Source organism: Schistocerca gregaria, chromosome 5, assembly GCF_023897955.1.
Source record: "Schistocerca gregaria isolate iqSchGreg1 chromosome 5, iqSchGreg1.2, whole genome shotgun sequence".
NCBI classification, from domain to species: domain Eukaryota; kingdom Metazoa; phylum Arthropoda; class Insecta; order Orthoptera; family Acrididae; genus Schistocerca; species Schistocerca gregaria.
In genome coordinates this window covers 399188670-399332848 of record NC_064924.1, presented here as the reverse complement: position 1 = coordinate 399332848, position 144179 = coordinate 399188670, and the positions used below count along the sequence as shown (strand labels likewise).

Here is a 144179-nt window from a genome sequence, read left to right as displayed (position 1 = left end):
CTCATAAAAAAGTTTCTTCCAGAATTTTTGAAAAGGAACTTAATGTGACACAGATTGGTAGTCTGATATTATATCATATGAACCATCTTTTTGATAGAGGCAAAACTTTTGTTATTTTCAGAACAACTTACAAGATAACTGTTTCTAAAGAGGGGCTGAACATTTTTGCCACTGGTATTGCTATGTGGTGAGCACATGCTTTTAATATGCAGTCAGATGCTTCATCAAGGCTACTTGACATTTAACTGCTTAATGATTTAATATTAGTTATAATTTCATCGGGATTTGTCTCATAAACATACTAAAAGGCATCCAGGATTACAAACATTGGACTGGAGCAGTATGGAGCTGGTCCTTCGCAATTTACTTAATGTAATCTTCAGCTAGCACCACTGAGCTACAAGTTTATTTCTTTATAAGTCTCCACATGGATCTCACTTTGTTTCATTAGCTTCATCTGAAATTGTCATTCCATATAATTTTATCCTGTCTGCCTACTCTTCCATAGATTGTTTTGTAGGCTTTAGAATAACCTGGAAATTGTTGGGTTATTCTATATTTTTTACATCAACAGTAAAGAAATCAGTTTCTTTCACTGAAAATTTTTCTGCTTTTACTTACCCATTACTTATTTTTTCTTAGTTTTTAAGGTTTTTTACTTCAGTAAGAAATGCTACATTAAAAAATTGTAGGGAGATATTTTGAAAACTATTGAACTTGCCATCAACATTGTTCTGAGTGGAAATGCTTTCTCAGTTTTCCGTAGTAAGTAAGAAATTAAAAATGCTGATGTTGCCTTCAGAGAAAGTTCCTCTTTCAACTACTATTTGTCAACTGCTACCACTTTTTATACATAGCAGCATAAGAGCAGTGCCTCATGATCACTGGTCACTGTAGTAGACTGTTTGTGAATTTGTAGTTTGTGTCGATGGTGAATGTTTGGTAAACAATGGAATTTATATTTTCTGCTTATCTTTCTGGGCAGTATATTGTAGGGATCATACTGAATGTATTGGTCATGTTTTGTCCCCTCTCCCACAGACAAATGCTCACACAAAGAAGTAAAGACATGTCTAACATTGTTGTCTCTTGGAAGATCAATGTTGATATCACTACAATGTACTAACTTAAACAATGGAAGATCTTGGATGGAATGTAACAATATAGTGAAAAGGTTAGAAGCTACTTACCATACAGTGGAGATGTTGAGTCGCAGAAAGGCACAACAAACAGACCGTCGGAAAGTTAGCTTTTGGCCAACAATGTCTTTGTCAAAAATAGACTACACACACACACACACACACACACACACACACACACACACACACACACACACACAAAAGCCACAGCCTCTGGCAGCTAGAGCACAGTCTGACTCTAGCTGCTAGAGACTGTGGTCATATGTGTGTCTGAGTTGCATTTGTGTGTGTGTGTGGGGGGGGGGGGGGGCTATTTTTGACAAAGGCCTTGTTGTCCAAAAGCTACTTTCTGACAGACTTTTTGTTGTGCCTTTCTGTACTCAGCATCTTCGCTATGTGGTAAGTAGTGACTATCCTTTTCATTATATTGCTACAATGTACTACCTTCATATTTAATGGGCTGATCCTGTCCACAAGAACCGACAGTTTAGTTCTGAAGACTGCCAGATTTCCTCTTGGCATTCTATGTGTATTAGTAATTACAAAATTATGTTATGGCAATTTAATAATAGAAGTATTCAAAATCATTTTCGATAAGGTCAACTTGGTGTTTTGACTTCTCAGAAATTTAGTTGCCTTTTCACAATGATAATAGTATCATCAGAAAACTCTGTTAAAATGACACGCTAATGTACACTGATTAGCCTGATGGTGTTGCAGACATGTGATGTGGTAGCAAAAGTGTGTAAGTGAAGCATACAGGGGACCACCCTAATAAGAATACAGGCTGCAAATGGGGAAATCCATTGAGATAAATGACTCTGACAAAAGGAAGGTCATTATTGTGCAGTCTGTGAGTGAGTATCTCAAAAACAGTGAAGCTGGTTGAAAGTTCATGTGCTCTGTCATGAGCATCTATGGAAAGAGGAAGGACAGTGAAACTAACACTAGGTAATAAATGGTTGGATGTCCATGTCTCTTAACAGAACAGGGTGTATGGAGGCTTGTTTGTTCTGTAAGGTAGGATGGATGGTGATCTGTTGCATCTCTGTCAAAAGAGCACAATGCTGGAGCACGCACAAGTGTTTTGGAGCACACCATACATTGTACATTGTTGAACATGGAGCTCCACAACAGACCACCCTTAAGTGCTCACATATTGGCCCAACAACATCATCATTTATGATTACAGTGGGAATGGGACCATCAAATTCAATTGTTGATCAATGGAAACATGGCTCTTCAGTTGAATCACACTTTTGCTATACTAGGTCATTGGTAGTCTCCACAAACAACATGAATGAGTTGAATAGTGGCTTGAAATGTGCACAGCGCCATGAACATGGACTGGTGGAAGCAGTATTATACTATAAGGGACATTCTCCTGTGCTTGCATAAGATCTGTGGCAGTAATCAAAGACACAGTGACAGCAGTGAACCACCTGCACCCCTTCATTCTTGATGTCTTCCCTGATAGTGACGTTATCTTTCAGCAGTGTAACTGTCCATGTCTTCGGGTCAGAACTGTGCTACAGTGGTTTGAGGATCATTATAGTAAACTCAGTGACCAAATTCACCTGATGTAAATCCTAAGTAACCCATCTGTGTTGTTATCGGGCACAATCACCACAAATGCAAATCAGTGGCCCAATATTTATGTAAATTACCTGACCTGTCCATAGACATCTAATTCCACATACCTCCACAAACCTACCAAGAAACTGTTGGATCCCCAATATGCAGAACCAGTGCTGTATTTCATTCCAAAGATGGACAAAGAAGCTATTAAGCAGGTGGTCATGATGTTTTGGCTCATTAGTGCTATTGAGGTTAATTCTACTTCATCAAATGGTTCAAATGGCTCTGAGCACTATGGGACTTAACATCTGAAGTCATCAGTCCCCTTGAACTCAGACCTACTTAAACCTAACTAACCTAAGGACATCACACACATCCATGCCTGAAGCAGGATTTGAACCTGCGACCGTAGCGGTCGCTTGGTTCCAGACTGAAGCGCCTAGAAGCACTCGGCCACTCCGGCTGGCTCTACTTCATCATTTCACAGCAAATTTTTAGCAACATCAATTATGTCTACATTTAGTTTATATTGGATCTGCACATCCAACATCATAATGTTATTTTTAAGTGTATGAGAACAAAGACTCATACACTTAAGTGACTGAACATTATGGTGTAACACAACAAAATCAAGCATTATGATACTTTTTTCTAGTTCTTTATCCAACAGCATTTCTAGTACAGCATTTATCCTAAAAAAATTTTGGTGTCTTTGTTGAGGGTGGCTTCTGCTTGCTGGTGGCTATCAATAGGTGAGTTAACTTCTGGAGCTTGTGAAAATTGTGCTTCACTCACCTGCCCTTTTCATTTTTAACCACTTTGAAATCTGTGTCTGACTGATGATTTTATAAGAAGGGAAGTTGCTACTCACCATATAGCAGAGATGCTGAGTTGCAGATAGGCACAACAAAAAGACTCTTACAATTAAAGCTTTTGGCCATTATGGCCTATTCCGTTCTGTATTTTCCATTGTTTGACGATTTTATAAAAATGAAGATAAGCAAGTGACCTCCAATTTATGACCCATCTCTCTACTTCCCATCTTACCAAAACCATAGTTACCAATCTAATAAGGTTTATGAATCTTCTAGCATATTTATACAGATCTCATTACTACAACAATGTTGGACTGTGACTGCTAGTCTAGTTGCCTTACAATTGTCATTCCATGAACATTGGTGAAATGTTAACATTAATGTAAGAAATGTGACACGTGTATTGAATACTTAACAGGTAGCTTAAAGTAGAATGCTGAGCCACCTTTCTGAAAATAAACTTTCAACAACAGCTCAATTTGACTTCTGGAAACAGTACTGTACACAGAAAGCAATACACAAACACATGAGTTCACAAACTCAGTTTTATTAGAAGTAAAGTTACCACTCTTTGTGAAATTTTCGTGGCCTTTGATTGTATTGGTTGTAAAATTCTACTAAGGAAATTAAAATGGTGCAGTGTTAAGTCCTTCCCCTTGCATGTATGGAGGCAGATTTTGACAACAGAAAATGAAGGATTAACAAATGATACAGCAGGAATAAGACTACATTCAGAATAAGGGACCATTAAATATGGTGCCTGACAAGATTTAGAGCTTGGTCTGTACCTGTTATTGACCTACAAAATTATTTGCCCAGGAAATTGGAGGTGTGCTCTAAAGCTGTAATGTTTCCTGATAAAGGGCCTAAAACCATCCATACAAGAGACAGCTAGGAGAATTGTGGAACAGGATTACAATTGGTTCATGGCAAACAGCTTAACCACTCATCACATAAAAACTGATATTACACAATTCCAAAGAAATAAAAATTACATGGATGTTGTGGTTGTAGAGATTAATGAGCACTCAGTATAGATGACCCATGTGTGACATTTCCTAGATAGATAACGAAATGAAGTAGCATGAGCACATGGATAAATTAACATTCTGTCTGCTTCCCATTTTGAGATCTTTATCATTGAGCTAATCTGTAGACAGGATCGTTAGTATACTTTCACTTATTACAGCTGTATTGTATAATACTCTGGGCAGTGCAGTGAAGGTCAAAACAAAGTATTTATTCTACAGAAACATGCATGAAGAATATTTCATAAACTTGATAATCAAATGTCTCGTAGAAGCCACTTCAGGGACCTCTTTATTCTTACACTTAGATGTCAATACATTTACACCCTAATGTTACTTGTAGATAATGACAAGAGATAATTCTGATATGCTGTACAATTCACAACTACACTACTAGAAGTAAAAGAATAATTTCCATCTAGTCGAGGCATTCATATCTAAGTTCAATATGGAGTTTTATATTCTGAAGCAAATTTTATAACAGGGTGATGGCAGATGTTAAAATTCTCCACATTTTTTTAAAGGCAATATAGTATCTTATTAGGCAGCCCTCCTAAATGTCATCAGATTATATGAACTACTGGTGTAAATTCCATGGTTCTAATGTCCATGTTAAACAGGTTTTGACTTTGCCAGTACACACACAATTGATTGAGTTCTGTATAGACTCATATAAATTTCTTTGAGCATCATGGAAAAAAGGGAAAAGACATAGCTTATTTCATGTAGCTGATTTCTCCAAGAATGATGTATAAATGCCTCACTGATTTCCTAACACATTAGATTTGTATGTAATCTCAAGCTTTTGAAGACTTTAGGTTATGAATATATCTATGTGATCCATGGACCATTTACAAAAAAATGTTGCTGTGAAAAACTACATCCTCGTAATCTTGATGTAGCTGATGTAGGGGTTTCATTTATCTCTAGGCGTATGATGAAAGTGAGAACCGGCCACACAACTGCCCCCTTATGTCTTAGTGACAGGTACGAAGTGCCAACCAATGGTGAAAACACATCAGAGTCAGCATGGGGTGTCTCATCTGGTGGGACATATATTGTTACCTTATTCTAGAACCATATAATTCATTAATATTATATTAATCTAGCACTTACCCCACATAGCTTCTTTCCAGATATTAAATGACACAAGTAACAAGTTTGGTTGAAATTAATGCAATGGTTTAGAAGAAGAGGCCAAACATATGTCATAAATACATTTTTATCATATGCAGGGTGAATCACCTAAAAATTGTGGAAAAGGAAAATTCTGTTGATTCGCAGTTTTCACAGAACTGATCGGTAGTCAGGGGCTCATATTGTTAGCCAATAAGAAGACTGTAATAATACTTAGAAAGTGTATTTTGTGGGTAAAAATATACTTTTCAAAATGAAAAAATGCTTCTGAACATTAACAAACTAAAAGTGGGCAAATAAGAATGCCGGTGGTGTTTGTTGCAGGATTCTAGTGCAAGTTGTTTATGAGATATCATATTTTGAAAAGTTCCCACAGTCCAAGCAGTAGGTCATGAGTGGATGATGCAATTTACAAATGTAGAACAAGCTAACATGCTCACGGTGTGCGAAGAGCGTAGGAAGAATGTAGTTCATTCTTGTACAGTGTATATGGCAAGATATTCCTGCAGACATTAACAATCTAGGCATTTATTTATCATCTTCTTCAACTAATTATGTGAAAGTGGTAGTGTAACATTTAAACAATGTAACAGAACAAAACAAGTGATGAAAAAAGAAATGGAATTTAATGTTCTCGCTGCTCTTGCAGTTAATCTGCACGTTAGCTCCTGAGCAATTGTACAAGTATGTGGCATAAGTCAGGCTCAAGTGTCCTCTGCATCCTCCAGTGGCATAGGTTCCATCCCAATCACATCTCTCTCAAGAGCTGCATGTAAAAGATTATGAGAATCATGTTAACTTCTGTACAGATCACTAAGATGTATCATGTATCTTGTTTAGTAATGAAGCCACATTACCAATCGTGGCCAGGTAAACTGCCAAAATATGCACTTTTGTGCTGTTGGCAATCCCTGCTGGCTCCATCAGGTGGAATATCAGAGTCCATGGATTGTAAACGTGTGGTATGGGCTAGCAAACCATCACCTCATAGGCCTATTTTCCATAAACGGAACACTGAATGTGCACAAGTATCATCTTCACGTAACAGTTAGGGCTGATTGAGTTATATTGAAAAGCATGTTACGTCATCCTAAACTCCACTTAAGTTATATTTGTTTTATGCAGAATAGCAGGAACTTGGAGTATCAACATAATGGCCGTCCAGTCCATAGTGTATGAAATATTGCAGTACGTATTTAAGAGTTATTTCCAAATCATTGGATTGGATGTAAGGGCCCTGTACCTTGGCTGGCCATTCTTTAGATTTGATGCCTATAGACTTTTTTCTGTGGGGTTAAGGTGAACATTTGCACAAAAAATACACTTTCTAAGTATTATTACAGTCTATCAATTGGTTAACAATATGGACCCCTGACTACTAATTCATTCTGTGAAAACCACACATCAATAACACTTTCTGTTTCTGCAATATTGGTGGTGAAAGTTTTAGATTAGTCCCTCTGTGTATACAATTTTTTCTTGATTCAGTCATAGTCCACTTCTTCACCCATCCAAATTTCTACGCTTGTGCCATGGCATCCATGTTTCACGTAACAGTTAGGGCTGATTGAGTTATATTGAAAAGCATGTTACGTCATCCTAAACTCCACTTAAGTTATATTTGTAGATGTGTGCATCTTGGTTCATATTGGCTTCCCAGCCAGCAGTCTCTCTCTATCAGCTATTCTCTCCTGCATCATTCCACCCCACCCCACACCCATCCCCCACCTCTGCGTCCCCTTTTGCAATATGCCTCTAACCACAACTCATGTATATTCAAGGTACAACCCTAGATTAAATACAGTATACTACAATATCTGGCTCCAAAATTAGGTACAGCCTGTTTATTTAGCTCAATTTTCCTGGCACACAGAAAAAAGAGAATTAGCAGGTGTGTGTAGTTTATTCCATACACCTGGCACTATCCACATCCAAAAGTAACGGGTCCGTCAAAAGAGAAATTTTATTTCATTTTATTGCATTATATTTTACCACTCTCCAAGAGATATTAGAAGCCCTAGCTGGTCTAGGTCTGAGCACAGTTACTGTGGTGGAGAGCCTTCTCACACAGACTGAATGCCTGTCACATCAAGTGCAGACTTTAAGCATAAACGAGCTCTATTCTCCAATTGTTCCAATAAGCTGTAATGGGTAATCAACTGAACCCACAGCAATGAAAGATAGCAAGCCAAAGGTAAAGTGGAAAATGCAAACACATTCACTGTGTAAAAGAAAGTGTAAAACAGAATGATCTTCACCACAATGGCATTGGAAGGCCCTATGTGTAATTTAACATTAAAAGTTTGGTATTAACAGTGTTTGATAACAATCAACTTCCTAACAAATGAAATATAGGGCAGTGACACAGAGGCAGCTGGTGCTCATGTGCTAATGTACTACAGCATACAGTTAATACTGCACTGATTCTGTGCCATTTCTCTTCAAATGTAAGCTACAAATGACACTAAAATTATATCATTGTTCTTTGAATGCGAGCTGTAAATTGCAGTAAAATTACACGTTCTCTTCAAAGATGTGCTGGCATGCAAATGAAATGGTGAAAACATGTTTTGTAGCACTCGCCCCATGATAAATATAAACCAGTGTTGAGTGCTAAAATGATAGTCACTCAACTCAGAGAAAGGACATGCTCTGAGGTGACATCATCTCTGTTGTCACTGAGGGTGCTATGTTGCTCACAGCACCAGGTCAGTATTTTTCTTTTTATGCTGCAGTAAGTACTGCGAAAATGTAGAGTATGAGGGATTTTAGAGGAGCTGAAGTTCCAATGGCACCATGGCCAAGTGGTTTACTGCAAAGACTGACAATTTGTCAGCTCGAGTTCAAATCCTGATGCTATCAACATTTTTGTTTCATGTTATTTTATTCCTCTCAATGTTAAATGGTTATTATTAATTATAAAATTCAACCCTTTGATTGCTACAAATGTGCCCTGTACATTCTATGCTGAAAGCATCTTAGTTGTTGCTGTACTGTTCATCTAATGTTGCTACCTATGTTGAAAGACGGTGTTCTATCTGCTATGAAACACATATCCAATTTTAGTAAAAATATTAGACAAAAAAATGATTTTTCCACAGCTTAGAGTTTGATGTCTTCACTCCATAAAGGAATGATTTTCTTTTTATTCATCATAGTTACTATGCTGCACCAAATTATGTAAAGAATAGCAAGAAATTTTAAAGAATTTGCAGAGGTAAAAACACATTGCATAAATTTTGCATATGATTGATTTTAGCCCAAATATTGCTGTATGTCAAATGTAGATAACATAGCAAAATGTTATTTAAAACTGAGAGCAGAACACTACCTCATCTCATTCTTGAAATATTGCTTCTTATATTAATCAGATGGTCATGCATGATGTACCCATTTCAGTCCCTGAGCACTGGGCATCATGATATCACAAAAATCATCATATTCCATATGTTGTTGTTGTGGTCTTCAGTCCTGAGACTGGTTTGACACAGCTCTCCATGCTACTCTATCCTGCGCAAGATTCTTCATCTCCCACTATGTACTGCAGCCTACATCCTTCTGAATCTGCTTAGTGTATTCATCTCTTGCTCTCCCTCTACGATTTTTACCCTCCATGCTGCCCTCCAATACTAAATTGGTGATCCCTTGTTGCCTCAGAACATGTCCTGCCAACCGATCCCTTCTTCTGGTCAAGTTGTGCCACAAACTTCTCTTCTCCCCAATCTTATTCAATACTTCCTCATTAGTTATGTGATCTACCCATCTAATCTTCAGCATTCTTCTGTAGCACCACATTTCGAAAGCTTCTATTCTCTTCTTGACCAAACTATTTATCATCCATGTTTCACTTCCATACATGGCTACACTCCATACAAATGCTTTCAGAATGACTTTCTGGCACTTAAATCTATACTCGATGTTAACAAATTTCTCTTATTCAGAAACGCTTTCCTCGCCATTGCCAGTCTACATTTTATATCCTCTCTACTTTGACCATCATCAGTTATTTTGCTTCCCAAATAGCAAAACTCCTTTACTACTTTAAGTGTCTCATTTCCTAATCTAATTACCTCAGCAACACCCGACTTAATTCAACTACATTCCATTATCCTCATTTTGCTTTTGTTGATGCTCATTTTATATCCTCCTTTCAAGACACTGTCCATTCCATTCAACTGCTCTTCCAAGTCCTTTGCTGTCTCTGACAGAATTACAATGTCATTGGTGAACCTCAAAGATTTTATTTCTTCTCCATGGTTTATAATACCTACCCCGAATTTTTCTTTTGTTTCCTTTACTGCTTGCTCAATACACAGATTGAATATCATCGGGGAGAGGCTACAACCCTGTATTACTCCCTTCCCAACCACTGCTTCCCTTTTGTGTCCCTTGACTCTTATAAGTGCCATCTGATTTCTGTACAAATTGTAAATAGCCTTTCGCTCCCTGTATTTTACCCCTGCCACCTTCAGAATTTGAAAGATAGTGTTCCAGTCAACATTGTCAAAAGATTTCTCTAAGTCTACAAATGCTAGAAATGTACGTTTGTCTTTTCTTAATCTTTTTTCCAAGATAAGTCATAGGGTCAGTATTGCCTCTCGTGTTCCAGTATTTCTACGGAATCCAAATTGATCTACCCTGAGGTCAGCTTCTACCAGTTTTTCCAATCGTCTGTAAAGAGTTCACGTTAGTATTTTGCAGCCGTGACTTATTAAACTGATAGTTCAGTAATTTTCACATTTGTCAACACCTGCTTTCTTTGGGATTGGCATTATTATATTCTTCTTTAAGTCTGAGGTTATTTCGCCTATCTCATACATTTTGCTCACCAGATGATAGAGCTTTGTCAGGACTGGCTCTCCCAAGGCTGTCAGTAGTTCTAATTCAATGTTGTCTACTCCTGGAGCCTTGTTTTGAGTTAGGTCTTTCAGTGTCCGGTCAAACTCTTCACGCAGTATCATATTTCCCATTTCATCTTCATCTACATCCTCTTCCATTTCCATAATATTGCCCTCAAGTACGTCGCCCATGTGTAGTCCCTCTATATCAGGGCTTCCCAACGTGTGGTCCGCGGAACCCTTTGGGGTCTGCCGGCTCTTTCTAGGGGGTCCGCGGCCACCTTTCACTACATCGTGTAAAATAATGAGTAAAATGATTGAATAAAAATGTGAAAATCAAATTCATCACTTTTTTCCCAAGCAGCCTTCGCTATTTCTAAGTGAGAATGCATACACAGTTTAGTTCCAGAGAATGCGGCTTCTCTGACAAACTGTTTCGAAACAATACAGTGGTCGTTTGTGCGCTGGCTCACGGCACTAGATGCGCTGAAACCTTTTACGCATGCGCGGAGCGAGCTTTGTCGACCAATCACAGTGCTTGCTGGCACATATGCAGCCCCAGGTATCATTAAATATTAAACTTGCTTTGTCAGTGCACTACCTATTTCATAAGTCAATTTTTGACCAGTTTATTACTTCTAACATGGATCGGTGGATGAAGTCAGGATCATTGAAGAAGGGTGCAGTTTCTTTATCACCTTCACAACAAGGGAAGTTTCCAGTTGAAATGAATGAGGAGGGAGGACAACCAAAGGAAGAACAATCACAAGAAGCTCTACAGAAAACGCTACAAGGACTCCATTGATTGCAATATCCTGTGGAACTGGAATAACCAAGAAGCGTAAGGACAACGAAAGCTATTTAGAAATGGGCTTTATGGAGACAAAGGAGGGTAAAGCTCAGTGTGTAATTTGTGCACGAGTCCTTCTGAACAGTTCAATGGTTCCAGTTAAATTGGGCCTTCATTTTGAAGGTACTCACATTGATTTGCAGGCTAAAGACATCATTTTTTTTTTTCAAAACCAAGAGTGCTGAACTAGTTGCTTCTCAGCATTGCATGAAAACTCATACAAAAACGATTAATGAAAATTCATTAAAGCTTCTTTCTTGGTTAATTATCGAGTGGCAAAAACAGGAAAAGTTCATACCATTGCAGAAAATCTCATAAAGCCTTGTGTTAATGATATTGTTTCTTGCATGCTAGACGGAAAGGCAGTAAAGCTTGTATCTTCGGTGCCATTATCAAACAATACCGTCAAGAGACGCATTTTGACATGTCAAATGATGTGAAAGACACTCTTGTTTCTCACATCCAACACAATTCATTTTCTCTGCAGATAGATGGGTCCACTGATGTTGCAGGATTAGTGATTTTATTGGCTTTTGTCCGTTATGAATATTCTGGATGTTTTGAGAAGGACCTCTTATTGTGCCGACCACTATATGCCAACACAACAGTTGCTGAAATATTCCATCTATTGGATGATTTTTTTAGGACTAACGAAGTTTCATGGGCTAATTGCATAGATGTGTGAACAGATGGTGCAAAAGCTATGATGGGTCCTACAGTCGGAGCAATAATGAAAATAAAAGAAAATGCCAAGAATTGCAGCAGCGTGCGCTCTCCACAGATATGCTTTAGCTACGAAATAAATGCCTGATTCGTTCAAGAAAGTTTTAGATGAATCCATTCAAATCATTAACTACATAAAACCAAGGCTGTTGAAATCAAGATTTCTCAAAATACTGTGTGAAGATATGGGAAGCCTTCATCGTTCCCTGCTTCTCGACACAAAAGTGAGGTGGCTCTCATGTGGGAATGCACTCTCTCTGTTGTTCGACTTAAGATTGGAAATCTTAGCTTTCTATTGGAGCATAACACCAAATTATCAGACCTTATTAATGTCGAAAATTGGCAGTGTATACTTGTATATTTGTCAGATATTTTCTCCAAAATGAACGAAATGAATATTTCACTCCAAGGGCAAAGTGAAACAAAGGTCACTGCTATCGACAAAGTTTGGGCATTCAAGAGGAAAATCAATTTTTGGGCAGAGAGTGTTGAGGAGAGGGAGGTTGAGTGTTTTCCTCTTCTCAAGGAGTTTTTGAAAAAAGCAGAACATTGGGGCTTGGGAAGAATTTGTTTCATCAAATCCTGGAACTTCTCCGAAGCTTGATGTCATTGTTGGAGAATTATTTCCCAACAGCTGAAGTTGAGAAGCTGCAGAAATACGAATGTGTGGTCAACCCATTCACTGTATCCATAAAGTCGAACTTCTGTCATCAAATGAACGTGAGTTGTTGATAGAAATTGCCACAGACTCTACCTTGAAATCAAGTTTTGACATTGGCAGTTACTCATGCTTTTGGATCCGTTTAGATAACAAGAAATACTACCCTGTTGTTGAAAAGGCAAAACGTGTACTTCTTCCATTTGCCACAACATACATGTGTGAATCTGGATTCTCGATCTATGCTGCTCACAAAACTAAGTACCAAAGCTGTCTAGATGCAGAACCAGACATCCGTCTTCCTAATTTGTTTACAGTCGAGGCTGACTGCCACGATATAGTGTCCAAGTTGTCAATAACTGAACCCAACTTTTCAAAATTGTGTCAGCAGAAGCACCCTCAACCACCACATTAGGATTCCACTATTATTCCTAAAGACTCATCTATAGTAAAGAAGAAAGCATTTTTCTTTGTAGATGCTCAGTGAATGTACCTAAATTATAACTCTGTAGGAATTTTGTTTCTGTCTTCTATCATTTACAAAATAATTAGTAATTGAATTCTGTTGGTACTGACATTTTTGTTACAAAAATTAAAATCATCTCTAAAGGTAATTTCTTTTCTTTATAATATATCTGTCCTCTCAGTTAAAAATATGGCCTGCCTATACTACAATTACAATTACTTGCTATTATTCTGACACTATATTGTGGCTGCTGGCTGCTAGCGTAAACAAATGAGGACTTTTCACTTGCCACCTTGTAAAAGGTAAACCTCCTCTGCCAGAATTGTTTCCTTTGAGATAAAAGTCTTATGTTTTTTGAAATTCTTTGTCTTCTTATATAGAAATAAGAGAGTCTATTTGTTTGTTTTCCTAATTTGTTTACAGTCGAGGCTGACTGTCACGATATAGTGTCCAAGTTGTAGTTGAAGTTGTCCACTGTGGCTAAACTGTTGCCACGCTGCCTGCCAGCTGCCAGCTACCAACTGACAGAATACTGTTACAATGCCACCTGCTAGCTGCCGGCTATGGACTGACAGCTGCCGTTCAGTAGATACGCAAAAATAACTAGCCTTTCCGAGCTGTTTAAAAGGGCACAAAAATCGATTGTAGAACTGGAAAATGGCTTTGGGAACATGGCAACATGGCACTTGCATTAAGAAGCTTTTATCAGTTCCCATGGGTTTTGCTCTGAAATTTAATGTTATTGTGCTCTTGACTGACTAGGGGTCCATCATGGATTTTCGACTGAAGGGGTCCGCCAGCTGAAAAGGTTGGGCAGCCCTGCTCTATATACTCCTTCCACTTTTCTGCTTTCCCTTCTTTGCTTAGAACGGGGTTTCCATCTCAGCTCTTGATATTCATACAAGTGGTTATCTTTTCTCCAAAGGTCTCTCTAATTTTCCTGTAGGCAGTATCTATATTACCCCTTCTGGTATCACGCACCCCGGAATTTGAATCCACGTAAGGCACCATGGGCGTCGAAGACCCATAGAGGTCTCTGCGCCGTAAGCTGTGGTGGCGTGTGCCCCTTTTAGTGTGGGGGTACCACAGTGGAACACGTGGTCCCAGCAGTCAATAGTGGCACCGCCGATAGTGTACGTAAGCGCTGGCCTCTCGCGCAGCCAGTCAGTCTAATCTTGCTTATGTCGGTTTACACCTCGCTTTGTGCTATACTGCGCACTTCCTGGTTTGTGTGCGAGTGGACGTGTATGTTTCCTTGTGACTCTATTGTTCAGTCTTGTTGTATTTGTTCTGTTCTACGCTGGTCGTATCTGTCCTTTTCCGTTGTGTTGTTGTACACGGGCCTCTCCGCGGGTCCCGCCGCACCTTCCGTCATTGCTATCCCTCGACCGTCCTGGTCGCAGTTACAATATTTTGGCGACGAGGTAAATGGTAGTCTGTCTGCTGGAGCAACAGCAGCAGCTCATGCAGCAGCAGCAGCTCCAGTTAGACATCTTACAAAAGTCACTGCAGTCGCTAACTGACAAAGTCGATGCCCGGGATGCGTTACCGCACCAGCTTCTGGGCCCTCGGGTGTCCGACGCTTTCCCGTGTCCGCTGATGTTTCCACCCTTTAATGACGCTAAAGAGGATTGGGAAACCTACTTACATAGGCTGAAACAACATTTCATGGCTTTTCAAGTTACAGACGGCTCTTGCAGCGGTCGTTTGTTTTGTCTTGAGCCTCTCCTGACATGTTCTTTCTTCTCCGTAAGTTGGCACTGTTGTCTGATCCTGTGGCTCTCTCTTTCCAGGAGATCTGTCTTTTACTGACAAACTATTATTCCCAATGCTACCATGTGGCCGCCTTTCGTCTGGAGTTCCACCAGTACCATAAACAGCCTAGTCAATCATATCGTTCCTGGGTCACGGACTTGCAGCGTCTCAGCTGTCGATGCGATTTTATGTGCACCAATCAGCAGTGTAAGGCTTCGTATGCAGACTCCCTGATCTGGGATGTGGTGGTTCAGCTGGCTCCTGATCCTGAGGCCCGTACTGCAGCACTGAAACTCGACAATCCCTCCTTGGAAGACATTCTTCACATTGCCCACTCCTTTGAAATTGCTCAAGTGGCTAACGATTGTCTTATGATGTGACCACAGGCGGCAGCGATTGAGGCGTCACGGCGGCTTCCACCCTCGCAACGTCAACGTGGCCCGGCTGACAGAGGCCAGTGCCATCTGGACTCTTCGTGTTCTGACACCTCTAGGGTGCCGGCGCCTTCGGACGCCGGTCACGCGACCCACTTCCGTCTTGCCCACAGTCCTTTACTGCCCATTCATTGGCTGATTGTCCCCACCGCTGGAAAACTTGCATGCTGTGTAACAAGGAAGGCCACATCCGATCGGTTTGTCGTAGTCACTCGACTCGATCCAGCCCTGCCCCTCCTGGACCTCAAGATACCGTCCATGCTCTGCAATCAGTTGTCCCACAGGATGACACATCAGTGCGGAAGCTTTTCCTCACGCTCTGCATTTTCACAGAGGATGTCAGTTTTCAGGTCGACACTGGGGCCACCATCTCCCTGATTAATATGCTGACAAAATGGTTCAAATGGCGCTGAGCACTATGGGACTTAACATCTGAGGTCATCAGTCCACTAGAACTTAGAACTACTTAAACCTAAGTAACCTAAGGACATCACACACATCCATGCCCGAGGCAGGATTCGAACCTGCGACTGTAGCAATATGGTGACGTATACATGGCTGGGTTCTCCTGCGTTGTCACCTCCCTCTCGCCGTTTGGTTGCCCACGGTGACGGTTCCATTCCCCTTCATGGGCAGTTCATCGTCCAGGCAACATACAAGCATTTTCCACAGTTCCTTACCCTCTTTGTCATTGACCAACTGTCTATTTCGAATATTTCTGGCCTGGATGCATTTAAACTGTTTGGCTTTTCAACTTCCGATGAAATTAAGGTCATTTCCACTGCTGTTCCCTTTCAGGACTTGGATAATCTGTGCTCCACTTTTGCGTCGTTGTTTGCACCAGATCTCGGATGTGCTTCCGGCTTTCAGGCACACATCACCCTCTGGCTGGATGCACAGTCTCGCTTTTTCCAGGCCCGGCCCCTTCTGGTGGTCTTACGGCCAGCGCTTAAGCAGGAACTTGATCGGCAACAGGCCGCTAGCATGCTGGAACCTGTCCGAGGGAGAGTATTTTTCCAAGATTGACCTAGCTGAGGCATACCACCAGTTGCCCTCAGATGCCGAATCTTAGGACATCATGGTTATCAACACGCCTTTCATATTGTCTAAGTACAAGCGCCTTCCCTTTGGTGTCTCTTCAGTGCCGGCCATTTTCCAGCGATTCCTGGAGCAGCTTACCCAGCCTATCCCTGCATGTGTGAATTATCTGGATGACATCTTGGTCACCGGGCGTCTCCGCCAGGAACATTTGCAAAACCTCAGTGCCTTATTTCACACTCTGCAGTCTGCTGGTCTATGCTGTCGGCTGGACAAGTGTTGTTTTTTTTCAACCAGAAGTGGAATACTTGGGCCACTGGCTTAGCAAAGATGGCATTCGCCATTCAGGTCATAATGTCATGGCCATTGAGGCCCTTCCTCATCCCAAGGACTTATTGGAACAGCAGGTGTTTCTGGGCAAGGTTACTTATTACTTAAAGTTCTTGCCCCAGGCTGCCTCCATTGCTCAACCCCTCAATCACTTGCGTTGCAAAGGGGTACGTTTTGTTTGGACTCCTGCCTGTGAGAAAGCTTTTCTCCATTTAAAGGTGATGCTGAAGTCCGCCCTCTTGCCTTACTCCATTCTCTCAGGACTGCCCCTTGGTTGTGGCAGCTGATACCTCAGCATATGGCATTGGGGCCGTCCTCGTGCACTGGGATGCCAATGGCTCTGAACAGCCCATCGGTTATGCCTCTAAGATGTTGAGCCCAGCGCAACGGAAGTACTCCCAGATTGAAAAGGAGGCTCTGGCGGTCACGTTCGCCATCCAAAAATTTCATTCCTATCTCTTTGGGGCCTAATGGACCATAAACCCTTGGTTACATTTTTCGGAACCCACTCTCACCTTCCCAAGTGGACGGCTCAATGTCTCCAGCACTGGGCATTGTTTTTACGTACACCATCTGGTATAAGACCACCGCCCACCATGCTAATGCGGACGCTTTGTCACATCTCCCAGCAGGCCCCAATCCTGCCTTTGACCAACAGGAGGTCCTCTGCTTTCACATTGATTCCACCCACTGGGATGCACTGGACAGTCTTCCTCTCATGGCTGCTGACATTGCTGTGGCTACCCGCCGTGACCCTGTCTTGTGGCAGGTTCTCAACTATGTGGTCCGATTTCAGCCCCTGGCGCCACCTGTCCCACAGACTCTCCATGGTTGATGATGTCCTTCTGTTGGCCACGGAGTCAGATGCCCATCGGGTGGTCATGCCTCCGGACTTGCGGCTTCGGGTGCTCAGTTTGTTACACCGCGGGCATTGGAGTATGTCTCATATGAAAGTTTTGGCTCACCGGCATGTGCATTGGCCCAGCATCGATGGAAATATTGAGTCTCTGGTCCGTGGCTGTACTGTCTGTGCGCGTCACCAGGCAAGCCCCCCCCCCCCCCCCCCCCCCCCCCTCAGTCGTTTGCACCCTGGCCTGTGCCTCGCCGGCCCTGGGATTGGATCCATGTCGATTTTGCAGGCCTGTTTTTGGAGTCCATGTGGTTACTCATCATTGATGTCTACTCCAAATACCCATATGTTGTCTGAATGGCATCCACCTCCATGGAGGCTACACTCATGGCTCTAACCCAGGTTCTCGCCATTGAGAGCTTGCCCACACGTTGGTCTCCGATAATGGTCCCCAATTCACAGCATCCTCCTTCTACGACTTCTATCAGGCCAACGGTATCAAGCATATGCATATCCCCCCTTTCTACCCTTCGTACAATGTCACAGTGGAGAGGCTTGTCCGCACTTTTAAACACCAGTTGACTAAGGCGGTCAATACATCTACAACCAACCCTGTTTTTGAGCACCGATCACACTACGCCAATTGAAGGTTGCAGTCCAGCAGAGCTCCTTCATGGGCGACAGCCGCAGACCCTGCACCATTTGCTGATGCCTTTCTCATCCCGTCCCCAGTCATGGCCCTCGCAGCAGTATGCTCCTGGCACGGCCATGTGGGCCCATGAGTACGGGTGCAAGATGGGTTGGATACCTGCCACGGTCGTCGTGGCCCATGGGTGGCATGTTACGTCGATGCAGACATCGAGAGGGTTGGAGTGCCGCCATCAAATCAGCTCCACCCTCGTGCTGCCTCGGAACTCGCACCGCTGCCTCTTTCCCTACTTCCTTTGGGTACAGACATGGTCCGTGAGTCACCGTCCAAGCCCCCAGTTGCCATCTCCCCGTGTGCCTGCCACTGGCCCTCTCTGCCTCCGGGTGGATTAGCGGCTCCCTACACTGCACTGGACTCTGGATCGGCTGTCATGGATACCTTGGGCATCCATTCGTCTCCAACACTAGCTGTTGATACGCCCAGTTCCTCTTCCCACTACCACCCACCTCGGCACTGTCCAGGGCATTTCTGCCCCTATGCGCAAGTTTCAGGGGGGAGGGATCTCGTACCGCGCACCACGGAATTTGAATCCACGCCAGACGTCATGGACATCGAAGGCCCATAAAGGTCTCTGCACCATCACACCGTAAGCTGTGGCAGTACGCGCCTCCTGGCCCACTTTTAGTGTGGGGGCACCACAGTGGAACACGTGGTCCCAGCGGCCAATAGCGGCACCGCCGATAGCGTACTTAAGCACTGGTCTCTTGCACAGCCAGTCAGTATAATCTCACTTACATCGGTTTACACCTTGCTTTGCAATATATTGCTTTCTTCCTGGTTCATGTACGAGTGTACGTGTTTGTTTCCTTGTGACTCTATTGTTCGGTCTTGTTGTATTTGTTCTGTCCTACATTGGTCGTGTCCGACCTCTTCCGTTGTGTTGTTATTCGCAGGCCTCTCTGTGGGTCCCGCCATGTCTTCCGTCATTGCTACCGCATGACCATCCTGGTTGCAGTTACAACACCCCTAGGGAGATAAGTCTCTACATCCTTACATTTTTCCTCTAGCCATGCCTGCTTAGCCATTTTGCACTTCCTGTCGATCTCATTTTTGAGACGTTTCTATGCCTTTTTGCCTGCTTCATTTATTGCATTTTTATATTTTCTCCTTTCATCAATTAAATACAATATTTCTTCTATCACCCAAGGATTTCTTCTAGGCCTCACCTTTTTACCCACTTGATCCTCTGTTGCCTTCACTACTTCATCCCTCAGAGTTACCCATTCTTTTATATTTTAATTCTTTCCCCCATTCTTGTCACTTGTTCCCTCATGCTCTCCCTGAAACTCTGTACAACCTCTGGTTCTTTCATTTTATCCAGGTCCCATCTCCTTAAATTCTCACCTTTTTGCAGTTTCTTCAATGTTAATCTACAGTTCACAACAAATAGATTGTGGTCAGAGTCCACATCATCCACTGGAAATGTCTTACAATTTAAAACCTGGTTCCTAAATCTCTGTCTTACCATTATATAATCTATCTGAAACCTGTCAGTATCTCCAGGCTTCTTCCATGTATACAACCTCCTTTTATGATTCTTGAACCATGTGTTAGCTATGATTAAGTTATGCTCTGTGCAAAATTCTACCAGTTGGCTTCCTCTTTCATTTCTTACCCCCAATCCGTATTCACCTACTATGTTTCCTTCTCTTCCTTACTTACTATCAAATTCCAGTCACCAATGACTATTAAATTTTTGTCTCCCTACACTATCTGAATAATTTCTTTTATCTCATCATACATTTCTTCAAGTTATTCATCATCTGCAGAGCTAGTTGGCATATAAACTTGTACTACTGTAGTAGGCATGGGCTTTGTGTCGATCTTGGCCACAATAATGTGCTCACTTTGCTGTTGGCAAAAAAAATGGTTCAAATGGCTCTGAGCACAATGGGACTCAACATCTGTGGTCATCAATCCCCTAGAACTTAGAACTACTTAAACCTAACTAACCTAAGGACATCACACACATCCATGCCCAAGGCAGGATTTGAACCTGCGACCGTAGCAGTCCCGCGGTTCCGAACTGAGCGTCTGAACCGCTAGACCACTGCGGCCGGCTATGCTGTTTGCAGTAGCTTACCCACACTCCTATTTTTTATTCATTATTAAACCTACTCCTGCATTACCCCTATTTGATTTTGTATTTATAACCCTGTATTAACCTGACCAAAAGTCTTGATATTGTAATGAGGTATTTTGCAAATAACAGCATGCAAAGAGGGAAAAGTATTTTATGATAAATATTTGAAATTTTTTTATTCATCGAGTCATGGAAGTAACTCATCCACAGTTGTGAGAGGATCAGCAGAACAGGAGGTATAAACACACCAATAGTGCTTAAGGTCTCTAAACATGAATATAACATATTTTTGAGCAGGAGCTTACATATCAATTATATAGCCAACTGGATAAGTGCATGTTTTGTCAATTCACTGACATGGGTTTAATTCCCATTGCTGCCATCATTTTTTCATGTTACTTAATTCCTCACAACATTAAAATGATTGATTGTGAAATTTAAAAATAGTTAAACAATTTAATTTATATACATAAAATTAACATATTCAACTTTGCTATTATTACTACACCTATAAGTCAAAAGGCTATAGGCCACCACATTGTAGCACACTGTTAAAATTTTGCATGAGTCACCACTGCAATGACAGCAACTGAAGCAACATGAAACTTCAGAACAGCAGATACTATCAGAGTCAGTCCACAAATAGTACAACTGGGGGAAATCAACAACAGAATGGAATAACAACAATATTATAAAAAGCATATATTACTACTTACCTTACAGAGGAAATGTAGAGTTGCAGACAAGAACAAAGGAAAGATTCCAACACATTTAAGCTTTCAGCCAAAAGTGCTACTTCCAAAGTAGCAAACACACACATGCAAAAAAAAAAAATAAATAAATAACTCACACACACATGACCACTGGCTCTGGCGACCACTGGCTCTGGCCACCACGGCTGGAGTGTGAACTGTAGCTGTGCCTTATGTGAGCAGCAATCTGGCATGAATGGTGGGAATGAGTAAGAATTACAGAGCATGGATGGGATCGGATAGCGGGAAAGGGGGAATGGGGGCGGGGGGGGGGGGGGGGGGGGGGGGGGAGGCAGGAGAATAGAGAAAGGGAAAAAGACTAATAGGTGCTCAGGAGGCTGTGTAGTGCTGGAGTGGCACAAGAGAAGGGGATAGATAGGTGGAGGACAGAGATTGGGACTAGCAACAGTTGAGGCCCAGGGGGTTATGGGAATTTTGGATGTACAAGGGTTGGAACTTAAATAGTGGCAACTATTTATTCACAACCGATACAAAAAAGGTACATGTTTGCACCTGTTACTGTCCTTCAAAGAAGTCACCAGTGTTGTGTACAACCCATTGCCAGTGATGTTGAAGGTGTACTATACCATTAGCAGAGCCTGTTCTCTTGACGGTTCGAACGGAGTGGTCTACTGCCTGTCAGGAACAGTTCTGAAGCGAATGCCATGAAGTGATTCCTTCATCTTCGGAATCAAATCAACGTCACAAGGTCTTCAGTCCAGGGAGTATGGTGGATGGTACAGTACTTCCCAGTCCCATTGACCAAACAGTGCAGCCACAGCTTGCGCTGTATGCGCCCTTGCATTGTCATGCAAAATGATGGGTGGGTTGCACAGAAAGTGTTGCCACTTCTTTCGCAAAGTTGTCGCAGGTGATGCTCCATAAATGAACAGTAATAATGTGCATTGATGGTCTGCCATGGAGGAACATAATGTGTTAAGATTATACCATCACAGTCGTACATGAGAATCACCATAACTTTCACCATACTGGGGCACTGAGGCACTGACGCACTTTCAACTTTCACAGCCACTGGGGCACTGACGCATTTTCAACTTTCACAGCCACTCATAATGACACCATTCGTTGGAATTGCGTTTCAGTTTTGGCTCATACATTGTGGCCCATGTGTTGTGATATGGCATAAGAAAAGCCCCTCCTTCATGCTCATAGTGCTCAAAGTGCATCTGAGCAGCTTCGTAATGCATCCATTTCTGCATTTCTCTCAAGTCATGCAGAACCCATCATGATGCAATTTTATTCATGCCCAGGAATTTCTTCAGGATACGAAGCACAGTCATATGTGCTAATCCAGTTTCATGGGCAAGCTCACAAATTGTATGGCATCAATCACTGTCCACTAATGTGGCAACCGCATGCACTTCTTCTTCAGAGATGCTAGGATGACCTGCCCGATCCATGTATGCCTCAGTTTGCCGACCTTTGTTGAAGGCTTTTACCCAACGTGCCACTGTTCTGTATGGCAATGCCGATTCCCCACATACCTCTTGAATACATTGATGACACTGTCATGTTGTATGACCTCTGGCACATTCTATCATGATCCAACTCCGTTGATCCTGATTTGAAAACATAGTGACACCCTTGTGTTATACTGCTTGCTCAAAGTGACTGTGATTCCCTCGACTGTGTGCGTGCCAGTGACATGGGACAGGTGAGCCCATTTGCTCGGAGGTAAGGTAGGTATGTCAACAACATGTGCTATCAGTGATCATAGTAGATTCCATTGCATAGTGTCTCCACAGCAGTGTTACCACTACTTAAGTTCCAATCTACGTATGAGGGGATACCCAAAACATATTGGAATTATTTTTTTAAAAGCTATATATTTTCAAATTGTTTACAAAACAGCCTTATCCTCTTCAAAATACTCTACATTACTACTAATACACTTTCCCCACCACTGTTTGAGACATTGTTTGTAGTCATAGTTAGAAATGCCTCTCTTGTTTTTTCCTTGATTTCTTCAATGTCGTCAAACTGGTGTCCTTTTACACACTTTTCATGCATGGAAATAAGAAAAAGTTGCACAGAGCCAGGTCAGGTGTATAAGGTGCGTGGGGCCATGTAGCCATGCCATTTTTAGCCTAAAACTAACAGAGATGGCTGTGTGTGCAGGTGCAGTGTTGTTGTGGAAGAACCAGTCTCCTGTCTGCCCCAAATTGGGTCTTTTTTGATGAAAACTGTTGCGCAATCTTCTTAAAATTTCCAAATGAAATGTCTGATTGATGGTCTGATCTGGAGGAACAAACTCTGAATGAACTTTTCAATATTTTTGTTGATTCACGCCGATAATGGACGTCCAGAACAAGGTTTGTCACCAAAATCAATGTTGCCATTTTTAATTGAGCAAACCACTTGTACACTTGAGTTTTTCCGATAGTGTCATCTTGGTATGCTGATTTTAACATTAAAACAGTTTCAGCAGCATTTTTACCAAGTAGAAAACAAAATTTCACAGCTGGACGTTGTTTACTTAAACTTGTCACCATAAAAAATGGAACAAGAATAAAACAGCACTAGCAAAAACAATCACTACAGATGAATAGAAAATGCCAGGCCACTAACATTGGCAGCACTGTACAGGCAATGAGTTGTGCTATTCATGCCTAGCGGCAGAAATGCATACTACACAAGCTCCGCGCATAGCAATGTAATTCAGGTTTTTTTGGGTACCCCTCCTACTGCAGTGAGAATTCCAACATGTGCAGTTCAGAAAAGCTGTTAGAAGGGAGGATAAACATCAGCTCCACATGGTTAGTAGCAATATATCCTTTTCATAACAATGCTGTTATATCTAGGGAAACACACAGTAGTAATATAAAAGAGTGAATTGTCTGCTGTATTGATTAAATGAAACATAAAACAGTTACATCATTTACAACATTGTCATTTAGTGAAACCAGTTTATCAGAACTATGATTTTTGTAATGTTGAACTTGTTGTTATGATATACTGGAGTGTGCAAAACAGATTAACGTGTATAGTGAGAGTGTATGGAGGTATGACTTCCAACCTCAGCAGTTGACTGCTCTTTTTTTCACTTGCGATGATTCCAAAAGAAAAAAAGATGGTATGCACCATTTGTAGTCTGACCAGACAATGTGAGACTTTAGCAGAGGTACCATTACATGATGCTGTTGTTGAATGAAGTTTTATTAAAGTTTTCTTCTTCTTCTTCTTTTTCTTCTTGTTATTATTATTGTTATTCAGAAAAATCTTTTCTATCCTTCTGTACTATGGTGTCTATCCATTAATTACGGTCCATGCAAAATGGCATATAAAGAGCAATACTACACGATGGCACTGACCGGACTAGCAGGTGTAAATAGTTCTGATAAAAGGGAAAAAAGAGAAGTGAAAAATGGCGATAATTGCAAGTTATATAACAAAAAAAGTCAGGAAAGGTATCCTGTGCAAATACTGTAAATAGTGGTTTCATGAAAACTGTTGCAAAATAAACATAAAATTAATACTGTAAGTGTGGACTACTCGTGGTCATGTGATGCGCGTGTAACAGAAACATGTGAAAAGAAGTATATGAACATTATCAGAGACAAGGATTCAATAATTGAAATGTTGCAAAGTGATTTTGAAGTGCTACAAATAAAGTGTGCTGCTTTAGAACACAAATGCAAAATCTTGGGGAGCAGCAATAATTTAAAAGTGAATGAAAACAAATGCACTGTAACTGTTAAATCGCGTGATCCCAAGAAATGTACTGCAGCTGAAAAAATGCAACACGACAATTCAGGTAAAAATAGTGTTAGAATAGCAGACGAGCACCAACGTTCCATAAATATTCCAAACCCAAACAAAAAAGAGCTTAGGTCTGACAATGTTGAAGACAGCTCTGCAGTGTTAAAAATCACAAAAATAAACACAAAATCTTCAAAGAACAATTCTTCAGCCATGAAAAAACAAATACATCATGGATTCAAATCACAAATATTCGGAGACAGCCATGCACGCAATGTTTCAAAATTTGTATCAAACTCTGCTAAGGAGAACGTGAGTGTGTCAGCTGTTATTAACCCTGGAGTGAAATTCGTAAATGTAGCCAGCAATATACAAAAAGAATGTGCCAGTTCCACTAAAAGTGACTGTTTTGTTCTCACAGCGGGATCAATGATATTTACTACAACGCGGCCAGTGCATTTATTAGAAATCTGATCGTTATCTTGTAGTTGCTATCAACTAAAAATGTGGTAGTAGCGAATTTAACTCTGAGATTTGATCTGGCGGGTCGACTGGGGTGGCCGAGCGGTTCTAGGCACTTCAGCCTGGAACCACGCGACTGCTACGGTTGCAGGTTCGAATCCTGCCTCTGGCATGGATGTGTGTGATGTCCTTAGGTTAGTTAGGTTTAAGTAGTTCTAAGTTATAGGGGACTGATGACCTCAGATGTTAAATCCCATAGTACTCAGAGCCATTTGAACTTTTTCTTTATCTGGTGGACTGGTCTTATGTAAATAGTGAAATTCAATGAACAAATCATAAATTACAATGTTTCTGCTCCAAGTTTAAAAACCTAAGGCTTCTTGACGCCAACGACTATGAAAACACTAGTATCACAACACAGGGTCAACATTTAATCTATCTGGTAAAAAGAGACTTGCATCAGACATAAACAAAGTTGTTGAGGTAATAATTCGTGAAAACATCTGTGAAAACAGGCCAGCTATCGCCCTAAATCGCAACACGCAGGGAAACTAGTGGAAAGGGCCAACTCCAACTGGATTTGGCCCAATATAAACAACCCAGAACAGGAGGAAAATCAAAGTGACAAACTAAAAGTACCTTTAAGGCTCATGCACTTATATACAATATCTTATACAATATACAATATCACTTATATACAACACTACACTATACACTATATACAATATCACTTATATACAATATCTTGAAATTAGCTCAATGTTTTGCAGCCTTTGGTAAATGATCATTCACCTCATGTAGCTGTGTTAAATATGAGGAAATTACTTACTTTAAACTAGATGGCTATTTCCCAGGAAACAGTTACTGTAGACAGCATCTTAAAGGTGGAGGTGTAGCAGTATTTGTTGGAGAGCAGCTCAAACTAAATTAATTAAACCATCTACATCTGTATAATATTGAAGGCTTGACTGAAGTGACAGGTGTTGAACTCCATATCAAAGGTTGCGGAAAAAGCATGATGAAACAGAAAATTATTGGGATTTATCATCCACTTAAATCAGAGGTAGGGCGTTTCATAGGTATTTTTAGTAGAATAGTGGGACACTGTTACCCAGACGAGGTAACAATACTTGATGACTTGAATCTAGAGGCAACCTCTTGCAATAACCATATCAGCAGGCTAATAGATACCCTTAACTCCTATAATCTTATGAATGCAGTAAATTCAGATACAAGAGTAACTCAGTCCACTTCTAGTAGAACAGACTACATAATACTAAGTAAAGAGGTAAAAGAGAGTATTAGATGCAGGAATGTGGACTTCCACTACTCAGACCACAAAGGTCCATTTGTAGGCTATGAACACACAAGCATCCAAGAAAGGACTAAGTTCATAGAATATAAAAGAGTACTTAAAGATAAAAACATTAATGCTTTTAAAAGTAAACTAGACTCTGAGGAATGGCATCCAGTTCTTCAGCAAAAAGGATCCGAACGCAAATGGGCCAAATTTTATGATATAATTTTACAGTATCTAAATTTTTGCTGCCCATTGAAAGGAATTAAGAAAGTAGTAACTCACAACCAAAATGAAAAAAAAAAAAAAAAAAAAAAAAAACACCAGACTGCCTCTTCCAGCTTACATGATTAAACTATTGAAGATCTAAGTGTGCTTCATAAGTCAACTAAATTGTAAATATTTAAGAATAAGTACAATCAAGATAAAATCAATTTCAGGAACATCTCTCAAATTTAAGAAAACAGATCCTAGATAAGGAAATAGCTCAGTCATCAAAAATAGGGGAGACTTCATGGAATATAATAAATAGATATTACAAAGCCACCCCTAAGTTAGATGCTCAGATTGACAGAATCCAACATGAAGGAAACCATATTAATGATCCAGATTAAAATCTGCAATATATTTAATGAATATTTTATATCTTCAGCTGTGAATCCAGTTAATAACACAGGTCTGACTTGGATGATAAAGCCATACCCTAGGCTTGAAACTGCTTTTGAATTTAAGGAATTGAGTGTGAAGGAAATAGGAAAAATAATAAATAACTTAAAGAATAAGACCTCATCTGGCTGGGATGGACTGAGTAGTATTATAATTAAAAAATGCAATAAGGAATTAGTTGGAATAATTATCCATATGATCAACAGTAGTGTCAGGGAGCACATACTTCCAAATATTTTTAGAAAAGTACAGTTAAACCTGTGCATAAAAAAGGATTGAAAGAAGAGCTATCAAACTTCAGGCCCATATCACTCATACCAATTTTCAGTAAAATATTTGAAATTGTTTTGTTGACACAACTTATTGATTATTTCACAAAGAATAATTTACTAGCAAAAACACAGCATGGCTTCAGAAAGCATCACAGTACTATTACAGCAATTACCGAATTTCTCCACAAGGTTATGATGCCCTGGATGAGGGAATGCAGACAGCAGTGATATTTCTAGACCTTACTAAATCATTTGACTCAGCGAACCATGAGCTACTAATAAGCAAACTGGAAACTTGCAATATAAATGCCACATCCATACAACTACTGATCACTTATCTAACCCATCGTAAGCAGTGTACAAAGCTGAGTTATGAAATTAATGGTCAGATCAAACATTTCCAATCCATCTTTGAAACAGTAAAACAAGGTGTACCTCAGGGCTCCGTATTGGGCCCTTTCCATTTCCTGGTCTACATTAATGATTTAGAGGCACTTCTTTACTCCCAACTAGTAAGTTATGCAGATGATACCTCACTTTTGTTCTTTTGCAAACAAACTAATGACTTGACATTGGCTGCAACTGATGGCTTAAGTCAAATAACTACTTACTTTTTGGGGATGTATCTAGACGAAAATCTTAGATGGGTAGAACAATCAATGTTGTATGCAATAAAATCAGCAGTTCACCGCACTGAATTAGCAAACTATCAAAATTAGTCTCTGAACAGACATTAAAAACTGCTTATTACGAGACTATATTTGCATATATTAATTATGGAATAGAGGTATGGGGATGTGCTGCTGACAGACACGTGAACAGAATCCTAACACTGCAGAAAAGAGCAATCAGGACCATGCATCGACTAGGATACAGAGATTCATGCACGGAAACCTTTGTTCAACATAAATATCTAAGAGTATACTCCTTGGATCTGCACAAAATAGCAGCATTCTTCGTGGAGCATAAAAATAATGAAGCTACATGCTCTGATGTGCATACCCATAACACAATACAAAAAGATTACTTTTTCACAAACAGAACCAAACTAAAAACAACAGATCATAGTCCTTTGATAAATGGCCAGATATGGTTTAACAAACTGCCAAGTGCCATAAGATGCCACAGAGGTAAAGTATTCCAAGGGGAATTAAAATCATTCTTAACTCTCAAATGTTTGTACTCACTGAATGAATACTGATATTAAAATGTAGCTGTTCTTAAATGTAGGCCTAACTCTTCTAACTGTATGATGTACTATTCTGAGGTGATTGTAATATATATTATTTTTTGTAACAAGATGCTGTAAATTGAGATACCTATACAATGTAACAACCCTATGTTGCAATATGAAGTACTGTACCATATATTGCCAAGTGTGGCACCCTTAAGTGGCTTCTTGTAAATGTGAATTGCAAATTCCTACTGTTTGTACAAAAATTGTATAAAAATGCTAAGATGTTTGCAAAAGTCACCAGTTGATGACTATATGCAAAAAAGACAATAAATAAATAAATAAATAAATAAATAAATAAATTGAGAAATCTGGCAAATTTATATGAATGGTGGGAAATTTTGTTAAGAGGTTTCCCTATGGTAAGTGTCATAACTGAGATACATTTTCTAAAAACTTTCAAACAGATGCAATGCACAACTCTTTATATTGAAAGCTGTCTTAAGGGTTTGGTGTTGCACATTTCACAGAAGTGAATAAAGAGCAGTATGAGCAAGCAATAAAACATATTCATTTAAAAAAATCAAAAGTTAAGGAATAATAGAAAAGACATTATGTGTACCACTATCTGACATCAATAACTACTGACCTGTTTAACTGCTCACATCATTTTTCAAAATTTTTGAGAAGGTTAAGTATTGTAGAATAGTATTTCATCAGAGCAACAATAATATCCCCACCAAATAAAGTTTGATTTCAGAAGAGTTGCTCTACTGAGACCACCATTTAAAGGATGACTTATCAAATTTTGCAAGCATTCCATAATAAAATAGTTACTGTTGGTATTTTTCTGCAATGTATCTAAAGCATTTGACTGTGTGAAACACAGTATCCGCCACGATAAATTGAAATTTTATATGATTGACCATATAGTCAACCAGTGGATCATATCATATCAAATCTAAGTAAAGGAATGCAGAAAGCTGTATGTAGTAATTCAACACATGCAGTCCAGGGACATTATTCGGACTGGGGAGAAATCACATATGAGGTTCCCCAAGGCTAAATCTTCGATCCACTATCGTTCTTTGTATATGTAAACAATCTTCCACCTAATGTACAACAAGCAGAATTAGTTCCTTTTTCAGATCACACTAATATTTGTGATAAATCCAAGCACAGATAAAGATACAGAAGAAAAGGTAAAGAATGTTCTTAAGAGTATCATTGATTGGTTTTCTTTGAATGGTCTCACCATCAATTTTTAAAGCTACTACATGTTCAGTTCTGTACAACTAGGGGTACAATATCACTGATAAGTGTAGTACATCATGAGGAAATAATAAACAGGGTGGAAACTTCAAAATTCTTGGGTGTCTGTACTTGTGAGAGTTTAAAATGGAAAAAACACATTTTGAAATTCCTAAAAAAAACCTTAGTTCAGCCAAAATTACACCTAGATCATTGCAAGTCTTGGATTAGATTAGATTAGGTTAATACTTGTTCCATAGATCATGAATACGACACTTAATAATGATGTGGAACGTGTCAGGTTAATAAAAGACGTCTGTACAAGATATTACATTATATAAAATATTGCATGACACTAATGTTTAAGTTACTTTTTTCCCCTTAATTTATATCTAAAAATTCAGCCAATGAGTAGAAGGAGTTGTCATCTAGAAATTCTTTTAATTTATTTTTAAATGTTGGTTGACTATCTGTCAGGCCTTTGATGCTGTTTGGTAGGTGACCAAAGACTTTTGTGGCAGCATAATTTAGCCCTTTCTGTGCTAAAGTCAGATTTAACCCTGCATAGTGAAGATCATCCTTTCTCCTGGTGTTATTGCTATGCACACTGCTATTACTTTTGAACTAGGTTGGGTTATTAACAACAAATTTCATAAGTGAAAATATATACTGTGAGGTTATTGTGAGGATCCCTAGATCCTTAAATAGATGTCTGCAGGATGACCGTGGGTGAGCTCCAGCAATTATTCTGATTACACATTTTTGAGCAATGAATGCTTTTCTACTCACCGATGAATTACCCCAGAATATGATGCCATACGAAAGCAGTGAATGAAAGTAGGAATAGTAAGCTAATTTACTGAGATTCTTATCACCAAAATTTGCAATAACCCTAATACCATACATATCTGAACTCAGACGTTTCAGCAGACAATCAATGTGTTGCTTCCAGTTTAACCTCTCATCAATGGACACACCTAAAAATTTTGAAAATTCTACCTTAGCTACAGACTTCTGTTTAAAGTCTATATTTATTACTGGAGTTGTGCCATTTACTGTACGGAACTGTATATACTGTGTTTTATCAAAATTTAAAGAGAGTCCGTTTGCTGAGAACCACTCAATAATTTTGTAAAAAAAACAACATTTACAATTACATCATTTAGTTCTTGGTTTTTGGGTGATATTACTATACTTGTATCATCAGCAAAAAGAACTAACTTTGCATCTTCATCAATGTGGAATGGTAAGTCATTAATGTATATCAAGAACAGTAAAGGACCTAAGACCGAACCCTGTGGGACCCCGTACTTCATTAGCCCCCAGTTTGAGGAATCAGCTGTTGTTTTAACATTACATGAACCACTTATTTCAACTTTCTGCATTCTTCCAGTTAAGTATGAATTAAACCATTTGTGCACTGCCCCCTCAAACCATAATGATTTAGCTTATCTAAAAGAATTCCATGATTTACACAATCAAAGGCCTTTGAGAGATCACAAAAAATACCAATGGGTGATGTCCGGTTATTCAGAGCATTTAATATTTGATCAGTGAAAACGTATATAGCATTTTCTGTTGAAAAGCCTTTCTTAAAACCAAACTTACATTTTGTTAGTACTTTAGTTTTACAAATATGTGCGGCTACTCTTGAATACATTACTTTCTCAAAAATGTTTGATAGAGCTGTCAGAAGAGAGACACAAATCAGTAAGTTAACATATTTTGCATATTCTTATTCAGTAATGTCATATGGAATAATATTCTCGGGTAATTCATTTCTAAGAAATTATGTGAAGACTTACTTGCTCAAAAACATGCTGTGAGAATAACATGTGGTGCTCACCCATGATCATCATGCAGACATCAAGACATCTGTTCAAGGAGTTGCTTCATAGTATATTTACTCTCTCATAGTACATTTCATATGCCTGTGAGCAAATGGCAGTTGCCTGCATTTTATACTGTTCATTCATTGTTCCAACATTATTTTAGTATTTTTAGTGCACATTTCACAACTTTAATAATGGGATAGGCATTTGTAATGCTTTCAATACAAATAAAACTTAGCAAACATGCTTTAAAAATGAAAATCTAAATATTATTGACAGGTCTATATGATTCAGAAATAGCTCAGCTTCTGGATGAGGTCTTTGACATTAATTGGTCTGACATTGAAATTGATGACAGTGATGATGATGCTAATGAAGGTGATGATGCTGAAGTTCACATTCAGGTATTGCAACTGACAGCATCTGAAGATGAAGATCAAGTTTCAGACAGTGAAAGTTCAGTAGTGCCAACACAAGCTCATGAAACTCCATCACTTAAAGATCCACCACAATGCTGGTGCCACAGAACAGAGTGCATAATGGTTTTAGTAGTTTTAATAGGCATGAATGTTAATTATTGCAAAACAATCATTTTAAGCACTATTGATCTTTCTATTTTAGATTTTCACCCAGTATCTCAACTGCCATGACGTCAACATCATCAAGTTCTGATGAAGAATCTGTTAGTACAGGAGTTAAGAAACAGTTTCAATATTTTAATTAGTATTTAAATGAAGATTTCTTCAGTACTATGGCAGAAAAAATAAACATGAAGCCTGTTTCATCACATGAAAAATCTCTCGACACCACTCCAGGTGAGATCAAGAAATGCTGGGCTGCAAGTATTGTGATTTAACTTCTTGGTTTTCCTAAGCTTAGGATGTGCTGTGAACAATGTACTAGATGTGATGTGATGCAAACAGAACACCAGGCACCGGGCAGGCATAAATATGCGACCCGGTCCAGCAAGCAGCCAGTCTCAGGGAACACCTGATGAAGATGTCAAGTAATGATGTCGAAATATCGTGTTTGGAAGACGCTGATATCCGGCAGAAAACCCAATTTCCACGAGATGTCAATGTACTAGATATCCAGTGGTTTCAGAAAACATAAGCAGAGATTATTTATACTGCCTTAGGGCATATCTCAAGGTGGTTGTTGACAATGCTGTCAGTGATAATGTAAAAACAACTGATAGATACTGGAAAGTAAGACCAATGTTGTCAATGATAAGAAAAGTGTGTCTGCAACATCCTTGTCCAAAAATGGTTTCTAGATTAGATTAGATTAATACTTGTTCCATAGATCATGAATACGACACTTAATAATGATGTGGAACGTGTCAGGTTAATAAAATATGTCTGTACAAGATATTACATTATACAAAATATTGCACGACACTAATGTTTAAGTTAGTTTTTTCCCCTTAATTTATATCTAAAAATTCAGCCAATGAGTAGAAGGAGTTGTCATCTAGAAATTCTTTTAATTTATTTTTAAATGTTGGTTGACTATCTGTCAGGCCTTTGATGCTGTTTGGTAGGTAACCAAAGACTTTTGTGGCAGCATAATTTACCCCTTTCTGTGCCAAAGTCAGATTTAACCCTGCGTAGTGAAGATCATCCTTTCTCCTGGTGTTATAGCTATGCACACTGCTATTACTTTTGAACTAGGTTGGATTATTAACAACAAATTTCATAAGTGAATATATATACTGTGAGGTTATTGTGAGGATCCCTAGATCCTTAAATAGATGTCTGTGGGATGACCGTGGGTGAGCTCCAGCAATTATTCTGATTACACGTTTTTGAGCAATGAATACTTTTCTACTCAACGATGAATTACCCGAGAATATGATGCCATACGAAAGCAGTGAATGAAAGTAGGCATAGTAAGCTAATTTACTGAGATTCTTGTCACCAAAATTTGCAATAACCCTAATAGCATATCTAAATAGCATACTGACGAACAAATGGTGCCATTCCATGGGCAAGTCCCCATGAAATAATATGTTAGAGGAGAACCTCAACCTGTGGGCCTGAAAAACTTTGTAATGGGTTTATCAAGTGGATTAACCTTAGTTTTTTTTTATGTGTGAGGGTGGACAGAGACCAGTTAATTCAGAGATGACACCTATGCACGAAAAATTAGATATTGGAGGGAAAGTGGTATTGAAGTTGTCCGATACATTGCCAGCAGGAACGATGATTTTCATGAACCGGTATTTCACTTCTATACCTCTTCTGAGTCCTCTCATCAATCACAGAGCAATTTAAGGATGTGGAACAATGATGACTTCAAGATTATCAAAAAGCATTGGCTTGGCCAAAGATAGACTTCTCAAACGTGAAGGAAGAGGAAGTTTCGAGCATAGGGTGAGAGGTGATGATGCAATTGCAATCGTAAAATGGCACGATAATCTTGCCATTCATTTAGCTTCTACCTACTGTGGGGTAAATCCTGTGGAAACTTATCGAAGGTGGAGCATACGGCAATGTCGGTACATAGAGATTCCTCATCCTTTTGCTGTAAAGATGTATAACTCTCACACGGGTGGTGTGGATCTTATGGACATGGTCATTAGCAAATATGCCATGAGAGGCAGAATGAAGAAGTGGACAATAAGGGTACTGCACCATTACTTTTTTTTTTAATTTGCTATTGCTGCATCATATATTGAATATAAGAATGCTGCAATTGAAGAGAAGTGGCAAAGAAAACAAATATTATCAGATTTATCCTTCAATATGGATATTGCTTAAAATTTGATGTTCATCAACACTGAATGAAGCACAAACAGCCCAGATAGATATGAAGAGGAAAGTGATGAAGAGGAAAGTGAAGAAAGGGAAGAGGACAATGAAAAGAAGAGAAGATTAGTTCAGCCAATACCACCAATGGCCAAAAGATACAAATGTGATTTGCACATGCCAAAAATGAGTACTGAAAAAAAGAACAGTTCAAGATGCAGAGGAACGGGTTGTTCAAAGCTAATGAATGCAAGATGTTTTGAATGTATGGTGCTTTTACCCTTTACTTCAGTAAGAAACTGTTTCAGAAAGTTTCATACTTCATAAGAATATCCTGCAAGATTTTTTAAAATTTGTAAAACGTTTTTGTAATTGTTTATTTTTTTAACAATTTATATTTCAACACAAACATGTAATGAGACAATTGTAACAATTTTGTGCATTTTCTAGCATGAGGAGGAATGTATGTCATGCAAATAAGCAAAAATAAAGTGATATTTATTTCTTCACTGTCTGGCAGATTGTCTTGTTAGCAACGTATGTATCATATGTGATACATTGCCTGCAACAATGTGTAAATATAAAAAACTTTATTCTTGAATATTTTACAATCAGTGGTGTCTATCAACACATTAAAGCTTTGTTTTGTTCAATTTACTGTATAACTGACTTCAGGTCCCTAGAGGTTAAGAGTTAACAAAAATGTCATTTTATGTACATGCTTCAATTCACATGCTGAATTAGCAACTTTTTGGCTCTAGAGATTAAAAGATAATCAGTCAGTTTAATTTAAAGGCATTTGTTCACTACCTTGTAATTCGTTGCACCAACCAAAATGCAGCCCCACAGTGAATGCTGCTCTCAAACACGGGGTGAGTTAGTTGTCATTCATAAGTAGCTGGAAATCACCCGGACTGCTGTCAAATGATTGACAGTTTCTGCAAATTGGTGTGTTGGAATAGCTCCTGAGAGCTGTATATTCAGGAGTGTCCCAGGGAAGTGTGTTGGGATCCTTGTGTTTATGTTGTATATTAATGACCTTCAGAAAATATTAATAATAAGATCAGGCTTTTTGCAAAGTATACCGTTATCTATAATGAAGTACTATCTGAGAGCAACTGCATAAATATTCAGTCAGATCTTGATTGGATTTCAATATTGTGCAGAGATTGACAACTTGCCACTTCCAGAAGCAGTCTTGGTATGCCTCTTGCTGTAACACATGAAGCACTGTCTGCAAATTTTCTTTTATCTCATCTATCATTGCAAATCCTTGTCCTTTCATTGGGTTTTGCAACTTTGGAAATTAGGAAAGTCAACAGGAGCCAGGTCTGGAGAGTACAGAGGATGGATTAGCACAGTGATTTCATTTTTGTGCAATAGTCACACACCAAAAGGGGTGAATGTGCAGGTGTGTTTTCAATATGCAAGAGCCGTGAACTGTCTCACAACATTTCAGGCTGTTTCAGTCTCATTTTCTCAACACGCCCTAACAATACCATCAATTAACAGTTTGTCCTGTAGCATGAATTCATGATGCACTAATCCTTCAAAATTCAAAGACCCAAGGCTTTGACATTTGACCTGAACTGAAGAGCTTTTTTTGGTCTTGGAGACATTTTTCCAACCCACTGTGAAGAATGAAACTTGGTCCCAACATCTTAACCATACACTCACATCTCATCACCAGTTATGATTCTCTTAAGGAATATCTTGTTCTCATTTGATCGATCCAAAATCTCTTCACAGACTGTGGGGCGAAGGTCTTTCTGGTTTTGATTCGTCCCTTGAGATGAACTTAGTGGAAACACAATGCATTCCAAGATGCTGTGTCAGGATTTCATGATATGATTCAACTGAAATGTTACCAACTTCTGCAATCTCTTGGACAGTCAGTCTTCAATTGGAATACGCAATTTTATTGATGTTCATGATATGAGTGTCATTGGTAGATGCTGATAGGCATCTTGAATAAGTGTCAATATTAACTTTTGTCTGGCCATTTTCAAACCATGTGAACCATTCTGAACAACTATAGCTTAAGTGCTCATCACTGTATGCTTCCTGAATCATTTGATGTGTCCCTGTAAAGGATTTGTTGAGTTTCACGCAAAACTTAATGCTGACGCATTTCTCTTATAACTCTGCCATCTCGGTACTCACAAACTGTGCAATACAGTGTTCTACTCAATACAGCACAGAACAATAAGTGGCAGACAAACAACAATGTAACTTGCAGCATTTGCACATTAAACATAGGTGTGTGCAGGGATGCCAACTGTATTTTGCTCCAACACACAATTGGCGCAAAATTAAGAATGTTCCAGATTTTTCTGAGCAGATCTCATATTAATGAAATAATTGACAACTAGAATGCATGGATGATTGATGATAAAAGTATCATGCTGGATTTACAGATTGTGCTCATGGATAGGGCGTTGATGATCTGACCCTGGTATGCACTAAATCTATAACTTAATACTAGATTGATTCTGGCTGTGTAATGTTCATTACTGACAGCTAGAGTGCAATGCTATGGTTTGATACAATGTCTGTTGACATCATGCTTAGCACTTACCCATGATTAAACTTTACATAATTCTCAATTGATTTGCTCATATTCAAAAGCTCACTTTTGTATTATTACAGACATCACAGATATAAGTATTTCAATACAAGCATTAAGACTGCTTGGAGATTTTGGTGTACTCAGATTAATTCTACAATGAGAAGTTAAACTGCTACTGAATCTATAATATTTGGAAATTCCTTCATTTTTAAAAGTGACTGAAGTCATGGTTCTTAGCACTGACCAAGCATCCTGTTCCTTGCTGTTCTCTTAACAAGCATGGAACTGCCCGCCTTCTACTTGCACTGAAAAGTCCTTTGTATCAACTCACTAACCACTGCTGGATTAGGATTTCTTTGGTGTTGCTCAAGCTGATAGCCAGACCATTGCCACCATGGCCGAACAGTACTTTTTTAGTCTCAAGATTTTAAGATCTTAACTTAGCTGGCCCCCCATGAACCATGGACCTTGCCGCTAGTGGGGAGGCTTGCATGCCTCAGAGATACAGATAGCCATACCATAGGTGCAACCACAATGGAGGGGTATCTGTTGAGAGGCCAGACAAACGTGTGGTTCCTGAAGAGGGGCAGCAGCCTTTTCAGTAGTTGCAGGGGCAACAGTCTGGATGATTGACTGATCTGGCCTTGTAACAATAACCAAAACAGCCTTGCCGCACTGGTACTGCGAACGACTGAAAGCAAGGGGAAACTACAGCTGTAATTTTTCCCGAGGGCATGCAGCTTTACTGTATGATTAAATGATGATGGCATCCTCTTGGGTAAAATATTCCGGAGGTAAAATAGCCCCCATTCGGATCTCCGGGTGGGGAGTACTCAGGAGGATGTCGTTATCAGGAGAAAGAAAACTGGTGTTCTACAGGTCAGAGCGTGGAACGTCAGATCCCTTAATCGGGCAGGTAGGTTAGAAAATTTAAAAAGGGAAATGGATAGGTTAAAGTTAGATATAGTGGGAATTAGTGAAGTTCAGTGGCAGGAGGAACAAGACTTCTGGTCAGGTGACTACAGGGTTATCAACACAAAATCAAATAGGGGTAATGCAGGAGTAGGTTTAATAATGAATAGGAAAATAGGAATGCGGGTAAGCTACTACAAACAACATAGTGAACGCATTATTGTGGCCAAGATAGATACGAAGCCCACACCTACTACAGTAGTACAAGTTTATATGCCAACTAGCTCTGCAGATGATGAAGAAATTGAAGAAATGTATGATCAAATAAAAGAAATTATTCAGATAGTGAAGGGTGCCGAAAATCAAGTAGGTAAAAAGATGAGGGCTAGTAGAAATCCTTGGGTAACAGAAGAGGTACTGAATTTAATTGATGAAAGGAGAAAATACAAAAATGCAGTAAGTGAAGCAGGCAAAAAGGAATACAAATGTCTCAAAAATGACATCGACAGGAAGTGCAAAATGGATAAGCAGGAATGGCTAGAGGACAAATGTAAGGATGTAGAGGCTTATCTCACTAGGGGTAAAATAGATACTGCCTACAGGAAAATTAAAGAGACCTTTGGAGAAAAGAGGACCACTTGTATGAATATTAAGAGCTCAGATGGAAACCCAGTTCTAACCAAAGAAGGGAAAGCAGAAAGGTGGAAGGAGTATATAGAGGGTCTATACAAGGGCGATGTACTTGAGGACAATATTATGGAAATGGAAGAGGATGTAGATGAAGATGAAATGGGAGATACGATATTGCGTGAAGAGTTTGACAGAGCACTGAAAGACCTGAGGTGAGACAAGGCCCCTGGAGTAGACAACATTCCACTGGAACTACTGACGGCCTTGGGAGAGCCAGTCCTGACAAAACTCTATCATCTGGTGAGCAAGATGTATGAGACAGGCGAAATACCTCAGACTTCAAGAAGAATATAATAATTCCAATCCCAAAGAAAGCAGGTGTTGACAGATGTGAAAATTACTAAACTATCAGTTTAATAAGTCACAGCTGCAAAATACTAACGCATGTTCTTTACAGATGAATGGAAAAACTAGTAGTAGCCGAGCTCGGGGAAGAGCAGTTTGGATTCCGTAGAAATGTTGGAACACGTGAGGCAATACTGACCCTACGACTTATCTTAGAAGCTAGATTAAGGAAGGGCAAACCTATGTTTCTAGCATTTGTAGACTTAGAGAAAGCTTTTGACAATGTTGACTGGAATACTCTCTTTCAAATTCTGAAGGTGGTAGGGGTAAAATACAGGGAGCGAAAGGCTATCTACAATTTGTACAGAAACCAGATGGCAGTTATAAGAATTGAGGGACATGAAAGGGAAGCAGTGGTGGGGAAGGGAGTGAGACAGGGCTGTAGTCTATCCCCGATGTTATTCAATCTGTATATTGAGCAAGCAGTGAAGGAAACAAAAGAAAAATTCGGAGTAGGTATTAAAGGACTTAGAAGAGCAGTTGAATGGAATGGATAGGAGGATATAAGATGACCATCAACAAAAGCAAAACGAGGATAATGGAATGTAGTCGAATTAAGTCGGGTGATGCCGAGGGAATTAGATTAGGAAGTGAGACACTTAAAGTAGTAAATGAGTTTTGGTATTTGGGGAACAAACTAACTGATGATGGTCAAAGTAGAGAGGATATAAAATGTAGTCTGGCAAGGGCAAGAAAAGCGTTTCTGAAGAAGAGAAGTTTGTTAACATCGAGTATAGATTTAAGTGTCAGGAAGTCATTTCTGAAAGTATTTGTATGGAGTGTAGCCATGTATGGAAGTGAATCATGGACGATAAATAGTTTGGACAAGAAGAGAATAGAAGCTTTCGAAATGTGGTGCTACAGAAGAATGCTGAAGATTAGATGGGTAGATCACATAACTAATGAGGAAGTATTGAATCAGATTGGGGAGATGAGAAGTTCGTGGCACAACTTGACCAGAAGAAGGGATCGGTTGGTAGGACATGTTCTGAGGCATCAAGGGATCACCAATTTAGTATTGGAGGGCAGTGTGGAGGGTAAAAATCGTAGAGGGAGACCAAGAGATGAATACACTAAGCAGATTCAGAAGGATGTAGGTTGCAGTAGGTACTGGGAGATGAAGAAGCTTGCACAGGATAGATTAGCATGGAGAGCTGCATCAAACCAGTTTCAGGACTGAAGACCACAACAACAACAACAACAACAACAACAACAACAACAACTTAGCTGGCTGGGCCTTCTCCAGTAATATGTTGTGTTACAGACTTAAGCACAAAAATAGGTTAACAATGCTGCAACTCAAACTTTTGCTAACCTATCCAGTGATGTAAAATGTCTGGCAGACAACAAATTAAAATTTGAAAACAAACTCAAAAACTTTCTCCTTGACAATGCCTTCGACTTCATATAAGAATTTCTATTATTGTAATGTATAAAAGGTGAAGGGTTGGACTTACTACCTCACATAAGTATATTAAAATAGTAACAGTAGTAGTGGCAGTGGTAGTGGTAGTAGTAGTAGTAGTAGTAGTAGTAACATTTATTATTATTATTATTATTATTATTATTATTATTATTATTATTATTATTATTATCATAGTAACAACAACTTATACCTGTTCAGCATGTAGGCATACTTACAAATTAATTTGTGACGTAAATGTAAAATGACTTGTTCCACATCATTATGATTTATCATGCAAATGATCCATGCAATGTAAAACTATCTAACTAGTTATTTAACTAAAAGATGTTAGAGGTAAGTGCATTGAAAAAAGTGTAAAAGATTTTCGACGGGTAAAATGACATATGTCCGTTTTTCTTTGTTGGATCTTCATTTGGGAAATGGTGAAACAGTGATTGGCTCTTATTAAGCCTCACTGCAGAACCATTTGCATAGTGAGATGAAGCAGAAGTAACCAAGATTAATGGACAAAAAAGTGCTCTTGGATGAGAACAATGCATCCAGTCACACTCTGGCTGTTACAATTAGCACCAGCTGGTGTTGCCAGTGCAGCCTATTCTTCATATTTGGATCCATGTGACTTGTCAATCCACTTTCATTGTAGATCTGCTCAAACAAAAATGGACATAATAGGAGTCAATTAAATCACGGGGAAGAGTTGGATGAGTGATGAAATAACAAGACAATAATTCTAATAGCATATCCTTCATTTTCAATGTAGATTTTATTAATTTCATCGTCATTCTCATTCACAAAATAACTAACTAATATGGTCATTTTCAATGGCATAAATTACATTGTTGGCAATTCGTTGTCTGGCTTCCTTATGCATTGGTGGCAATACCCAAATTTTCTCCAGTGGCACTGCATCGTCTCCTTCAATTAAATCTATGTTGGGTGCATCTTTTTCATCAATTTCTGAGAATGGCACAGACTCTAGAGACATTATAAATCCATATCTACTTACAGCTTTCATTTCACTCTCTAGAGCTTTGTAAGGAAATACTGCATTGGGATCAGAGCCTAGATCAGATACTAAGTCTGTCATACTTTTGTAGTAAATCTGAACCAAATCAGACAAATAAGCTTCTCTGAACTCTTTAGTTGTACAGCTGTATAAGAAAAATGACACGTCACAAACAGGAGATGCATAGCGAGCTAACTGAAAGTCGATCAGCCGGGTATCCTGGATTTTTTTTTCATCAGCATCTTTGTACAGAAACAAGAAATTGCAAATCCATGCATCTCCATTTGTAATAACAGAATAAGGCTCTCTTGGCTTCACAAGGTCCATTTGTACATCAAACAGTCCCTCATTACAGAATTCTTTCGCTTTTTTTTCATATGAGCTGTTAGGATATTCTTGCTCCATTGCATCTATAGTAATATTGCAAAATCGTTTCATCATATTTTTGTACCATTCTCGCTGATCTTCACTGTAGTATGTCTCCTGTAACAAACCAAAGCAGCATATGTAATAAAATCTGCTTCACTAAAAAGATATATATATTTTTTAAATTCAAATATTACAGAAGGCACTGAAAATATCGAGTAAAAAGTTGCAAACACCTGTAAGTAACACTATGGTCCAATCATATTATTCAAATGAAGTTGTACATGATTAAACAAATATAACAATACAGTGCTTTTACCACTTTGTAACTCATGTCAGTAAACAAACAACCACAAGAGTACGAAAAGTTTTTGTTTACAATCACCATCAAGATCAGCAACAGCGCTGTTTATTCAAACATTTTGGAATGGAGTCATTTGCACATTCACCTCACTTCATAAAATCATTTTCCTATTTCACCATTGTTTTCTATTCCTTTACACACTGTGTTTGCCCATTACATTTCTGGAATATTCATCTTTGGTCTTCAAGCCTTCTAGTATTATGGATGATTCTAAAATATTTCTGTTTGCTAATGACTTGGTAGTAAAGGATGTTGTGTGCAACACTGGCTCTGTTTCAAATAGTGCAGTTCATGACATAAGTTCACAGCTTGTAGAAAATAAACTAATACTAAATCACAGTAAGAGTCAGTTTTTACAGTTCCTAACACACAATTCAACAAAACTCTGCATTTTAATCTGACAGAACAGGCATATGATTAGTGAAACTGAATAGTTCTAGGCGTTCGGATAGATAGTAAACTGTCATGGAAAGCCCACGTTCAGGATCTTGTTCAATGACTTAATGCTGCCAGTTCTACTATTCGAACGGTAGCTGAAGTACGTTATCATTTGACACAAAATTAATCTACTTTGCTTATTTTCATTCACTTATGTCACATGGTATTATATTTTGGTGTAATGCTTCCCATTCTAAATAGATATATCTGGCTCAGAAATGGGCTGTTTGGGCAATAACTGGTGTAAGTTCGCGAACCTCTTGTCGACACCTGTTCACTAGTCTGGGTATTTTAACATTACTCTCTCTCTCTCTCTCTCTCTCTCTCTCTCTCTCTCTCTCTGTGTGTGTGTGTGTGTGTGTGTGTGTGTGTGTGTGTGTGTGTGTGTGTGCGTGCGCGAATGTACACCTGTCCTTTTTTTCCCCCTAAGGGAAGTCTTTCCGCTCCCGGGATTGGAATGACTCCTTACCCTCTCCCTTAAAACCCACATCCTTTCGTCTTTCCCTCTCCTTCCTGAAGAAGCAACCATCGGTTGCGAAAGCTAGTAATTCTGTTTGTGTGTTTTGTTCATTGTGCCTGTCTGCCGGCGCTTTCCCGCTTGGTAAGTCTTGGAATCCTTGTTTTTAATATATTTTTCCCATGTGGAAGTTTCTTTCTATTTTATTTACATCATCATTAATTTGAACCCAACAATTACGTTTGTTATTGTCTCTGTTGCATTTCGAAATCTTCTCTGTCATCTTACTTTCTCTTCTCGGGCCTAAATATGTCTGCTTGTGTCTGTGTATGTGCGGATGTGTGTGTGTGTGTGTGTGTGTGTGTGTGTGTGTGTGTGTGTGTGAATGTACACCTGTCCTTTTTTTTCCCCTAAGGGAAGTCTTTCCGCTCCTGGGATTGGAATGACTCCTTACCCTCTCCCTTAAAACCCACATCCTTTCGTCTTTCCCTCTCCTTCCTTCGTTTTTAATATATTTTTCCCGCTTGGTAAGTCTTGGAATCTTCGTTTTTAATATATTTTTCCCATGTGGAAGTTTCTTTCTATTTTTTTTTATATATATATATATATATATATATATATATATATATATATTAAAAACAAAGATTCCAAGACTTACCAAGCTGGAAAGCACTGGCAGACAGGCACAATGAACAAAACACACAAACACACACACAGAATTACTGGCTTTCGCAACCGATGGTTGCTTCTTCAGGAAAGAGGGAAGGAGAGGGAAAGACGAAAGGATGTGGGTTTTAAGGGAGAGGGTAAGGAGTCATTCCAATCCCGGGAGCGGAAAGACTTCCCTTAGGGGGAAAAAAAGGACAGGTGTACACTCGCACACACACACATATCCATCCGCACATACACAGACATATTTAAAGGCAAATAGCAAGGGCAGAGATGTCAGTCGAGGCGGAAGTACAGAGGCAAAGAAGTTGTTGAAAGACAGGTGAGGTATGAGTGGCGGCAACTTGAAATTAGCGGAGGTTGAGGCCTGGCGGATAACGAGAAAAGAGGATATACTGAAGGGCGAGTTCCCATCTCCGGAGTTCGGATAGGTTGGTGTTGGTGGGAAGTATCCAGATAACTCGGACGGTGTAACACTGTGCCAAGATGTGCTGGCCGTGCACCAAGGCATGTTTAGCCACAGGGTGATCCTCATTACCAACAAACACTGTCTGCCTGTGTCCATTCATGCGAATGGACAGTTTGTTGCTGGTCATTCCCACATAGAAAGCGTCACAGTGTAGACAGGTCAGTTGGTAAATCACGTGGGTGCTTTCACATGTGGCTCTCCCTTTGATCGTGTACACCTTCCGGGTTACAGGACTGGAGTAGGTGGTGGTGGGAGGGTGCATAGGACAGGTTTTACACCGGGGGCGGTTGCAAAGGTAGGAGCCAGAGGGTAGGGAAGGTGGTTTGGGGATTTCATAGGGATGAACCAAGAGGTTACGAAGGTTAGGTGGACGGCAGAAAGACACTCTTGGTGGAGTGGGGAGTATTTCATGAAGGATGGATCTCATTTCGGGGCAGGATTTTAGGAAGTCGTATCCCTGCTGGAGAGCCACATTCAGAGTCTGATCCAGTCCCGGGAAGTATCCTGTCACAAGTGGGGCACTTTTGGGGTTCTTCTGGGTTTTAGGGGATGAGGAAGTGGCTCTGGTTATCTGCTTCTGTACCAGGTCGGGAGGGTAGTTGCGGGATGCGAAAGCTGTTTTCAGGTTGTTGGTGTAATGGTCGAGGGACTCAGGATTGGAGCAGATTCGTTTGCCACGAAGGCCTAGGCTGTAGGGAAGGGACCGTTTGATGTGGAATGGGTGGCAGCTGTCATAATGGAGGTACTGTTGCTTGTTGGTGGGTTTGATGTGGACGGATGTGTGAAGCTGGCCATTGGACAGATGGAGGTCAACGTCAAGGAAAGTGGCATGGGATTTGGAGTAGGACCAGGTGAATCTGATGGAACCAAAGGAGTTGAGGTTGGAGATGAAATTCTGGAGTTGTTCTTCACTGTTTACTGTTGTTTCTTGTTAACAATATCAGCTTATTTCCAAGAATTAGCAGCTTTCAGTCAGTTAATACTCAGCAAATATCCTATCTGCATTTGGATCGCACTTCCTTAATTCATGTGTAGAAAGGTGTGCAGTATACTGCTGCATCCATTTTCAATAAGCTACCGCAAGAATTCAACAATCTTAGCATTAATTCATGTGCTTTCAAATTGAAACTGAAGGATTTCCTCATAGGTTACTCCTTTTATTCTGTTGAGGAGTTCCTTGAAAAATTAAGCTGACTCTTATGTTGTATCATTGACTGCGTTTACTTAAAACTTATGGCTTGACTTTCTTTGGGTTCATAAACATTTTTTTTAAAAAAATCTGTTAATACTTTTATGTTGTAATTTCACGCACTGACATGTTTCATGACCTTGGAGATTTGCTCCTCAATTTGATCCTATGGAACTAGACGAGTAAATAAACAAATTACCCATTTCATGCAACATGGTCTTTGACCCACAATATTCTCTCAGTAGTCCCTCTCTTTTTCATTGTTCTTTGCTATATTGTTCACATTCCTCCCAGATGACTGTAACTCTATGTGCAATATGCCACCAGCTCTGTCTGCACTGGGGCAATATTCCTCTTGCAACATATTCCTACCTTCATTTCTGCTCCTTGCTCCTCTTCTAACCAATGTGGCTAATTCTCCACAACCTTTCTCATGTACATCACAACAGCTTCATCCTCAACAACCACTCACCCTAGTTGTGGCAACAGCACCTAAAAAAGATATCCGTGATTGTCTGTGTGCTCTGAAGTAGAACACACATTTGTTAACAATGCCAAATTCAACTTTGTCTTCATGTGTAACAGAATACAATGATTTCTTACTTTGTTTGGTATCTGGCTGCTGTAAATCAGTCCAGCTCAATGAGCTGTTCATGCAGTAAGCAACCAGCTGTCCCATGGTGAAAAATGGTGGGATGGGGGAGGGGAGGGGACTGAAGGGGATGGAAAGAGGAATCAGAAGAAAACAGCTTAGCATGAGAAGCTATGGTCAACAAATCTATTCCATGATTGCTAACATAAGTTCCAAGAGATGTATCACTTCATTGTAGTTAATTAATGCTTATCATGGCAAATTGACTTCCTAAGATTGTTGTATTGATGAGATGAAGAATATGGGGGAGCTAAGTACAAAACATGAAACTGATGACTTATAACTGATGCAGCCTTATGATAAATGTCATTTTCAGACAGAGTTTAAATTGGTATCAATTTGTACATCCTGACTATTTTATTCACAGTTTAACCAGAAAGATACTGGATGTCAGTGAATTCTGCTTATTTTGTTTTTCATAAGTGTCAGTGTTTGGTACCACTTTCTGAGCACTGCTTTCAAGTTTCAGCCTCTAAGTGAGCATCTGTGGGTAGATTTCATTTTCTTCACTGCAAGAAAAAGTTGCTTGCAGAAGTATGTAGATCCAGACAATCAACATAATAGTAGCCGAAAACTTGTCAAGTCATGGAAAATTATGAAGGGGAAAACTTTTTACAAGTCTACAAGAGTTATTTTATTACAAAATTTATCATTCAACTGTTTCTTACACTGTAGCTCTGTACCTTACAACTGTAGCTAGTCATTCTGCACTGTGGTATTGTAAACTGGTGTTGGAGTGTCTGACCTTTGTTTCAAAGTTTTTACCCTGGCCACAATGTTCCCTTTCCTGATTTATAAAGGACTGCTTTCCACTTAAACAGGGTGCATATGACCCAGGACAACCAGGAGATCTGGGAAAAACTTGGGAATTTTTTCTTCTGGGAGAAAACCAGGAAAAACCAGAGAATTTTTTAAAATTTCAGAAATTTATCATTGTTTTAGTTTCAGTTAAATTTTTGTAACTTTGACTGGTAAGAACCAATACTTTGACAAGGATATTACTGTATCTCGCTACTGCAGAATAATACTGCAGCAATAAAACATGCATGAGACAAAAAATAAAACTTATGTTGTAAAGGAAATGTGCTATATATAACAACAAAACACAATGTTGTAAAGGAAATGCACCATGTACAACAACATTGCTCATACAATTGTATGCCAACAGCAAAATGCGTCAAAGGCTTTAGGAAGACTATGCAATGCACCATAACAACAAATTGACTGCAATGAGCGTGACATCATAACTGCTTATATTAGATTCGTTTGAGCAGTTGCAAGCAAGTTCATGAGCATGCGCAGTTGAGTCGTGTATGGTTAGTACCTTCTCCCACATCTGGCTATGGAAGCTTGGCAGCTAGCTGTGTAAGCAATAGCAGCTGATGTTACCTGGTAAAATTTTACTGAAACACCTAAGATGCCAGATTCATGCATGCACAACATGCCCGGTTGTAGGGGGGCCGGGGGTAAACCAAGGTATCTGCCACGTTTGTCAATTGCAGAGGGGTGTGCCAAATTCTTATTATTGAGGAAAAAGACCTAGTTTCACAAAGTTCCTAGTATCCAGAGGACGCTGGCCTATTGATTATTCATATGATTTTGAAACGCTTCTCTGTTGGTTTTTGTACAGATTCTAAGTTGATTTTTGAATGCATGCACATGATGTCTCTGCCAGGGGAGCCCCATTGCACTAGAAATAACCCTTCCTCCAGACAAAAGGGGACACGGCTATGCAAGCTGAGTGGAATAAAGCTGAATGAGTGAATGCCAGCCACTGTTAATGTGGTAGACTGGGTTTGTGAATGATCTGCATTGTTACAATTACTAGTGAAGTCCACAGATTCAGACTACCAGAGTGGAAATAAATGATTAACAGGAATAACAAGTAACAAAGATTACATATTATCTTCTCGGTGTATTTACGAAAATGAAATATTGACAGAAAATTTTTGGTCAGCCGCTATACTAGTCAGTCCCTGGCTAGCAGCCACTAAAGTTCTATTCTGCGAGCAGCACAGAAAACATGTTGTACAAACACATAATAACACCTAACTGGAAAATAAATGTGGGATAACTAAACCAGTGATTGCGGCACTGTTAGTGAAGTTAACTGGAGAATAAGTTTTGACACTGGCGGGAATAGGTTCAGAATTAGTGATGACAAGATTGTTTTTTAGAACGAGGAAGGAGGAGAAATGGGGACATCACACAAATTATGGAAGAATATGATGATTCTAAATTTATATAAAAATTTCGAACTACTACTTTTCAGTCTCATACTTCAGAAGCTAGAGCATATGAATGAAATGTGAAACTATTTCCTAACATAAAACTTTTTGCCCGTAGTAGGCTTAATAGGCATTTGATATTGGTCCTTCATGAATTATATTCTGTCATGTTATAAAAACGAGCATTTGTGTCAAAACAGTCTTGCTCATTTACTGTGTGTTACAATTGCTGCAGTATTAGGCACGCCTATTTTGTTTTGTCAGACTGGCAAAATACACATAATCAGATCGAGAAACCACTTAAGAATTGAAGAAATGTTTACTGTCTTTCTTATCTCTTATCTTTACTAGTTTTATCTATCCTATATTTAATTTTATGTCACACAAAACAGCAAGTTACTAGCTAATAGGCAATAAGGAGAGCAAATTTTCTGAAGAGTTCTTGTTTCTTGGTTACAAATAATTCCATCCAGTATTAAATGAGAGTTTATTTTTTTAAGAGGGCAGGATGTCAAACCAGCCAAAATGGGAGCAGGAGAGGCACCAGAGGACATTTTAATTTCCACTGTCCTGGTTATAGTTTGATGGCATTCATTGAAAAATATTACATGTTTCAATTCCACAGAACGAAATCAGTGACGTACGATAGAAGAATGCTGTCAAATGGATTTCTGTGAACAGGAGCTATCAAACAAATTAAAATACATTCACATAATTATGGAAGACTAAAATATGTTATTAGTTTCAGGTTTTATTTTATTTCCACCTTTCTGACTGCCAAACATTAATCACATTGCAGAATAATGAAGTTATTTTTGTTGGTTTGCTAAAGAAATTCAGCTGAGGCAGTAAATATACTTGAAACAAAATGTTATTTGCTAGTTTCATGTGTTCACTGCATTTCAAGTGCACATTTCCATCTTCTAGTGTGTATGGCATTATGCCATAATAAAGAACCAAACACGAGAAAATACAGAACTTGTACTCCAAGAACATTTACATCCAAATCTGGACATACGAATGTGTATTTTAAGCTGAATTATGCATTTATGTTTCACAAATTTCCTATGCTCTTGAAGTATCCTTCAATGTCTTGCTTCCTTTATGATATAATGTAATGCTGTACACATATGAATATAAGAGCTTTCTGCATCATCATAGCTGCACAAGCGTGGTGACACCTGTTATCTGATGCTCTCTGGCAACAAAGCAGGATCATGTTGTGGTAGTGGGTGGAGTGGGAAATAGTATTGATAGGGATCAGGGCTGCAATATTGAGTGTGACCTGGTAAAAATGGCATCTGCAATAAACCATGCAAATGTTGGCTTGGTTCCTGCTTTCATGCGGTATGACCCGCACTAAGTGAACAGCTCTGTCAGGAGGGTCAATGTGGAGCTAGATCAGCTGCTTCAGGCAGCTACTTTGTCAGGCATAGGTTTGGTTCCTGTTGATGGTATTGGTAGGTGGGACTACACAAGACATGGCCTGCATCTCAATAGGAAATGGAAGGGTAAACTGGCTGGGACAATAGCAAAAACTTTAAGAGGGGCACTGAAACTCATGGGAGTACGTTTTTAGGCTAAGACCAGTGTCTAATCATCTAACATTGATTGAAATGAGGCTTAATGAGAATTTCAGACATGCAGGTGCTAGAGATGTGAAAATGTCACAAGATTCTCATAACAGTAGAGTGAAAAATAATGTTAGTATGTCACAAAATTCACATAAAAACACAGTGAAAAATAATGTTAATATATTGCATCAAAATATCAGGGGATTTAAAAACAAACTAGATGAGCTTCTTGTTTGTTTAGAAGATTTAGAAACTGGTGATGGAATAGATGTACTATGCCTGTCTGAACATCATATAGTCACAGGTATGAAAATGGTAAACGTAGGTGGATATAAGCTTTCAGCACATATAAGTAGAGACACTATGGAGAGAGGAGGAGTTGCCATATATGTTAAAATCAGTCATAGTACGAAAAATTTGGAAACTATAAAATTTTGCATAAATAGAGCAACAAATAGAAGTGTGTGCATGTGAGCTTAAACTACATAATGACACTTTTATAATTGTAGCCATGTATAGGTCCCAATTGGGAAATTTTCAACTATTTTTGAAAAACTTAGATTCTTTGTTGAGCTACCTGTCAGACAAAGAAAAGCAAATTATTGTTCGTGATGATTTCAACGTAGATTTTCTGAAAGAGCCCGACAGGAAGCTTGACCATGAAGTATTACTTGGTTCTTTCAATTTGACATCAGTTATTGTTTTTCCTACTCAGGTAGTACAGGAAAGCTTTTCCTGTTACGAATGGTCTGTCCGATGCACAGCTAGTTACAGTATATGATATAGTTCCATACAGTAATGCTAAACAGTCCTCCAAAATAGTGCATTCCATTAATGATTTAACAATTCAAAATTTTAGGGAAAGCTTGCAACAGTTAGACTGGGATGAGGTACACAGCAACATGATGCTACTTTAAAATTTAACCTATTTCATGATAGCTTTGTGAGTATATTTGAAAACAGTTTCCCTAAGTAAACAGTGAAATATAGTTATAAGAAACCATGTAAAAAGTTATGGCTTACTAAAGGGATAAAAATATCTTGTAAACAGAAAAGGGAGTAATGATCCCGAAACAGTGAAACATTATAAAAACTACTGCACTGTAATAAGAAAAGTTATTAAAAAGTCCAGAAGTATGTGCATTATCTCTGAGATTAGCACATCTCATAATAAAATTAAAACAATTTGGAACATTGTGAAAAGGGAAACAGGGCAACTGAGAGCACAGGAAGCCTGTATTGCTATCAAACACAATTGTTAACAAGAAGTCAGAAGTGAAAAACATTTTAATAATCATTTTTTAAGTGTTGTAGAGAAAATAGGATACAGCTATTCATTAGAAAATGCAAGGCAGCATATGGAAGAGGCAGTACATAGGCAATTTGATAAAACTGAAATTCACCCCACCTCTCCTACTAAAATTATGAAAATAATAAATTCACTCAAAAGAAAAAGCTCATAGGGAATTGATGGCATTTCCAACAGAGTACTAAAAGCTTGCTCACTGCAACTCTGTCACACAGCAAAGGACCTGGAAGAGCAGCTGAATGGAATGGACAGTGTCTTGAAAGGAGGATATAAGATGACCATCAACAAAAGCAAAATGAGGATAATGGAATATAGTCAAATTAAACCGGGTTATGTTGCAGTAATTAGAGTAGGAAATGAGATGCTTAAAGTAGTAAATGAGTTTTGCTATTTGGGGAGCAAAATACCTGATGATGGTTGAAGTAGAGAGGATATAAAATGTAGACTGGCAATGGCAAGGAAAGCGTTTCTGAAGAAGAGACATTTGTTAACATCGAGTATAGATTTAAGTGCCAGAAAGTCATTCTGAAAGTATTTGTATGGAGTGTAGCCATGTATGGAAGTGAAACATGGACGATAAATAGTTTGGACAAGAAGAGAATAGAAGCTTTCGAAATGTGGTGCTACAGAAGAATGCTGAAGATTAGATGGGTAGATCACATAACTAATGAGGAGGCACTGAATAGAATTGGGGAGAAGAGGAGTTTGTGACACAACTTCACTAGAAGAAGGGATCGGTTGGTAGGACAAATTCTGAGGCATCAAGGGCTCACCAATTTAGTATTTGAGGGTAGCGTGGAGGATAAAAATCATAGGGGGAGACCAAGAGATGAATACACTAAACAGTTTCAGAAGGATGTAGGTTGCAGAAAGTACTGGGAGATGAAGAAGCTTGCACATTATAGAATAGCATGGAGAGCTGTGTCAAACCAGTCTCTGGACTGAAGACCACAACAACAACAACATTCATAGTTTATTTACATTGTGATATGTCCTCTACACTATATCTGACAATATCTCACAAAATTATCTCGTCTAACTCTGGCTAACGACTACTTACTTTCAGTACCTGTAATGTCACTGTTTACAAACTTTTAAGTCACGATTCATAACTTCATCAAATCTGATATATTTGAACAGTAGTTAAATTAACTATAAGAAGATAAATCATAGACAACAGCCAACAGCCAACATTGATTCTGACCATTACCTAACATGCATCAAAGTCAAGTTCACTCCCAAGAGAATTTTCTGTAAGAAAACTCCCCTACTGAAATTTGACATAAAAAAAATAACACACAGACTCTGAAGTGAAAGATGCTTGAGAAAAACAACATACAAATGACTGGCAAAATTTCCACAAAAAAATCACAGAAAAAGCACAAGCCCTCATTCCTCTGAAGAAGAATATCAAGCACCCCTCGTGGGACACAGATTGTGAGAATGCAATTGTCACCAGGAAATTAGCATACCAGAAATACAAAAGTAACAAGTATCCAGAAAATTTACAGGTGTTCATCCAACAAAACATGGAAGACAACAGCAAAAATTATTAGACAATCCAAGAGGAAATACCTGAAAGAACAGCTAGACTCTACAGAGGACAACTTCTACAGCTAAAATGCAAGGGACTTCTACAGGACATTTGCAGGGCACATCCGAGGATACACATCACTGAACCTCAGCTTTAGAAATAGTGACAGAAAATTGGCACTGATGGATAAGGAGAACTGCAAGGTGCTGGCACAGTACTTCTCAGAACTTCTCAATTGCCCAGAACCCACAGAGAGATTCCCAGACGAAGAACCTATAGACAGACACACAATTTCATTACCCCAACACAAGAGGAAGTCCACAAGCACATCCTCAGCCTCAAAAAGAACAGGACATCTGGTGAAGATGGCATAGTGGCCAAACTATTGAAAAACCTTGGACCAAATTCATTCAGAGAACTCACACAGATCATAACAGACATATGAACATCAGAAAAGTTGCCAGATGACTGGTAATGCATATTGATCCATCCTATAACAAAAAGACTGATCCCACAGATGTGAACAATTACAGGGGCATCTCACTAATACAAGTCACATAGAAGGTTCTCTCAGCGTGCCTACTCCAAAGAACATGGAACCAACTGGAACATAAGAGTACCAGGTGGGCTTCCATCCCGGTCGCTCCTATGCAGAACAGATATTCAATCTGAAGACTACTCTGAAAATCAAAGCCTTCAGGAAGAGTCCAGTCATTTGCACCTTCATTGACTTCAAGAAGGCATATGATTCCAAAGACCACCAGTCATTGTTCAACATTCCACATGAACAAGGTTTGGATGGCAAGACATGGCGACTGATCAAACAGACTCTGACAAGCATGACATCTAAGGTGAAGTTCAAGGGGGAAATCTGTGAACCCTTTGAGATCAAGACAGGTGTTCGCCAAGGTGATGGACTCTCACCACTCCTCTTCAACCTAGTGCTGGATAAGGTTATCAAGGAATGGGAGAAAGAGTTGCAATTACAAGCCCATTGGAAGCCAGTGTAACTTGGACGACCGAAGGCTAAGCTGGAGATTGGCTGTCTAGCCTTCGCAGATGATCTGGCACTACTCACTGATAATGAAACTACAGCAACCACACATATAGAAGTACTCAAAGAGTGCGCAGAAAAAGTAGGGCTACAGATTTCCTTTCAGAAAGCTGAGTTCTTCTGCACAAAAGTAAACATTCCAAATCTGAACACAAAATATGGCAAAATCAACAGTCACACATTTTAAGTACCTAGGTGAAGTGCCCTAACTGACAGGAAATGAGAAAATTGCCCAGAACACAAGGTTATTAAAAATGAAGAGAGCCTTATACAAAACACAGGGTATTTACAACAAGAAATTTCTGTCCCATGCACCAAAATTCATCACTAGAACACTGTAATCAAACCTGAGGTGCTATATGCTAGTGAGACACTGATGTTACACAAAGCCGACTTTGAGAACATTCTTACACAGGAAAGAAAAATCATTAGGAAAATTATTGGGCCAAAACTCACGAACGATGGATATAGGCTTCCCTCCAGGGACACCACAAACTTCTCCAACATTGCAGCGGACATTCGAAAGAGGTGACTAAAATTTTATGGACACATAAAGAGATGCCCACAGACCAGATTCATCAACAGAATCCTCAGGTACATCCAGAGACTATAGACCACTATACCCTGGATGACACAAGTCAAAACTGATCTGGAAAGAGCTCAGACAGATTCTGTGGATGTCATGGACAAAGGCATCTATAGACACAAGGTGTACAAGTGGAAAGTGATGTCAGAGAAAATAGCACCTAAAACCCAAAGGCCAAAGTGGATGGAAGAAAGGAAGAGAGCCTTTAGTGAATGAATGAAGGAGTACTGGAAGAACAGGAGGAAAAAGTAGTCATGAATGTTTTGCGTGGTCTGATAAAAGGCCTGTAATGTGTGTAATAATAATGCACACCTATGATAAAAGTCAAGTTCTGAAAAATAAGACTTCTGGAAAAAAATGTATGCCTCTCCTTTAATGCGTATAAATTGATGTTGAACATAAAAGAAAAATTCTCTTTCTTTTAATCTGATTACTGAATACACATAAATTCTACACAAATATGGCACAATGGTATAAAATTCATCTCCCTTATAGAAATATTACAAGTTTTATAGTCCAAATAGCAAATAAAATCTTCATGGATGTTGAGCTTTCTTCTCCCTTCACAAAAACACAATGTTTCAATTTTATTGTTCGTATCTTCCCTGGGTGCTCTTCAGACAACAAAAAACTGTTAAAGAAAATAGTTCAATGTACATATCTTGTAAAGGTAATAGTCACATTCTTTCTACACATTGAGGTGATAGAGGTCACGGGATACCTCCTAATATCATGTGGGACCTCCCTTTGCCCAACATAGTCCAACAACTTGACAGGCATGGACTCAACAAGTTGTTTGATGCCCCTTGCAGAGATATTGAGCCAAGCTGCCTCTATAGCCATCTGTAATTCCAAAAGTGTTTCTGGTGCAGGATTTTGATCATGAACTGACATCTCAATTACATCCCATAAAAGTTTGATTTGATTCACATCAGGTGATCTGGATGGCCAAATCTTTCACTCAAATTATCCAGAATGTTCTTCAAACCAATTGCAAACAACTGTAGCCTGGCGACAGGGCACATTATGAAATGGCTGCAAATGGTCTCCAAGTAGCCAAACATAATAATTTCCACTCAATGATTGATTCATTTGGACTAGAAGAAACAGTCCAATCCACATAAATGCAGCCCACACCATTATGGAACCACCTTGTTGAAAACCTAGGTCCATGGCTTTGTGGGGTCTGTGCTACACTTGAATCATACAGTCAGCTCTTACCAACTGCAATTGGGACTCATCTCACAAGGTCACAGTTTTCCATTCATCTAAGATCCAAATGATACAGTCATGAGCCCAGGAGAGGTGCTGCAGATGATGTCATGCTGTCAGCAAAGGCACTCGCATTGGTCGTCTTTTTCCATAGCCCTTTTATGCCAAATTTAGCCACCTGTCCTGTCAGATAAGTTCATCACACATCCCACATTGATTTCTGTAGTTATTTCATGCAGTTCTGCTTGTCTGTCAGCATTGACAGCTTTTTGCAAGCATTGCTGCTCTCAGTCACTAAGTGAAGGCTGTCTGTCCTTGTGTTGTCAGTGGTGAGAGGTAATGATTAAAATCTGGTATTCTCAGCACACACTTGACATTGTGGGTCTTGGAATATTTAATTCCCTAACAATTTTTAAAATGGAATGTCCCATGTGTCTAGCTCCATCTACCTTTCCATGCTCAAAGTCAGTTAATTTCCATCACAAGGCCATAAATACGTCTGAAACATTTTCACGTGAATCACCTGAGTACAAATGACAGCTCCACCAATACATTGCCCTTTTATACCTCCTGTGTGCGATACTGCCACCATCCATATATATTCATATCACTATCCCATGACTTCTGTCATGTCAGTGTAGAAGAAAGATGATGATGGTTGCTGTTGTCAGGCTCACATTAGTTCTTGCAGCTTGTAGTTCAGGGAGGGTAGAATTTTTTCCAAGTAGCCAAAAGTAAATTATTTTTGTTAATTCGGCTAGTGAAATGACTTTACAAGTGTTACTAATGTTTCTTGCACTTTGCAACCAGCTTGCTACTTTCTTAAATTCTGGAGTCGAAGCCAGAATACTGTAAGAATAGCCTCCAGTGAAACTGAAGTTACTTTTCAGAATTTCTATGACATCCAAGAGTTTCCATGCACAAATGTTCACTTCTTCATATGAGGTTGGTTGGTTGGTTTGTGGGATTAAAGGGACCAGACTACTATGGTCATTGGTCCCTTGTTCCATAAAAACTAAAACCACCTGAAGAGAATAAAAAACGAACAACAGGAAAGACAGCAGACAAAACAGGACATGAAATACTCTGACAGAGACCAGACCAACCAAATTAAAACACACAGTGTGACGGTGGTTGGCCGACCATAGAGAAAAAGAGGAAAAGCCAACCACCAAGAACACTTTAAAAACTCAGTTTAAAATCAGAGGCTAAAAGCCAGAATCAAAACTAAAAAACTCAGATTAAAGGATAAAAAAACCCTGCCCGAATAAAACACAAAACCAAGTCCACCATGGCAGAGTCATCTGATAAAAGAGCAGAGAGCGTGTCAGGCATTACAAAAGTCTGCCTGAGCACGGTTAAAAGGGCGCACTCCGACAGAATATGGACCACAGTCAAGGACGCCCCACAATGACAAAGAGGGGGATCCTCACGACACAATAAAGAACTGTGCGTGAGTCAGGTGTGGCCAATGCGGAGCCGACAAAGAACGACTGAGTCCCTGCAGTTGGCTAACATGGATGACCGCCACACAGTCATTGTGTCCTTGACGGCACGGAGTTTGTTAGGGGTGGTCAGACCGCGCCTTTCAGCATCCCAAAACGAGAGAATTTTGCGGCGTAAGACTGCACGCAAATCAGCCGCCAGGAGGCCAATCTCCAGAGACGGCGCACTGGTGGCCTCTTTCGCCAGGTGGTCAACAGTTTCATTGCCGGGTATACCAAAATGGCCTGGGGTCCACACAAAGACCACAGACCTGCCGCTACGGGCGAGAGTATGCAGGGACTCCTGCATAGCTTTCACCAGACAAGAATGAGGGAAACACTGGTCGAGAGCTCGTAAACCGCTGCTTCGGCTGGTTCGGAAGGCACCAGTGGCAAGGCGTATCCCGCTGTGGAGGAATGGGTCCAGCACCCGCAACGCAGATGGGGATGCTGAGCCATAAGCTAGACTCCCGTAGTCCAGACGGGACTGGATTAACGCCTGGTAAAGCCGTAGGAGAGTAGATCGGTCGGTGCCCCACCTGGTGTGGCTCAGGCATCGCATAGCATTTAGATGCCGCCAACACGCCTGTTTAAGCTGCCGAATATGAGGCAGCCAAGTCAACCGGGCATCAAAAACCATCCCCAAAAACCTATGTGACTCCACCACTTTAAGTAGCTCGCCATCAAGATAAAGCCGCGACTCCGGGTGAACAGTGCGTCGCCGGCAGAAATGCATAACGCAGGTCTTGGCTGTGGAAAACTGAAAACCATGTGCTACAGCCCAAGACTGTGCCTTGCGGATTGTGCCCTGTAGCCGACGTTCAGCAGCTGCAATGCCAATAGAGCTGTAGTAAAGCTAGAAGTCGTCAGCATACAGGGAAGTGGAGACAGTATTTCCCACGGCCGCAGCGAGCCCATTAATAGCTATTAAAAACAGACACACTGAGAACAGAACCCTGTGGCATACCGTTCTCCTGGACTTGGGAGGAACTATATGAGGCCGCGACGTGCACGCGGAAGGTACGATACGACAGAAAATTGCGGATATAGATTGGCAAAGGGCCCCGAAGACCCCATCCATGAAGTGTAGAAAGGATGTGATGACGCCATGTCATATCATACGCCTTCCGCATGTCGAAAAAGACAGCAACCAGATGCTGACGGCTGGCAAAGGCAGTACAGATGGCCGACTCCAGGCTCACTAGATTGTCGGCGGCGGAGCAGCCTTTACGGAACCCACCCTGAGACGGAGCCAGAAGGCCTCGAGACTACAGTACCCAATTCAAGCACCGGCTCACCATCCATTCAAGCAACTTGCAAAGAACGTTGGTGAGGCTAATGGGACAGTAGCTGTCCACCTCCAAAGGGTTCTTCCCTGGTTTCAGAATGGGGACAACAAGACTTTCCCGCCATTGCGACGGAAACTCACCCCCGACCCAAATGCGGTTGTAAAGATTGAGGAGGCATCGCTGGCAGTTCACTGAAAGGTGTTTCAGCATCTGAGAGTGGATGCTATCTGGCCCAGGAGCGGTATCAGGACAAGCGGCGAGGGCACTTCGAAATTCCCACTCACTGAATGGAACATTGTACAATTCAGGATGGTGAGTGTGAAAAGAAAGACTCCGACGTTCTATCCGCTCCTTAATGGAGCGGAAGCCCAAGGGGTAGTTGGCAGAAGCGGAAGTCATAGCAAAGTGCTCTGCCAAGCGGTTTGCAATGACGTCGGAGTCAGTACAAACTGTTCCATTCAATGAGAGCGCAGGGACACTGACAGGGGTCCGATAGCCATAGAGGCGGCGAATCTTGGCCCAGACCTGCGATGGAGTGACATGGAGGCCAATGGTGGAGACATACGGCTCCCAGCACCCCTGCTTGCATTGGGGGATAATGCAGTGGGCTCGCGCACGCAGCCGTTTGAAAGCGATAAGGTGGTCGATTGAGGGATGTCGCTTGTGACACTGGAGCACCCGCCGGCGAGCTTTAATCGCTTCAGCGATCTCAGGCGACCACCAAGGCACAGTCCGCCGCCGAAGGGACCCAGAAGAACGGGGAATGGCAGATACGACGGCAGTAACGATGCCGGTGGTGACCGATTGAAGCACTGCATCAATGGCATCGTTAGAGAGAGGCTCAATAGCGGCAGTGGAGGAGAACAAGTCCCAGTCAGCCTTATTCAGAGCCTATCTGCTAGGGTGCCCAGAAGACTGACACTGTGGCAGTGACAGAAAGATCAGAAAGTGGTCACTACCACACAGGTCGTCATGCACTCTCCATTGGACAGACGGTAAGAGGCTAGGGCTACAGATGGAAAGGTCAATGGCGGAGTATGTGCCATGCGCCACACTGAAGTGTGTGAAGGCACCATCATTTAAGATCGAGAGATTGAGCTGCACCAATAAATGCTCAACGATGGCGCCTCGACCTGTTGCCACTGACCCACCCCACAGATGGTTATGGGCGTTAAAGTTGCCCAGTAACAGGAAAGGTGGAGGCAATTGAGCTATCAGAGCAGCCAGGACATGCTGCGCGACATCACCATCCAGTGGAAGGTAAAGACTGCATACGGTAACAGCCTATGGTGTCCACACCCAAACAGCGACAGCCTCTAAAGGTGTGTGGAGAGGTACACTTGCTGTGAAGAGAATTCAGGACATAGATGCAGACGCCACCAGACACCCTTTCATAAGCTGCCCGGTTCTTATAATAACCCCGATAGCCACGGAGGGCGGGGGTTCGCATTGCCGGAAACCAAGTTTCCTGCAGAGCAATGCAGAGGAAAGGGTGAAGGCTAATAAGTTGGCGGAGCTCAGCTAGATGGTGGAAGAAACCGCTGCAGTTCCACTGGAGGATGGTGTTGTCCATGGCTGAGAAAGGCTTGACGGGACTGGGAAGGGAGATTAAGCCGCTGGGTCACCTGCTGCCTCTGATTTAGCACCTGTGATAGTGCTTTCCATGGCGTCTGATGGACCGGCAAGATCGAGGTCCTCAGCGGACGCCAGAATCTCCACCGCATCCTCAGACACAGAGCTGGAAGGTTGCGGTGGGATGGCTGCCACCGCGAGTTCCTTGGGCTGAGAGCTCTTCTTGGGTTTCTCACACCGTTCCTTGGGTCGCACCAGCTGGGAGGGCTTCACCGATTCAGTCTCCAGGACGGAGGAGGATCGTGAAGCCCTACGACCAGCTGATTGCGGGCACTTACGCCATTGTTGGTCGTCAGGCTTCTCGCTGGCGGAAACCTGGGAAGGGAGGGACCCAAGGGACTCCTTGCGAGCGTGAGAAGCCGAAGAAGTTGGACACTTCTCCGGCTTAGAAGTGGGGACGGACATCCCCGATGGGTGGGATGGTGTTGCTCCTGAGGTAGGTGGCGCAGGAGCAACCCGGAGGGTAGAGCCCCCCACTGGCGAGGGGGCAGGAGGAGTTTTACTACTTGTTGATCCGGCCACAATTGGAGAAACAGACGGGGCTAGCACAGGTGTTGTAGCAGCAGCGTAGGAAGATGTCATTCTCACAGGATGGAATCGGTCGTATTTCCTCTTGGCCTCAGTATAGGTTAGTCGGTCCAGGGTCTTGTATTTCATGATTTTACGCTCTTTCTGGAAAATTTGGCAGTCTGGCGAGCAAGGTGAATGGTGCTCCCCGCAGTTGACACAGATGGGAGGCAGGGCACATGGAGTATTGGGATGTGATGGGCATCCGCAATCTCGACATGTGAGGCTGGAAGTGCAGCGAGAAGACATATGGACGAACTTCCAGCACTTAAAGCACCGCATGGGGGGAGGGATATAGGGCTTAACGTCACATCGGTAGACCATCACCTTGACTTTTTCCGGTAATGTATCCCCTTCGAAGGCCAAGATGAAGGCACCGGTAGCAACCTGATTTTCCTTCGGACCCCGATGAACGCGCCGGACAAAATGTACACCTCGGTGCTCTAAATTGGCGTGCAGCTCTTCATCAGACTGCAAAAGAAGATCCCTGTGGTAAATAACTCCCTGGACCATATTTAAACTCTTATGGGGTGTGATCGTAATGGCAACATCCCCCAACTTGTCACAAGCGAGTAACCATCGTGACTAGGCAGAGGATGCCTTTTGTATCAGGACTGACCCAGAGCACATTTTTGACAAGCCCTCCACCTCCCCAAACTTGTCCTCTAAATGCTCGACGAAGAACTGAGGCTTTGTGGAGAGAAAAGACTCCCCATCAACCCTCGTACAAACTAAGAAGTGGGGCGAATAAGTGCTACTGCCATCCAGAGACTTACGTTCCTCCCACGGTGTGGCCAGGGAGGGGAACGTTTTTGGATCGTATTTCTGAGCGTTAAACTGAGCCCGAGGACGCTTAGAGACTGCTGGCGACTGGCCACCAGCGAGAGACGATGTACCACGCTTCATTGCGGGTCATCCGCCCTGATGCCACCTACTCCGACCAAGGGCCCTCCCCACGGGCGCCACCCAGCCACGGCAAGAGCCACCTGGCAGGATGGCCGTTGCCGGGGTCCCGATACCCCAGGAGGATAGGCATCTACTCCTTGGCATACGTGGGGAGTTAACGGTGCAGGCATCAGTAGAGTGATCCCTGTGTTGTCAGGGGGCTACAACCAACAGGGTACATGGCGGCCCCACCACAACGGACTGGCTACCGTGCTGGATGTTAGGTAACATGTGGTCCATGGTCGCCGTCGGTGCAGAAAGAGGCACTGCACAGTGCAAGGTGTTATCTGCACGCAGAAAAAGAGTCATGCCCAGAGGTGGAGAGCGGACAGGACTGCAGTTCAACGGTGTATAAGCTGGCGAAAGGTCTGATCACAATATGGACACAATGCACCAAGTAAGGCGCCCTTCCTCAATCGGCTCGCTCTTCGGAAAATTTTGAGAGATGGAGGTCAAACCCAACAGGGGACCATCATATAAGGCCGAAAAGTTTGAGACTCCTTTTAGTCGCCTCTTACGACAGACAGGAATACTGCGGGCCTATTCTAACCCCCGAACCCGCAGGGGGCCACTTCTTCATATAAAACGTAAGTACTGTTTAAATATATACTTTGAAAGAATTCTCTCATTGCTTCACTTCAACCAACTCCACACTTTGGTTTAAGGATGCCTGTCATTTATCTTTATGTATATAGTCCTCTGTACACCTTGCCGTTTCACACACGTATACTTAAACACAGTCACGCATCATCTCATTAAATCCCACACTGCGTAAATATTGCTCAAAATTTTGTTTGTGTGGCTGTCTAAAAACTAAAACTAAACTCTGTCCAAACAGGCCTCGAAAGGCTCAATGGTACTGATTGACTGCTGAGTCATCCTCAGCCGGCAGGCATCACTTCAGGCAGGTGTGGAGGGGCATTTGGTCAGCACACCAATCATCCAGCCATAGTCAGTTTTAGTGAAGAGAGCCACTACTTCTCAGTCAAGTAACTCCTCAATTGTCCTCACAAGGGCTGAGTGCATCTTATTGCCAACTGCACTCGATAGACCTAGGTGACCACCCACCCAAGTGCTATCCAAGCCTAACAGTGCTTAACTTCAGTGATCTGAGGGGGACTTATGTGAGAATTGTGGCAAGGCTATTGACTATGTGGCTATCTACCTCTAACATTTTTTTAAAAATTTCACTCAATATTTTTAAGTACCATGTCATTAATACAAATAATTATTCATTTGTTCACAGAATTCATCATGAAGGAGAACCTTTGGGGAAGTAGAATAAGTCAAAAAACACATTTTCACAGAGAAGTAGTTGTTAGAAATCACTTCGGTGCACTGTGTTAACAGTCAACAATTATGAAACTCATATTTACAATTTTTACCCACAAGTGCAAAAATGGACAAAGTAAGATTGGCAGGATTGACTGATTCACAAGCTCCATATTATCTACAAACCTTTAAACAACTGGCAGCTTTTTTAAATTCTTCTGGCTCCTGATCTTTCATTGCCAATGACAGGCCATGAAATCTTCCCAAACATCTCAAAACACTGGCACAATGTTCAAAATCAAGACTTTCTGTTCGAGAAGCTGATTTGAACCCAGTTGGGCTTACATCCTCCATCACAATGAAATCATTTTCACCATCTGCAACAGCCTTGAAACACCTAAAACACAAAAATAATGTAAAAAATATAATAAAAGCTTGTGTATCCTTACTTTTATTCTATGATTTTTTCCACACAATTAAGTTCCTAAAGGCACTGTACTGATCAAGTGAATTAATGTGAAAGAAGAGAGGAGAGATTTCTTCTCTGCAAGCCCAGCTCTGTAGCTTTACTGTTGGTGATAACTCCATATAATAACTCAAGAACATATTTCTGCATTACTTGTTTGGCTACATCATTAACAAAGTAATGCATGTGAAATGAATATCTACCGTGATTCTGGCATCAAACAAACACAAATTATTATTTTGAATTTGATCACATACAACAAGTGTGACTATACAGAAAAGAATATAAATGTGTTATTGGTATTCATTACAATATCTGGCATCAATAGCTGTATGCTCTGTTCGTCAGTTTTGTAGGGACAACTACAGGACTTTTATGCAACATCTGTACATCACCCCCAAAGAAATAAGTATGAATGTTACTGGAAATTATGTTTTGTGGCAATGTATCTGAAGTATCACCTTAAGTTATTCACAATCTTACAGAATAACAAACCTTCCTTCTTAGAGACGATGCTGTGGATGACAATCAGCACTCATCTATTCTCTGACTTGCACATACAAAAGGAGATGCTCCAGAGAAATGGGATGAGTAAGGAAAAAAAAAGCATTTACAAAATATTTCTGACTATTATAGTGACACTAACATCTACCAGAAATTACAGCACCATCAAATATCAATAACTACTTGCTCATAGTGGCATACACAATTAACAATTAACAACAAACATGTATGATATCTGCTCAAAATGCCATTAGGCTCAAAAACCTATAGCCTACAGAAATTATTGTTTCTTTGATTTTCATCCTGAAGACTAATTTGATGCAGCATATAATGAAACTGGACAATGCTACACTCTCATTCTCTACTGAAGAACACAATACAACACAGTCCAATAAAACTTCACATACAATTGTTTTTTTATATTTTTATTTATAACTTATATTTTTAAATCAAGTGCACACTTGTATCAGTATGAGATACACATGGAAATTCCATCTGCACCTGAATTTGGTTAGAGAATATTGTACAGATTTTGTATTTTTTTTAATTATATATTTTTTAATTTTCATTTTTTACATTTCCAATTATTATTATTATCTTATTATTATTATCCGTAGTATTGTTGTTGTTGTTGACTACTGAAATATTTACAAAATATCAAAAAGATTGTACAGTGTGAATGAACAATTTTTGTTAGTCAATGTTATGGTTACTATTTTCGGTGTAACATCTTTAAGGCAGGAGTTGTATTACGTCAAGCGTGTTTGTGTAGTGAGTTGTATTATGAATCTAGTGTCATTTGGATGCAACAGAGACAAATAGTAACAAAATATGGAACATCATACAAGTAACCTGTGACATTTCATTTAATACTATACATAAAATTATACTTATAATAGAGGGAAACATTCCACAGGGGAAAAATATATCTAAAAACAAAGTTGATGTAACTTACCAAACAAAAGCGCTGGCAGGTCGATAGATACACAAACAAACACAAACATACATACAAAATTCAAGCTTTCGCAACCAACGGTTGCTTCTTCAGGAAAGAGGAAAGGATAGGGAAAGACGAAAGGATGTGGGTTTTAAGGGAGAGGGTAAGGAGTCATTCTAATCCCGGGAGCGGAAAGACTTATCTTAAGGGGAAAAAAGGACAGGTATACACTCGCACACGCACACGCACACACACACACACACACACACACACACACACACACACACACACACACACACACACATCCATCCGCACATACACAGACCCCCCTTAAAACCCACATCCTTTCGTCTTTCCCTCTCCTTCCCTCTTTCCTGAAGATGCAACCATTGGTTGCGAAAGCTTGAATTTTGTGTGTATGTTTGTGTTCGTTTGTGTATCTATCGACCTGCCAGCACTTTTGTTTGGTTAGTCACGTCAACTTTGTTTTTAGATATAAAATGATACTTATTTATCCATGTATGTTATGAGACAACAAAATTTCTGATTCTGATTGAACCCAGTAATCAATTTTGCAAATCTGTGCCCAGAACAAGAATGAGTACTAAAGGACAACCAACAGAAGATAACAAAAATGACGTTTTTATGAAGTTCCACTTAAATTAATGATCAATCTAATATTTTTCTCTTATTTTTTCCCAGCATACTGAGGAAAGATGTCAGCAACAAAAATAACTTTTGTAAATTTTAATTTTTTTGTCAAAGTGAATTATGACATAAATTAGAAATTTTCCATGCTAGTCTATCCTGTGCAAACCTTTTTATTTCTGCATAATTACTGCAATCTAAATACATTTCAACCTATGATACTTCCATCCATTATCAAACACGCTATTCCTTGATGTCTTGACAGTGTATCCTATTAACCAATCCCTTCCTTTAGTAAGTTGTGCCACAAATTTCACTTCTCCCCAATTTCATTCATTAATTATCTGATCTATTCAGCTAACCTTCAACATTCCTCTGTAGTCAAACATTTTAAAAGCTTCAGTTCTCTTCATGTCTGTACTGTATATCATCTATGTTTCATTTCCATACAGAGCTGTATGCCACACACATTACCAGCAGAGAACTCTCTGTAACACTTAAATTTATATTCAACATTAACAAATTTCTGTTTTCAGATAGCCACTGACAGTTATTTTTCTACCAGAAGAGCAAAACGTATCTACTACTGTTAGTGCCTCATTTACTAATATAATTCCAGCAACATCATCTGATTTATTAACTACATACCATTACCCTTATTTCATTTTTATTAATTTTTATTTCATAACCTCTTTTCAATACACTATCCGTTCTTTTAAACTGTTCTTCAAGCCCTTTGCATAGCTGACAGAATTCCAATGTCATTAGCAAACCACATACTATTAATTTCTTCTCCCTGAACTTTAATTTCCCTTCCATATCTCCTTTAGGCTGGTTAACAATAGGCCAGTAATCTAGTCAAGTTGTAAGTTAGTAACTAAAAGTGTTTGAAGTGTTGTTTAGTAAAGTTAGTAAGTAAAACAGTTTAATCAGTCCAATGTATTATGTCGAATAATGGCCCATTAAGTAGCCCCTCCCCGTCCCCCAGCTCAGTTACAATTGGCACACCACTGGACATGTGTGAACACCATTTGTTTAGTAGTATGCATTATTGTCCATCATCATTCTCCTCTATGTTTTCTGTCATCTGTTTCTTGGAAGTCAGCAAAATGGGTTGCTGTTGTGATGATACAACAGTTAAGCTTGTTTCTCTTTATGTAGAACAGGAGTGCTTGTGGGATGCACACTATACAAAAATAAAGCAGCCAAAGTAACCAGAATCAAAGAGTGGGAAAAGATGATGAAAACCCACAGCTTTCAGGAAAAGCAGATTAAAAAGAAAATAAAAAGCACCTAGTCAGTATTTATTCTTTATTTTTAGATTCTGAACATTGTACTACAATAAGCATTTGATCTACACTGTACCATTAACTGTGCAGTACTAAAATTATCACATTGCATATTCCTAACAGATTCACCTACTTCCAAGAATTGAAGAAAATTAAGGATCAAATTTATCAGGGAGAGGTGTGGACACAGTGTATGTACCAAAGATTAAATGGTTTAAGATACCAGATGAATGTCCCAGGAACTTGAACATGGAAATTATACAAAGTGAAAGCAATTTGGTAAGTCAGTATTTAAGACACATGTTCATCATTTATGCTTCAAAAGAAGTATATAAGAAGTTTGAAACCCACTTCAGTAGCCACTGAAATTGTCCAAAAGCTGTCTTCTAGAAAATCACACGTCTGCCAATAAATCGATCCTCCCCCTACTATTTAGGCAACATACTGTTCCCAAATAGCATGGGAGTTGTGTGATCCACAATGGGCTGAAGTTCTTGGTAGCTTTTTCAGAAGTACATTGGATACTCCTTGCAAATCTCTTTGGGAGATCCATTTTTGTACCCAATTTTTCTTTTTATTCCTCACAGTTTCAATCTCTTCTTCCACCTCTTCCAGTATAACCATTGCTGCAAGATGTACAACTTTGTTAGCTATCGCTAAGAAAATCATGTTGCAGTGCATGCCTCAATAATAGCCAACAACTGACTGCCAGTTAAATCAAGTGTGAATGCAGACTTGCTTATTTGCTGTTAGCTCACAAGTAGAGCTACTAAATCACTTGCTGCTTGACTACATTACTACCCTTGTGTGAAGCAGCCTCAGGTGCTCAGCTGTTTCATCATTGTACAGATAGAGCTCCACCAGGGATAGGCTACAATGCTGTCTCACTCATTTCTCAACTACTGCATGCATTTCATGTCCTTTGACTCTTACATTTCCGGTGTGACTTGTGTAAAAATCATAAATAACCTTCTGCATCCTGTATTTTATCCCAGCTACTATCAGAATTGCAAATTATATTTTATGGCCAACAGTTACAAAAGCTTTCTATAAATCTACTACAAATTTTATAAATGTAAGCTTGCCTTTCTTCAATCTATCTTCTACGATAAGTCATAGGGTCAGTACTGCTCACATTTCTTAAATTACTCCAAGACCCAAACTGAACTTCCATGTGGTTGGGTACTACCAGTATTCCCATTCTTCTATAAATAATGTGTGTCAGTATTTTGCAACCATGACTTGTCAAACTGATAGTTTGGTAATATTCACACCTGCCTTTTTTTGAATTGGTACTTTACCTGCCTCATACATCTTCTGTGCCAGGTGGAATATTATTGTCATGGTATGTTCTCCTAAGGAACTCAATAACTCCCGACAGATTGTCTGGCATCCAGCTCAGTGGAAGTTGAATGCTCACAGGAGGTACTGGACCTAAATGGTTGTTACAGGGCACAGTCCTGCTGTAGCACTGCACTCACATAGTGAATGTGCCACTCGTCTCACCATATGAATATGCCAGTCAACAGTGTTCCTTGTGATTGACATAAATACGGCTGCCCATTGAACCATCAGTCAGCTCTGTACTCATGTGTGATATTGTCAGTTGCTGTCATCACTGTATTACACACTATTGGATAACAACCCCATTTGGCACTTCGCCTTTCTCTCTGGTCACAATTCAGATTGTATCGTTCTTTGGTCTTGGCCTGTTCACATCATTGTGGCAAAAGTTTCTGCTTGGCACTTCATTGGTTACATAGGTTGCTTTGCTTTTGTCCTTGTCTGTGTCCTGTCCACCATCAGACAGCCATGTTTAGCTTGGTTATCTCTTGGTGTTGTATTTCTCTTCCACTTGTGGGCTTTTCACCTTGTGGCTTTAGCTGTTTCTCTCCTGAGTTCTGATGCATGCACTGATATCAAGTTACTCATGAATATAGCAGAGTGTTGTCTACTCTAAGTGTGTTGTTTCAACTTAGGTCTTTAGTGTACTCTCAAATTCTTTTTGCGGTATCATATGTCCCATCTCATTGTGATTAACTTCCGCTTCCCTTTCTATAATGTTGTCTTTATATTCCATCTTTTAGCTTTCTCTTATATTTTCTTGACAGATTTATAGACATGTATGCTTCTACAGCATTGCATTCCTTTTCTACCCATTACTACTTTGCCTTCTTGGACTTCCTATCAATCTCATTTTTTTATGTCTGCATTCCCCTTTGACTGCTGCATTTTTGTATTTTCTCCTCTTGTCAACTAAATTCATTGTCTCATATGTTATATAAAGATTTCTACTGGGCATTGTCTGTTTGCCTATTTGGTACTCAATGCCCAGTCAAAATCTTCAGACAGTTTCACATCTGCCATCTCATATTCATCTACTTCCTCTTCTCTTGCCATAATACTGTCTTGATGTTCATTGCCTGTATATTCCTTTCTTTGTTCAGTGCTAGCTTTCCATCTCAGTTTTAATGGCAGAAGATTAGGGTGGCAATCATTAAAACAAATAATTCTTCATTGGGCGAGATCTTTTCATGACATTTCAATTGCCAGCTTTCTCCTCTGAATAAGAAAATTTTATTTTGATTGGCACCTACATAGGGAGAAATTGACATCACAATAAATAAGAGAAATCAGAGCTTGCATGGAAAGATTTAGCTCTTAATTTTTACAACGTGTTATTCGAGAGTGTAACAAATGCGAAAGAGTCTGAAAGTTGTCCTATGAACGCTCTGCCAACCACTTCAATGTTAATTTCAGAGTAGTCATGTAGATGAAGAGTTCTTAATATTCATAAGGCTCTTTCTCTTTCCCCAAAAGTTTCTACAGATAGCTCTGGATCTCTCCTTGAGCCATATCCACTTTCCCATTTTGCACTTCCTGTCGATCTAGTTTTTTAGGAGTATATTTTCTCTTTTGTCTGCTCCACTTCCTGAATTTTTATATTTTCCTCTTTTCTTCAGTTCAATTGAATTCTACATCTACATTTATACTCTGCAAACCACAGCAAAGTGCACAGCAAACTGTACTTCCCACTGTACCACATATGATCACTTCTTTCCATTCCATTTATGTATGGAGCATGGGAAAAATTATTGTTAAAATGAAGTGTGTGTTGTAATTAATCTAATTTTGTTTTCATGATCCCTCCTGGAGCAATATGTTGGGGGTTGTAGCATATTCCTACAGCCATCATTTACAGCTGGGTCTTGAAGCTTTGTATGTAGGCTTTTTCGGGATAGTTTGTGACTAGTTTCAAGTGTCTGCTAATTCAATTCTTTCAGCATCTCTATGACACTCTGCCACTTTGTAACACTTTCAACAATTTGTGCCATTGTTCCTTATATACATTCAATATCCCCTGCTAGTCCTATTTGGAATGGGTCCCACACACTTGAGCACTATTCTAGGGTGGACCATACAAGTGATTTGTAAGCACTCTCCTTTAGAGACTGATTGAATTTCCATAGAATTCTACCAATAAATCAAAGTCTGCCACCTGCTTTACCTAGGGCCGAGTCTATGTGACCGTTCAATTTCAAAGCTCTACGATGTCTTATATCTAGTTATTTGCAGGAGATGGCCGATTTCAGGTGTGAGTCATTGATACTGTAGTCATAGGATACTATTTTTGTTGTCGTCTTCAGTCTGAAGACTGGCTTGACCCAACTCTTCATGGTACTCTATTTTGTGTATGTCTCTTCATCTCTGAATAACTACTACAACCTATATCCTTCTGAATCTGATTACTGTATTTATCTCCTGGTCTCCCTTTATGATTTTTACTTTCCAACATTTCCCCCCAAATACTAAATTGGAGATCCTTCTCAGAATGTGCCCTATCAACCGATCCCTTCTTTTAGTCAAGTTGTGCCACAGATTTCATGTCTCCCGAGTTCCATTCATTACCTCCTCATTATGCAATCTACCCATCTGTCTTAGACATTATATTGTAGCACCAAATTTCAAAATCCTCTGTTCTCTTCTTGTGTGGACTGTTTATCATCCATGTTACATTTTCACTCCTGTCTACACTCAATATAAATACCTTCAGAAAAGACTTCCTAACACTTGGCTCCATAATCAATGTAAACAAATTTTTGTTCTTCAGAAATGCTTTCCTTGCCGCTGCCAGTCTATATTTTATATCCTCTCTACTTTGACCATCATCAGTTATTTTGCTGTCTAAATAACAAAACTCATCTACTACTTTTAAGAGTCTCATTTCATAATCTAATTCACTCATCATCACCTGATTTAATTTGATTACATTCCATTATCCATGTTTTGCTTTAGTGTACGTTCATATTATACCCTCCTTTCAAGACGCTGCCCATCCTTTGTGCTGTTGTTCCAACTCCTTTGTTGTCTCTGGCAGAATTTCAAAGTCATTGACAAACCTCAAAGTTTTTATTTCTTCTCCCTCAACTTTAATTCCTACTCCAAATTTTTCTCTGGTTTCTTAACTGCTTGCTCAATGTATCATTGAAAAACAACGGGGATAGGCTACAACCCTGTCTCACTCCCTTATCAATCACTGCTTCCGTTTTGTGCCCCTCAACTCCGACTCAAATAGTTGAATGTACTACAGTGGTGAGTGTGGGTGCAGTGTCTATCTTTCTTATGATGATGTGTAACTGTGCTGTTCATATTGACACCCACATTCCTGTTTTCTTATACATTATCTAACTTACTTCTGCATTGCCCCTACTTTATTTCTTATTTATCATCCTGTATTTACCTCACCAAAATTCTTGTTCCTCCTGCCACAGAACTTCACTAATGCTCATTATATCTAAATTCAACCTATCCATTTCCCTTCTAAAATTTTCTAACCTACCTAACCAATTATGTTATCTAACATTCCATACTCTCACCTGTAGAGTGCCAATTTTGTTTTTCCTGGTGACAACATCCGCCTGAGTAGTCCCTGCCTGCAGATCTGAATGCAGGACTATTTTCCCTCCAAAATGTTTTACCCAAGAAGATACCCTCATCATTTAACCATAAAGTAGAGCTGCATTCCCACGAGGAAAAATTATGGCTTTAGTTTCCTCCCATTTTAAGCTGTTCACAGTAAGGATACTATGTTTTTTCATTCTGTGAAGTGCATAGTTTTATGTTTTTGGACATTTAAAGCATGGAGGCAATCATGCATGACTCTGAATCATGTTAAAGTCTGATGGAATATTTGTACAGCTGTTTTCAGACAGTACTTTATTATAGATACATTTAACATCTGCAAAAAAGCCTGAGGTTACTATTAGTAGTGTGTGTAAGATCACTACTGCACAACATGAACAGCAAGGGTCCCAACACACTTCCCTGGGGCACATCCAAAGTTACTTCGACATCTGTCAATAACTAACCACCCAAAATAACATGCTGCATCCTCTCTTGCAAAAAATCCTCAATACAGTCACAAATTCCACTTCATTTCCCACAAAACAGCACTTTTGATAAGAAGCATAGATGTGGCATTGTCACTAACTGTCTGGATTCATGGCTGCCAGGATGTCATGTGAGAAAAGGACAAGTTGGGTTTCACATGACCAGTGTTTTTTGGAATCCATGCTGGTTGGAATGGAGGCCATTCTGTTCAAGACACCTCATTATGTTTGAGCTCAGAATTTGTTGTAAGAGTTGGAAAAAATGTACATAAATGATTTTGGATGGTAATTCTGTAGACCACTTCCACTACTCGTTTTGTAGAAGGATGTGGCCTGTGCTTTTTTTCCAACTACTAAGCATAATTTTTTGTTCAAGTGATCTATGGTAAACTACAGTTAAAAGAGAAGCTAACTTGGCCAAAAATTTTGTATAATGTCTGATAGAGCTTCGCTGAATTTTAGTGATTTCAGCACATTCTCAACACTCATGACACAAATATTTAAGCCACTCATCTTTGCAGTGGTGTGAGAACTAAACTGGTGTAATACTCCTGGATTTTCATTTTGTAAAGGAAAATTTGGAAGCTGAGTTCAGCATTTCTACTTCTGCTTTGCTACCCTCAGTTTCAATTCCTGCCTCATCCATGAGTGTCTGGACACTAACTTTGGTGTCACTAACAGCTTCTACACTTAACCAAAATTTATTTGGATTTTGAGTAACATCCCTTAATAATATGTTGCTAAGTGGTATTTGAAGGCTTCACACATTACCCTCTTGAAAGTCAACTCCTTAAGCATTTCCTTATCTATAGCCTTTTGCTTTGTTTTGCACAAATTGTGCAGTAGTCTTTGTTTCTAGGCTGTGCCAGCATCATGTCTCCCATGTATTCTTTCTTCCATGAGTGCTAGTTGCAAAATGTATGCAGGAGAACTGTGATGTCTGGAAGGCAGGAAATGTGATAATGTAAAGGCAAGTTGTTTGCCATGCTTGGATAGCTCAGTCAGTAAAGCACTTGCTAGTGAAAAACAAAGGTATCAGGTGGAAGTCCCACTCCAGCACACAGTTTTAAGCTGCCAGGAAATTTCAAATCCATGCACATTCTGCTGCAGAGTAAATAGTCATTCTGAAATAGTCAAATGTTAAAAATTCCACTGTTGATATTTGTATAGGACTTTCTGATGAAATATTATGGAGTGCAGCTGGAGAGTAGTATGAAGGAATAAGTTCACGAAAATTGTTAGAGTGTACACATCTTGTGTTAACTCAGTCAAATGGAAATGTTTAATGGAATAAAAGCTAAAGCAGTTTTATTTTTTTATGCCTTATAATTTTTCACGAAACTTGTTCTCAGTCATCCATTGATATAATAGTTCCATTTTCCCATGTTCCAAATCTTTCCAGTGCACAATTATGTAATGTCAGTAATACAGAAATACTGCACAATACATACCTTGGAACTTCAAGAAATGGTTTCTCTGGATTCTTCCTCTTCTGAAATTCCAGCAGCTTTGCCATAACCTATGTTCAAAATGAAGATCATGGAAAATTAGTAAGATCAGTTACATCATACCAACTCCATTTTCTAACAAAATGAGAGTTTGGTGTTGGCTGAAGAACTGTGGAAAAAATAAGTAGTAAAGTGTGTGGTGTGAAAATACAGCGGAGAGTTATGGGTTCACTTTGAATTACATTGTTTGGCACTGAGAGGTTATAGTTATTCCCAATAAGTATCTGCAGTTGGAAATATCAGCAATTATCTTACCTGTGGGTTAGTCATGGCAATCAGTGTTCAAACAAATGTTTGTCACAAGAATCACAGGACAAAATAGGTACATACCTCAAACTGCTCTTTTTGTTGTTGCTAATAACTTTTGGATACATCTCACACAATAATTTTAAAACAATGGAAAACAATGGATATCTTGTTGCCATTTCTGTGTAGCATTTAGCTTTCAAAATGTATTATTTCTTTATGCTATGGTACAAAATATTAGTTACTATCATTAGTATTGTGTAACAACATTACAGAGGCCGAGTTTACATGTTTTAGATGACTTGCAAGAGTCAGTTTTCATCCAGAGCTCTTTGACTGGACTGCGGAAGTACATTGTTTTGAAAGATTTATGACCTGCAGACATACAATGATCAAAAATAATGCTTAAAAGATCATATTCATGCTGTTTTAATCAGGAGATGACATTGGAAATATGAAGCAGTGGCAGACAGCCAAAAACAGAGAATATTGAGGTATATGGTACCAACATCTGCTACTTGTGAAGTACAGATATGTCTTAAGAGACATTCTGTGAAACCCTCAGTGTCACTAAGAGAAGAGTACAAACCATTCAGCAAAAAATCATGTTGGGAGCATGGATGTGTGTGACAAATGACATGGCAGTCAATCAAAAAGAGCTGCACAATGGAAGGAAACAAATTAAGGAGTATATCTCTTCCAGCCTCTCTTGAGAAAGTCATTATTTGAGACACAACAATCCCAATAAAATTTACCTTTAACTAGTTTTAAACATCACAAAATTGTGTCAGTGATTCAAAGAAAAGACCTGTTTCTCGTCGGTGGTTTCATGAAATATTCAACAGGGAATTCAATCTTTCTTTTGCCTAGCCAAAGTCAGATACATGCTCTCTTTGTAACTCCAAATGCACTAATTTAAGAGTCAGTAAGAACTCTGTGCTTAGAAATGTCATTAAGAAATTGTTAGAACTTCATCAATGCCAGGCAGAAGCTTCTCAAAGCTGCATGTTAAGTGATAGGATAATGCAAAACATCTTAATATAAGCATCAGCATACTCTCATTGATTTACAGCAACTGATGTATATATCTACTCTAACACATTCACAAATGTATTATAGCACACAATTAGCATGTATAAACTTGGGTACTCATTTAGAAGATGATAACAGGGTCTACATAAAACTGTGAAATGAATCTGAAGGAGATCTTGGTTCTAATGAAGTAGTTGACATTGTATTTGACTTTATCATGAAAGGCCTAAATACTAACAAAATAAGCTTGTGTTAGGGTGCAACAACTGCAGTGATCAAAATAAAAACCAATTTCTTTTGGGAATGTTTCTAACTGTAGTTCCAAAAGGAATATTAGATGAAATTGTAATGAAATTTCTTATTTCTGGTCATACCTGCCCATCAAGAGACAGAAATTTTAGTTAGACTAAGAAGGTTGAAAGGTGTTCCAATCCTTTGACAAGAAGACAAATAGTGGAAATTATAGGCAGTGCACAGATCTAAGAAATGAGTTTTTCAATTGGTGAAGTATTTCTAAAGCTTTCAACACCAAAAAATCTATATGTAATGAATTGATGATGATAATGGTATCAGAACGTATGTCTGGTGCAGTAGACATGAAAATAGTGTACTCTGAAGTGAATCCATGCACACTGATCAACATTTTGCAGACAGACAAACCCATGAATGACCAAAAATCTTAGTGTTGAATTTGAGGAAACGCCAATTCCACTGTCACAGGAGAAGAATGACATCAAAGCCATGCTTCCTTACTTAAAATGAGATGCTTTCTTCAAAGAACTACTGACTAACCATTGACCAGTGTGTTAAAAAACTTATTCAGTTTTGAACAAGTACTTTGAATTGGTGCTTTGCTTATATTCAGTGCTTATACCTTTACAGTGTTATTATGAAAAAATCTGTTTAATTGCCTTTTAAGATAGAGTGTTTCCTTTTAACAATCAAGTCTGATTATAGTTTAATGTGTTATATTCTATTCACTAATCGCAGTCTCAAGTGCAACTTCATTTGGACTTATAACATTCCGACTTGCACAATAATAGGTACTTATGACATTTTGGTAAAAATAGAAGTTACTATTGCTTTTATTTTTGGTGTTATATCAGATAAAAATTGTTTCAAGCTATTTATCTCACAATGATGTTCCTTATCTTCCAGTTTTTGGAAAAAAGTTTCTTTCTCCTGTAAATTTTACTTCATGGTAATTTTAATGTTATGGTTCGGCACACTTCAAGCAAACATCAAGAGCTATGGGCTACTTTACATCTGTATTGTACATTTTAAAAAGAAAAAAGTTGTTGCTGCTTTTAGAAGACACCTAAATGGTGTCCCAGAAATGTTGTGACAAACTTTAGGTTATTGTAGAAGGTGTCCTGAGGAACAAATTGAGGATAGGAAATCATGTTTGAAAATGTCATCCAATGACACTGCACAGTACTGACATTATAGATGCTAGAGCCTGTCCTAGATTACCCCTTTGGCAGAAAAGGAGACTTTGTAATCTGACAGATCGTAGATGGGACATCTTGCAATGTCGATTGTTATTCAGTGATTTGTGACTGAGTGCCTCAATTGCAGCGGAGAAGATAGTGCTAGATGCTGTGTAGAAAGGCCTTGTCTCCTATGAATGTGGTGCTCTGTTGTCTTGGTGGATGATGGTTTCGGGCTTTGGTTTCCATCCCCAGTTTATTTTTCCCCTGGAACCCTCTGAAGTCTCCAGTGTTTTTTGGTGCACAGGAAAAAAATAAACTGAAGATGGGAAAGTGTCCTAAACTGCCATCCACCAAGACAACAGAACATTGCATTCATAGGGGTCAAGGCCTGTCTATGCAGGAGCTAGGTTACCTTCTCCACTGGTGATCACGGCAATCAGTTATGATCACCAAGTAGCAAACAGCAACGCGAGATGTTCCGCCTATGGCCAATCAGCATTCAAAATCATATTTACTGTCAAAGGTGTGGGTCAGAGGCCGGAACCAGTGCCTGCAAGTTCAATGCTCTGTAGCACCATTGGGTGAAATTTCTGGACACAGGTTCCTATCCCCAATTTTTTTCACAAGAAACCCTCTCCAACTCCGCAAAGTTGTTGTAATATTTCTGAGACACCTTGCATAAAATATAGAACAATAAAATATTACTAAAAATTTCCAGCCCTACACTGTGAATTGCTACTTGCAAATCATTGAAAGTGTTGTAACTTTTTATGCTCTTTTGTCTCCTCTTTGGCATCATATCATATTTTCTAGTAATTTGACAATTTTTTGTGTAGCTCTGACTAAAGAGACATTGTCACAAAGTATGAACTTGTTGATTATCATTATAATACTCTCATGCCCATAAGTTAAAGGATCTTCAACATTCACAAAACTCTATCATAGCAACACTGTAGTGCCTAATCTTTGATATGACAATACAAAGGCTTATGTCATATAGCGCACCAGAAATAGGGTACTTCATGTGCTTGCAGTTTCCTGTGTGGACAGGCACCTTGGTTATAATAGTTCTGGGTACACAGTATTCAACTTGTAGGGAAGATGGTTCTCACAGTGAACACACCCTAAAAGAGATCTCTCAAGTTTTCTCGGCATGATTGTTAATAGTGTGTTTTCAGGTGTTCAGCTGTGCTGATGATTCCATTCTTCTGCACAATATTTTGACAACTGACCAGGGTACATTTAGACCAGGGTACATTTGCATGCATGGTACCTAAACTGCAGCGCAAGGGTAAACACCACAAAATTTTTAAAGAGTCTTTGTTTCAGTAGGTGTAGTGTGGGCCCTTGCAAAAGACATAGACCTAATTATTTTGTATGGGCTTATTCAGCCGATTTTTTTCAGTGAACAAATGATATGAATTAAATTAGCATTCACTTCTCAAACCCCACACTCCCTCATCTCAGATTACCAGCGCTCAGCAGCCAGGCGCATAATACTTCAATGGGGAAAACTGGCAAGACTTTTAAAAGAAATGTTATACATTTTTGGCAGTGCGAAGTGGGCTTGATTTCTTGGAAAGTTGATTTAATCCATACCTCATTTCATCCACACCAGAATCTGTGAACAGATCTGGATTCTTAAGCTAACTGAAGCTGAGCAATGCAACTTTCATGTAATTTTATTTGTTAACAAGATATTGTGGCAAAGTATTGTATTTTAATTTCATATAAGACAATTTTACCTTGTTGTTACATTTCGTTCAATATCCTGCATTTGTAACAAACATGTTTACTTCTAGTTCTAATATATCACACAGGCTGATAAAGAGTGAAGCACCCACAAGTCAATGTTGGATGTAAATGTAACATTGTGCATGTACAGACCACCAATGGGTATATAGATGATTAGAGTTGCAATTCTCTGCAACAGGAAGAATGGTTACCAAATGGCATTTGTGTTGTTCATGTTTAGCGATGTTACCAGCCTGGTCGTGTATGTAAGGTACATGAGCAGTGTCAGATGTTGAGCGACCACTGTGAAGGACACATTAGAGACAGTGTTATCAGCTTGTGACAGAGTTGGAAATAGGCATCATACTAATTCTGGCAGCAGTTGGCCAGCTGATCAGATTGTACAATATCCAGATCTGTTGACCTTTGGATGTGACAGCATACTGATGTTGGACTGCATAGGAATGTGAAAGCAAGGATACTTGTCAAGTTTCCGGTTGACCAAATCTGACCACCACAAAGGAGGACTGTCCTATCGTGCATGGAGCACATTGCAATCCCTTCACAGCTGTGTCTGGTATCCGAGAACAAGTAATTGACTCCCTGCAGCATTCTGTGTCATCCTGCACCATTGGTCAGAGACTAGCAGCAGATGGACAAGAAATGCATAGGCATTAACACCACAAGACAAATGTCTGCATTGTTGCTGTGGCTGGAATGGGAGATGGTGCATGGCCTGTTGATAAATGGAATCAAATTGTGTTCAGCAGCGATGAATTGTAGTTCTTCACTACCCTGGACTACCATCGTCAGTGAGTATAGCAGTGACCTGTGGAGAGCTCTAATTCTTCCATTGTTTGGGGAGGCACAACAGTATTACTTGTTGTGTTGTGGTATGGAAAGCCATAGAGTATGACTTCAGGTCATGGCTGGTCATGATGAAGAGAACTATGAGGGTTCAATAGTAAGTCATGGACACCCTGTGCCTGCATGTGTTACCTCTCATGTGCATGTATTATGTTACCATTTTTCAACAGCACAATGCTCGTTCACACAACACATGGTTATATGAACTGCCTAAGTGTTGTTGAGATGCTCCCGTGACCAGCAAGATATCGAGATCTGTCCCCAATAGAACATGTGTGGTAACAGCTCGGATGTCAATTCTGACTCAGTGTCAATTTCAAGGACCACATCAACCGCTATGGCCTGGCATCAGGAGAGGATACAATGGCTTCATGTCATCCTTCCCAACCAAATCAGTGCATCCACCAGGCCAAATGGGGTGCAATGTCATACTGATAAGTGAACTTAAATTGCCACGTTCTCTGTAAATGTGACTCAATTTCATAGTCACTGAAATAATATCACATAACCTCTCAGCCCATGGAGTTTCATTTCATTTCCTCCTCACCTTGTGGGTGCCTCACTTTTTTCATCAGGCAGTGTACCAGATTTTCAAAACTGAAATACTGACTTTTGCATTCTCATAAATCTTAACTTATTGCACTTTAAAAATATATATGGCTATTCATAGCAATGTCAATAAATTTTGAAGAATACCTTAAAAAGTTCCATTCTTTTAATATCATAAATTCATTAAATCATAAAGTCTATAAATAAGTTTGATAAAAGTAAATAATAACTCTTAAATACTGTATAATATGCTTTCAATCTGAAAATGCTTTAAAATTCAGCTTTTCCAATTTAGTTGTCACAAAATTTCTCCTGGTAGGACCAGTCTCTCAGGTTCAGTCTTATGATCCACAAATCCTAAATATGGCCCTATGACTGACCCAGTTGTCCTCTTCATGTGCTTTGAGCTGTGTTGTTGCACATACTCACTACCTGGACTACAACCACAATATGAAATAGTGTTGATGTTGTATCACTATTTACAGCTGAATTCGACTCCTGGTCCTTGCTAGAGCTTTTGCTGCTCATTCATTTTTTGAGGACCACGTTGTTATTCTGTCAAATGCACATTCACCTAGCATCTTACAGCTCTTGTTGATGAGGTGACCAATGTGATCTTAATAAATTGAGTGCTGGATCCCATGTCTTCTTAAAATGAAACCTCTGCTCCAGCTTATTAGATTTTCTGACTTCTCTATTCTGTTACACTCCTTACTTGTACTGCACATTCGCCCCACAAAACTGATTTTTTCATGTTTTGTTTAATTACAACACTCAAGGCAGTGCTTGGTGACAGTTTATTTGCTTGGTTGTTTTAGTTTTGTGTGATGTTTATGTTTCTTGCACCTATCCTTGACTGTCCTAAAAGTCCGTCACAAGTAAGGCATGCCACATTCACAAGGCTTTTAGAGAATTAGACCATCATAAACATTAAAAATGAGAATTTTTATCTTTGTTAGTGAAAGTGAAATACAATTAATTCCATGTTTCTGTAGGAGTCTACCTATCTTTCTGGAGTTTTATCCAGTATACAGTAGATAAGCAATTATTGGCTTTTCTTATATCCAATGTATTTTGCTCATATCAAGAATGATTAAGAGCCTTTTTGTCATGTTAAAGACTGTGTAGGTCTCTGAAACGTGGGGATTACCACATTCCACGAGAATGAGGCATGTCTTATGGGGGGAGGGGGGAGAGCAAGCTATTAGACTAATCGAAGAGAGGTGCAGGAACATTGTGACATACCCATCTAGCACAATAAATCAAGCCAGCTAACATCAAGAGTTGCCTTGTGTACCATCATGAAATTATATACAATGAGACTAGTGACAGATGTGCTGCAAATACCATGCTTCTGGGAGAGCATGACTAAGGAATCCAACAACATAAAAAAAGTAAGAAAACCTAATAAGCTTGGACAGAGATTTGAATTTAAATTAGACTTTAGATCCAGCACTCAGTTTATTAAGATCTCACTGGCCATCTTATCTGTCAAAGCTGGAAAATGCCAAGAGAATGTGCATTTTACAGAATAACTGTGGGCTCCAAAAAAACATATGAGCAACAAATGAGCATTAAAAAACATGGCAGCAGCTGGAGTTGAACTTGGCGATCAACAGCAGTGTAACAAAAACAATACTCCACAATCTTGTTGGAGTTGAGGCAAAGTACTTATAACCCCAAAGGTAACAGTACCTAACAAAGAAAACTCTCCCAATTGTCACAATTACCTGTGACTGTATCTGAAACCATCCTATAAATACATCTTGATTATTTTGTGCACAGATGGACTGACAGCAATTGGAGTCCAAGCAGTCATTGCCATCTGAGTCATGAATGTCACTTGTAACACCATTTCACAGCTATGGAGTGGAATCTTAAAATGAAGAAACATTCAACAGCAAAACATTCAACAACTCAGCATGAGAATAATTATCTCACTTTTATTATCCAAAGTCATTTGAGCAGTGTAAGGCCTGCTGTAGCTAGGGACCTCATTAAAGCCTTTTGATGACTCATCCCATCCAACTAAGCTTTATTGGTTTTTAGTGGTTTCCCGGAATGTTCAACGATCAGCGTGCTTTGTTACCCAAACACAAAGGTAGAATCTAGTAGCTTCCCCACTGACTGTATCCAGAAACAGTGAGGCAGTATCCTGTTTATACACAAGTCACAGTTCAGCAATGAGAGTGATTTTCACTATCTGTTAGTTTGGCATGATGCAGGGGCACATTACCAACTCGTAAATATTGTGGGAAATGGTCTAGCTGGTGGCACTAGCGCATTAGAGTGGATGAGTATGCACATCACTGGCTATATTCCTTAAAATCACAGTGGTAATTGTCATCTACAAGGATGACAGACTTCAACATCTTTCAGGCTTTTGCATGTACCATGTAGAACTGTGTTTCATCTGAAGAAATATAACGCATGACTAGCTAGCACTGGTGGAAGGGTATCTACAACATTATGAGTATCACATTCCACAGAGGATAAAGAGACTGAATGAGCACGAGATAAAATAAATGATTTGGTTAATTATGGGAGACAAACTTTAATTGTGATGAAGAACTGGGATTCAGTAGTAGGAAGAGGAAGACACAGGAGGATAACATGGACTGGGGAAAAGGTTTGAAATGGAATGCTGCCTGGTAGAATTTTGCAAGGATCTTAATTTAATCATTGCTAATCACTTGACTCAACATTCATGAAAGAAAGCTGTATACACGGAAGAGACCTGGAGACACTAGAAAGTTTCGGATAGATTACATAGCGGTATGAGAGAGATTCCAGAACATGGTTTTGGACTGACAACTATTACAAGGGCAGATGTGGACTCTGGAGATAATTTATTTGTTACAAACTGCAGATTAAAACTGAAGAAATTGAAGAAAGGTAGCAAATTAAAGAGTAAGCTGAAAGAACCAAAGGTTTTGGGATTTTCAAAGGGAACATTAGGCAATGACTGACTGAACAGGAAAGAGAATACAGTAGAAAATGAAAGGGTAGCTTTGACAGATTAAATAATAAAGCTAGCAGAGTATCAAATAGGCAAAAAGATAGGCCCAGTAGGAATTCAGTTTATGATGATTACCTGACATTTTCAGCTGTGTTGGGGGCAGTCTCAGAGTCAAAACACAGTTGTTCTTCTTCTTACAGAAGTCTATTTGCACAAATCACATAAAAATACACAGTGATTACTAGTTTTTAGCTAAATTAAATCACCACTTTCAGATCATTTGTACAGGGAGAAAAATTCTATACAAATGCTCTAAACATGGCAATTTAATTTTTCTGAAACCAATAATAATTTGTATTTTTACATGATCTGGGTGAATAAACTTCTGTAACAAGAAAAAAACCATGTTTAGAACTCAATTTAACTGAAGAAAAGAGGAAAATATAAAATGCAGCAACTGAATTACTCAAAAGAAAAGATGCACATCTAAAGTGACAGAAAGTGCAACATGGGAAAACAGAAATGGCTAGAGAAGAAATTTAACGCCAAAATGAACCTCTACAGAAAAGAGGAGGAGTCCTGTGAACATTAAAAACTCAGACAGAAAGCTAGTACTAAGCAAAGAAAGGAAGGTTGACAAGTGGATGGAATATATAGAGGGGCTTTACAAAGGAAATTACCTTCAAGACAATACTGTGGAACAGGAAGCAGATGAAGATCAGATGGAAGATATGAAACTGTGAGAATAATTTGACAAGGCATTGAAAGAGGTAAGTTGAAAGAAGGCATCTGGAGTAGAGGCCATTCCCTCAGAACATATTGCCACAGAACCATTCCACCCGGTACGTGCAAGATAACCAAGCTAGACAAAATACTCTCTGACATCAAGAATTTAATAATTTCAAGTCCAAAGAAAGCTGGTGCTGACAGCTGTGAGTACTACAAAATCATCAGCTTAAGAAGTCATGGTTTGCAATATACTAACACAAATTCTTTACAGAATAATGCAAACATTAGAGTATCTGTAGAAGCTGACCTCGGGGAAGATGAGTATGGATTCTGAGGAAATGCAAGATATGTGAGGCAGTAGTTCACTTGTGACTTATCGAACAAGCAAGACTGAAGAAAGGCAAACCTACATTTGTAGCATCTGTAGATTTAGAGATAGCAGTGACAGTGTTGACTTGAATATGTTATATGAAGTTCTCAAGGTAACATTGATAAAATACAGGAAGTAAAAGTTCATTTAAAATTGTTACATAACCCAGACTGCAGTTATAAAGAGTCAAAGTACATGAAAGGAAGGCAGGGGTCGAGAACAGAATGAGATAAGGATGTAGCCTCTCCCCCATTTTATTCAATCTGTACACTGAGCAAGCAGTAAAGGAAACAAAAGAGAACTTGATAAAATACAGGAAGTAAAAGTTCATTTAAAATTGTTACATAACCCAGACTGCAGTTATAAAGAGTCAAAGTACATGAAAGGAAGGTAGGGGTCGAGAACAGAATGAGATAAGGATGTAGCCTCTCCCCCATTTTATTCAATCTGTACACTGAGCAAGCAGTAAAGGAAACAAAAGAGAACTTTGAAAAGGGAATTACAGTTGGGGAAGAAGAAATTACAATTTTAAGGTTTACTGATTACATGATAATACTGTCAGAGACAGCAACGGACTTTAAAGGTAAGTTAAACACAACTGATAGTCTTCTAGAAAAGAGGATATATCATGAACATCATCAAAGGTAAAACAAAGCTGATGAAGTTAGTTGAATTTTATCAGGGGTCACTGACAGCTAGATTGGCAGATCAGATACCAAAAGTAGTAGATTAGTGTTGCTATTTAGGAAGCTAAATGACTGATGATGGCCAAATTAGGGGTGATATAAAATGTAAGAGTGTCAATAGCAAAAAGGGTGCTTCGGGAGAAAAAAAAATACAAAAGTAAGTTCACAGAATAGACTTTCATTCTTTAGTAGAGTGTGCACTGATTTGAAACATCCTGGAGGATTAAAACTGTGTGCCACACTGGGACTTGAATTCAGAACCTTTAACTCATGTGGGTAAAAGATGTACAGATGGAGCTATCTAAGCATGACTCGCAATCTACCCTCACAGCCGTTCTTCACAGAAGTTCTCCTACATACCTAGGCTGTGGTTAAGCCATTCCTCTGAAATATTCCTTTTTCCAGGCATGCTAGTCCTGCAAGTTATCCAGGTGAACTGCTTTGGGGAGTCTGAAAAGTGAGAGAGAGGCTCTGACAGCAGAGGTAAAGTTGTGAGGGTGGATCGTGAATCATAGGTGAAGGTTCTAAATTTGAGTTACAGTCTGGAACAAAGTTTTAATCTGTCACAAAGTATCATAAAGTTAAATGTCAGTAATTCTTTTCCAAAAACATTTAACTTTAGTGCAGCTTTGAATGGAAGTGAAACACGGACAATTAACAGTGCATACAAGAAGGGAGTTGAAGCTTTTTAAAAGTGGCACGACAGACAAACACTAACAATTAGATGGGTACACCAGACAATTAATGAGAAGGCACTGAATTGAATTGGGGACAAAAGAAATTTATGTAACAACTCGACTAAAGGAAGGGATCGGTTCACAGGACACACACTGGAACACCAAGGAAAAGTCAATCAATCTGTAGAGGAAGATAAAGGCTGACTACAGTATGGGGTGGACATTATGCAGAGATAAAGCAGCTCACACAGAACAGATTAATGTAGCGAGCTACGTTAAACCAGTATTTGGACTGAAGACCACAATGACAGTGACTGTAAAACAACAACAACAAAGTGGCCAACTAACGCCCTAAACCAAATTCATTTGAATATGCATGGGTCGCTCTGGATAGAGGAATTGCATCCTAATACTGCCACCACCAACAAACGTTGACCTCTAGAGAGTACTTAGCTAGTGATGTGGGCATTATTAAAGTCATACTGAATGGTGTGATCCACAGTTTAAGGAGCCATTGTGCATTCTTTACTGTCATGTGACAGTGCCATATCCCATACTGACATTTTGCATGCCACCAGTGAAGGGACACCATACACAGTAAATATTGCTCCATGGGTCTCTCTGATTCCTTCAATCAGGCATGAGTTTATCTCCATACCTGTGTATTTATTAATTTCTGTTAGTTCTCAATCTCTCATACATTGCAATCTGGTGGTGTTATCAAATCTTCCTTAGTTTTCTTGTGTCTTTTTTTCTGGAATTGCAACTCTTTCCAGAAGCTCTTCCTCAACGAGTATGGCTTACCTTCCATATTACTGTCTCATAGATTTCCCCTTTTACATAGTAAAATTTTGTAAATACACTTGTCTTGGTTTAGCTCCTTGGATCAACAAATCCCTCTCCCCTCCTCCCATACATGCATTAAGCAAGCACTCATCCTCACATATTTTCGTAACTTGCTGTATAGCAGCATTTTCACTGAGTCCCATTCACAATAATATTAGTAATAATAATAATAATAATAATAATAAGACTGGCCTAATCCCTCAAAACCCCTGCCAAAAAATTTAGATGTTACCTTACATGAAAATTGAGAATTTTTTAATATTATACTTACCTTCTCATAGAAAGCTGCCTCATTTTGAAAAAACTCACATGACCTGAATGTTTTCCTACGTCCAATGTTATGAGGCAAGCTTTTAACAATCAGTGCAATAGAATATTGTTTCTTACTAACAACATCTGAACCTTGAACTGCTAAATGTGTGATAGTACTGAGATAACTATCTCCACGGGCATCCCTTCGGAACAGGGTATACTGACCAAGCTTTACTTCACTGTGACCAGAAATTTCTTTCAATATATCAATAAGAATATTTTCAGTGAATTTTGGAGAGATTTTTAACAGTTCTTCTCGAGTGCCAATAATAGATGACATGTCGGCAGTCTGAAACACATTAAAAATAATGATCAATAAATATGCAAGAGAATTGCATACTCAAGGTAGCATTATACTGTGGTCACCTCTACTTATGCATATTACAGTGTAAATACTATAATACAATTCATTTTTGTTCCCATTTTAAGGAAAAGAGATTTGTTTGCTGAAATGGTTGTTTTTGTCAGCCATCAACATCCTTCAATTTACAAGTGTATTAAACATTTAATTCAAACAGTCAATGAAGCTAAAAAAAACTTATTTAGCATATTTTAGAAACAGTGTATTCTAGGGCCACAAAGCTCAGTCTAAAAGATTCAAAATAATTGAACCAACTAACTTTTTTTTACCTCTCCCTCCTTCTTAAGCCTCCCCTTTCTGCTAAAACCATTGCCAACTTTTTTTAACGTAATTCATGTATCTAAAACAAGAGAAACAGGTCCAAAACTGGAGAAAATTATTAAATGACAGAGAATATACATATATACAGAAGAAGTTGAGGGGTGCCATGAAGCACAATTTCTAAGAAATTTCAAACCACAGACTTTCTCCTCAGAGTGTGAAAAATTTTTGTTGGCACCGATCTACATAGGGAGAAATGATCATAATAATAAAATAAGAAGAGTCAGAGCTCACACGGAAAGATTTAAGTGTTTATTTTTCCTGCATACTGTTTGAGAGTGGAATACTAGAGAAATAACTCTAAGGTGGTTCAATGAATCCTCTGCCAAACATTTAACTGTGAATTGCAGCGTAATCATGTAGAGGTAGATGTAGAAGTACACATAAACAAGTGACAGAGATTTAAGACAAATAGAAAAGTGTGGTACACAATTACCACATTGTCAAGCAATTTCATGCTGGTGAAGTAAGCAGAAAGGGTTCTGGACAGGAAAATCTAAAAGTGCTAGCCAGTGAACCCTGAACTCCTGAGGTTATGTTAGAGTGCTTAATCCACAACTTGCACTACTTTCTTTTCAAGTTTCATTACCTTTAACTTTTTTCTTTCATGCTCCTGTCAACAACTTACATTCTATAAATTTGCACTATGTTTCTCACTAATGTATGAAAGTTGATAGATCTCATCATAAAGGATAATCACCATGGATCTTACAGATCTGAAATTATATATTAATGGCACGAAGGAAATGACAGAAACTAGTTGTCTATGTTAGCAGTTAAGTACTATAAAAATAAAGAATTGCAAATTTTGCATTTTAAACAGTTGTAGGCATACATATACAGTAAGAACTAAAGTTACTTTAAAAAACCTTGAAAAAGATAAAATATGATGGTTGGAACTTAAATAGTGGCAACTATTTTTTCACAACCGATACAAAAGAGTTACATGTTTGCACCTGTTACTGTCCTTCAAAATAGTCACCAGCGTTGTTTAGGATCCATTGTCAGCGATGTGGAAGGGGTAGTATACTGTTAGCAGAGCCTGTTCTGTTGATGGTGTGAATGGAGCGGTCTACTGTCTGTCGAATCTCTGAAACAGTTCTGAAGTGAGTGCCATGAAGTGGTTCCTTCATCTTCAGGGTCAAATCAAGGTCACAAGGACTCAAGTTTGGGGAGTATGGTGGATAGTACAGTACTTCGCTGTCCCATCAACTGAACAGAGCAGCCACACCTTGCGCTGTATGTGCCCGCGCATTGTCGTGCAAAATGATGGCTGGGTTGCACAGAAACTGTTGCCATTTCTTTCGCAAAGCTGGTCACAGGTGATGCTCCAGAAATGAACAGTAATACTGTGCATTGACAGTCTGCCATGGAGGAATGTAATGAGTTAGGATAACATCATTAGTCGTACACAAGACTCACCACAACTTTAGACTGCTCCATTCACACCATCAATAAAACAGGCTCTGATAACAGTATACTATGCCTTCCCCATCACTGGCAATGGGTTCTACAGTGCTGGTCACTACTCTGAAGGACAATAAGAGGTGCAAACGTGTAACTCTTTTCTATCAGTCGTGAATAAATAGCTGCCACTATTTAAGTTCCAACCCTCATATGTTACTTGGGTACTCCGGCATGGAATGATAAAAATTATCTATACATGGTACAGAGGAGTAAGTTAAGATAAGGATTTAACTTTCATCAGAACATAGATAGTAGATAATTGAACAAAGTTGGGTGAGAAAAGCGTGGTGGCCTTTCTGAAGGAACTATGTCTTTGTTCATACAAAGTGACGTAGGGAACAATAGACAAGTTGTTTCAGGATATGAATCTTGCTGCCCAAATAAGAGCGCAATATCTTCACTACCATGAAGAAAACATCCCTATTTACAGAAGCATTGTTATTAATGTATTCTTCCAGGTCATGGATCTAATTATTCAGGTACATTATAGAAGGCTTTAATAATATGAAATGTTTGTGACTGATGTCGCAGTGTGTACAGCCCTAGGCTGAGAAATACTATAAAAACATTTTGTTATGCTGCAGTAATTGTGTGGCAATATGTTTTCTCTGAGAAGAAGATGGAAATTTAGAACTGAGTATGAACTTAGTCACACATTTTTACACAATGGCTGTGGTAACACAATGTCTGTGAAAGTCAGAAGTTTATAGATTGGTGCATCAGTTTGGAGTGTTTTTGTTTTGCATATTGGTATTCTGGCTGATATGGATTTATTTACTGATTGTCTTTTTCATTTGTAGTTCATTGTTGCTATTTGAGTTTACATACTGTCATTTTGTTATTTTGAGATAGTGAGTGGAGCTGTGGATGCTAGAAAAATGGAGTGGCAAGTGGAGAAATCTGAACATTTCCAACATATTCTTCTGTTTGTGTTCAACAAAGGGGTGCCAGTAGCAGAGGCAGCCATAAACATTAGTGCCATGTATTGGGATAATGCCACTGGACAGAGCATGGCAGGAAAATGGTTTTCTCATTTTAAGGAGGACGTTAGACATTGGTGATTCTCCATGCTTGAGAAGACATTCAGTGCTTGATTAATACTGTTTAAACCCATAAATCAACAATGATCCATGTCAGCATACTCCAAAACTGACAAATGTGATGAACTGTGATTATTCCACCATTGTGCAGCACTTGCAAGCAATGGGGAATGTTCAAAAATCTGGTGTATGGATACCGGGCGTCCTAAGCCAAAATCACCAAAATCAGAGGGTGGGCATATGTGTACCTCTGCTTCCTCATCATCAACTGGCTTGGGAACAACACTGATCACTTCTATTCTGTATCATTACTGATGATGAGAAATGGTGTCCTTATGGTAACATACGGAAAATAAAGGAATGGCTGAGCCCAGACAAAGCAGCAACTGCCAGTACAATGACCTGCATGGAGCCACAGAAAATAATGTTATGTATCTTGTGGAACAGTGACAGTGTGGTGTACTATGAATTGCTTACCCGAGGTGTAACCATCGTTGTTGACATTTATTGTCAACAACTGAGATGTCTTGCTGATGCAGTCCAAGGACAATGACTAAGAATACTGTGTGAAGTGATGCTACCTCATGATAATGGCCACACCCATTCTGCTACACAGACAAAAAACACTATAAAGGAGTTGGGTAGTGAGGCCATTCTGCACTCATTTTATTCACTTGGTCTTGTGCCTTCAGATTTTCATCTTTTCCACTCTCTATCAAACTACCTTAAAGGAAACTTATTTCTTGATGAAAGTGCCCTTTGGACACGGCTCAACAAGTTCTTTGCCTCAAAACCACTTGATGTCTACAGTTGTAAAATCAAAAAGCTACCCCGGAACTGGCATCTGTCATGAATAACAAAGGAAATGTATTATTGATGACTAAAGTTTCTGTTACATGTATCTGTTGTGTTTATTAAACTTGGCAACCATAGATGTAGGACAGTTATTTGAGATTTGGAAATGGAGGGAGCATATCCATTATGTATGAACCCATGCTAATCATAAATGTTGGTGTGTGATGTTGTGTGGAAATAATGACTGTGATCTTATACATTTTGCTGTGCCAGTTTACATAATGTCAGTTCTGTAATATGTCACCCTCTGTAGGTAAGTGGTCAGTGTGATGGACAGCTAGGCAGAGGCCCCAAATTTAATTCCTGGTAGTGCTATGTATTTTCTCTTATTGTGAGGACTGGAACAGGACGTACTTAGCCTCATAGTGTTAACTGAATAGCAACTTGAGTGAAAAGTAGGGGTCACAAGGTTTGAGAAGCAGACAACAGCCAGCATAGCAGTGTGCTAGCTCCACGTCTCTCAGTACCAGACCCGAATGACACCACTGGCACAATGTGACATGGTGGCCAGTTGGAACTGAATCGCCTGACTGACCAATACTTTGAGCTGGTTAATATTTGTGCAAGAGCCTTTGGTAGGTGGAAAGTGTTAGGAGAATGCAAATTGTTTGTAATTTTCTAGCAAAACATATTTTCATCAGCAGTACTGTCCACACTATTATGTAATTGGCTCCCGGGTAACTTGATGGGAACCTCAAATTTGGGCACTGGCCATTTTTTTTTATTTTTTTATCAGTCAAGTGTGCTTTCATTGTGCCTTTGCTTGCAATGAATCAGTGGTACAAAGTTACTGTAAATACCTCTGCAAAATTTAGAAATGCACAAGAGGGCAACAAGTTTGTCTGCGCCAGCATTTTGCTGCAAGTATCTCTGTGAGAGCTTCAGTGCTGCTGAAATCTAGTGTGTGTGTGTGTGTGTGTGTGTGTGTGTGTGTGTGTGTGTGTGAGAGAGAGAGAGAGAGAGAGAGAGAGAGAGAGAGAGTCTCTCTTACGAAACTTACTGTATTTTCTACTGATGTCTGCTGGGGACACTGACTGACTGCTATAATATACCGTACTACTTCTGGTTGCAACTCACCCTTTCATTTAGTTTTGTCATTTCATGTAACATTTTCACCTTACTTTTTCTCATCGTGTATCCATTGTTAGTGATTACTCATTCAGTTAACCAATTTTATTTCTGCTACCACCTAATTTTCAGTTGACTTAAAAGAACTATAGAAAGGCAGACATAATTTTTCTTTCCCTGGTAAATATGGGGCTGAATGGGTGCAAAGAGAGGCACACTAATGTTTTTGTATGCACTACATTAATTGTTGACCTATTAATTATTTTACACTGAGGTGACAGAAGTAATTGGACACTTATATGTACATGCACAGATGACAGTAGTATCAAGCACGTGAGGTACAAAAGAGTAGTGCATTGGTGGAGCTGCCATTTGTATTCAGATGATTCATGTGAAAAGATTTCCAATGTGATTACGAATGCATGACAGGAATTAACAGACTTTGAACGTGGAATGGTAGAGGAGTTAGATGCATGGGACATCCCATTTAGGAAATCATTAGAAAATTCAATGTTCTGAGACCCCCAGTGTCAAGAGTGTGCCACATATACCAAATTTCACGCATTGCTTCTCACCAAGGACTGATGGCCTGCACATAATGACCAAGAGCAGCGGCGTTTGTGTAGAGTCATCAGTGGTAACAGACAAACAACACTGCATGAAATAACCACAGAAAACAATGTGGGATATATGATGAACATATCTTGTAAGTTAGTGCGGTGAAATTTGGTGTTAATGGGCTGTGGCAGCAGATGAACAATGCAAGTGCCTTCGCTAACAGCAAAACATCGCCTCTCCTGTGCTTGTGACCATATCAGTTGGGCCCTGGATGACTGGAAAACACTGACCTAGCAAGATGCGTCCCAATTTTAGTTGGCACGAACTGGTGGTAAGGCTCGGGTGTGGTTCAGACCCCACTCTGCCATGAACCCAAGTTGTCAACAAGGCACTGGGTAAGCTGGTGGTGGCTTCATAATGATGTGGGGTTCATTTACATGGAACGGACTGGGTCCTCTGGTCCACCTGAACTGATCACTGATTGGAAATGGTTATGTTCAGCTACTTGGAGATGTCACTGGGCCACAATTATTTGCAATTGGTTTGAAGAACATTCTGGACAGTTTGAGTGAATGATTTGGCCACACAGATGATCTGACATGAACCCTGCTGAACATTTATAGAACATAATCAAGAGGTCAGTTCATGCACAAAATCCTGCATCAGCTGTAGAGGCAGCATGGCTCAATATTTCTGCAGGGGACTTCCAATGACTTTTCTGTCCATGCCAAGTCAAGCTGCTACACTACGCCAGGCAAAAGTAGATCTGATACAATATTAGGAAGTATCCCATTACTTTTGTCACTTCAGTGTGTATTTATTGTAGAACATGCAGAACTGGGCAGCCCGTGCATATTCGACCACCACACTCAAAGATATGGTTTGTGGGTCGGGTACAGCCCTACCTAACCTTGGGAAGGATTTGTCAACAGAAGAATCACTGAGCTGTTTATCGCCAAGCCTCCTGCAGCTACCTCAGCATCCAGGGCAAAAGCCATGCCAATACATGAGATGCAGATTAGATAAACATTACTACAGTTTCATGCATTGATTTGTGTCCATGTGTTCACATGTCCATATCACATCACACCTGTTTCCTGCATTAACAAGTACTTAGGTTGTACTCAGCTTCTCAACAGCCAGTTCAGTTGCAGGCTCCAGACCAATAAACAGACATACTTGAGCCTGTGCTACAAACCATCACACCTGCCAATGATGCTACTCAACCTACAGTGCTTTCTTGTACCTTCACCAGTGTCGCAGTCACTGTCATCCAACAGCCACTACAGAAGGTCCTGCTTCCTCAGCTCATCACCACTACTGACAGTCATGGACTTCATCATAGTTGGCACCCACTATGCATAATCACAGGAGGACATTTCAGTTGCTTTCTTTTGCAGATGTTCTACACCTACATCTATACTCTGCAAACCACTGAGCGGTGCATGGCAGAGGGTATGTCCCATTGTACCAGTTATTAGGGTTTCTTCTCATTCCATTCACATTTGGTGTGTGGGAAGAATAAATTTTGAATGCCTCTGTATGTGCAGTAATTATTCTAATCTCATCCTCATGATTCCTATATGAGCGATACATAGGGTATTGTAGTGTATTCCTAGAGTCATAACTTAAAGCCTGTTCTGGAAACTTTGTTGATAGACTTTCTTGGGATAGATTATGTCTGTCTTCAAGAGTTTGCCAACTCCATTCCTTCAGTATCTCTGTGATACTCTCCCACGGATTAAGGATTAAACAGACCTATGACCATTTGTGCTGCCCTTCTCTGTATAAATTCAATATTCCCAGTTAGTCCTATTTGTTATTGGCCCCACACACTTGAGCAATATTCTAGGATGAGTCACATGAGTGATTTTCAAGCAATCTATTTTGTAGACTGAGTGCACTTCCCGAGTATTCTACCAATAAATCAAACTCTTTCATTTGCTTTACCCATGACCAAACCTATGTGATGATTCAATTTTTGGTTATTTGTTCATTTGTCCATATAAATCTCTTATTCAGTACATATATCATACACATGGTATTGGGCCTTTTTATCTATTGAATTTTCAAATATCAAACATACATTATTTAAATTTTTACAACAAATTGGATCCATACAATTAATAATTACAATTTTTTTTAAATACTGTATACTTATAACTTATTTCTACAATTAAATATACAAATTACATTTTTCCTTGCATAAGATACTGTGAGATTGAATAGCAGCAGTTTTTCAGACGGTAGCCTGTCACAGCCTTTTTAAAGCTCTGTAGTTCAGGAAGAGATTTTATGTCTTGGTAATCTGTTGTATAGTTTTGTTCCTGCACGACATACACCTTTTTGGCATAATATGGTGTTACAATGATTAACATGTACGTCACTGTCTGACCTGGTACTGTTATAATGGACACTTCTGTTTTGAGGAAAAAGGTTTTCTTTTCTCAGTATACTTTTTTTGACATGCATGACTACTTCCACTATATAAATGCAGGAAAGGGATAGGATATTTATATATATATTTAAAGAAATGTTTGCATGGTTTTATGCTGCTCACTTGTTCCATTATCCTCGTAATTGCCTTTTGTTTCCTGAAAACTGTTATTGCCTGGTGTACATTCCCACAGAAAATGATACTGTACTTCAGTACCAAATGTACACGAGCAAAGTATACACCCTTAACTGTTTCTGCACTAGTATTGTTGCAAAGAATTCTTACTACGTAGCTCATTTTTGCTAGTTTTGAATTTAGGGGTGTGATACGAGTGCCCCCTTTAAGATTTTCCTGGATGTGAATCCCAAGTAATTTAGTTTCATTGACAGCACTAATGTCTTGATTATCTATACATATTACAGGTTGTGCCGCATTTTTATTTTGATGGGTATGGAAACTCATGAGCACTGTTTTTCCAGTAAACTATTCAGACACTCCTTTTGTAATATCTTTTTCAGATGCAGTAAGATTTTCTTCTTTATTCCCTTCAAACAATAGACTGGTGTCTCTGCAAACAGTACTGGCTCAGAGTCCCTAAAGTGTGATGGGACATCATTAACGTACACCAAAAAAAGAAAGGGACCTAAAATGGAGCCCTGTGGGACACCATGACTTACTCCGCATGTTTCTGAAAGGTGTACCTGGAATCCATTTCCTTCCATGTACTTAATTTCAGTTACCTCAGAGTGATATTCAAAATATGATTAAATCCATTGATTTAGCACATATCTTACACCATACCGTTCAAGCTTCCTCAGGAGCACAGAATAATCAATCACATCAAAAGCTTTTGTTAGGTCCAAGAATAAACCCGAGATATTTCCATGGTTGTCCATTGCATTTAAAACATGGTTTATCAGATTGAAAGTGGCTGTTTCAATTGATTGCTGAGGTCTGAAGCCAAGTTGACATCCAGAAATAATAATATTCTTGTGGAAGAATGTAGTTAGTTTATTCAAACCCTGACAGTAGAGACACATGCCTATAGTTACCCATGCATTGATGATCACCTTGTTTATATAGGAGTATTACTTTTGCCATTTTCAGTTGCTGTGGGAAGACACCACATGATAAGGATGAATTGCATATGTCTTACTGTTATTTTTATAATATAATCTGGAATATCATCAATACCAGTTGAATAATTACTCTTCAGTGAATTAATGGTATTTAGGAGCTCTGTTGGGCCTACTGGACTGAGGAACATGGATATATTATTTATATCAATAGATGAACGTTGTTTCCATGTTGTATTAGGTGGATTTCCAAATTTTCCAGCAACAGTTGAATAATAAGAATTTAAACTGTTTGCAAGTGCCCTAGGGTCAGTGAGATTCTTGCCATCATTTGATCTCACACACAATATTTTTTGTGATTTGTCTTCTTCACCATAAGATCCTGCACATCTTTCCAAATGGACTTAGTTTTATTGGATGACTTCATAATATATTTGTCATTTTCTTTAATTCTTGCCTCTTTTATGAAACATTTCAAAACTAGCTTGTATTTTTTGAAATAAATAAGAAATTCTGGACTGCTGTCAGTTTTTGACTGCAGAATAAGTTCCTGCTGCCTTTTAAGAGATGCTCTAATGCCAGATGCAATGCTGCTGCTGCTGCTGCTGCTGTTGTTGTTGTTGTTGTCTTCAGACCTGAGACTGGTTTGATGCAGCTCTCCATGCCACTCTATCCTGTGCAAGCTTCTTCATCTCCCAGTACCTACCGCAATGTACATCTTTCTGAATCTGCTTAGTGTTTTCCTCTCTTGGTCTCCCTCTACAATTTTTACCCTCCACACTGCCCTCCAGTACTAAATTGGTGATCCCTTGATGCCTCAGTACGTCTTACCAACCAGTCCCTTCTTCTGGCCATGTTGAGCCACAACTCCTCTTCTCCTCAATCCTATTCAGTACCTCCTCATTAGTTATGTGATCTACCCATCTAATCTCCAGCATTCTTCTGTTGCACCACATTTCGAAAGCTTCTATTCTCTTCTTGTCCAAACTATTTATTGTCCATGTTTCACTTTCATACATGGCTACACTCCATACAAATACTCTCAGAAATGACTTCCTAACAGTTAAATCTATATTCGATGTTAACAAATTTCTCTTCTTCAGAAACACTTTCCTCGCCATTGCCAGTCTACATTTTATATCCTCTCTACTTTGACCATCATCAGTTATTTTGCTCCCCAAATAGCAAAACTCCTTTACTACTTTAAGTGTCTCATTTCCTAATCTGATTCCCTCAGCATCACCCGAGTTAACTCGACTACATTCCATTATCCCTGTTTTCCTTTTGTTGATGTTCATCTTATATCCTCCTTTCAAGACACTGTCCATTCCGTTCAACTGCTCTTCCAAGTCCTTTGCTGTCTCTGACAGAATTACATTGTCATCGGCGAACCTCAAATTTTTTATTTCTTCTCCATGGATTTTAATATATATTCTGAACTTTTCTTTTGTTTCCTTTACTGCTTGCTCAATATATAGATTGAATAGCATCGGAAAGAGGCTACAACCCTGTCTCACTCCCAACCACTGCTTCCCTTTCTTGTCCCTCGACTCTTATAACTGCCATCTGCTTTCTGTGCAAATTGTAAATAGCCTTTCGCTCCCTGTATTTTACCCCTGCCACCTTCAGAATTTGAAAGAGTATTCCAGTCAACATAGTCAAAAGCTTTCTCTAAGTCTACAAATGTTAGAAACGCAGGTTTCCCTTCCTTAATCTTTCTTCCAAGATAAGTCATAGGGTCAGTATTGCCTCGTGTGTTCCAACATTTCTACGGAATCCAAACTAGTCTTCCTCGAGGTCAGCTTTTACCAGTTTTTCCATTCGTCTGTAAAGAATCCGCGTAAGTATTTTGCAACTGTGACTTATTAAACTGATAGTTCGGTAATTTTCACATCTGTCATCACCTGCTTTCTTTGAGTTTGGAATTATTATATTCTTCTTGAAGTCTGAGGGTATTTCACCTGTCTCATACATCTTGTTCACCAGATGGTAGAGTTTTTTCAAGACTGGCTCTCCCAAGGCTGTCAGTAGTTCTAATGGAATGTTGTCTACTCCGGGGGCTTTGTTTTGACTTAGGTCTTTCAGTGTTCTGTCAAACTCTTCACACAGTATCATATCTCCCATTTCATCTCCATCTACCTCCTCTTCCATTTCCATAATATTGTCCTCAAGAACATCACCCCTGTATAGACACTCTATATACTCCTTCCACCTTTCTGCTTTCCCTTCTTTGCTTAGAACTGGGTTTCCATCTCAGCTCTTGATATTCATACAAGTGGTTCTCTTTTCTCCAAAGGTCTCTTTAATTTTCCTGTAGGCAGTATCTATCTTACCCCTTGTGAGATAAGCCTCAACATCCTTACATTTCCCCTCTCGCCATGCCTGCTTAGCCATTTTGCACATCCTGTCAATCTCATTTTTGAGACATTTGTATTCCTTTTCGCCTGCTTCACTTACTGCATTTTTGTATTTTCTCCTTTCATCAATTAAATTCAGTACCTCTTCTGTTATCCAAGGGTTTCTACTAGCCCTCATCTTTTTACCTACTTGATCCTCTGCTACCTTCACTATTTCATTCCTCAAAGCTACCCATTCTTCTTCTACTGTATTTCTTTCCCCCATTCCTATCAATTGTTCCCTTATGCTCTCCGTGAAACTCTGTACAACCTCTGCTTCTTTCAGTTTATCCAGGTCCATCTCCTTAGATTCCCTTCTTTAGAAGTTTCTTCAGTTTTAATCTACAGTTCATAACCAATAGATTGTGGACAGAGTCCACATCTTTCCCTGGAAATGTCTTATAATTTAAAATCTGGTTCCTAAATCACTCTCTTACCATTATATAATCTATCTGAAACCTTCTAGTATCTCCAGCGTTCTTCCATGTATACAACCTTCTTTCATGATTCTTGAACCAAGTGTTAGCTATGATTAAGTTATGCTCTGTGCAAAATTCTACCAAGCGGCTTCCTCTTGCATTTCTTAGCCCCAATCCATATTCGCCTACTATGTTTCCTTCTCTTCCTTTTCCTACTGTCGAATTCCAGTCACCCATGACTATTAAATTTTTCATCTCCCTTCACTATTTGAATAATTTATTTTGTCTCATCATACATTTAATCAATTTCTTTGTCATCTGCAGAGCTAGTTGGCATATAAACTTGTACTGTTGTAGTAGGTGAGGGCTTTGTGTCTATCTTGGCCACAATAATGCATTCACTATGCTGTTTGTAGTAGCTTACCCGCACTCCTATTTTTTTTATTCATTATTAAACCTACTCCTGCATTACCCCTATTTGATTTTGTATTTATAATCCCGTATTCACCTGATCAAAAGTCTTGTTCCTCCTGCCACCGAACTTCACTAATTCCCACTATATCTAACTTTAACCTATCCATTTCCCTTTTTAAATTTTCCAACCTACCTGCGTGATTAAGGGATCTGACATTCCACACTCAGATCCGTAGAATGCCAGTTTTCTTTCTCCTGATAACGACATCCTCTTGAGTAGTCCCCGCCCGGAGATCCGAATGGGAGACTATTTTAACTCCAGAATATTTTACTCAAGAGGATGCCATCATCATTTAATCATACAGTAAAGTTGCATGCCCTCGGGAAAAATTACGGCTGTAGTTTCCCCTTGCTTTCAGCCGTTTGCAGTACCAGCACAGCAAGGCCGTTTTGGTTAGTGCTACAAGACCCGGTCAGTCAATCATCCAGACTGTTGCCCCTGCAACTACTGAAAAGGCTGCTGCCTCTCTTCAGGAACCACACGTTTGCCTGGCCTCTCAACAGATACCCCTTCATTGTGGTTGCACCTACAGTACAGCTATCTGTATCGTTGAGGCACGCAAGTCTCCCCACCAACGGCAAGGTCCATGGTTCATGGAGGGGGGGGGGGGGGGGGGGGGGGGGAGATGTAATACAGTTTTTTAATCTATCTGTGCTTTTGAAAATCACTTTCTTTTGTGGAATAGCTATGTCAAAATTATGCTTGAAAACGCTCAAAAAATTTTCCATCTTTTCATTGGTAATAGAGGTATCATATACTTCTCTCCAAGATTGTTCACTGATTAGGTATTGGAAGTATTCAATATTTTTCCTACTATAAACCCTTTTGTGGGTAATGTTTTGTACACAGGTCGAAATGTGATTTACAGGTATGCTTAGTAATTGTGAAAGGTGGTCACTATAGCCGGTATCAAAGTTTTCTGATGTATACTTGCCCATGTTTACACATACCTGATCAAGGAGAGTGACACTAGTTTTTGTTACATATGTTGGAGAGCTAAGAGTCAGAAAAAGATTGTAGGCTTTTATAATATTTAATAACTTTTCCCTGTGAGGGCTACGGCTCAGAAACTCAATATTAAAATCTCCACATAGTACCACTGTTTTCCCAGTTGTCTTAAGTTTGCCTAAAGCAAGGTCCAGTTTTCTCTTCAACATGTTACACCTAGGTATTTGTACGAGTTGGCTGATGCCAGCAGTAACTCATTGATATTATTGTAATGAAGTGTACAGTTTAACATTTCTGAACATTTAGAGCATGTTGCCAATCTTTGTGCAATTTTGAAATCTTATCATGATATGACTGAATATTTATGCAGATTTTTTCAGATGATACTTCATATGGATAAATGCATCATCTGCAAAAAGTCTGATGTTATTATTAATATTGTAGTATAGCATAGTTTCACGGCAATATGTACTAATAAAAGTTTCTAGGGCTTCCAGCTCCAACAAGTAGTTTAAAATCCATGAGCTTTTGGCTGATCACTCCTTGGCCATTGTCAAGTGGTGACTGTCTTCTGGTTGCTGCTGCTGACCTTATATAGCCATGCTGCCTGCCATGATGTCACTGGTACCCTCTCCAGCACCATACACAGTAATGTTTGCATTGTGCGGCCACTGTGCCCGCTTCAACCTTCTGACGGCTGGGTCCCACTCTCTGCTTAGCTGCAGGTTGCTGTCTTTATTGTATGATGGAGAATATTTCAATCAGACAGTTGGCATTGCGACGGGCAGCCCATTAGCTCCAGTTGTAGCCAATCTGTTCATGGAATACTCTGAAAATACCACCCTGGACGTGGCTCCTGAAAAATCTAGTTGCTTTTATTGTTACATCGATGACACATTCGTTGTCTGGTCTCATGGGCGGATAATATGGGAGAGTTCTTGGACCACATCAAAAACATCCATGACAACATCAAGTTCATGATGGAGATAGAGACTGATGGTGGCATGGTGGCTTGCTGTTCCTTGATGTCCTCGTCCGCTGCAAAATGTCTCAGCCACAGCATTTACTGGAAACCCACCCACACAGACCGATACCTGCATGCTAACAGCTATCACCATCCATCACAGAAATTTTCTGTTCTGAGGACCTCAGTGCATCCGAGCTGAAACCATCTCGGATTCTGAAAACCTGCCAAAGGAACTGAGTCACTTACGGAAAGTATTTAAGGAAAACGGGTGCAACAACTGCCAGATTTTGCAAGTATTTCTGAAAATATGTAAGCAGAAATACTCCGAGGAGGGTTCGAAGAAGTTTGCGTTCTTGTCATTCTGTGGCTCAATAACAGGGAAGATAAGTCCACTCCTAAAGAGGTATAAAATCAATTCAGTCTTCAGGGCTCCAGCAAAAATTCGACAACTCTTCAGGTCTGTGAAACATGACATAGGACTTAGAACACCAGGAGTATATAAAATACCATGCGGGTGTGGGCAGTTCTAAATCAGACAGACTATATGTACGACTGAACAGTGCTATGTAGAACACGAGAGATGTTTTCATCTATGCTACCCAGAGAAATCAGCAGTAGCAGAGCATGCATTAGAAAATGGTCATTGTATTCCATTCAAAGAGACATCTATTATCACACAAACTAACAGTTTTGGGATAGCAAAATAAAAGAAGCGATCTAAATAAAAATTTGTGACACCATGCTCATAAAGACGGCGGCCTGCAGTTAAGCACAGCATGGGACCCAGCCATTGGAAGGTTGAAGCAGGCGTGGCGGCTCCACAACGCAAACATTACTATATATGGTGCCGGAGCATGTACCATTGACGTCACAGAAGGCAGCGCGGCTATATAAGGATGGCAGCAGGAACCAGAAAACAGTGACCACTTGACAATGGCTGAGGAGTACTCAGCTGAAAGCTCATGGATATTAAACCACTTGATATGGCTGTAAGTGTGAGAAACTTTTATTACTACTATTAATATTGTTTGCAAAATCATTAATATACATATAATAATGACCATACATTTATTTATACTAACGATATAACTACACAAATAATATACAGAAAATTTACTGTAATTACCCTGCTGGACTTGCTATTGTGAACAGGATTAATTTTTTTCATGTCTTATTGGTGTGATGGATTGTAAAGGAAACAACTTACAAACAACATTTTACAACAAATCCAAAAATGTTCTAGGCTTTCTACAAAGGAAAGGTTGTGATTTACTCCAACCATGATATGAAACTATGGTATTCACACACACAAACATTTCTCAAAAGCCAGATTTTTGCATGAATCCAAAATGAGATTATCCTTGTCCACAAATGGTTACTGGAGCGTCATACTGTGTGTGGTAGAGCAGTGGTACAACATGCAACTGCCTTGGAAAAAAAGATATGTCTTATTAGTTCATTACAGCAAGAGAACTTAGTGTCTGATGTAAAATGATGCCTTACTAGCCTCTGGTAAAACTTTGGTGATATGACTGGATTGCCTAATATCCTGCACTTAGTACCTTAGGATATGATGTTCCACCATAAGCATGGATTGTGCTGAGTTTGGTCTGTGTTCAATAAACAAACAGTGTTAATCCACATGTGGGTATCAACCACCACCTTGGAACACCACATGGCATCTATGTTTAAGGAAGATAAAGAAGCAGAGCATATTTGACCCAAAGTGGTCAAAAGATTTCTTCCAAGAGTCACAAACCAGCAGCAAAAATTATGTTTGACTGCCTTTTGCTATCATTCATTTCAGAGATTGTATTTCAGAGTGTATCAGTTTCAAGACATTAGGTACTTCCTGTATTTGTGCCTTGTGCATTGGACTGTGTGTGTTCAATACACAAATGTCTATACTGTTACAGAACAAATTGACTCAGGCAGTTGTTAGCATAAATGAGCAGGCCTAATGAAACTGAGGAGTTGCAGCTAGCCCAGATGTGCTCATTAACAGTTGCCTTGCCTCTACAGACATCAGATCCAGTGGCTCACAGCACTGCAATCTAGGTGATTAAGCCAAGATATGTGACAAACAACATTCCACCACTACAAGGCATGTTAGCCACTGAAGTATGCCCAGAGCTTGTGGTAATGGAGGTCAGGTTTTGCTTGACAGTTCACAGCTCAGGAACTTTGGATACAGCACTACTGTACCCAGCCCAGACTGGTCAAGCTTCCTAAAGTACTCACCATTTGTCAACCTAAGTGACATGACTACAGAATGCCTTGGGCACAGAAAGCATTAGCCCTCAAAACCCAGAGAGATAATAATATCTTAAACTTAACAATGTGCAAGTTGTCTATTGATCCATGTGCTCAGAAATATTATTTTTAAGAGTTCAAGCCAGTGGTCACACATTGATTCCATAGCAGGAAGATAGGGTTGTATCTCCATTGCCGGCCACTATGTGCTGGGTCGTAAAGGTCTGTTACATTCAAAATGGAGCAAAGGGCATCTGTCAAGCCAACATAATGTGTATATTAATCTAAAATAGCTATGTTTATGGGTGAGCATAAGTTCAGCAAGTCACAGTGACCAGAAGGCCATACGACACAGTTGGCCAAAAGCTTTCATCAATCACACTCTTCTTCTCATTGATGCCTGGCTTTCTGGTTTCACAACAGACAAAGCTTAAAAGTGGAATTACATGGAGTCCAACTCTGTGATCCCGTAGGCCACATCTGCTATAACACATTAATTGGTTGCCTGGGTACCAATGCACTTAGGCATAGTAATATACTGTATTCCTTTTATGGCGGCATAAACAGTGGCTGCTGTTTAGAGTACCCAGTAACTTAAGTCATTAGTGAGCATGAGAGGAGAATCCTCCACTTTCTGACCCATTCCTGTACAGTACATATATTTTCTTAGTTTTGTGGGGCACTAATGGTACTAGAGTAGATGAGAAAGTTATTCCTCTGGTTATTCCTCTTAGTTCAGTGCCTTCAAGACAATGTAATAAAGATTGTACATTTATTTATACTAACAACACAACCAGATAAATAATTTTGCAGAAAATTTACTGCAATTACTCTGTTGGATCTGTCAACATGCACAGGATTAAAATTTTTCATGTCTTATTGGTCTGATGAATTGTGAAGTATATAACTTAAAATCAAGGTTTTACATCAAATCCAAAACTATTCTAGGATTTCTCAAATGAAAGGTCAAAATTTACACCAAACACAAAACGAAACAATGGTATTCACACCACAAACATTTCTCCAAAGATATTTTTTTAATCCAAAAAGACCACATTATCCTTGTCCACAAATGGTTACTGAAGAGTAACTGTGCGAGAGAGGGCAATGGTACAACATGCAACTGCCTTGGAAAAAAGATGTGTCTTATTAGCTTGTTACAGCAAGAGAACTTAGTGTCTGATGTAAAATTATGTTTTGTTAGCCTCTAGAAAAAGGTTTGGAATATGGCTGGAATGCCTAACACTCTGCACTTAGTATTTCAGGACATGATGTTCCATCTAAGTATGCACTGGGAAGACATAGTGGAAGCATCTGCAAAACTAGTCCAGATAATAATGTATCTATACCTACATTTACACCCCCTCATCATCCCAACAACCACCCACACACCCACCTTCTACATTGGCCCAAAATCCACAAACCCAACAGTCCTCTACACCTCATTATTGTGGTGGTTGTGCTTCCATTGAAATAATTTTCACTCTTGTTGATGAACACCTCCAACCAATTGCCTGAAATCTAGCCTCCAACATCAGAGACTTCCTTCGTCGACTTTCCACCATTCCCACCCCTTTATCTCCCAGATCCATTACTGTCAATTCTGCTTTCCTATACATCAATATCCCTCATGCCCATGGCCTTGCTGCCAGCAAATACTACCTCTTCCAATGTCCTTCGGACTTGAAACCCACAACTTCATTCCTTGTACATCGTTTCATTTCGTCCCTACAACTACTTTTTCTTTGGTTCACAAACAAATCTGCAACACAGCCATGGGCATCAGCATAGCACCTTCCAATGCCAACCTGTATTTGATCCATCTAGGGGAAACCTTCCTGGCCTTCCAACTCCATGTCTGGTTCAGGTTCATTGATATCTTCATGATCTGGACTCAGGGTCAAGACACCCCATCCACTTTCCACCCATCTATTTTACCTTGTCCTCCCCTACCCAACACACTACTTACATGGATGTTGAGCTCCACATCTCTGATTGTTCGATTCACACTTCTGTCCACATTAAACCCACCAACCACCAACACTACCTGCATTTTGACAGTTGCAATCCCTTCCACACTAAAAAATCCCTCTCCCTCCCATACAGCCTGGGCAGTCATGGATGATGTATGTGCAGTAATGAGAACTGTCTTGTCCAGTACAGTGACAGCCTCATAATATCACTCTCGACTGGAACAACTGAACCATATCTTTCATCAGAGGTCTGATGGTCTCTCATCCTGCCCTGGCATGAGACAGTGAGGGCCATCCAACCCAAGAGCCTTCCCACCCATCCTAAACTGTTCAGTCCCCCTCCCAACCTACACAGGAACCTATTATATCACTATGCTGCTCCCACTCCCAAACCAAGAAGTAAGACCTGCCCAATTCACCCACTCAGCACCTCCTACTCCAATCCCGACTCAGGCCTATTCTGCCCAAACAGAGGCTGGGCCATTTGCAAAAGCAGCCACATCACATACCAGCTCTATTGCAAACTCTCTGCAGTGTTGTATATTGGTATGACTACCAACCACCAGGATGAATGGTCACCCCCAACTGTTGACAAGAACAAAGTTGATAACCTGAGCTCAATTTCAACATATGCTCCACAACCTGAGCCATCTAGTTTCTTCCTTCCACCACCTGTTCACAGATGTGAGTTATCCTTGCAATACATCCTCTGCTCCCATAATCAAGCTGGCCTTAATCTCAGGTAATCCACTGTCCCTGCACCCTCCACCCAACAGCTTCCTCTTCCTTTGTCCTGTCACCCCCTCCCAGGTCAAATCCCCTTGTCACCTTCAGTGTGTGCTGCTTTCCACTGGCCACTACAATTGTGCCTGTCCGTATAACTGCCACCTTCCCACCCTCCTTCCCCCACATTCCTAACTGCCTCCCTCTGAGCCACTACCCACCCATTACCAGTCCGTCTCCCTACCTCTCTCTTCCTCTACCCACCACATGTGACACTACCCCTCCCCCCTCATCACCACCACAACCGGTTCACCTATCAAAAAACAACATCAGCACTGTGAACATAGCCGGCACCATGTCGGGGCACAAATGTGTGTATGCCTATTTTATTTTACTCTAGCTCCTCAAAGGATAAATGCAAAAACTTACTTTCTATTGACACCTCAATGTTTCTGCTTTTTGGTAAGTGGTCTCCTTTAATCCTAAAGTATTTACATTTGTACTACATTAAGTCCTATATGGTGCATACCAGTAGCTGCTTTGCACAAAAATATCATTTCTCCGACAACATAGTTTCCTTTGTGAACTGCTGGAAGAACAGCCATCAGTTATGCTTGATCTCACTTCAAGTTTTTCCAATTTTAATGGGTCATTTTTAGAGAAATATGTGGAAGAAAGTTACATGTTGCATATTCTTCTTGGAATGTACACTCTTGGAATTCTAACATTAAGTTTAAATGGTAGAACACCTTCCTTGCAGAGTTTGCCATTAGATTTTAATGAGCATTTCTGTGAGAGCTTTCTCACTTACTGAGCAAACATGTGATGAAACACAATTTTTTATTGGACTTCACCTCTACCTAGTAAGGGCCCCAGACCAATGATCAGTACTGAATAACTGAGCATGTGAGAGTTCTGTAAGCTTACTCCTTTGTGGGTGAAATATATTTTCTTAGGACTTCTCCAGTTAATCTCAATCTGGCATTTGCCTTTCCTACAACTAGTTCTACATAGTCATTCCACTTTAAATCATTCTGGACACAAGCTGGATTGAACTGAATTTTATCTGATCCTGCAGAATTACGCAGTGTACACTGAATGTATATGTAATATAGGATATGTCAAAAATCTAGAACATTCAATATCACATATTTCCTAACCATATTTCTTGCATTCTAACATAACTGATTATAAGTAACAATATATGCAAATTTAATGTGATAAGGACTCCTCAACACTGTAAAATTCCTTTTCCACCAGATAGTCCTTGAGGTCATTTGAAAAGTTAGTGCCATGTATATTGCCACGCGGTTTTTTTAGGCAGACTTCTTAGTAATTTCAAGCCTGAGTACTGGGGTTCTTTTCAAGCACTGTCAGTCAGTAGGGTATGCTTCATATGTCACTCTTCCTCTGTATTTTGTGGGTGTGTATACTTTATATTTGCAGAAGTGTGTAAAAGTTAAAATGTCTAGGCTTCTGAAGCAGTTTCGGCATTTTTCGGAAGTCTTTCTTCTGTAGGTATGGTTCAAAGAGTCCATGGTATTCTATGCAGAGAAGCTCTTTGTCTGCATACTGTGATAGCTGCCTCATTAAGAATATGATGGAGCTGAGTTTCTTACAGGCAGAATTAATATGTTGCTTTCATTTCAGCTCATTATCCACAATAATGCCTAAGAAGTTAGTGGATTCTGATTTTTCCAGTCTCATTTCATCTCCCACTAATACCTTGTGCACAGGCTTCTCTTTATTTATGAACACTGCATGCATGCTCTTTTTTTTATATTTATAACAAGTCCATTTTTCAGAAGCCACTGAGCTGTGGTGCTTCCAGAAGTGTGTGCTCTTCTCTCAAGCTGTACCATATTTTGGCCATTGTTCAATATTTTCATGCCATGTGCATACAATATATTCTTCTCCTTCTCTTCAACACCTATGTCATTAAAGAGCAGATTGAACAGCAATGCCCCATTGCGATCCCTACAGCACTCCATATTTGATGGCTTTAGTTTCTGTCTGACATGCATTCCCTGTTGATACATATTGCTTCCTGTTGCATAAGTATGATTCAATCCACTCACCTGCCTGTCCTTGAATTTGATATTTTTCTAATTTTCTTATCAGTATATCATGGTCAGTATCGTCAAATGCTTTGGAGAGATCCAGAAACATTGTAGATACAATTTGTTTTTCCTCTAACAATTGTATAATGTAATCTGACAGGCCAGCAACCTTTGATTCTGTTGATTTACTGTTTCTGAAACCATGCTTTACTGGTATTAGGATGTTGTATTTGTCCACATAATCAACTAATCTATTGTCCATAACCATTTCCAGGTATTTTCAGAAATCTGATATCAGTGAAACTGGCCTGTAGTTTTTAGGGTCATCTTTCTCCCTTTCTTCTACACTGATACCACCCTGCTTATCTTCAGTTTTACTGGATAAATCCCATCTCTGAAAGAGTTGTCCACTCCTACACATTTTATGGTTGTGGCCGTTTCCAATGATTTCTTGCCAATGCGTATCTGTTTAGGAGTAGTGGTCATATTTGTTTGTGTTAGAGTCAGCTGATAGCCCCTAAACCAAGTGTCAATGTTCTGCTGATCTTTTTGCATTTTGTTAGCTACAGTTGACTGGTACTGTGACTTCCCCTACTCCCAACAATATAATCTGTATACTGCCTTATGAAGTGTCCTACATTATTCACTAGATAACTTACACATATCGTAAATAGTGACAGCCTCAAAACAAATCTTTGGGGTTCACTCAAAGTTACTTTAATTTCTTGTGATTTCTCTTCATTCTGAATGACATGATGATTTGTCCCTGTGCATAAGACCTCAAACCAGTCAAAAAGCAGGGCCAATATTCTGTATGCTTGTAACTGTTCACTTTCCAGAAGCAAAGGAAGACAGAATTAATCTGGATGCCACTGTCTAATGACTTCAGGATCTCACACACAGATGAAGCTAATATATGAGAGTATGCTTCCATGGCCAGTGTTGATTTCAATCAAATACTTTTGAGCATTAAGTCACACAATTTTGAAACTGAAAACGATTACAAAAACTGATTTTTGGACCATTTCAGCAGCAGTCTTTGTACAACAGACTTTTCTTGAGGCATCAGTCTACTGACTGGTTTGATGTGGCCACCCTCAAATTCTTCTCCTGTAACACCCTCTGCATCTCGGTAATATTTGCATCCCATGTCCTCATTTATTGGTTGAATGTTTTTCAGTCTCTGTATCCTTCTAGAGTTCTTACCCTCTACAACTCCCTCTGGTATCAGGTATCATTGGAATTGTTGCTTGATGTCTTGAACACACATCCTGTCCTCATGTCTCATCATCTTGTCAGCATTTTCCAAATGTTCCTTTCTTTGCCAACTCTGTGGAGGACATCCTCATGCCTTATCTCACCAATCCATCAAATTTGCAACATTCTTCTTATAACCATATCTTAAACAATTTGATTCTCTTCTTTTGTGGTTTCCCCACTGTCTATGATAAAGTTCCATACAAAGCTGTACTTGAAACGTACATTCTCACAAATTCCTTCCTTGAATTAAGGCCAGTTTTTGACACAAGCAGACTTCTTTTGGCCAGGAATCAATGACAAAGGCCTACAGTTATGCATATCTGTTCAATGACAATTGTGGACAATGGGTATCTGTGTCTTTCTCGGTTGCTTGGAACTTACTCCATTGGTTTACGATAAACTACTGTTCACAGCGAAACAACTTCATAAGGAGCATTAGTTTTATCCCCATAACTCATGGTTAATATATTTTAAAATGCTGAGAGCTCTGAAAGACCATCCTTTAATATCCCTCTGGTAAGGGAATAAAATATGCTTTGACCAAGAATCAGCACCAGAAATTCATTGAATTTTTTAAACTTAAAATGTTGTATTTCACTTTTGCTCCCAAACCATAAAAACGAGACATTAATCCTTTGACTGCTGTTGATGAGTTAACTTATGTTCCATTACTCTCCTGGCACTATTAAGAGTGGCCTCTAGTTTTCCTTCAGTCCTACTGACAAGTTAACCCAGGCCACCTTGCTGATCCCTAACCACTAATGATGAGCTTAGGTGCACCATCACTCAGATACCCGAGTGCTGTTAACAAGTTTAAGTGTACAGCAGAATTTCACAGTCCAGGCCCTCAAATTTGTTCAGGTACTTTGTTGTGATCTCTTTTAGCTGCATTCAACTTCGCATCATGCCTTACTGCGTATGGAGAATGGTAATACAGTGTTTTTCTCTTCATTTATTCTGAAAAGAAAATACAAGGAGTTGTGGCTGCACTGAGGAAGAGACTATAGAGACTCGTGCAAAGTGATATTATATCTTGATGTAAGTGCTAACACATCCATGGATTATGGAAGCAAAAGTCCTAAGATGCTCATGTCAGGAGATGTAACACACGACAGCCTTACGTTTCAACAAAAGATGTAACTGACAGTTTCTGCTGAACTGAACAATTTGAAAGCGGAAGTGACTGTAACTTTAGGAATGTGTTAACAAAATCAGATTAGAAATTATAGAAGATAAAGTCATCTTTACATCTGTGCAGATTTCTAACAACCATATATTGGCAGAAACTAATTTTTGCACCAAGTATACTACAATAATGTCCACTTGGGCAGTGTTCAATCATAGTGTGACTGAAGAAGATGTTACAGAAAGCACTCAAAAAATGATCAGCACAAAGCAAAGCATTACGTGATGACAATCATTTCAGCACCTAGCAAGCATGTCTCCAGCAGCCAAAGTGTTAATGGTTAAAGAGTCATATAGAAATTTCTCAGCTGAAAAGTAAAAACTAGTTTTTCTTTTTCCACTTATTGTTCTAGCCTCATAATCATTGGCTTCAACTGAGATATCATCATTGCTAGCATGAAGGAAGGGCAAAAAATGGTGCAGGCAACCACAGGAAATAGACACATCATAAAATATCTAGGAGTCAGTATCCAGAAACATTACAAGTGACCAGTTGCAAGAAAGGTGATGTCAGATCGACAGATCATTTGAAGAATCTTTATTAAATGTATCTGACCTCCAAAGACAATTGTTCACAATTCTCTCATTCAACTGTTTCTGGAATATTATTTGCTAGTCTGAGACCCTTATTAGGTACAATTAATAGACAAGAAAGATGTGCTTCAAAGCAGAGAAATTTGTGTCAATGGGTTTATTTAGAAAGTGTGAGATTGTCAAAAAGGTGTGTACACAACTCCAGTGACTACAAGAGACCTTGAGCATCATAGGAAAGTTTAAACCATACACTTTGAGAGTGCATGCTGCGTGAAGAGTCAAGACACATATCACTTCCTCCCACAAATATCTCACTAATTGACAATTACAGCAAAATCAGAGAAATTCAAGCTTTGCAGAGATCAAATGGAAGTTTACTGACAATTGTGCTTCCAGCACATCATCTGACAATGGAATAAAAACAGAGGACAATAATAATGGGGGTATCTTCTGTTGCATACATTAAGGCGAATTGCAAGGTATGGATGTGTGGAGCAAATAAAAGTGGCCAGGATAAGTGGATACGATTGGACAAGAATGTATGCATATAACCACACCTTAAGACATGCATATCATGTGGATACCTGCCATGTGATCCAAGCTGGTTCAGAGCGCAGTGCGAACTGTGTCAATGTGAGTGGAGAAGTGCAAAGGGGACACTGTTATTCACAATGGAGCAGCAGGAGTCTGTTGTGGAAAGTTTATGTGACAACAAAGTCATGGAAACGGTGTAGTCAGTTGTTCACCGAGAAGTTTGATGGTGTCAAAGTGCCAGCAAAGAGTGCCATACAGTGCTTAGTCTGAAAATTGCGTCCGACTGGATCTGTTATGAACAAGTCAAAAATCATTCCAAAACGTGGCCACACACCAGAAAATGTGGCTCCAGTTCACCACAAAATGCTTCAGAGCCCTACCAAGTAAACCCAGTGGCTGTCTTAAAAGACTGGCATATCACGTCAATCATGTGGATGAATATTCCACCTGGACCTACACATGTTTCCCTAGCAAGTGTCTGTCTGCATTAAAACCAGTGGATGTTCCTCAGTGCCTCCAGTTGTATGAGTGTCTATTGACTGAGATAACAATGAATGGCATGGATATGGATCTGTTCTTTGTACAATTAAGCCTGGTTTCACCTCAGTGGTTATGTCAACTCACAGAATCACAAGTTCTGGGCAATGGAGAATCCGCATAACTTCCACAAAATAGCTTTGATTGATAAGAAGGTTGGGATTATGTGTGCAGTGCCTGCATGCTACATTACTGATCCCATCTCCTTTCAGATTTTGGCACTTTACATTGCCAACACTTTGAAACTATTTATGGCAGCATTAACAGAGAAAGAAAAGAACTACAGTTACTTCCAAAAGTATAGAGCAACTGCCAAAACAGCTGGTTGAACCTTGGAGCACATTTACACAATCTTCATGCCTGACACAGTTGTTAGCAGAGGTCAGTCTGGTTGCAGCCCTAGCTGGCCACCCAGCCAAAGTGTGCAGTTACTTTGTGTAGGGAGCCCTCAAGTCTATGATGTATTTCACAACCCTCATAGTCTTCAAGACCTGCTGCAGAACATTTTGCTTGAGATCTCAGCAATTCCAGCAGTCAAGCTTCAATCCACCTTCAGCAAGTTATTGACCAGGGCTCAAGTGTACCAAGAGATGAATGGTGGTCACTTTCAACATCTGCTATAGTAAGGTTAGTTCTGTATTTCCTTTCCTCTGATGTGTTTCTTTGTACTCTGGAACTCTGTTCTCCCAGACACGTTTTATTTGCCTCACCCTGCAGATATAGGTAGAAATGATCCTGCATGTGTTATCTGTACAGAAATGATCACACATGTGTTATCTGTACAGAAAAGCCCATGATTAACTGTCATCTCTAAATAACTACTGGAACCTACATCCATTTCAAGCTGCTGTTGTATTCATGTCTAGGTCTCCCTCTAAAATTTCCCTTGCCCTCCCCCTTCGCTCCCCCCCCCCCCCCCCCCAACACCAAATTTCCCTCCATTACCAAACTGACTATTCCTTGATGTGTCAGTATGTGTCCTATCAAGCCATCTCTTCTTTTAGTCAAGTTATGCCACTTATTTATTTCTATCATAGTCTTCCATTCACATTTAGATTTATTAGAATAGTTTATGGTCCTGCAGAGCTCTTGCCACAGTCTCTCTTTGTGTTCCTTAACTGTTTGGTGACGTTTCATCTTGTAGTAGTTGTTTCTGCCATTGTCAGTCTTAAGGCCAGTTTGGTACAACTCTCCCCACTGCTCTGCCTTGTGCATTAGAACCTCTTTTGAAGATGCTACCCATTCCAATCAACTGTTCTTCCAAATCTTTGCCATCTCTTTAGAAAATTACGATGCTATCAGCAAGTCTCAAAGTTTTTATTTCTTCTGTGTGAACTTTAATTCCATTACAAAATTTCTCCTTGGTTTTCTTTATTGATTGCTCAGTGTAAAGAATGCATAACACTGAGGGCAGGCTACAGTCCTGTCTCACTCCCCTTCTCAACCACTGCTTGCATTTCATATCCTTTGACTCTTTATCACTGCCATATGGTTACCATAAAAGTTGTAGATAACCACCAAGACTGCTTCCTTCAAAATGTCAAAAAGTGTAGTCCAGGCAACACTAAAAATCTTTCTGTAAATCTACAGATGCTAAAAATGTAGGTTTCCATTTTTCAGCCTACCTTCTAAGATAAGTCGTAGGGGCAATTTTGCCTTGCGAGATCCTAAATTTCTCCAGAACTCAAACTGATCTTCCCTGAGGTCAACTTCAACCAGTTTCTCCATTCTTCTGTAAATAATGTGTGTCAGTATTTTGCAAGCATGACTTATTAAGCTGATTTTTGGTAGTATTCATACCTGTCAACTTCTGCCTTTGTTGGATTTGAATTATTACGTTCTTCAAGAAGCCTGAGCATATTTCACATGTGTCAAGTCTTGCATACCAGATGAGATATTTTTGTAATGGCTGGCTCTCGCAAGGATCTCTATAATTATGAGGGAATGTCATCTACTTCATGGACCTTGTTTCCATGTAGGTCTTTTAGTAACCTGTCAAGTTCTTCTTGTGGTATCATATCTTCCATTCATCATTATTTAATTTCTCTTTCCATTCTACAATACTGCCTTCATATTCAGTTCCCTTGTATAGCCCTTCCATATATTCATTCAAACTTTCAGGTTTCTGTTCTTTGCTTAGTACTGGTTTGCCATCTAAGGTTTTGATGCTCAGCTATTTATTCTATTATTTTCTCCTTTCGTCAATAACATTCAATATCTCCCATGTTAATTCAACGATTTCTATTAAGTCCTGTTTTTCTTTTTTTTTTACCTATTTGATACTCTACTGCCTTCAATGTTTCATCTCTCAAAACTACTCATTTGTCTTCTAATGAATTTCTTTCCCCTGTTTCAGTCAAATGTTGCCTAATGTTCTCTCTGAAACTCTCAACAACCTCATTTTCCTTAAATTTATACAAGCCTATCTCCTTCAGTTCGTAACCAATGACTGCTCAAGAAGCTCACTTTCTTCTGCTGTTGCCTGATATTTGAACTTCAGCAGTGCTGCATGACTGATCAATTCCTGAGTGGAACTCCTCAGTCACTCAAGAGTAAGTTGTCTTTAATTCTAATGTGAAGACTTTTTTCACAGCATGTGTGTATCATTGTGATAATGATTGGAGAAGACTGCATGGTGGTGTTGGCCTATGTACTCTGTCTAGAATGAAGGAGAAATCATGAAGCTCTCAACAGCACACTATATCCATTAAAATCTCCACAAAGGAGAGCTGAGTATGAAAGTTTTGTAATGAGGTGGCTGAAATCCTCACAGTCTATAATTTAACACAATGGCAGGTAAAGGAAGATTGTTACCTCATACTGCATGTGCACTGTTACATCAAATGTTCGCATGCCGGAGCTAAGAGGGAGATACACAGAGTGGTACAGCTCTCGCCCCAGATAAGACTATATGCATGATTTGCTTCCTACTCTGTGATCCTCCTTTGTTATCACATTTTCTCCAGTTGGCTAATATTTTCTGATTACCAAGCCATGTATTGGGCAATATACAATTACCAGTCAAAGAAACAAAAAAAAAAAAAAAAAAATGCAGCAGGTCTCATCAGGAACAAGAAAGTGAAATGCACAGATAATGGTAGAAATGAAGACACTTTTAAGCTCTAGATCAGGCCACATAGACCCTTCCCTTTTCATAACTGCCATATTCATTTGGATGAAACTGTTAAACATTAACATTTTAAAAATCATACGAGACAATGAATTCAATCAATTTGTTAATAAAACACTTGTCAGTTACACTGAAGTTTTTTTTATTTCAGCAGCTGATAACTGAGGGATTTTTCTCTGCAGCAAATATGCCAAGTGTGAGTTCAAAGAGAAATCTAGGCTTGAATTCCAGATCTTCACGCCGTTTTCATCAGTCAGGAATTTCAAAGCAAGTAACTAACTCAAACATGCAATATCAGTGGGTCCTCTGGTCTAGTCTAGTCTGTGATTCTGGTGGTGATGAATGGAATTTCTGAGGGACTCAAAAGGATGACTATCAGTCCCTTAATCCTCATAATGAATGAGTCTACAGTAGAGTTTCGTGAATAATGAAGAATGGGAGCTGGGTCAAGAGCTGTGACACTGTCATAAAAAAAGTGATTTATGGAGAACATGATTTGAGTTCCAATAAAAGAAAATGTAGGACATGCAGGTAGAGCAGTGGGAGGAAGTGCACAGGTGAAGGTTCCCTTGGAACAAGATCTATGATGTACCCATACAACTCCTCCTACACCGCCTCCCTTTGTACCGATACTAGGAGAGGATATCTAGAAAAAAAGGAAAAAAATATATTTTATTCGTTATGCAGATAAATCATGCTTAGACAGATTTCAACTATAGGGAGGTAAGATTTAGAGTCTACGTATGGGCAGGGATGGATTGGGGTGATATCCCTGGGACAAAACAAGTGGCAAGAGGCATTCCCCTCTCAATTACACCATGTAAGATTAAAACACAGTCTGCTTAAGCTGTAATGTCAGCTAAACTCTGTGGTAATGACCGATTGAAATGTAATCTACACTGTAGACTGAGTGAGTCTAGACATGTCTCAAAGAAGTGGCATGATGTTGAAGTCATTTTGCATAAGAATGGTGAAGGTTCTATCAGAGTCGCAACATGGCTGAAAAGCTTATGACCATGAGTTGCTTGCTGTGTTTGAAGCAGTAAAATACTTTCACCCATTGGTAGAAGCCCATTCATTCATAACTTTCAGTGACAACAAGCCCCTAACTCAGGCGTTTTGGAACAAAAGTACCAAATGTATGCAATTCCATTCTGGCAGTTGGTGTATGTGTTGCAGTTCTCCATAGGCATCTGCCCAATTTCTGGAATTGACATCATTGCCGACTGCTTGTCCCATGGCTGTACCGTTATCTCTCTTCCTGTGAGCTATGAGGATGTTGGTGAAGAACAAGAGAAAGAAAAACAACTGGGCAGCCTCTGCCGTGACACTTCCAGCAACCTACAGTCGAGCTAGTGGCTCTGTCTGCAATACTTAGTGTGACATTTCAACAAGCACACACCACCATTTTCTCCTGGAGAAATTCTAGCACAGTGCTTTCAACCATGTCCACGGATTGTCACAACCTGGAATCAACACCACTGTGTCACTCATGGCCACATGTTTTGTCTGCTCAGGACTACAGAAAGACTGCCATCAATGGGCATGCACCTGCACTGCATGCCAGCTTGCCAATGTTGAGAGACACACCTATGCACTCATTGGCATCTTTCCTGATGTGACACACCATTTTGCATATGTTCATGTGGACATTGTGAGCCTGTTCCCTCTGTACCAAGGCAAGCTTTATCTGGCGACGGTGATAGACTTTTTCATATGCTGGCTCGAGGCAACACCATAGAAGACACCAACACCAAGACAGTCACCACTTTCTCTGTCCTGTCAACACAAGTGTTGCACACTTTGGGTGCCCAAGTCATGTCACAACAGACTGAGGCCACCAGTTTGACAAGCCACCCAATTGTGTGGTGTGCAGTTACACAGAAGTACCAGCTACCACCTGGCACCTCCCAACTTCATGGTCAAGCAGCTCCAATGAACACTGAAAGCTTCCCTAACTTTCCACCTGGATGGAAGCACTGCTCAGCCTACAAGTAACACGGAAAGAAGAGATCAGCAATTCACCTGCCCACCTCATGTACAGACAACCCCTCGCCATTCCTGGTGATTTTATGGAGGAGGTACCACCATCCTGTGAAACATTGGCCACTCCACTGGCAGAATGTCAGTGCACCCACCTGGCCTGCCTCCAACCACATTCTCTGATGTGGCAAAGCACTTGCAAAGTGTTCATACATGCTGACCTACAGCACTGGCCACTTTACATTGTGTATCGACATGGTACAGCCACCATTTCGGCTGCCCTGCTTGGGACCATGCTGCATTATCACCCACAGCTAGAGAAAGCATGAAATTGAGTGCAACGGCAAGACAACCCAAATGTCAATCGACAGAGTCAAGCTGGCTTACATCTTGACCGCTCCTGCTGCCATTCACTTCTTTGAGCCACTAGAAGACCTATTAATGAATGACACTTCCCCCCTCCGCTAGTCAGACAGAGCTTGCACCCATGGCCACCCAAGACGCTTGCATGTCATTAACTATCATTGCGACACAGCCCCACCCCACTTTGTCCAGCTAGTCAGCACAGCCACTCACAGCATGTCCACCACAGGCGACTGGTCCACCCCCACCACAGCTGCCAGCAGACTACATCACACACTCTGGCCACTGTGTCCATTTCAAATGTCTGTGCTGCATCACCTACCAGACTCATCTCCTGATGTAACAGCAAGCTTTAGAGAAAACCTCAGTTCACTTGTACGTAGGCTCCCCCGTTCATACTGTAATCATCGGTAGAGACTTTAATCATCCAACATTTAAATTGGAGAATTACATTTTTTTAGTGGTGGGCATGATAAGATATCCCGTGAAACTTTACTTAATACCATCTGTGATAACTATCTAGAACAGATAGTTACGAGCCCCATTCATGATGGAAGTACATTGGATCTAATGGCAACAAATAGACCTGATATCTTCGAAAATGGTATCAGTGACCACGGCACAGTTGAGGCAACGATGATTACCAAAGTACAAAGGACAGCTAAAACAAGCAGAAAGATATATATGGCTAGTAAACTAGATAAAAAATCATTAGTGTCATATCTGGATGAGGAACTTGAAACTTTCAGCACAGGTCAGAAACATGCAGAGGAACTATGGCTCAAGTTTAAAAGAATAGTTGACCATGCAGTGGATAGATATGTACCCAGCAGAACAGTTCATAATAGGTGGGAAACTCCATGGTATACAGACACTGTGAAACACTTATAAAGAAATCGAGACTACTGCATAATAGGTGTAAAAAAAATGCAGGGCCGTAGATAGAGAGATGCTGAATGAAATGTCTTTGGCTGTCAAGAGAGCAGTGCATGATGTCTTCAATGATTACTATAGCAGAATACTGTCAAATGACGTTTCACAAAATCCAAATAAATTTTGATTGTATGTAAAGGCCGTTAGCAGCACCAAAGTTAGCATCCAATCCCTAGCAAATGAGACAGCATCTGAAACTGAGGGTATCAAAGCAAAAACTGGAGGGCTTAACTTCATTTTCAAATGTTCCTTTAGAAAGGAAAACCCAGGAGATCTGCCCCAGTTTAATCCTTGTACCACTGAAAAGATGAATGAAATAAGTATTAATGTCAGTGATGTTGAGAGACAGCTGAAATTGTTAAAATTGAACAAAGCTCCAGGCCCTAATGGAATCCCTGTCAGATTCTATATTGAATTTGTGGCTGAGTTAGCCCCTGTTCTAATAATAATCTATTTTAGATCGTTCAAACAAAAAAACCTTGCTTAGTTCTTGGAAAAAGGCACAGGTCACACCTGTATACAAGAAGGGTGGTAGAAGTGATCCACAAAACTACAGTCCAATATCCTTGACATTGGTTTGTTTTAGACACTCAGAACATAATCTCACCTCAAACATAATGAGGTATCTTGAACATAATGACCATCTCAATGCCAACCAGCATGGATTTTGAAAACATCGATCATGTGAAACCCATCTCGCACTGTTCTCACATGACATACTGAAAGCTTTGGATCAAGGCAAGCCTGTAAATGCAGTGTATCTTGATTTCTGAAAAGTATTTGATTCAGTACTGCACCTACACTTTTTGTCAGAAGTATGATCATATGGGTATCAAGAAAAATTTGTGACTTGATTGAGGACATTTTGATAGGGAGGACACACCATGTTATCTTGGATGTAGAAGTAACTTCGAGTGTGCACCATGGAAGTGTGTTGGGACCCTTGTTGTTCATGTTGCATATTAATGACCTTGCAGACAATATTAATAGTAAAATTGGGCTTTTTGCTATAAGAGAGATTGCTTACAAATCACTCATGCAACTAGTTCTAAAATATTGCTCAAGTGTGTGGGACCCATACCAGATAGGACTAACAGGAAATATTGAACATATACAGAGAAGGGCAGCATGAATTGTCACAGGTTTGTTTAATCTGTGGAGAATGTCACAGAGATAATGAAGGAACTAAACTGGCAGACTCCAGACAGATGTAAACTATCCCAAGAAGGTCTATTAACAAAGTCTCAAGAACCAACTTAAATTGATTGCAAGAGGGACATGCTACAACCCCCTACATATAGCTCACATAGGGATCCTGAGGATAAGATTAGGAATAACTACTACCTGCACAGAGGCATTCAAACAATCATTCTTCCCATCCTCCATATGTGAATGGAACAGGAAGAAACTCTAATAACTGGTACAATGGGACATACCCTCTGCTATGCACTCACAGTGGTTTGCAGAGTATAGATGTAGATGTAAATGTAAATAACAATGCCCCTGCTGTAGATGCTCTGTCTCCATTCGGCTGCGTCGTCAGCACGTCTTCTCCAGTCGTGCTCTGGAAGTCACCTCACAGGTGACTGGCTGTTTGTCTGTCACAGTTTATGGACTGTCATTCTTGTCTCTATGCCTCCACCACATCAGATGTTGAAGCCGTATTAACTTCTGCACCCATCTTCCATGTCCTTTACCATTGAGTTCCGGTCATCTCCCTCTGTGCTTCCAGGCTTGTCTGCTGCAGTTCTGGAAACCGTGTTCACATGACAACACTGTAATCACATGAGTATAGATATTTGAGCAAGTTTAGACTCTTTGTGTGATCTTGCCTCTGCTGTGCCAAAGCACTGAGCCCAGACTTAATTCCTCTCCATGCTTCTACACTCCAATATGTCAGTGAACTTTAAACAGTGCAACTCGTGAATGCTTTACTTAATTCCCTTTTCATCATCAGTTTTTTTTTTTTTTTTTTTTTTTTTTGAGATGACCCTTGATGTCTGTGCAACACATTGAGGAATACACCATGGGGGAAGCTCTGTCTATCGAGTAAGTGGGTAATTTATAGCAGTTCCTTGAGGCTAGCCACTAGTTACTATTGACAATTCACAGCTAGCACAGCCTGCCACTACTGTCATTAGCCATCTGCGTGAGGACACACCCACCGTTCACCCACGCTGTGATGTCACGTGACACTGGCCAATCACAATCGACTGGCCTGCTGCCATTGTACTCACGCTGTTGTCACAACCGAGCTCCTCTCTCCAAGGGGAGATCTGTGTGGCAGCCATGCTGCAAAAAATGCATGAACGGATCAGAGCCACTCACAGCCGGCCCAAGTTAGCTGCACCAGATATCTGTCAGCACACGTACCTACCTTCAGGCAAAATTCTGGCAACATGTGGCACACATGGGCTTGGGTCAGCAAAGAGCAATGGCAGTTCCAACTGAGCCATCATATAATACCAATGCATTTTTCCAGAGTCTATAACTGCAAACCATGGACTGACTATGTGGGTCCAGCTTAATGAGAGCTCCCCACTGATGTATATGGAAGTTTGTTTGGTGCTCTCCATTCGTTACCTCTTTTCCTTTGTCACGTTTGCGAAATACATAGTGCCCCATAATTGCAAGAAAAATTGTCCATTCTGGATATGTGTCGATTGTTCTCACACGATTTGATAACATGTTCATCACTGAGGAGGGTATTCATTTTTACAGAATAAATACATCTTCAGCAAAAGTGTACTTATCAGTTCCTGTTACCACACTGTCACCAAAGCCTACATGCTGAACAATGTGTGAGTGCGATAGTAAAGTTGAGTCACTGTATGACTGCCATGTAAGTGGCAATACCTACATGTATCTACTTCAGGACTATAAAGATTTGTTGGCAGCATGACTTTTAAGATGGGATACTTGCTTCCACAAGGAGACTACTGACATAGCTCATGGATATCTCCAGTCTGTAGGTAGTTTCCTCCTTGAAACAACTATGATGCGTCCATAGTCTAATCAGATTAAAATCAATGACGGGATAAATTTTACTAGAACCCATTGATCTTCTCCCCAAGAAGTGTTCCAAATGAAGTGTATGGAGTTTAATTTCTGCAGACAAGATTTCTTGGGCTGCTTTATCTGTGGTAACCGCACCTGAGGTCAAACAGCTGTCCTGAAAAATGAAAATCACTGTACCATTTCTGGCCACTGACTCCAGATATAATTCAGGATGCGAGTGGGTGAATCGAATTCTGCAGAAGAGCATCACCCGGGATTTTGTAGGCATATACTGGCGGGACCAAACTCACGTCTTGTGAATGGCCGTTTGGAAGTGATGTTGCTGAATGTAGTGACTTAGAACTACAGTCAAGACAGAAATTGTCAACATGATAAGCCAATGATACATCTGATCCAGTAATGGTGGCAATTTTATTTATACCAGTTACAAAAAAGGTAATGTTCAAGACTGAAATTTGTGGAACATCCTTCTCCCATGCATTTTGATTGCTTAGGGTAAAACCAACTAACTTAGATATGTGATTGAGATTAAACATTTTTAATAAAAGTTGATGGATTGCCTTGGAAGTGTCAGCCATGTAACATAAGCCAAAATGCATCACCATGTTGCATCCTATACCTCTTGCAAGTTGAGGAAGACTGCTGTCAAGCACTTACAAAGTGTGAATGCCTCTCTGATAGCAGGCTTCAATAGTAAAATATAGTTGGTTGAGAATCTTGACCTCCAACATCTGCACTGAGATGATGAAAGCAAATATCTTGCTTCTAAAAAATCAACAAATCCTGCAACTGGTCATCCATTCCATGAGGCTGCATAGGGTCACTGTTAAACTGATCAGTCTGTAGTTGCTTAACTTGTGGGACATTTTACCGGGTTCATACAATAACAACTTCTGTCCATTGAGAGGAACATAAACTCAGGTTCGGCAATTAATCTGGTTAAATATCACTGGGATACTGCGTTTGCTATATTCACAAAGATGGTGAGGCATTTGATTGTGTAAGGTATTTAGGCACTGTTGAAATCCCAGTCTCTTACTTTGGCACAGAAGGGAAAAGTGAGACAAAAAAATTCAGCAGCTCAGCAGGGTCCCATGCTCACAACTGCTTAACTATGGTAGAGTAATGAGACCATTGGGGGTGGGATGTCGAGAGCTACAATAGTGCGTACACAAGAAGGCAGGCGATGGGGCAGTGCGCAGTGACAAGCATGATACTCCAGCCAATAGTGTCATTCTGCCGTGGCTGCCTGTAGTATGTGCTTTGGGGTGCCTGTAGAACATTTAGTGTTGATTTTCATCTTATTTTAGGTAGGGTGAGGTTATTAAGCAACCACAGTGTTCATTATTGCATTGCCAGTTACTAGGGTAGGCAGTGAATGGAGTGTGAGGTATGAGACAGAGACAGAGCAAGCTGACGACACTTCAAAGTACTCTCCATCTGTGCAGAACATGTCATGCAGCCATCTTCTTACACATATAGCACTATATTCGATGTTTACATAGTTGTGATATATGTCATTCTAGGATATCTATTAGTTGATTTAACACTAAAGAGCCTAGCTTTTTATTTTAAGCTGTGACTTTCTTCGGTCATCATCAATTAAAACTTCCAGGCTGAATTGCTGTGGTCCGTATATAAAACTATTTCTCTTTCCTGACATTTCGTTGACATCTTCCGAGGTGAGTCGACGACTGGCTGCTAGGCGCTGGAGGTCCTGCTTATATAGAGTGCTTAGATGGCGCCACCACTCATCAGTGATTTCAACTTTAAAATTATCTCTGGCTAGTACCATCTCTCACGATTACAGATAATTGATTGCCACTTCGTTGGTAAAAAATTGATCACCATATCGTGTCTAGTTTTAATCCTCCTCCTTTTTTTAAAAATTATTTTTGTGCATGTAGATCTCTATAGCTTCTCTATATATGCGGGTATAATAATGTGAGGTACTAGCTATCACGTTTGTCCCACTACATTTTATTTCGCGATCACAGTCTTCGAAAATGTGTTCCCCTACAGCTGATTTGTCAATTTGTCCCAGGAACTAAGTGATTTTTTGGTGCACGTAAACAGTTTTAATCCAAAGATGCAATTCACCATGGAGAAAGAGAGTTACGGACAACAATTTTTTTTGGATGTATTGGTTATTAAACGGGCAGATGGGACTTAAGCCACAAGGTATATAGGAAAGACACACACACTGATCATTACCTACATAAAGATTCGAATCATCATCCTAGGCAGAAGAGAGGAGTCATAAAAACTTTAGTGGACAGAGCTACCAACATTTGTGAGCCAATTTATTTGCAAGATGAATTAAGCCATCTGCGAACAGCTTTCAAGAGAAATGGGTACAATGACAACGAGATAGATTGAGCACTCCACCCTAGAAGAAAAGTGTCCGAGAATACACGACAACAACAACCGTTGGCTGGAAAAGTTTTTCTTCCATTTATTCCTAACATCACGGACTGTATTGGGAAAGTTTTGGCCAAGTTTCAAGTGGAGACAATCTTTCGACCTACCAAGAAAATTAGTGGAAGTTTAAGATTGGTGAAAGATGCACGACACCCCTTAGCCACCCCAGGTGTGTATAAAATTCCGTGAATCTGTTGCATGGTTTATATTGGAACAACTAAAAGGAGTGTTAATACCCACCTAATGGAACGCAAAAGGAACTGTAGACTGGGACAAATTGACAAATCAGCTGTAGGGGAACACGTTTTCGCAGATGGTGATCACGAAATAAAATTTAGTGAGACAAACGTGATAGCTAGGACCTCGCATTGTTATACCTGCATGTATAGAGAAGCTATAGACATCTACATGCACAAAAATAATTTTAACAAAAAGAAGAAGGATTAAATTAGACAAGATATGGTGGTCGACTTTTTACCAATGAAGTGACAATCAATTACCTGTAATCGAGAGAGATGGCACTAGCCAGAGATAGTTTTAAAGTCAAAATCACGTGATGAGTGGTGGCGCCATCTAAGCGCTCTATATGAGCGGGACCTCCAGAGCCTAGCAGCCAGTCGCCGACTCACCTCGGAAGATGCTGCCCACAGTAGGCAACGAAACGTCAGGAAGGAGTAGTAGTTTTAATTAATGAAGACGGCGGCTGTGAAACCTTACATGTTATGAATTTCTTCGGTGTTTAAAATAGTCTGTTTCTGTGATTTTATGACCTAATTGTTTTAAAGTTTCATTTGCCGTAACTGTTTTGCTTTGTAACTACAAATTTTTAAGAGAATACACATTTACCACTAGTTCCCAACTATGGTCAATTAACCACTTCTCACCGACAAGTACTTTTGATTGGATTGGATTGTTTGGGGGAGGAGACCAGACAGCGAGGTCATCGGTCTCATCGGGTTAGGGAAGGATGGGGAAGGAAGTCGGCTGTGCCCTTTCAAAGGAACCATCCCAGCATTTCCCTAGAGCGATTTAGGGAAATCACGGATAACCTAAATCAGGATGGCCGGACACAGGATTTAACCATCATCCTCCCGAGTACGAGTCCAGTGTCTAACCACCGCGCCACCTCGCTCGGTGACATGTACTTTATCTGGTTTATTTCACTCTATTGTTAGCCAACAATGATTGAGTTCATAAAATGTTATTGGTAATGGTTTCTGAGTGTCTTGTTTGTTATCATTACCTGTTCAACTAAAGCTATAACAGATTGCTATTCCAGTCATAGCCTTTCTGAACCTGAAATTATAGAATCTCTTTAGATATTTCCAACTCAATCTGAAGTAGAAGAGTTTCAGAGAGAGCACAATAAAAGTGGCACATTGGGCAAAGAACAAAATTTTCCTGCACATTCGGAATGCAGTGACAATAATGACCAACCAAGAGTTTCTTCTGACCAAAATGATGCTGTAATTTGTGTAGATAGCTCTTGGTATGGTATGGTATGGTATGGTATGGTATGGTATTGGTATGCAACCAGCAAGTATTGGTAGTCGTTATACAGGGAGAGGAAGAGATGAGTAAAATACCGTAATTAGTGTAATTGTGAAATATAAAATTTATTTTTATATTATTTACATTAATTTTTAGGGTTCTGTACCTCAGTAGAAACGATACTCTTATAGGAACATTTTGTTGTCCCTCTGTTAAGATCCCTTTTTTTCAGGGACATGGAGAGGAATCAGGTTGAAGTTTATATAAAATACTAAGGTCTATGGTCCATTGGCAGTGTAAAAAATTTAAGCCTCTAAGTCAATGCAACCGAAAGATATGGTGATTAATTTCATACATTTTAATGCTCGCAAGCTCCCTGATCGAAACTTACATCTCTATATACATAATTAAGTTTGCGCTGAACCCTTAGAACACGAGTACTACTCACACTTGCTCATTCCCCCCTCATAATACGGGGTGTACAAAAAAAATCATCCAATTTTAAAATATCATAACAGTTGTATTATTTGAGATATGTGCGTGAACAATGTACTGTTGGAATGAGTAAACCTTCATGTTTTCCCACTAGGTAGCAGCAGTGCGCGCCTGCTTCAGTTCTAGTAAAAATGGTGTAAGGGCAACAGAAAGTGTTTCATGTTCTAAGTTTTGCGCAATGCAGGTCAGTAATAACTGTCAGTGTGACTTTCATGTTACACAGGAAACCATACAAAATTCAGCTACTGCAAGCTCTTTGTGAAGGTGGCATACAGCAACATGTGGAGTTCTGTAATTTCGTTCTTGGGAAGATGGAGGATGACGGTTTTCTTTCACACTTGGCATTTAGTGATGAGGCAACATTCCATTTAAATATAAAGGTGAAGTGTCAATGTGAGACTATGGAGTACAGAATAACCACATGTAAGTTGTCTTCAGACTTTAATGTGTGTTGTCCAGTTTCACAGGAAAAGGTGTATAGTCCATTTTTCTTTACCAAAAACACTGTTACAGGAAGCACAAATCTTCATATGCTTGAGAAGTCTCCTTTCCCAAAGTTGGAGTCCAAGGTCACCAGACCTGACTGTATGAGAATATTTCTTGTGGGGGGTTTATATAATACTCTGTTTGTGCGCATCCATTTCCAACAACAATGAGTGAACTGAGACATCGCATAACAGTAGTCATGGAAGCTGTAACTCAAGATATGCGTGCTGCAGTGTGGGAAGAATCTGAATACCCCATTGACATATGCCAAGCATCTCAAGGAGGGCACATTGAACACCTATGAAAAAGCATGAAAAAAAAAAACACCTTTTAGGATTTCTCACTCATCAAAAAACAAAAGTCATACAATATGTTTATTAATTTCAGAAATATAGACATACCAAACTGGATTATTTATTTTGCCACACTAAATTTTGTGGATACTATAGTACAAAATGCTGAAAGGCGAGCTGATCTTAGTCACAGAGAGTTTGGGACTGATGGAACAAACTCTGCAGGATGGAAGGTACTGTTATGGAATAATCCCACTAACTCCACTTCACCTATTATTAGTGAAAATATGTTGCTCCTGGTGAAAACATGCACTGAAACAGAAGAGCACATTGTTCTCAATGACAATCTGTAGTTATTGAGTTTGGAGCAGTTGGAAGCATTTTCAGCCATAATGTATGACTGAGGGACATATGGAACAAGGAGTCTATGCTTGAGAGATCTGTGGAACCTTTTTCACTCAAAAACAGCAGGAAATAGATTTTTAGAAGTTAAATGATTTCTTTGCTTTGAAATCAGAGCTAGCTATCAGCATTGTAAAGAAGTAGACAATTTTGTTTAGCATCTGAAATCTGGAAGATGTTTATAGATAATTACACTGCACGTTATAAACCATCTGAATTCCTAACTGTGCATGAGCAGTTATATGCGACAAAATGCAAACATCCATTTACTCAGTGAGAGAGTCCCAAACTTGGTAAGTACAGTGTAATGTACTGGTTGCTCACAGAAGCTTAAGTTAGATATGTTAATAATGGTTTTCCTTATTTGGGAAAAGATGAAACAAGATATGCAAATACCAACCTCTAAGAACGTATTACACCGCGTCTCATGGGACCTTACTTGACCTTACTTATGAAAGGGGAGAAGTGTTACATCAGGCAGTTCTTTACTTCTCTCAAGCTGCAAAAGAGGGATACAAGCATTGTTGGCACTCGAAAATAAATAGAAGGGAAATGCTACCATCTGAGAAAAGGACAAGATGTACTTCATTCAAGCATTATTTACATGGTTCATGACATTACTCTAACATATTACCATGGGAAGACTAAGAAAACTGTGCTTATTCTTAGTTCTATGCACTACAGTGTAAGAGTCAATGAGGCTGCAGAAAAGAAAACTCTAGAAACAATCAATTTTCATAACACCAAATTTGACATAGATTTGGTAGATAAAATGTCATGCAAATATAGCATAAGAGCTATGATCAGATACTGGTCCATACAAGTTTTCTATAATATTCCTGATCAGGACATGATCAATACCCACTGCTTGTACAAGTTGATAACTGGCTCCACCATCTCTTAATGTTTTTTACAATCAAAGCTGTAAAAGAATTAGTGGTGCCAATCATTAACTTTTGCCCTAAGCACCTCCAGACTCCATTTTGAATGCCAACATAGAAAAACGAACGTGTAAAGATGTTATATCAAAAACTTGCAAAGAGTAATCTCGTAAGTGAAACAAAACAAGACATAATTGTTTTACATGTAAAAAATCTGCATGCTGCTCATGTCTAGCAAAAGGATATGCAAAAAGTCTCATTGAGATTCTTTGAATATACAGAGTTCTCCATATAGATATGCCCAGTAAAACGCTACTTATTCGTTACAGGATAAAAGAAAAATTAGAGTGTAGCTACACAATTGTATAATAGTAAAATATGTCATCTATTGTTGTATGATGCAGATCAAATAAAAATGTGTGTATATAATTATTATGCATGAAAAAATAATAAAACCAACATTAAAGACAATACATATTTAATATCTTAACATATTGTAAAGAAAAGCAAATATGATAAAAATCTTAGCAGTCGACTGATCTCTATTGGGTGTTCTACAGTAATCCAGTATTAAAAAAAATCTGTCTTGAAATTAATCTACCACAATATATGGTAGTCTCACTTGAGAAACACAATGTTTGGAGTGTGTGGGGGGGGGGAGTTCCTTTACAAACAGCATTACACAAAGTATAATAGTATGCTAACATCACTAAACATTGACAGTCTGTAGAAGTGTTGCATAGAAAAAATGCATTTTATGGTTGAAGGAAAAACTGCAATCAGAATAATCATGGAAGCATTCTGAACACTTTTCGTGAATATCACTCCCAATTTTATGATTGAAGAGATTGGTGGAAGAAAGTGCTAACCTACAAAGAGCACTTTTTCAGGTACTGCATGCTATATGTTTGGTTAAATTCAAAGATAATGATGCAAATACAATAAGAAAGAAATCTATACAGTAGAAAGTGCTTTCTAGCATTACACATGGGAATAAATGTTACTATCATATGATATTCAAACACACAGCAGATAAATTTATCACTCTAATCATAACGAAATGTGGGTTAGCACTTTGTTCCAAGGACATCTTTAATTCACGACAGCAGGTGGTCATAAATAGTTTTGATATCTCAATGCTAAATTCATAGTCTGCATATTTCTAGTATTATTTTTCACATGAAATTGTATTCATCAAGTAAGAAACATGAAAGTTTTAACTATACTTAGAAGAGTATGTAAAATATTACTATTCCTGAGTAGGTCTATCTGTACAATTTCCAGGCGAATATACCAGTAGATACTATTCACGGACATTGCTTCAAGCCACATTTGTTCCTTTTCGTCTTCACTACTGCAAATTATTTTTACTTTCTTGAAAGCTATGAAGGCATGTTATTAGCTGTTCACGGACATCATCACATCATCATATAGCACAATACAGTGTTATCCTGTTTCACATTAACAGTAAGTAGCTGAGTCAAAAGCAAAAAACTAACAAACATTTTGAAGGAATAATTCAACTGGCATCAACGATGTCACATTAAAACCTATTGCTCTAATTTTTCTAGTGCACAGTTTATGTCAAGGTCAGGAAATTGTTCCACCTAAGTCTTGGTTACTTTTAATGTCATATTTTAAGATATACATCTCTTAGTCAAATTAACCAGATAGAGAAATTATGTACTTGGGTCATTCCCACTCAGCTCTCTTCAATTTTGATGAGATTTTTAAGGTTGTACAGACACGTCTTACTTGAAGCTATGCCAAATTACAGGGCAGTAGGTAGTATAATGGGACGACTATCCATGCTTTTTTAAAGGCTAGTTTTTCCATGTTGTGACAGATACTAATACATCATAAGTTTGTTTACTGTTGTGCATGATCAATGGGGACTCTCCCATGAGGAAACTTTGTTCTTCTGCTTGACTTTTTAGGTACAACAGCCTAGGTGCTGTACAGGTGCTCATGTACAGCAGATTTATCACAATATGCTGTCAAAGTAGCTCGTAAATCTTGTGACATATTTGGATCAAGATTTGGCAGCTCACATCTTATCAAAGAATAACTTCCTGGTGCTTATTTTTACCTTGTGCAACCAGACATCATGTCTTAATGCTGTGCAAGTGGTGTCTTGATTACTCAATTATCAATTTATCCAAGATTAAAGTTGGTTCAAAAAATGTATTCATCAATTTTGTCTCATTTTCAAAAGGCTATATCTCAAAATCTTCCTCTCAGTGTTTATTTTTCTTTATACCACTGAAAAGAGCTCTTTATGTTTCATCAAGAAAAGTACATTCCCTTTGTAGACAAACCAATTCAAAGAAAATGAAGTTCAAAAACAATAATTTGCCTACTATTATGGGCAAAGAATGAGTGAACCTTTTGAATATGCACATTTGAAAATTATGTAAAATTTGTTATTAGGCATCTTTGTTTTCCTTAAAATAAAAATTAATTTGCTCAGCCACTGACTTTAAGAAATATTTGTCTGTTCATTTAGGTTGTTTCTATTCTATTTTAGAAATTACCAAAACACATTTCACCATCTATGAAAATGCAGTTTTTTCTGGTGAAAATATCCAGTATTTTTACATTTAAGCCTTGAAAACAAAGTCAAGTAGAAACTGTAACTTGGCTGACATTCACAGCAACACTCCAATGCAGTGTAGCACAGGTTTTACAGATTATTCTGCGTAGGACCTGACGGGAAGGTTTCAAAGAAATAAAAGAATTTACATCATGACGGTGACACTTACTTAATTGAAGAAATAAATTACATGTTGCTGAATGCCATCACCATAAAGCATTGCTTTTGGATATATATGAATGTCCGCAGAAATTCTCTTGTGATATATACTTTTGATCTAATGAACCATTCTGTGAAAAAGGCTTATGAGTTGCAATGGCTACTTGAAAACTATGAAAAAGAGCAATGTTAAACCTGTTAATAAAATTTGACAGCAATTTTGCAGCAAAAAAATCATTACAAAGAAGTCAGCATCATCACAGTAAGAAGATGAAGTACGTCCATTGGAATCACTCAGTTGACACAAGCCTAACTGCTATTGGGATCTCTCCTCTGACACTTCAGCGGGTCTTAATGAGAGATGCCAGAGGTCACACAAAAGGTTGGGTAAAAAACTCGAAGCAATTACACATACCACTGTTGCTGTTGCTGCTGAGGGTTGGGGCCACCCTCTCCCAAGGGGAGTGGAGGGTACAGCGGCATTCGCATCGCAGGAGGTGGAGGGTCAATGTGGAGGCTGGCCACGTGACATCGCCCACTCTGCCTGTGAGTGGACATGTGGCCAGTCCTTCAGCAAGGTCCAAGCAGGCACACGGGGGGAGGGGTTTATTAGTGATTGGGAGCTCCAATGGTAGGCGGGTGATGGAGCCCCTTAGGGAGGGAAGAAGGCCAGTGTTCACTCTGTCTGCTTACAGGGGAGGGGGAGGGGGGGGGGGGGGGGGGGGGTGTCTCATCCGAGATGTGGAGCAGTGATAGAGAACACGGTGTGCACCTGACTATAAATTGTTGCTCATGTCAGCACCAATGACTCCTGCCGCCTGGGTTCAGAGGTCATTCTCAGTTCATACAGGCAGTTGGCGGAGTTGGTGAAGGTGGAAAGCCTCGCTCGCAGGATGAAATCTTAGCTACCTATTTATAGTATCATTCCCAGATTGTGGTCCTCTGGTTTGGAGCCAAGTGGAAGGCTTAAACCAGAGGCTCAGACGATTCTGTGGAGATCTGGGAAGCTAATTTCTCGACCTCCGCTATCAGGTGGAGAAATGTAGGGCCCCCTGAATAGGTCAGGGGTGCACTACATGCAGGAAGTGGCTACATGGGTAGCGGAGTATGTGTGGAGTGCACATGTGGGTTTTTTAGGTTAGAGAATTCCCTCCATAGGCCCGACAAGATGCTTCCTGAGACGTGGCAAGGTAGCAGTAGGCAAAATGCAACAGGGAATAACAATATTAATGTGGTAATAGTAAACACACCCCCCCCCCCCCCCCATGAACCATGGACCCTGCCGTTGGCGGGGAGGCTTGCGTGCCTCAGCGTTACAGATGGCCGTACCGTAGGTGCAACCACAACGGAGGGGTATCTGTTGAGAGGCCAGACAAACGTGTGGTTCCTGAAGAGGGGCAGCAGCCTTTTCAGTAGTTGCAGGGGCAACAGTCTGGATGATTGACTGATCTGGCCTTGCAACATTAACCAAAACGGCCTTGCTGTGCTGGTACTGCGAACGGCTGAAAGCAAGGGGAAACTACAGCCGTAATTTTTCCCGAGGACATGCAGCTTTACTGTATGATTAAATGATGATGGCATCCTCTTGGGTAAAATATTCCGGAGGTAAAACAGTCCTCCATTCGGATCTCCGGGCGGGGACTACTCAGGAGGATGTCGTTATCAGGAGAAAGAAAACTGGCGTTCTACGGATCGGAGCGTGGAATGTCAGATCCCTTAATCGGGCAGGTAGGTTAGAAAATTTAAAAAGGGAAATGGATAGGTTAAAGTTAGATATAGTGGGAATTAGTGAAGTTCGGTGGCAGGAGGAACAAGACTTCTGGTCAGGTGAACACAGGGTTATAAACACAAAATCAAATAGGGGTAATGCAGGAGTAGGTTTAATAATGAATAGGAAAATAGGAATGCAGGTAAGCTACTACAAACAGCATAGTGAACGCATTATTGTGGCCAAGATAGATACGAAGCCCACACCTACTACAGTAGTACAAGTTTATATGCCAACTAGCTCTGCAGATGATGAAGAAATTGAAGAAATGTACGATGAAATAAAAGAAATTATTCAGACAGTGAAGGGAGACGAAAATTTAATAGTAATGGGTGACTGGAATTCGAGTGTAGGAAAAGGGAGAGAAGGAAACATAGTAGGTGAATATGGATTGGGGCTAAGAAATGAAAGAGGAAGCCGCCTAGTAGAATTTTGCACAGAGCACAACTTAATCATAGCTAACACTTGGTTTAAGAATCATGAAAGAAGGTTGTATACGTGGAAGAACCCTGGAGATACTAAAAGGTATCAGATAGATTATATAATGGTAAGACAGAGATTTAGGAACCAGGTTTTAAGTTGTAAGACATTTCCAGGGGCAGATGTGGACTCTGACCACAATCTATTGGTTATGACCTGTAGATTAAAACTGAAGAAACTGCAAAAATGTGGGAAATTAAGGAGATGGGACCTGGATAAACTGAAAGAACCAGAGGTTATACAGAGTTTCAGGGAGAGCATAAGGGAACTATTGACAGGAATGGAGGAAAGAAATACAGTAGAAGAAGAATGGGTAGCTTTGAGGGATGAAGTAGTGAAGGCAGCAGAGGATCAAGTAGGTAAAAAGACGAGGGCTAGTAGAAATCCTTGGGTAACAGAAGAAATATTGAATTTAATTGATGAAAGGAGAAAATATAAAAACGCAGTAAATGAAGCAGGCAAAAAGGAATACAAACGGCTAAAAAATGAGATCGACAGGAAGTGCAGAATGGCTAAGCAGGGATGGCTAGAGGACAAATGTAAGGATGTAGAGGCCTATCTCACTAGGGGTAAGATAGATACTGCCTACAGGAAAATTAAAGAGACCTTTGGAGAAGAACCACGTGTATGAATATCAAGAGCTCAGATGGCAGCCCAGTTCTAAGCAAAGAAGGGATGGCACAAAGGTGGAAGGAGTATATAGAAGGTTTATACAAGGGCGAGGTACTTGAGGACAATATTATGGAAATGGAAGAGGATGTAGATGAAGACGAAATGGGAGATACGATACTGCGTGAAGAGTTTGACAGAGCACTGAAAGACCTGAGTCGAAACAAGGCCCCCGGAGTAGACAACATTCCATTAGAACTACTGACGGCCTTGGGACAACCAGTCCTGTCAAAACTCTACCAGCTGGTGAGCAAGATGTATGAGACAGGCGAAATACCCTCAGACTTCAAGAAGAATATAATAATTCCAATCCCAAAGAAAGCAGGTGCTGACAGATGTGAAAATTACCGAACTATCAGTTTAATAAGCCACGGCTGCAAAATACTAACGCGAATTCTTTACAGATGAATGGAAAAACTGGTAGATGCAGACCTCGGGGAGGATCAGTTTGGATTCCGTCGAAATGTTGGAACACGTGAGGCAATACTGACCTTACGACTTATCTTAGAAGAAAGATTAAGGAAAGGCAAACCTACGTTTCTAGCATTTGTAGACTTAGAGAAAGCTTTTGACAATGTTGACTGGAATACTCTCCTCCAAATTCTAAAGCTGGCAGGGGTAAAATACAGGGAGCGAAAGGCTATTTATAATTTGTACAGAAACCAGATGGCAGTCATAAGAGTAGAGGGGCATGAAAGGGAAGCAGTGGTTGGGAAAGGAGTGAGACAGGGTTGTAGCCTCTCCCCGATGTTATTCAATCTGTATATTGAGCAAGCAGTAAAGGAAACAAAAGAAAAATTTGGAGTAGGTATTAAAATTCATGGAGAAGAAATAAAAACTTTGAGGTTCGCCGATGACATTGTAATTCTGTCAGAGACGGCAAAGGACTTGGAAGAGCAGTTGAACGGAATGGACAGTGTCTTGAAAGGAGGATATAAGATAAACATTAACAAAAGCAAAACGAGGATAATGGAATGTAGTCAAATTAAATCGGGTGATGCTGAGGGTATTAGATTAGGAAATGACACTTAAAGTAGGCTAGTAAAGGAGTTTTGCTATTTGGGGAGCAAAATAACTGATGATGGTCGAAGTAGAGAGGATATAAAATGTAGACTGGTAATGGCAAGGAAAGCGTTTCTGAAGAAGAGAAATTTGTTAACATCGAATATAGATTTATGTATCAGGAAGTCGTTTCTGAAAGTATTTGTTTGGAGTGTAGCCATGTATGGAAGTGAAACATGGACGATAACTAGTTTGGACAAGAAGAGAATAGAAGCTTTCGGAATGTGGTGCTACAGAAGAATGTTGAAGAATAGATGGGTAGATCACATAACTAATGAAGAGGTATTGAGTAGGACTGGGGAAAAGAGAAGTTTGTGGCACAACTTGACTAGAAGAAGGGATCGGTTGGTAGGACATGTTTTGAGGCACCAAGGTATCACAAATTTAGCATTGGAGGGCAGCGTGGAGGGTAAAAATCGTAGAGGGAGACCGAGAGATGAGTACACTAAGCACATTCAGAAGGATGTAGGTTGCAGTAGGTACTGGGAGATGAAGCAGCTTGCACAGGATAGAGTAGCATGGAGAGCTGCATCAAACCAGTCTCAGGACTGAAGACAACAACAACAACAACAATAATAAACTGCAGGGGTGTCTATAGAAAGGTCACAGAACTGCTCTCATTAATAAACTGTCATAATGCCCACATACTACTAGGGACAGAAAGTTGACTGAAACCAGATGTAAACAGTAATCAAATTCTAGACTCAGACTGGAATATATACTGCAGAGACAGGCAAGACAGTGTTTATAGCGATAAAAAGTGCAATAGTATTGAAGGAAATTGACGGAGAACCGAAATATGAAATAATTTGGGTGAAGGTCATGCTTAATGCAGTCTCAAACATGGTAATTTGATGTCTCTTGTAGGACCCCTGGCTCAACAGCTGTTGTGACAGATCACCTGACGGAAAATTTAGAAAATATTTCGAGTAGATTTCTCAAACACGTTATAGTTCTGGGTGGTGACTTTAATTTACCAGGTATAGACTGGGAGACTCAAATGTTTATAGCGAGTGGAAGGGACAAGAATCCAGTGAAATTTTTTTAAATGCATTGTCTGAAAACTACCTTGAGCAGTTAAACAGAGAACTGACTTGTGGCGATAACATATTAGACCTTCTGGTGACAAACAGACCCGAACTATTTGAAACACTTAACCCAGAACAGGGAATCAGCGATCATAAAGCAGTTAGCGCATCGATGATTTCAGCCATAAATAGAAATATTTAAAAAGGTAGGAAGACTTTTCTGTTTAGCAACAGTGACAAAAAACAGATTACAGAGAACTTGACAGCTCAACACAAAAGTTTTATCTCAAGTACAGATAGTCTTGAGGATCAGTGAACGAAGTTCAACACCGAGCGAGGTGGCGCAGTGGTTAGCACACTGGGCTCACATTCGGGAGGACGACGGTTCAATCCCGCGTCCGGCCATCCTGATTTAGGTTTTCCGTAATTTCCCTAAATCGCTCCATGCAAATGCCGGAATGGTTCCTCTGAAAGGGCACGGCCGACTTCCTCCCCTAATCCGATGAGACCGATGACCTCGATGTTTGGTCTCTTCCTCCAAACAACCCCAACCCCAGCGAAGTTCAAAACCATCGTACAATATGCATTAGATGAGTACGTGCCAAGCAAGATTGTACGAGATGGAAAAGAGCCACCGTGGTACAACAACAGTGTCAGAAAACTGCTACAAAAGCAAAGGGAACTTCACAGCAAATGTAAACATAGTCAAAGCCTTGAGGACAAACAAAAATTACACTAAGCGAAATGTAGTATGAGGAGGGCTATGTGCGAGAGGCGTTCAATGAATTAAAAAGTAAAGTTCTATGTACTGACTTGGCAGAAAATCCTAAGAAATTTTGGTCTTATGTCAAAGCGGTAGGTGGATCAAAACAAAATGTCCAGACAGTCTGTGACCAAAATGGTACTGAAACAGATGATGACAGACTAAAGGCCGAAATACTAAATGTCTTTCCCAAAGCTGTCTCACGGAAGAAGACCACTGTAATTTCTTCTCCACATTGTCACACAGATGACAAAATGGTAGATATCAGAATAGATGACAGAAGGATAGAAAAACAATTAAAATTGCTCAAAAGAGGAAAGGCCGCTGGACCTGATGGGATACCAATTCGATTTTACACAGAGTACGTGGAGGAACTTGCCTCCTTCTTGCAGCGGTGTACCGTAGGTTTCTAGAAGAGCACAGCATTCCAAAAGATTGGAAAAGGGCACAGGTCATCCCTGTTCTCAAGAAGGGACGTCGAACAGATGTGCAGAACGATAGACCTATATCTCTAACGTCGATCAGTTGTAGAATTTTGGAACACATGTTATGTTCGAGTATGACTTTTCTGGAGACTAGAAATCTACCCTGTAGGAATCAGCATGGATTTCGAAAAAGATGATCATGTGAAACCCAGCTCGCACTATTCATCCACGAGACTCAGAGGGCCATAGACACGGGTTCCCAGGTAGATGCTGTGTTTCTTGACTTCCGCAAGGAGTTTGATACAGTTCCCCACAGTTGTTTAATGAACAAAGTAATAGCATATGGACTATCAGACCATTTGTGTGATTAGATTGAATAGTTCCTAGATAACACAACGCAGCATGTCATTCTCAATGGAGAGAAGTCTTCCGAAGTAAGAGTGATTTCAGGTGCGCCGCAGGAGAGTGTCATAGGACCTTTGCTATTCACATTATATGTAAACAACCTTGTGGATAACATCGAAAGTTTGCTGAGGCTTTTTGCAGATGATGCTGTAGTACATCGAGAGGTGGTAACAATGGAAAATTGTACTGAAATGAAGGAGGATCTGCAGCGAATTGACGCACGGTGCAGGGAATGGCAATTGAATCTCAATGTAGACAAGTGTAATGTGCTGCAAATACATAGAAAGAAAGATACTTTATCATTTAGCTGCAATATAGCAAGTCAGCAACTGGAAGCTGTTAATTCCATAAATTATCTGGGAGTAGGCATTAGCAGTGATTTAAAATGGAATGACCATATAAAATTAATTGTCGGTAAAGCAGATGCCAGACTGAGATTCATTGGAATAATACTAAGGAAATGCAGTATGAAAACAAAGGAAGTAGGTTACAGTACACTTGTTCGCCCACTGCTTGAATACTGCTCACCGGTGTGGGATCCGTACCTGATAGGGTTGATAGAAGACAGAGAGAAGATCCAACTGAGGGCAGCAAGTTTTGTTACAGGATCATTTAGTAATCACAAAAGCATTACGGAGATGACAGATAAAATCCATGAAAGACTCTGCAAGAGAGACACTCAGTAGCTCGGTATGGGCTTTTGTTGAAGTTTCTTGAACATATACAAGCAGTATATTGCTACCTCCTACATATACATCGTGAAGAGACCATGATGACAAAATCAGAAAGTTTAGAGCCCACACAGAGGCATACCAACAATCTTTCTTTCTACGAACAATATGAGACTGGAATAGAAGGGAGAACTGATAGAGGTATTCAAGGTACCCTCTGCCACACACCGTCAGGTGGCTTGCGGAGTATGGATGTAGATCTAAAAGATTTTTGGACCTGTAGTATAAGTAAGACACATCCTAAATGCTTAGATCATAGACTGCTGACTAAACAACTGAAAGAAAATTTGCATTTGTCGAAGAAGCCAGAAGAACTGTAGAATTTGATATTATCACCTCAAAGTTGGACTACAAAAGACATGGAGTGTGGAGTCTCAGAAAGAATGGTAAAATGTTGGCAGTCACATGTAGGTTTATCTGCAAAGCCAATGCTAAACTGCTTTGAAATGTTTCCTTTAACGTCCATCAAAGTACAGTTCAATTCTTAAGTCCACCTGACTGTTTGCAACTGTTAAATGTAAAAATGCTGGATATTTTCACATGTTCAAGGATAGTGAAAAGTGGTTTGGTGAATTTCAAGGTACCACAGGAATGATCTAAATGACCAAAGATTTCTGAAATTCAAAACCTCACCAAATTAATTTTTATTTTAATAAAAACAAAGACAAGTAGGCCTAATAATAATTTTTTCTTAATTTTCAAATAGCCATCGCATTCTTCGCTCCTTAATAGCGGTCAATGTATGTTATGAAATCACTTTATTATCTTTGTATTGGTTTGTCTAAGTTAAAAACTTTTCCTCACTGAACAAAATGAGCTCTCTTCTATGTTGTATGTTGCATAGAAAAATCACATGTGAGAGGACCCTTTCGAAAATCGGGCAAAACTGATGAATAAATTTTTTAAATTGAATTTAATCTTAGATAATTCAGTAATTATTTATGCAATCAAGATGCCACTTGCACAGAGATAAGACATACTGGCAGGCTACAAATAAGGAAGAAAATCAGAAAACCATCCTATCATGAGACAAGCACCAAAACATGATCCAAAGCTGTTGTACATAAAAAATTAAAATCAACAAATTTTTGCATGAGAACCCTCTTAAAACACGAGCTAAAGTAAACAAAACTAGGTGACTTATTACTAACTGCAATGACATCGAAAAATTGTCCTTTGCAAAAATACGGCTAGTGGCCCCAACATACTGCTTACTGAACTGCAATTTGGCATGACTTCACATATGACCTACGTATAAATCTTGTAAAAAACCAAGAAAGTAAGGAGGATTTCTTATTTAAATTTATGCAACGTAACTCAGAACAGCCCATGTAGCAAAATCTATAGTAAACTTTGCAACACCAATTTTGATCATCATTTATATGGAGGAAATCATTCTGCTACCAGCAGATAATCAAAACAACATAAACATCCTATAGATTTAGAACGGCAACAAAAATCTCTTCCTGTCCCACTACTCCCCTAGCGCCTGTAAACTTCACATAAGCTGAAATCTATCAGAACGAATTCTACGGACTCAAAATGGACCACACCTTCAGCAACATGGCATAATGTATACAGCATTTCATAATTTTTCCATCTTATATACGACACTTTCATCAACTTCCAGTTCACAAATATCCGAGTCTGCACATAATTACCATGCACATAATGCATCTATCAAAAGGTATGCATGTCTCAGAAATTCATTTACGTTTCAATATTAGGCTATTTAATACACAACCATCTTACTGAATGTGATTATACTGTTAAAAGCTTTTGAAACTATGGGAAATAAGATTGTAGGTAACAAACATTCCCAACCTCTTCTATAGTAAAATGCATTACCAGCACTTATTTTTACACCTCAATACAGGACGATTGAATATAATATAGATCATATCATGTAACTGATACAAACAACTGTATCACAGTGCACATGAATATTTAAAAATATGTAGGCCTAATTACTTGGAACATGGCTGAGTAAGTAGGGAAATACTCTGAGTAGGCGTTTCCAGATATAAATTTAAATTTTTCTGATACGGATTATCTACAGGAAAAAGAGAAATTGACGCAGCGCCGTTCCTGCTAAACCCTCGTATGTGAGCAAAATACGAACTTAACACAACAAATCTGCTTCATTTTTAAGCAATATCATATCCGTTTACTAAAAACGCCGATATATCTATCCAATTCGTAAGTCTATATTCGACAGGTCCCACATCTATAATGAGCTCCTCGCTAGGATTTATGCAAAGTACTGTGTGTCGTACCTAATATACAATCTAATTGCACGAATTCCACATAAAGGCTCGGCTCTTTGGTAATTAACCGACTATCTGCTACACTTCGTAAACTGGTCGACAGATTTATCACATTACAGTTTTAATCCGCTTCAGAGTTTATAGTAAAATCTTTCATATGCATCCGCCTGTCTTCCAAATCAAAGGTGCTTATACCAACTAAATATTCGTATCTTCGTGCTCCCCGTCACTTTGAAATTATAAGAACAGCAAATGATGTACATCAATCACTCGTGATTAAAACATAAATGATGTTAAGCAGTACTTTGAGTGAATCCAATTATCTTTTTTACTTAATTCAATATTTGATCGATTATCTGAAAATTAGACCACAATTCCCAATTTTCAAATGACTGTTGACACTGTTTCATACCAATATATGAACGGGCAAAACAAATCCGCAACGTATCTCGCAAACACTTCCTTCCAAGAAATTAAGGATTAACCACTTCTGATGAGCAGCAGGTGCTTACTATCTTTCATGTACTCTTGTTTAATACAGAACAGGAGTTTCCACTCAATCTTTTCCTTTTTATTTCCGCCCCGAAATATGATACCGGATATTTTTTCGTTTATTGACAATTAATTGACAGTCATAAATTCTATTTGTCGACGTGGCTGACAGGACTCTCACCAGAGATTACTACACCTAAAGGACGAAATCGAAATGGCAGAAGCGATTATTGTTGCTATATGTGCAGGATGGTACAGTATATATTTATTGCTTTTTGAGTTTTTTCAAACAAACATTCCTCTCAAAACAGCAATATGGTTAATTTTTGAACAATAATCACATACTGTCATGCAACACTGATTATTTTATATTGTGGGCATCCGTAGCTGCTGAAGGGCATGATGTTAGGAAGATTACCGCTAAGCGCTGGTGAAATTGTTGTTTATTTTGTGGATTTATGTTGTAGTTTATGCAGAGTAACGCAGCCAAATGACAGGAAACAACTATTCAGGGACAAAATAAACTTATGCTTTATTCGCACGACACATATTAGTACATTTGACAACCAAATTATATTTCATTGCCCCATCAACAAACACGGAACGTGTATATTCCATAGAGTCTAATTCACTCTACACATCATGTCTTGTGCCCCACTATACACGCTGGAAAATGTTTGTTCACATATCCCCAACACTCCCCATTAAACAAAAAATTTCTCAGATACTCAACACTATACATCGCAGATTAAACCATGATGTTTCCCCAGCTTCTGAAATTTGTCCTTACTGAGACGCTTGTTTAGGAGATCAGGTAACATTTCTTCCGTTCAACGATAACTGTGGATTATATTCCCCTGTTCCATATGATGTCTTATAAAGTGATGCCTTATGTCAATATGTTTGGATCTTACACTGGTGACATTATTTTTTGAAAGTTTAATAGCTCCCATATTGTCACAAAATATCAGAGTTGACTTTAATGTTGAAGGAGATTCTATTTCACTCTTCATTGTATGGATCCAAAGAGCTTCTGGATAGTGGAGGACAAGGCCATATATTCAGCTTCTACAGTACTCAAAGCAACAGTTCTTTACTCTTACAAGACTGTGATATTAATCCTCCCATTAGTCTAAAAAACTTCCAGTGGTGGAGTGTCTGCTTTCCAACTCATTTCTCTACTCTGCATCACTGTATCCTTCCAAATTTACATTTCCAGTTTTAGAACATTTTAACTTGTAGTCAGCAGTTCCATTTAAATATCTGAATATTCTCTTAACTGCCATCCAGTGCTTTTCTCTCGGATCACTGCAAAACTTGCTTAGTGCATTTGTGGCAAATGTAATGTCTGCTCTGGGAGCCTGTGCTAAATACAATAGACTTACTACAGCTTCCAAATAGGGTACACTTTCCATAATTTTCTTGTCAACATCATTTATTAGCAGTTTTGCATTGTTTTCCATGGGAGTAGAAATAGGTTTGCACTTTTCCATATTGAAGTTCTCTAAGATCTTCTTTGTGTGCAGAGATTGATCAATCCATAATTCTTCTCTGTTGGCACTTCTTAGAATCTTCACATGTAAGTACTAATTAATTTCCCCTAAATCAGGCGTATTAAATTCTAACCATAACCGTTCATTAAAAAAGTCCATGCGACTTTCACTGTCGGTTAAAATTAAAAAAAAAAATCATCTACCCATATGGCCATGATTGTAATGTCTTCATTGCTCCTTTTATGATATATGATGGGATCTGCCTTTGACTGTAACATGCCTAGTTTGATCAAACTTTTATGCAAACATTTATTCCAGCAATGGCCACTTTGCTTTCATCCATATATGCCTTTCTTCAAACGCCAAATTCTCCTTTTTTCCTGATAAGGTCGCTTAACTTCATCAGCTGAAATCACATATATTTCCTCTTCCAGTCTTCCATTCAGGTAGGCTGTTTTCACATCCATTTGATGAATTACTAAGTCTTCCTTTACTGCCAGAGCTAAAAGGTATCTTAACGATGAATACTTCACCACTGGTGAGAAGGTTTCATTGTAATCTATTCTTTCTGGGAATATCATTTAACTACCAATCTGGCTTTGAATTTCCGTATTGCACTCTAAGGATTTTTAATACTAAACACTCATCTTGATCTTAGTGACTTTTTATTTTCAGGCATGTCAACCCATTCATATGTATCATTATCCACAAAAGATTGCAGCTCTTTTTCAGTAGCCTTTCTCCAATCTTGAGCATTTGAACTTGCTAAAGCCTGGTTCATTGTTGATAGTTTGGGTAGCATACACTTCATAATCTGGATATCCTTTTGGTTTTGCTATATGTGAAGACCGGCTTAAACTGACTTCCTGTGTTGAATCTTCTTCCTCAATTTGAACCTCGGGTCGCACATCAGCTTCCTCTTTATTCTCGTCTTCCTCTGTTTCAGTTTCCATCTCTGTTTCAGCACTATCACACACTATGGTTGCTTCCATTACTGTACCATTTTGACGACTTTCCTTTATTTTAGGTCTATAATCCTCCAAAAATACTACATCTCTACTACTTATTATCTTCTTATTCAGAGGATTATGAAACCTGTAGCCTTTTGAATCCTCACAGTAGCCAACAAAAATATATTTTTGTGATTTTGCATCCCAGTTTCCTCTTAATGGTTTTGGAATCTGAACCATGGCTTCACATCCAAAGACTTTTAAGTGCTTTAGATCCAGTTTCTTCCCAGTCCATACTTCATAAGGTGTCTTGTGTCTCACAGCTTTGGTAGGTGATCTGTTAATTAAATACACTGCTGTTGACACAGCCTCTGCCCAAAAACCACTTAGGTAGCTCAGTATCGCTTAACAAACTTCTTGCCTTTTCCACAATGGTTCTGTTGGCTCGTTCTGCGACCCCATTCTGAGAAGGACTGTAGCGAGTGGTAGACTGATGCCTAATACCTATTCCATTCAACTGTTCCTTAAACCATCTGTTTACATATTCTAATCCATTGTCTGATCTAATAATTTTAATTTTCTTCCCAGTCTGTCTTTCAACCATTTTGCAACAAACAACAAATACATAATTCACTTGATCCTTGCTACTTATAAAATAAACATGCATGTATCTAGAAAAATAATCTATGAATGCCAGGAAATAGAAGCTACCTCCTAAAGATTCATTCTCCATAGGTCCACAGAGATCAGAATGTATGAGTTGCAAGACTTCGGTAGATCTGCTCTGACTCTTTTTAAATGGCGATCTAACCTGCTTCCCATGTAAACACACCTCACATTGAACATTATTTATTCCATAATTTTCCATCCAAGTTACCATATTCTTCAATAAAGTCATACTTTTCCTATTCAAATGTCCAAGTCTCCTATGCCACAAGAAACCTTTTGCAGCATAAACAGAGTGATTTCCTGTTTCAGCAGTATTTTGAACTGTATTCACCTTGTAAATACCTATTACATTACTTGCAGTAGCTACAATATCACCACAAGAGTCTATCACTTTGGCTCCCTCTATATCGACGGTAACTTTATTACCCTTCTTTACTATTTCGCTTACTAATAACAAATTAGTTGCAATATTATTTACATAATGTACATCATGAGCAGCAACAATTTCCTTTTCCCCATTCACAAACAAATTAAGGTCCACTTTTCCTGTGAGTTCACACCTTAACTTAGATCCGTGAACTGTAGGAATTCCAATGTCAGTCCTTAACTGAACATTATACAAATCTGACAGAGCTTTCTTATTGTGCACAGATGCTTCTGAATCTAGGAATCATTCTCCATGATCGTCACTCGCTTCATTAAAAGAGTAAAAAACAGAAAATGCCTTACCTTCATCGGCAGTCTTTCACTCAAAACTACTAGAATTAACATGGTTCTTTTCATTTATACTCAACTTTTTGTTACACTTTGAAGCAATGTGTCCAATTTTCTGGCATCTGGAACATCTTATTGGCT

The 144179-nt window shown here is 39.5% G+C and overlaps 2 protein-coding genes across 3 annotated transcripts; one reads left to right on the top strand and one right to left on the bottom strand.

The window, feature by feature from the left end:
- The first annotated feature begins 32503 nt into the window (after positions 1–32503).
- On the top strand, positions 32504–35087 carry LOC126273358 (uncharacterized). Its single transcript, XM_049976906.1, has 8 exons — positions 32504–32539; positions 32582–32699; positions 32911–33125; positions 33957–34078; positions 34172–34484; positions 34545–34567; positions 34649–34898; positions 35058–35087. Exons 1-8 carry the CDS (start codon positions 32504–32506, stop codon positions 35085–35087), a joined length of 1107 nt encoding a protein of 368 aa, XP_049832863.1.
- A 6190-nt stretch (positions 35088–41277) lies between these two features.
- On the bottom strand, positions 41278–140396 carry LOC126272385 (uncharacterized). 2 transcript variants are annotated; one of them, XM_049975203.1, is made up of 5 exons: positions 140133–140396; positions 85987–86316; positions 73531–73598; positions 63032–63242; positions 41278–42038 (listed from the first exon to the last, which is right to left on the bottom strand). In XM_049975203.1, exons 2-5 carry the CDS (start codon positions 86305–86307, stop codon positions 41349–41351), a joined length of 1290 nt encoding a protein of 429 aa, XP_049831160.1. In that variant the 5' UTR covers positions 86308–86316; positions 140133–140396; the 3' UTR covers positions 41278–41348. The 2 variants fall into 2 exon arrangements, with proteins under 2 accessions (XP_049831160.1, XP_049831161.1); XM_049975204.1 differs by lacking the exon at positions 140133–140396 and adding an exon at positions 139730–139996.
- Positions 140397–144179: the final 3783 nt, after the last annotated feature.

Excerpts from the sequence above, each read along its gene's own strand:
- LOC126273358 (XM_049976906.1), top strand. The coding sequence starts at position 32,504 with ATGACGTCAACATCATCAAGTTCTGATGAAGAATCT. Across the intron at positions 32,540-32,581 it reads CAAGTTCTGATGAAGAATCT|TATTTAAATGAAGATTTCTT; the intron begins GTTAGTACAGGA and ends TATTTTAATTAG. Across the intron at positions 34,899-35,057 it reads TGCTTTTACCCTTTACTTCA|CATGAGGAGGAATGTATGTC; the intron begins GTAAGAAACTGT and ends TGCATTTTCTAG.
- LOC126272385 (XM_049975203.1), bottom strand. The coding sequence starts at position 86,307 with ATGTCATCTATTATTGGCACTCGAGAAGAACTGTTAAAAATCTCTCCA. Across the intron at positions 73,599-85,986 it reads AGGCAGCTTTCTATGAGAAG|GTTATGGCAAAGCTGCTGGA; the intron begins GTAAGTATAATA and ends TTTTGAACATAG. Across the intron at positions 42,039-63,031 it reads AAGCTGCCAGTTGTTTAAAG|GAGACATACTACAGTGAAGA; the intron begins GTTTGTAGATAA and ends GGTTTGTTACAG.